The sequence below is a fragment of the Grampus griseus genome (assembly GCF_964374135.1).
Source record: "Grampus griseus genome assembly, chromosome: 16".
NCBI classification, from domain to species: Eukaryota; Metazoa; Chordata; class Mammalia; order Artiodactyla; family Delphinidae; genus Grampus; species Grampus griseus.
In genome coordinates this window covers 73,643,574-73,787,752 of record NC_139010.1, presented here as the reverse complement: position 1 = coordinate 73,787,752, position 144,179 = coordinate 73,643,574, and the positions used below count along the sequence as shown (strand labels likewise).

The window sequence follows — 144,179 nt, the reverse complement described above, 5'->3', positions numbered from 1 at the left end:
CATCCGAAAGGGACAGGACAAGGGCCATGATTGAAACCAAGAAATGCAGGGCAGTGTACAGGAAAGCCAGTCTGAAGACACTTCCTCTCCCACTGTCATGCACCAGTGCTGCTTTGAGTCTGTGTCCTGAGGCTGCATCAGGGGGGTGTCCCCAAGTACCTAAGGCGAGACGCTGGGAACAGACACATTCCATCACTTCACCACCTTCTGAAGGATTTTAAAGCATACTCTGGAAAAAATATTACAAAAGAGCAAATATTGAAAACATTTAAAAACAATTCTCCAAAATGGCAAGAAAGTCTGGATTTGATGTTCAGATAAATAATGCTCTTTGTAGGTGTAAATGACATATCAGGATCTCAAAGGACCAATTCAAGCAACCTCTTCAGAGAGGGTACAGACTCTGGTCCACCAGGGGACCATATTCTTTAATCTAACAGTGCCTGATCCAGAAGAGAATCTTCACAACACATATATAATGAACTGAATCTGTGTCTATGTTGCTAAATCAGTAAATGTAGGAAAACGTCAAATTATCAAAGACGTCATGGAAACAAACTGTGTTTTGGCTCTATGTAAACAAAAGGTCTGAAGTGTTGATTTTCAACTAGTTGTTTTGTTCCTGCATAAAGTTACTCTGTAGACACTTTTCTTGTGCTCCTTTTAGGAGAAAAATCCTTCAAAAGTCAGTGGCATTGAAAAGTTTTATTTTTATTTTACTTTTCTTTTGAGAAAAAGAATTAGGGGAATATTTCTTTTGGAACGTGCCTCTCTAACCCCAGCCTGCTTCAGAAATGTTCAGGGTGATTGTTTAAAAGCAGATTTCTGGAACTCATGAATGAGTTGGCATTTTTGACCTGTGGGAAAAAGTGGAAAGGTACATAACAACATAGGGTAAGAAATGTCTTTCAGGGAAATGAATAATGTGGCATGCTTCTTAATTCACAAAATGAGAAAGGAGTCTTATGCTTAAATGTATTATATTTAGATTTTCTGATATAACCATCTCCAAGTCTAGTTCCAAAACCTAACTCTATATCAGTCTTTCTTGTCTGTTATATATTTTTGTTTGATTATACAAGTTCTGTTTTTCATAAAATATAGATTTAATTATTTCTAAAGAAGAGCATAGTTTTATGGTAAACTGCCTTTTTTGGGGAATTAATTAGTATATAAACAAAGGAAAGTATGCCTAGGAAAAATACAAGAAGTATGAGTGGGAAAATGTTAGCTGGAGAAAGGATTTTTCTCCCTTTTTAATATCTATGTTTTACATAACAGGAAATCCTCTAGTTTATTTTTAGAAGGATGTTACATACATGCCTAAAGAAATAACCATAATCTGCTCTTTCATGAGAATACAGATAAGACCTACTGAAATTCCTAAATACTAGATTTTCTGGAAAGTTCCCAGCAATCACAAAGATAGCCTAGTATGAACAAAACTGACACCATCAGAGGGCAGAGCTATTGAGATCTTTAGATTCATAATCACCATACATTCTATTACTTGAAGTTTCTAAAGAGTAGACTATTCTTTGAATTAAAATCTTTCTTCTCTTCTACTTTTGATAAGTGAATCTAACCTGATGACTACCCAAGGACAATAATATCTGTGCACCAGGTACCCTCCTCTAGCTTTTTGGCACCCATCCTCATAGTCTTTCTGTCTCTCTGTCTAGTTTACATCTGAGCTTTGAGGACAGCCTCTCTCCCTTTCCTTCCTCTATTATCCCCCAGTCTTTAAACACTTACCAACTCTCCATCTGATAGAGGGAAATTGAGCTTGGTTACATTCAGAATTATTGATGTGCTTTTGATATGTCCAAAATGGATGTAAATGTGCCTTACGTCTGCAAAGAAAATTAAATACTCGGATGATACAGTTAAGCAGGAATTATATTAGTATGTCATCATGTTTGATAACTGAGCCATGTTAACTGTTATTATAAGATATCAAAAATCATTATTCTTTTCTTACAAAAGGCTGTTATACGCCTTTCCAGATTTCATGTATCTTAAGCTCCTAACCTTGCATATTATTATCACTATTACCTAAAAAATGAGAGCCAAAAATTGATGGATGTGGAAGACATTTACTTAGATACATCCAAAAGCAGAGATGAACAGACAGAGGCAATTTTGGGAACAAACGTCTGTATCTTTATTGATACAATAGTTTCTTGATATAAAAGGGCTGATCAAAGAATTAAGTCATTTGAGGTCATGATTTCCATTTCCCCTGCCCATAGATTGGAGATGAAACAGCAAGGAGAAAAACAGTACTGGAACAGAATTAGGAGGCCTGGGTCCTAAGTCTGACTTTATGACCAATTAGTTCTATAGCATTGGGAAAATAACTTATATTCTGTTGAATTCAGTTTCCTCATTTGCAAAATAAATGGGTTGGGCTGAATAATCCCTAAAGTCACCCCTGGTGTTAAGGCTTTAAAATGGACATGAAGCACTATATACATATATAGTGATTATATACATGGTTATATATATATATGATTAAGACTCTCATTTCCTTTTTTACAGAAATTCCAGATAAAGACTCTTCTGCAACAATAAAGCCAGCTAACAATGAGAAGGCAAGTAACCAATAACATTTTTCAATTTTTCCAAATGAACGATAAACAAAACTCTATGCAGATGTTTATGGTTTCAGAGAAATATCTCTAGTCTGTGAGGTACAGAAATGGTGCAGCAGAAAAAAGTTAGGTATCTGTCTCTTAGTCAAACTAAACCCACAAATAAAAGTAGATTGACGTAAATGATAGAAATCTTCTTGGAGCTATCTGTTCAGAAAGCCCTGACAGGAAGAAGCAGGAACTAAGTGTGCTTTCCCCAGAGGGTCCTTTGCAACAACAGTGGAGAGTTTGCCTTAAGAAATCACTTTTATGCTTCCGAAGTAGTTTAAATAACCAAGTGAAAATACACAGAAGTGCTCTCGCTGCTGAGAGAAATTCTTATTCCACACTGAATGATCCACGGGCTCAATTCCTCACTGCAAATGGAAAATCCTTTGTTCTTTAGAGCCTTAGAGAAAGTAAAGAGAATCACACCAGCCAATAAGCACATTAAAGTGACATGGAGTTTCCTTTTGAAGTAAAATGTACATAAGAACTTGTGTGATATACCCAGATTTGCTGCTGCTGCAGTAATTTCTATTCAATGCCCTAAAAATGATGAGATGTGCTCCTTCTTATTGGAGAAATGTTGAAAATTTACCCATCATTGTTGGTCTTTCCTCTTTTTCTATAATCTTGGACTCAACTAGGCTGCTAAAAGCCTCACTAAGATTTTTCTATTGGAAGGTGCCAGAGTCGCATCAAGAATTAACCCTGGGATTAAAAAGCTCTAGTCACATTCATTTGCACTTCCTGCCTTGCAAGAATATGAGTGGAAGGGGAGACGAGGTAAACCTTCCCAAGAGTCCCAAGGACTAACTGACTTCGTGAGTTGCTTAGTGAATTGAATAGGAGTGTCATGTAGGGAGAGGGAACCAGACAGGAAGAAGACAGTTCGGAAGCACAAGCTCTATCAGAGGCATCACCATGGTAGGTCAACAATCACGTTCTCCTCCAAGATGACCAATAAGCTCTCAGACTCAAAGAATACCCCCCAGCCTAACAGGGCATAGCGTTTGCCTCTTACCAGATGATGGCTCTTGAGCCAATGTGTTAAATTTTTGACAGAAATGTAGCTTTGCAAGGCACGCAGGCTGACTTTGTACTTCCAAACAATGCCAAAGATGAGGAAATAGTCCTGGAGTAAAAATACAAGATGGATTTGTTCCAAGGTGGTAGATCATTTGAAGACAGTGACATAAAAGGATCTGCCATGGCTTATCATATCTATCATCTACTAGTGGCTTCTGGAAAACGTTAAGTTATAGGATCTCAGATTTTCTCTTCTATTTTTAATTTTTAAAACAAAATTTTTTGATTATCCTTATTAAATTTCAATAATTAGTATCTTAAGGAATTGTTACCACAGGCAATAGGGAGAAATGAATAATTAGCCTGTTTAGAGAAGTGATATTAGACAACCTGGGTGATACAGGAAAAGAATATGTTCCCCTTAACAGTAGGAGACTTTGTCCAATTTAGTCATCTAATTACATCACATTTTAGTCAGAAAGTGGTAAGAGTTATTTTGGAAGCCTTGCCATCTTTGCTCCTTGCAATTGGAACTGTAGTCTTGGTATGTACAAAGATGTAATATCCACAGGTTTTATTCTACCTTCTTTTCTTTGAAAACATTAAGATTATAAGCTGCTATACAATAAAGTTTGCCAAAAGTTCTGTATAAAAAGTAGTTCTACGTCATATGGCAGTTCTATTTTTAGTTTTTTAAGGAACCTCCATACTATTCTCCATAGGCCAATTTACGTTTCTATACCTGGAGAAAACCATAATTCAGAAACTTACATGCACCCCAATGTTAACTGCAGCACTGTTTACAATAGTCAGGACATGGAAGCAACCTAATGTCCATCAACAGAGGAATGGATAAAGAAGATGTGGTACATATACACAATGGAATATTACTCAGCCATAAAAAAGAACAAAATAATGCCATTTGCAGCAACATGGATAGACCTAGAGATTGCCATACTGAGTGAAGTAAGTCAGACACAGAAAGACAAATATCATATGACATTGCTTATATGTGGAATCTAAAAAAATAGGGTGCGAATGAACTTACTTAGAAAACAGAAGTAGAGTCACGGATGTAGAAAACAAACTTATGGTTACCGGGGATGGGGGGGAGGGATAAATTGGGAGATTGGAATTGACATATACACACTACTGTATATAAAATAGGAAACTAATAAGAACCTGCTGTATAGCACAGGGAACTCTTATCAATATTCTGTAATGGTCTATGTGGGAAAAGAATCTTAAAAAAAACTGGAGATATATATATATATATATATATATATATAACTGGTTCACTTTGCTGTACCCCTGAAACTAACACAACATTGTAAATCAACTATACTCCAATAAAAATTTAAAAAAATAAAAAAGTAGTTCTAAAAGTCAAATTCTTCTAAATGAAACAACTAATCGTTGCTCCTTAAACAAAACCTAACAATTCTTGCCCTCTGGCCCTTGTTTAGGCTGTTTCTTCCACGCAGGCTGCCCTCTTGATATTGCTGGCTGCATAAACTAATCACAGTATTGTTTAATCCAGCAATTATTTATTGAAACCACATTATGTACAAGACATAGTTCTAGGTGGTGGATGATGAACAAAACTAGACAAAAATAGCTACCCTCATGGAGTTTCCATGTTGGTGGAAAAAATGGATAATATCAAGTTGAAATGGAAATAGCTAGATGAGGCTTGGTGAGAGGAAGTTCATCCATTTGTCCCATGTTTAGGATCCATCTCAGCCACCATGTCCCCCGCCCCATCCCCATTTCACTCACACCTTGCACCAGCACTAGGTGGCCAAGGAAAGGAACTGCCTGGCAGGCACAGGTCCAGCTTTTTGTCAGCCCAGGCACTGGCTCTTTCCTCTGTAGTGAATTCTCTCTGGGGCTCATCACTGTGAGACACAAGGATGCTTTTTCCCCTTTTCCAAAGGTCCATCCACATGCCCCTTCCAGATTTTTTGGCCTCCAAAATTTTAATCTTAGTCATTCTAGGCTCCTGACCAAATAGTGAAACCATTTGCTTCTGCCCAGAAATTTGTGTCTATCCATTCTTAGGTCAATTCTGCCTCCATACATACTGAACTATCAAGCATACTGCTCACAGCTGTGCCTACTAGAAGGACTTTCCTTCTCCACTGACTTTAGGGCCACCCTTGACTGGGGCAGTAGTCCTTTATAGGCTAACAGCAACATATCATGCCAAGCCATCTGTGAACTAAGTCTAAATCTTTTCCTGTAAGTAGGTTATACCTTTCTACTTCTACCCCATGATGTCATAGGTATGAGTTGAAGGAGAGGTGTTGGTGCAACAAAGGTAAATGCCATGGACATCTTGACTATTTATATAATCTACTTGTGCTTTCTTGACACAATTCCAAATGTACCCTTTCAACACAATGGATTGCCATTGTGCCTACCCACCTCTATGACACAGAGGACCCAGATTATGATGGACAGTTCCACCTGCACAGTCACTTTGATGTCCCACAGTCAAGTGCTCAGTATTACTAGGGCCAAGAAACATCAGGGGCTAATTTACAAATGACAAATGGTTCTCTGTCGTAAGAGGGAGCACTCCAGAACTGTAGAGAGCTACGATGTGACCCTCCAAAGGACTTTCCAGAGATGATGCAGAGCATCCTTACACACGAAAGAAGCCACCTTCAGAATATGTTGCATCATGTGGGCCAAGCTACAGATCAGTTGCGCCATTGTTAGGATCTTAGTGAGGGGCAGTAAATTCCCTCTCCAGCTCTCATCACCTACAGGTCAAGCAGTCTTCTGTAACCCAAGGACCATCCTCCAAAGAAGAACTTCAGATGCTGGGTTTTCAAAGAAAAAGCACACTAAGATGCAAGAGGGACTGCACAAAAGAGGGACGAAGAGAACTGAGGGGATCAGAGGGGAGCACCAACATTATCCACCATGTCCACTGTATTCACCAAGGTCCGTCATATTTTGCCAGACAGATGAAATGTACAGGGGTATAATGGAGACCACTAGCCCTGTGACCTGAGGTCTTTGCAGGTGATCCTAGCAACTCCCCCTGAGACGTAGTATTACTTCTGATGTACCGTTTGCTATTTTAGCAGTTTGCCTAGCCTGTACCCACTAGAAGCCAGTGGAATCCCGTTCCATCCCTCCCCCAGTTATTACAACCAAAAATGTCTTTAGACACAGCCAAATATCCTTTGGGGTCCCCAGTTGAAAACAACTGTTCTAGAGGACCCAGCCTCCTTTTAATCAAAGCTCTCTGTGTCTGTGAACTGACTTAGATCTGGAATTCGGGTGAGGGACCATGATTTTCCAAAGCAGTGGCTGATATCAGCTTTCTGCTTGCCAGCTCACGTTTTTGAACTATTATTTTTATATCGGCCATATAACTGACTAGTTGATCTTTCACATATTGCCACAGGTTCCTGTAAGGCCAAGGCATCCTGACTGCCACTCCAGCCTTTCAGCTCATGTTAGTAATCACATCTATCTCGTCTATATTGACCAAGGGCCTCTGCCAGTCCAGATTTCCATGGTTCTCCGGGAGTTCAGTTCCATGAAGCATCTCCCACCATCCTTCCAGCCTGAGATGGTTAAATGCTTTTCCTGAGTGAACAGTTTAGAGATGCACTTCATAAGGTTCTCATGAAGGTCCTGCAGGATGGAGGTATCCAGAGTGTTTTTCCCTCCTTTCCTGTTTTACTGTCCTTGTCCCTTACTCCCAATTCCTGGGGATCATTTCAAAATAAACATTTCAAAATAAACTACCTAGATATAGACCTTGGTTTTTAGGGTCATTTTTTGAGGAGTCCAGGCTGACTCTTGTTATCAAGAGTGACCCTAGGAAGCAAGCCCTCTGGGTAGGATATTAAAGCTGGATCACCCACCAAGCATATGATATGATAATAAGAATCCCATTGCTAGTGGTAAGGGTGATAACCCCTGGCATGTAGACATAGGTGAAAAGTATCTGTGGCACTTGAATGTTCTGGGGGCAATAGTAATTATGTGGATTATGGAGTGGACAGGCTTTTGTTAAAGTTTTTAGAAATCTGGGGAAGGGGGGAAACAATGAGCTCAGATCACCAACTCTCACCTTAAGGCATGCAGTGAAATCCTGAAGGACACCTGGCACATTAAGAAGCTCTACATCTTCAACAGCCACAGAAGAGGCTGCTGGAAATTAGACCTAGGATCTGTTTGTGATGGGACAGAGCTATAAAGGAACCTGTTTTGGCTGAGCATTTAGGCTTGTTTATAGCTCTGCTTCATATCAAGAATCTTAACCTCGACTCCTTTAAAGAAGAGACTGAAACAAAGGCTCATCATTGGTGGTTTGTTTTGGAATATGAACCCCATAAAGCAGGAGTAAGGGATAAGTTCAGGAAAACACAGGCAGAGGGAAAAAACACTCTGCATGGCTCTATCTGGTAGGACTTTCACAAACGTCTTATGAAATGCATCTCCAAACTGTCTGCTCAGGGAAGAATGGAGAAAGCATTTACCCATTGGCTTCTATCCCTGATTGATCAAGGACTGCTCCAAGGAATGTGAACTCCCCCAAATTTCTGGATCATGCATGAGTTAGTTCCACCTGCATCTTATAAGATGTCCCATTCCATGGTGTCAGAGAAGCCCCAGGGCAGAAAGCAAGAGAGGCAACACAGCTTGCACATCTGCAAAGCTGGTTGAAGGCTTCATGTAACTGTTCCCTAGAGCAATAGCTAGAGTAAGAAGTGGGGCCCATATAGTTTTAAAGTAATGCACAATATATACGTGATAAAGCTAGAAAAGGCAGCTTTTCAGGGAACAGGAAATGATCCATTGTGTCAGATGCCATTAATAAGTAGGATGAGAACTGACTTTCAGCAACATTGAAGGTCACGATGACCTTGACAGTTCTAATGGAGTGGTGGCGGGCAAAGCCTGATTCGTTCACCTAGACTCAGCTCCTCTTTGATATTTCAGGCTACAAAAATGTAAGTCACAAAACAGATCTTCCTCAATTTCTGCTGTGTAACTTTCAAATCTACCTTGGCCACCAGTCTTGGCTACTTCCCTTTAGATGCAAGGGAAGAGGCAGTCTCTTCCTGCCTAAGGGTTATCCTGTTCTCTCCCAGCCTTTTAGGTCTCTTCATTATTCACTTTTCTTTCTAGATATTCAATATCTCCTTTCCCATTCAGTTTTTCCCATCCTGAAGCCACCACAGAGTCTGGCCTATTCACTAAACAATGCCCAGAGTCTAGAACAAGCCTTGATATACAGTAGACCCTAAATATATATTTGTTGAATGATCACATAAATGAATTTTAACCACTTCTTTACCTGTATTTTGCTCACAGTAGTCCCTGACTACGGACATGTGTAAATCAATCAGTGTATAAATGAGTGAATATTTTCTTGGTTACCCCAGCTGGAAGAAATCTCTCTTTCCTCTGAACTCATATGTAACACCTCTTTCAATGTCAGCACATTATTCTATCTTTAATTCATTTTGATATGTGTCTCTCTTACTAACTATAAACTCCTTGAGCTCAAGAGCAGCATCTCTTTTATCTTTATTTCCCACCTAACATATATTACCAGACATTACAGAGAGCAGTACTTCAATAGATATTTGGTGATTGACTGTATGAATGAATGAATAAACAAGTGACTAAAAAGGACAAAATGTGACAACTTGTAAACTTCTACATGCTTAAGACTATTGAATCCTTTCATACTTGTCCCAGATCTGCTACAGCTCTCCACCAAATCCACCACTTGAGGTTTCAGAGGCTCAAAAAACTTCATTTCTTCCCTCTGAGCAGTGGCTACAAGAAGCAGCAAGTAGCGAAACACTCATGACACCCATGGGCCTACTGGACTCTTTTTCTTGGCCACTAACTCAATTTGGTATCGTTTAGCACATCACAAGATTGTTCAAGAGTACTATAAAAGATGTCAGACACCATCAGAAAACACTTCAGAAAATCATTGCCTTGTAGCTGGATCAAAAGGTGAACTCCTGGAAACTAGCAATGCTAGAAAAACAGAATAAATCATTTTTCTTCTCTACCTCTTAGAGATTTGCACCTTTTTGCCCCAAAGAATGGCCATATTTTCTGAAATTTGAAGCTTCTGTAGTATATTTATAAAGCATTTGTGCAATAATAAAACATCTACCTGATTGAAGAGGAATAATCCTGGGTTCTCACTCCTCTTTGCAATTATTTTGGCCTATTTTCAGGTCATTTTATTTATTCAGGTCAATTATTCAGGTTGTTTTATTCTGATGCCATTTTCAAAACGTTAATGTAATGACAATCATGTTTATCCAAATTATCATCAACACCATCATCATCCTCTTGAATTTTCAATAAACTTTATTGAATGAAAATATTTTAAGTTGACTTTAAAAAGCAAGGAGGTAAATGTTTAACTGCTTTAAGCAAATTAATTCAGGCAAAATGCAAGGCTCAGAATGGTGATACTTTTATTTATTTTTCTTTCTATCTCAGAAGAGAGTTGCAAGAACAGTTTGGTCAGAGTTCTTATGTGAAAGTTAGTGCACCCCAATTTTTAAAAAAATTTATTTATTTAATTAATTTATTTATTTTTGGCTGCATTGGGTGCTTGTTGCTGCACACGGGCTTTCTCTAGTTGCGGCGAGCGGGGGCTACTCTTCGTTGTGGCGTGCCGGCTTCTCACTGCGGTGGCTTCTCTTGTTGCGGAGCACGGGCTCTAGAGCACAGGCTCAGTAGTTGTGGCGCACGGGCTCAGCTGCTCCGTGGCATGTGGGATCTCCCCGGACCAGGGCTCGAACCTGTGTCCCCTGCATTGGCAGGCGGATTCTTAACCACTGTGCCGCCAGGGAAGCCCTGTGCACCCCAATTTTAACCCATTTATTTCTTGGAGTCTCCAGTTGCTTCCTGCTGTCTACCCCTTGCCTCATGAACTGGTATTTGTGGTTGAGATGACCTCACCTCAGCCTGTCAGTTAACTCACACTAACTTGTGAATAGATTCAGCCAGCATACAACAGTATATGTGTCTGCAGCAACTCCTCTTACTAAAGACACACCAAAGCTGGGCTTTCTTAAAGGAGTGTGGGGAAAGGAAATGAGATGTGTGAAAAATTAGGACTTTTTTTTCCGGTCATTTTTATAGCTTGAACGTGGTTTATCTGAAATTCTGTGAACTTGATATGCTATTGTGTTCATGCATCCAGGCTGCAGAGTTCAAAAAGAGATGGTTTGTTTGAAATTATGGCACCAAAATGTGTTTCCACTTAGGATTTTACAAAACAAATGCTTTGGAGATTTGGAGAAGGGTACGGCAAGGAAAGAAAGAACTTTCAAATTTTATTTTAACATTCAGTTCTCTGTGCTAGAGGAATTCGGTCCCAGTACACTATGACAATCGCATCTGTCAAGCCCCTTTCGGATTCATCTCAGTCTTGAACGCAACATTAAAAAATGTCCATGAGGGTTTTTTTCCTCTGAAAAATGAATGTGCTTTGCTGTGGAGATGCCCCTTAAAACATTGTTACTTTCTTGAAATGTTACTAGACCGAAATATATTATGAGCTATACCTTGGACTCCCTTGTTCAAAAAATGTAAAACTACAGAATTAATCAGCTAAACAAAAATGTATTTCCAAGTGGACAGTTTTGTCTGAAGATCTTTTTTTCCTACTTTATATTGAATGACTTGCAATGTATCAGGTAAGGAACGTGTGTGATTGTGCGGTGTGTGTCTGGGGGGTGCTTTGTTGCGACTGATATTTTCTGCCTTCCCTGGACCTGTATGAAACAGGATTCATTCATTCATTACTCTACCTTCACACCATTCACAGAGGGACTAATGGAGGGCACAGAGACCTGGCAGAATGTTTAAGAGGGAGAGGTGACCAGGGGACTCGTGCAATTTGAAAAAGTCAGTTCTGCTAGGAATACACACCCATAATCTTCTGAATCACTCCCTTACACTGTTAAGCTTCAAAAGGCTGAAAGATAAACACACAAACAGAAACTCTTTATAGGAATAAATGTCCTAAACTTGTCATTCGTATATGACCTTCAGAATTTTGGCATGTTCAAGCATCCTGTTAGTTCCTTGATCCTCATTAACAAATTTAATCTCTTTTTTTTTTTTTTTTTTTTTTTTTGCGGTACGCGGGCCTCTCACTGTTGTGGCCTCTCCCGCTGCGGAGCACAGGCTCCAGACGCGCAGGCTCAGCGGCCATGGCTCACGGGCCCAGCCGCTCCGCAGCATGTGGGATCTTCGCGGACCGGGGCACAAACCCGTGTCCCCTGCATCGGCAGGCGGACTCTCAACCACTGCGCCACTAGGGAAGCCCCTAATCTTTTTTTTTAAAGAAAACTTAAATTTATTTTGCTAAGGGGAAATTTCTTTCACTACCATCCATAGATGTGCTGCTCACATATATATTTTTATATTTCTGTGTTTTTATATATTATGTTATAATCTATAAATATCTAATAATAATATTTATATATTATAGTTACATGCGATATATATTTTTCTGAAACATTACATATTAAGTATATAAATGTTCTAGAAAAAATTTTGTGATTTGAAAGCATCTCATTTTGGGAAGCACTGTTTTGAAGTATCCAAAAGTAGAAAGATTTTGAAAAGAAAATCAAAAGTTTTAGGTGAGGAAGCCAACAGGATCCCGCGTGCGGGGGAGCCTCTTGTGGACGCCGCCCTTGTTTTGCTTGCTGGCTCCCTTCTCTTTCTTTTTGTTCCCTCTGTCATGAATTTTTCCAGCATTCCTTCCAACAACCGTGTTTTCCCCTCCTTCTATCCCTTACCTCACAGAGGTTACTCATAATCTGTGTTTCCCCCTGCCAAAAAAAAACAGGCGTGAAACAGTCGCATACCCAAAGGAGAGTAAGCAGACTGTTACATAAAGACTTTATTTCACTGTTGAGAAAAAGATCCCCAAATCCTACTCAACGTCCAGTCTTCCATGATATTGTGCGTGTTAGTTACATGTGCTTTTCAACATATTGGAAGCATGAAACCATATTGTAAAATTAGAGTTGACTCTTTTTTAATATATTCACTGCAATAATAAATTAAGGCAAACCTTTTTCTTTTTAGACAGCGATAAGAAGTCCATCTTGTTAACAACAAAAAAATTAAAGCTATCTTTTATCTCTGAGAAATTAACCTTCCATTTCACTTCATTTGGGTGCATAGAAAGCTAGAGCTGGACTTAGAAATATGGCATTTCTCAGATACTAATACAGAAAAATTAAAAGTGAGTATCATTTATTCCCTTTAGTTTTCTTAATTTAGCTAGACAAAGGCTGCATGACAAAATGGGGATTCTTTTTGTTTCGATTTGATTTGTTTTTAAGATGAAGATTATACCTAAAAGATATGTCAAAAACAAGTAGTTTTAAAGCGTTTTAAACTTAGTACATTTAAACGTAACGTTTATTTTGTTTAGCAAGCTTGTTGACACTGATGATTTTATGCATAATAGAGGAGGTTTTAGTAGGATACAAGGATCCTGTTTTAAATAAACCCTAAGTATAATAGTCTGCTCATACAAAAATCCTGATTCAGGCAAAAGACAACTGACTCTACCCATGCTGGTCCTCAGTTTCCTCATTTGTAAAAGGAGTGGGTCCACTGAAAGGGTCTCCAAGCCCCTTTTAGCTCTAAAAGTTTATAATTCTGAGCTCCTATATTTTTCAAAGATATCAAATATTATATGTTAGTGTTGAGCAGATTATTAAAGAAGCAAAGACAAATTAAAATACTAGAAAAATTATGTACCTATTAATTCACTAATGAATTGTGGACCCTACACTAAATATTTATATAGTCACAATTTTCTGCCTTAAAATGATTTCAAGTCCAGTGACTAGCTCAGTTAAGTGTCATTTTTAAATTTGTAATAAAACATAGTAACTATTCAATGTTGTCACTTACCAAAATTGCATTCTGTGGACAAAAAATTAATGAGTTAAATTGTAGCCACGTCATATGTCTTATTTCAGGGCTTGATTCCAGTCTGAGACAGATACATATGGCTGCCTACCTTTAAACTCAAAAAAAAGAAAAATTGCAACTGTGTTTCTTTCTGATTTAAGGCTTTAATGTTAATATGCTGTTTTAGATGCTCCTTAAACTAAAAAACTTAGTCTACATAAAATACAAACTATAAGTCTAAGCAGGTTATCCTGAACAAAGGCTGAGAGGGAAAGAAGTGTCATTGTTTCGGCTGATAAAGGGCAGATAAGTTGATGGGTTTCTATTTAAGGCTGGGATTTTAACACAGGCTTGGGGTGGGGTAAGGGTGACGTTGAGGTTTGTAGGAGTCCCTTCAGGTCCAAGCTGGGGCCTTGCATTTCCACTTTGGAGGTTTCTAAACGAGATTAAACATACTGTTATTCTACTTATTTTATGCTGTAAGTATTAATTTGTTAAATATAATCATTTAAAGTTCACTAAAGTTTATAGAAACTGATGTTGCCGTTTCTTCATTTTTTTCTTTTTTAATGTATTCAGAAACCTGGAGAAACATAAGTGACTTGATTGTGACTCTGTTATTGGCTTATGGATGTTTACACATCGGTGACCACCAGAACCCAAGTTCCACAAAAGCTTGGATGTTTGTCTATCTCACTCACTGGAGTATCTCCAGTGCCTAGAACAGTCCCTGACACATGTAGACACTCGAACAAAATTTAAGGAATGAAGAAAGGGAATGAATATATTTTTGAATTTGTGTTCTCAAAATGTCCGTCTTCTTCCTCTCAATCTCCCTCTTTCTTTCTCTCTCTCTCTCTCAGGCTTTGGGAAAACAGGCAGGGATTAATTGATAAACAATGTAATCTTTTCAGTCTTTCTACAGAATATCCCTCAAACTGTGCTCTAATCTTACCTTTAAAACCAGCAAAAAGTGAAATAGCAAATCCCGGGAAAGTTAGGCAGCAGCAATAAAAAGCCCGAATAGGGATTCCCTGGTGGCGCAGTGGTTGAGACTCCGCCTGCTGATGCAGGGTACACAGGTTCGTGCCCCGGTCCGCACATGATCCCACATGCCGCGGAGTGGCTGGGCCCGTGAGCCATGGCCGCTGAGCCTGCACGTTCGGAGCCTGTGCTCCGCAGCGGGAGAGGCCACAACAGTGAGAGGCCGGCGTACCGCGAAAGAAAAAAAAAAAAGCCCAAATAAACGCTGAAGCATTTTTTTTTTCTCAACTTGACCAGTTAACTCTCAAACTCTCTCTCACTCAAGGCTGCTTATATTGGGCAGAAGAAAACGAATGACTGAATGAATGAATAAGGTTGGGGAAAACTATTTTATCTCCTCTTTGGAAACATAATAATTATAGTAATAATAGTTAATATATACAAGGTGTTTATGTCAGGTTCTGTTCCAAGGGCTTCATATATATCAACTCAAGTGGTTCTCAAAATTGCCCTGAGGGATAGACCCTACTTATAGTTCTATTTTGCAGATGAAGAAACTGAGGTGCAGAGAGATTGAGGGACTTAAGTCTTAGTGGTGGAGTCAGGAGTCAAAGCTAGCAGGAGTTCCAGTGTTCAGACTCTTCACTGCTTTGACCTACTGCCTCTGAGACTCGGGAAAGAAATGTCTTTAGCTTTCTTTAACCCAGTGTTCCCAAACTTGTGTGACCACGACATACCAATCAATATGTTTAGAATAAAACATGGCAAACACTGAAGCAGAATGTTTCTTTGGTTCCTTACAAGTCAAAATGTTGTAATAGGAAAATGAGCTATAGTCATAAATGTTCTCCTAATTTCAGGAGGAAGTGAACATGGATTGAGCTTCAATTCTCATCCTTCCCATGCCATGTAACTCACTTATCAAACAAAGGAAGGAGGCGAGATAGTCTTTGCCATCTCTTAAAAATAAAACTTAACTCCTTTGATTGCTATTCATGAGATACAAACCAAATAGAACTATTCAAAAAGTGCCTCGCTGGCAAAACAACGTGACAGATGAAACCATGAAGTTCATGATGAAAGAATGCTAAGAAATGTTTAGTTCTTCAAAGTAATTGAAACCTGGGCTTTACCATGTAACCATGAGCCATTCCAGCTGCCAGAATCCTTCTCAGAGCCACCAGAGAGATTTAAATGGGCCCCACTGTAAAAAAGTCGAATGAACAGCACTGCTTGTTTGCACACGCCTGCATATGACCGTAAGTGGGGGAAGTAGGTTTGGCTAGGTAAGAATGTATTTTTTTTAGGAGACTACAGAAGATGAGCTTGTCCCTTGAGAGGCACGCAGGCTAGGTCTGCCACATGAAACAGGAGTTTGAGCATCTTTAGCTGTATTTTGAATCCCTATTCCCATCCACTGAGATTAAGTTTAAGGTGGGGAAGAGTGCAGGTGGGAATGATGGGAGAGTAAGTCCCACAGGTAGCAGAAGAAGCTGCCAAGTAACTCCCTCTTCATGCCCAGTCATCTGAGACAGCCATCAATGCCAGCTTTGTCCTCAATGAGAGCTTTGGCCAAGCAAAGCCCTCTTGCAACACATGGACAGCTTTGGTTGACTTTCATCACTACTCACTGCTGGATGGGAGTCAATATGCTCTCAAAAGGAAAGGGTTTGGTGAGCTGAGGCTGTCTGAGTTTTCCTCAAAGCTTTTTTTTTTTTTTTCTTTTTTAATTCTGATTCTTGCTGATCTACAGATCAGATAGTATCAGAATGCAGAATATAGGCCCTGCTTTGTAATGCTCAGCACACAAGCTATACTGTCAATCCTACTATTTGAAATGAGTAGAGGAAAACTGTTTTTAAATTATTTCACTACTAAGCTCTAAGGTTTATTTTACTAAATATCACGTTTAATGTTATAAGTTGACATAACGACTGCAAGGAATCACACGCACATCCATCCGCACAGTCTTCCAAAGTTAAAGGTACAATGTGAGATATATCATTGGAATCCATAATGGAATCTTTGAATGGTTCAATGCATGGCTTGAATTAATAAAAACATAGGGAAATTATTCTTTAAAACCATGAATTCACAACTACAAAGCCTATTTTTGCTTTGCTATTATTAATACAATAAGAGGTTTGACTTTGACCTTGGAATCATAAACGTGGAAAACATTAACAGTATTATATTGACATGTTCTGAGCCTCTCTTTTTCTGTATTAAACTGAGGCTTCTGATAAGTTTGGTGGAGTCACTGTGGCACCAAATAAAACTAAACAATTCATACAGACTAAGATCAAGGAGGTCTAGTGAACCGAAAGATTCCAGCTCCTCGATAAAAGGAGGTCTGTTTGAAACCATTGGCAATTATTAATGTTTTAAAACTTTAATTTAAGAAATCATTCTTTGCAAGAATAAATATTAACCTCTTGGAAAATCCGTCCTTCATAATAAGATATATAGCAGGGTTTTCAAAGGTATTTCAGACTCATGTTGATAAAAATATCTTCGTATTATTAACTTAGCTTTTTCCCTTTAGCCATGATACTTTTAAACTGTTTAAGAACTAATTGGAAGGCTGCAGTGTTCTTTAATGTAATAGCACATCCCTTATAATAAAATAAGACACCTTTTAAGATGTTATGATTTTTTCCTAGAAGTATTTAATACTTAAGGTTGGGTTTTGACAACATAAAATAAAACGAGATTTTTGTCCTCCAGGTTGTCAGTTAGTCTCCTCTGGGGTAATAGAGTGGCAGTTGGTTGCAGGCTGTGCGTTTTGCAAGGCTGCTCTGTACCTTTGCAAAAGGAAAACTGCATGTGGTGTCACAGCTTGCAAAGGAAGACACAATGCTGTTTTTCTCTTGCTTTTCAACCTAAATAGGCCAATAGTCATGAATCAGGCTTGGGATGGAACATATTCCAGAGATACGTATATAACAAAGAGAAGGGGGCTTCCCTGGTGGCGCAGTGGTTAAGAATCCGCCTGCCAATGCAGGGGTCACGGGTTCGAGTCCTGGTCCGGGAAGATCCCATATGCCGTGGAGTAACTCAGCCCGTGCGCCACAACTACTGAGCCTGTGCTCCAGAGCCCGTGAGCCACAACTCCTGAAGCCCGGGGAACTCAGAGTCCGTGCTCTGCAACAAGAGAATCCACCGCCATGAGAAGTCCACACACCGCAATGAAGAGTAGTCCCCGCTCACCGCAACTGGAGAAAGCCCGTGCACAGCAACAAAGACCCAATGCAGCCAAAAATAAATAAATAAAATAAATAAATTTTTTTTAAATGTTATAAAAAAAACAAAGAGAAGTAGCTAGGAAGCCATTGTCACTGGTCATCTGGTCACGATAGCTCAAGCACAGTATCCAGTACTAGCTTTCCCCAAATAGGATAACAGGCTGAAGGCTTGGTTTGAAGCCTATCGTAGCCTCAAAAGAGCTTGCATGAATCCAAGTGCCTATAAATATTACTGACTACACCTCAATGGTTCTTTAGACTTCACGTTTTCTTAGACTTCCTGCAGAAATTACCACTTTGGGAAAGTTGGCAGGATGAACCACATTTCTGTACATAATTTTTGTCAGAAAAAAGGCAAAAAAAAAAAAAATGAGCTTTAAGAGGATATTTTCTTTTTGTTTTTCCAGAATTTACTACATTTATTTCATAATTCTGAAATCAAAAGAGTCACTGATCCTTATGTGATTATTACATGCCATCAGAATGTATCACATGTTAACATTTTGCCATCATTCACAGGATTCTATAAAAAGAAAGTGTTTTTACAAGTGACAGTTAAAAATGAAAATATCTCTGTGGAAATGAATATAAATAATTTAGAAATACAAAAGCCACAAAACAGATGACAAAGGAAAAGATCAACAGACTTGACTACATAATTATTTAAAACATGAATATGACAAAAGCCACCAAGACGAGTACACAAGGAGAAAATATCAGCTACATAAAATCAACACAATAACATCTAGAATACAGAGAAACTACTATTCAGTAAGAAACTCTTATTATTGGCCAGTTCACAAAGATATATGTTTCAAGGATGGGATTTTTTTTATAATAGCATAAAACTGGAAACAAGTATCCATCATTAGGAGGACCATTAAAAAATTAAAGCAATAAAAAATAATGAAGTCTATAAGAGGATATTTTCTTTCCAGCCTGGTCAAAATATATGCAATTTAAAAATAAACTGTAGTGCTGTGTACACATTATCAAAATGGGCTTTTGAGCCTGTTTGGTCTTTAATCACGTTACAGAGGCAGCACTCCATCAAGAGAAGACGAGAGTGGAATCCACTTTTTAGCTGAAAATGTTAGTAAATGTTGGTTTCTTAACAGTTAAGCTAAGCTGTCTCAAAACAACAACAAAAAAAGCAATTTGGATTCATCTCCTCAATCTCAAAAAGGATGTGCTTTCATCCCAAATGTGTGTATATTTATGGTAATTGATGTGTTCTATTGATTAACTTGACAACTGTTAATGGGCCCCATGTTACCAGGATAATCTGACTCCTTTTGAACCCCCCCTAAATGGAGATATTTTCAAACATCTTGGGTTACAGTTGATGTCAGTTTTTGGTGTCCTTTAGAATAGCTTTAGTATATCCAAAAAACTGTTTCTCAATTTATTTTGGTTTAAACCACTGGCATTCAATTTACCTAAGGAAAACATTATACTTAAGGTTAGGTTGTGGCAACACAAATGAAATGGGATTTTTGTCTTCCAGATCGTCAGTTAGACTCTTCTGCATCAATAGACTTTAAGGGTAGCTCACAAATCTCTTTAGTTTATGTATAAGTATAGGAAATATTAAGTTTCTAAAGGGGTTTTGAATAATGTTTGGTTTCATTAGTTAAAAACCTTCAAACATTTTAAACTTTGTTTTTACATTTAATATATTATATTTTCATTTTAAGTACTTCAATTATCTGAACTACAGAAAGCCCAATATATACTTATATAGCTTTTATATATTTAGTACATTAAAGACACAGTGACACTAAAGTTCTCTTAAATGATACAATATTGTATATGAGTTTAGTAAGATTTCATTTGAAAAACTCTAGTCAAAATAAAATGACCAATTACACTAAATTGAAGAGTGTCGAGGATGCAGGGCTTTCAGTTTTAAAACAAAGACAGTCTTGAGTAAAACCAGGACAAGTTGGTCACCCTGAGTAAAAATCACAATTACAATTTTCAATTGAAATTATAAGACTGTCATTCCAAATAGGCCAAATACGTAAAATGACAAATCTGAATGACCCCCTTCATAGCCCCCAAACATTAATACTTCAATTTTAATCATTGTAATCCTTTCTATACTTAAAAAAAACTTTTACCCACTGAAGGAAGCTTGTTGCCATACCAAGTAATGTAGGTTACTTGTGAACAGAGATTTTGGCCTAAACGGGGACTGGAATTTTCTTAAAGACTCTGATGAGTCTCACTGAATCTTGTTTTATGGTTGAAATATCATGGGCTTCAAATCGTAAAGGTGAGCTCAACACCACTAATCATTAGGGAAATGCAAATAAAAACCACAATTAGATATACTTCACATCCACTATGATGGCTAGTGTCAAAACCAAACAAACAGAAAATAACAAGTGCTGGCAAGAATGGGAAGAAATTGGAACACTTGTGCACTGTTGGTGGGAATGTGAAATGGTGCAGCCACTATGGAAATCAGTATGGCTGTTCCTCAAAAAATTTGAAATAGAATTATACTACATGATCCAACAATTTCACTTCTGGGTACATACATAAAAGAATGGAAAGCAGGGTCTCTAAGAGATATTTGAACACCCATATTCATGGCAATATTATTCATAATAACCAAAAAGTAGAAGCAACATATGTGTCCATTAATGGATGAATGGATAAATAAAATGTGGTATATACATACAATGGAATATTATTCAGTCTTAAAAAGGAAGGAAGGTTTGATACATGCCTCAACATGGGTGGACCTTGAGGATATTATTTTAGGTGAAATAACCCAGTTATAAAAAGGACAAATATTATATGATTCTACTTATATGAGGTACTTAGAGTAGCCAAATTCATAGAGGCAAAAAGTATGAACTGTGGTTTCCAGGAGCTGGGAGTATAGGGAGATGGGAGGTTGACATTTAATGGGTATAGAGAGTTTTAGTTTTACAAGATAGAAAGAGTTCTGGAGACTAGCTTCTTAACAATTTTAATGTACTTAAGATTACTGAAATGTACACTTAAAAATGGTTGCTACGGTAAATTTTATGTTGTGTATATTTTACCACAATTAAAAAGTGTTTTTAATTATGTTAAGAATCAAAAAGTTTGATAACGACCTGCAATGATGAAGATGTGTAGAAATAAGAGCCCTCCTGCACAGCTGATGAGAAAGTAAAACAGCCTGGCAGTTCCTCAGATGACTAAACGTAGAGTTACCATATGAGGATATGTCAATAGAAACTTCCAAAACTGAAAAGCAAAGAGCAAAAACACTGAAGAAGATGGAACAGAATATTCAAGGACTGTGAACAACTACAAAAGGTGTAATATATGCATAATGGTAATACCAGAAAGAGAAGAGAGAAAGGAACAGAAAACTTTGGAAGCAATAATGACTATGGGGCTTCCCTAGTGGAGCAGTGGTTGACAGTCTGCCTGCCGATGCAGAGGATGCGGGTTCGAGCCCTGGTCTGGGAAGATCCCACATGCTGCAGAGCAACTAAGCCCGTGTGCCACAACTTCTGAGCCTGCACTCTAGAGCCTGCGAGCCACAACTACTGAGGCCGTGTGCCTAGAGCCTGTGCTCTGCAACAAGTGAAGCTACCGCAATGAGAAGCCTGTACACCACAATGAAGAGCAGCCCCTGCTCACCACAACTAGAGAAAAGCCCGCACACAGTAACAAAGACCCAACACAACCAAAAATAAATAAATAAATAATAAAATAAATTTTAAAAGTTATTTAAAAAAAAAAGCTAGAGATCATAGGGTGATTTAGTCTTGTGAATATACTTAATATTTGGAAAAGGAACCAAAATTTTCAGTAACTATTGGTAAAGCAATAAATGAATATAGGTGACTGTGAGACTTACGACTTTTTTTTTTTTTTTTTGTATATCTTTTTTTTTTTTTAACATCTTTATTGGGGTACAATTGCGAGACTTACGACTTTTAATACAGAAATGTTGTAGTTCACACTGTTATGGGCTGAATCATATCTCCAACAAATTTATAGGGAGAAGCCCTAACCCCTAGTTTGACTGTATTTAGAGATGGGGGCCTCTAAGGAGGTAATTAAGGTAAAATAAGGTCATAAGGAAGGAGTCCTAATCTAATAGGACTAGTGTCCTTACAAGAAGAGGAAGAGACCCCAGGAATGTTCACACACAGAGGAAAGGCTACGTGAGGCCAGTGACAAGGTGCCATGTGCAAGCCAGGAAGAAAGATCTCATCAGAAACCAAGTCTGCCAGAATCTTGATTTTAGATTTCCAGTCACCAGAACTATGAGAAGATAAATTTCTGTATTTAAATTACCCAGTCTGTGGTATTCTGTTATGGCAGCCCAAGCAGACTAACACAATACAAGTTTAAAAAGTTTTTTAAAAAATTTATTTATTCTATTTTTTTGGCTGCATTGGGTCTTCGTTGCTGCACCTGGGCTTTCTCTAGTTGCAGTGAGTAGGGGCTACTCTTTGTTGCAGTGCACGGGCTCTAGTCACTTGGGCTTCAGTAGTTGCAGCACGTGGGCTCAGTAGTTGTGGCTCGTGGGCTCTAGAGCGCAGGCTCAGTAGTTGTGGCGCACGGGCTGTGTTGCTCTGTGGCATGTGGGATTTTCCCAGACCAGGGCTCAAACCCGTGTCCCCTGCATTGGCAGGCAGATTCTTAACCACTGTGCCACTTTAAGGAAGCCCTAAAAAGTTTTTTATAAATTCCTTTTTTCTATTTTGACTGGCCCTTGAGCCTTCTTTTTTTTTTCTTTCGCGGTACGTGGGCCTCTCACTGCTGTGGCTTCTCCCGTTGCGGAGCACAGGCTCTGGACGCGCAGGCTCAGTGGCCATGGCTCACGGGCCCAGCCGCTCTGTGGCATGTGGGATCTTCCCGGACCAGGGCATGAACCCACTGTGCCACCAGGGAAGCCTCCTTGAGCCTTTTTTAAATGTTTCTTTTTTTTTTTTTTTTGTGGTACGCGGGCCTCTCACTGTTGTGGCCTCTCCCATTGCGGAGCACAGGCTCCGGACGTGCAGGTTCAGCGGCCATGGCCCACGGGCCCAGCCGGTCCACGGCATGTGGGATCTTCCCGGACCGGGGCACGAACCCGTGTCCCCTGCATCGGCAGGCAGACTCTCAACCACTGCGCCACCAGGGAAGCCCGAGACTTTTTTAGATGATTTTACTAACTTCCTGTCACACAGCAACTTCAAGTTGTTATGTTTATCAACTAGAGGCCAAAATGTAATTTACAATGTGGTGGCCCCTGTATCTTCCTAGTTATTTGTTTGTTTTGGCCTTACTTTTTTCATCTTTTAGTGTTCTTTAAGGATTTGTTACCAGGCTACTCTTTCTTGCATAATTCTTTATTCATGGCTAATGTATTTTGAATTTGAAGTTCTTCTGCTCACAGTAAGTATAGTAGCCCCCTCTTTGTATCTTCACTTCACTCCTGCACGTGGATACGCTGTCCAGAGGACACGACCCCATGGTTTCTATTAGGAAGCAAGATTTCAGCAAATCACGTGGCTCAAGTGTTCAAGAGTTTATCAAAGTTTTGGTTTTAGTTCAGTTTTAGTTTTGTAGTATTTTTTTTTTCACCCTGGTCATTTGCAGTGGAATTGTCAGTGCAGTTCAGTTATAGGTCAAGTTTCAGGTGTTTAATACTTGAGACATCGAGCACTTCTCAAAAGCTTAGAACACATGCAAAATATTCATGCTGACTGACAGCGAATTAAGAGAAGTAGAGAAGGCTGGCTTGAAAATATGTTAAAATAAAAACCCATCCCATTGTTTATAAATCATAAGAAGTCAATACAATTACATTTGTAATTTGAAATACACAAGACATTTTTCTTTCTTAAAGTCAGACTATGGTAAATCTATGATATTCTGGTTTGGCTAACCACTGCAGCTGCAGAAAAACTAAAGCCAAATGAAAGTTTTGAAAGAAAAAAAAAATCCCTAAAGGTATTGCAACCATCTCATGCATCATGATTACTGATAGTATTAGACAAAGTTAATGGAAATGATTTGATTTTCAGCAAATTGCTCACTTGACAAACTGGTTTTCCAGCAAGTTGATTTTCTCCTCTCCCTTTCTGAATGTGTGCATCCCTACAGAAGTTTAAGCAGTAAGGTAAATGCATTCGGTAACTGTGAGGTTTTTTTTACTACATTATCATCTCCATAACTAAAACAAAAGGAAACCACCTCTCTGTCAAATAACATGATACATTTGTCATCTGAAAGGACAGCCTTCAAGTTGGAAAAGTTTTTAAGCTTAATGGAGGTTACTAGTGACAAATTTAATCTCAATGGAAACATTTTTTTGTGTGTTATATACTAACTAGAAAGATCGCTTTATTCATCTGGACATTTTAAAGCACTTAGTAAAACAGCTACTTGACATTTAACATTTTTCCCTCTTGAAAACAAATTTATCTTTATAACGGTTTGAAGTGATAAATATACCGAATGGAAATGAATACTTCACATGGCACCGTTAATGGGAAATAAATAGATGTTTTAAATATTTGCTCCTAGAGGTCTCTTCTTGAACTTAAGCATAAGTTATCTAAACAGTTGAAAAAAGATTTATAGTTATGAAGAGGCCTATATGTCAAGGAAAGTTTTATGATATGTTCCATAATAAATTAGCAATAAATGGATACAGGTGACTGTGGAATTTATGACCTTTAATGCTTTAATACTGCACTAAAGAAAAACTAATTATTAAGGTCCTAAAGGGTAATATAAGAATACTATCTACAAATTGTCAAATTAAACCGTTAGTGCTAGGTATTTGAGGTAGTTGCTTTTTATGTGACTCATCCTGTGAGGCAGATATAGATAAATACAAAAAAACTCAGTGCCTTCAAGTAGTAGAACAGCAGCTGGCAGGCTTTCTAGCTGAAACTAAAGAATTACTTCTAAAATTTGTTTCTTCTGCTTAAAAATAATCATTCTTTTAGCACTTTAGTCAAGGGCTACGTCATACTGGAAAAAAAAATGATTAATTTCACTAGATCCTCTCATAGCATTTCTTGCCCCTTTCCCCCTCAAGCGCCCCACGAAGATGTCTGAACACAAGAGGTCCCATAAAAAGTTGTCTGATGGAAAAAAAAAATCAAATTTAAGCGAGTTGCAGTTTTTAGAACTGTCCTTAACGTAAGCAATTTCAATTAAAGCACCCGTTGTGGTGAAGCATCTCCACTTTCATCCTTAGTTTTTCACAAGAAAAAAAAAAGAACTCACCCTTTTCTTCCTAATTTGAACCTCACCAGGAGGTAGATGAGTTTATTTCCTAGAGGGAAGAGGCTATTGTAAAAGTCGGCCTCTAAAGCGATCGTCCACCGTTTCCAATCTCTCACCCTTTTAATCCATTCTCCACACTAACACCAGAATGGTCTTTATTTTCAGGGGGAAAAATGTGATTATATCACATCTCTGCTTAAAATCTTTTGCCGGGCTTCGGCTGCTTAGCCCAACTCCTAAGCGAGGCAGAGGCCCTTCTGTGATTTGGTCCCTCCTGTCTCCCCGGGCTCCCTGCCTCCGGTCGGGAACGCTCGGCTCCGCGTGATGGACCACTGGCGGCGCGTGCGTGGCTTGCCTGTGATGCTCAGTGTTCTCACCCTTTGCTTCTGCTGCTTGAACAACCTTTCTCCTTATTCTTCCTTTTCTTTCAAGGACCAGCCCAAACGCCACTTCACGTGTCCTGTCATAAGAGTAACGATGGTCCTGTCGGCATCCATCGTTTTCGCAATGATTCCACTTCATCTGATCCCTTTCCTCGCATTATGGTTAATGGTCTAGGTGCCTGTCTTGTTACTCAAGTGAAAATCGTGGAAGGCAAGGACCTCGTCTTGCTTCTTTTCATTCCCAGTATCTAAGTCTATAGGGATATAATAGTGTTCAATAAAGTTTTATTGAATAAAAAGGCTGGGGATAAGGAATTTAGAGGGGGGAAGTGATCGGAGACGGATTATGAGTCTGAGACAGGGGTCAGTAAACCTTTCTTGCTTGTAAGTCCAGAGTTAAGAGAAGTCTTGGATAGAAACCAAGTTAGCCTTTGCCCAGGTTTCATCGTTTCCTTAACAGGCTACTAAATAATAGCATAGAAAAGAATATACATTATCTGAGATTGAAAGATGGGGGAAAGTTAATAAGGAAATTATAACTATAATAACAAGGAAAACAGGGAGGTAAGATCTCTCAATTGGGGACACTACTGTATCACAGGGAAAAGGACTTAAAACTAAAACTAGAATCAGAAGACTGAAATGAAATCTCACTCACTCTGTGATCTAATGGAAAGTGTTTATTTTTTCTTACTTTTTTTCCACTTCTGTGAAGATGGGGGTAATAATGGATACTTCCCAATGTTTTCAGGTGGATTAAAGGAAATAATATAAATAAAATGATGATAAATACCTACCATTTATTGAAGATCTGCTATTTGAAAGGCTTTGTGCTTTATATACATTACATTTAATTTCATTTTGAAAAATGTACAGTGTTTTTGTAACCACCCTGTTTATCACTTAGACATTGGTACTCTTTTCCAAACAGTCATGAGAAGTCTGACTTCCTTAGATTTTGTGATATCAGATTCTTCGTGGAGAGACGGGCTCACCGAGTGTCTTTACCTTAGACAAAAACATTCCATAAATGTTTCTAGTGTGTGCAAGCGGCTGATGTCTAGCATTTTAACCATGTGCTTCCTTAAAAAGAAGGCCAGTTATAGTCAAACTGTGAAAGAGGCAAAGATGTCTGTCATTTTCATATTTCTGTCTGTCTCTCCCTGTCCCCAATGACTGCAGTGTTTGTGCCCCAGGGTCCCCTGTGACCTGCCCGAGGACTCCATATCTGGTGCTCAAAAATGACCTCTTATCCTCCCCGCAACCTAGTAGAAGATCCAGAGAAGCTGATGAAACTAATTCACCCCAGGGCCAGCTAAGCGTCTGCTTAAGTCTTTCTGGGTGGGTGTTTATAATTGTAAAGAAGTATACAAATTAATGAATCTATTTAGTTAAGACTTCTTCACTTAAGACTAATCCAGAGGCAGATTCGCTTAACTTTCAGGGCCCTTCATTTGCTTGATCCCCCTTCTAAATGAATATTTACCCAAGTCATTTATATTTAAGCCCCACGAAACTTGTAATAACCCCTAACAAGTCCTATCTAAAATGTTCCAGCACAATTCTTCTTGGCTTATGGCTTTGCCTCTGGGATTGGCTCATTTTCTTCTCAAACATTTTCCATGATCTCTCATTCACTGACTCTCCCATGATCTTTGATTCACCATCCATGCCTTGGGTAAAGCTAAGGCTGGGCAAGGCAGTAAGGGTATCACCAGAAACTCCAATGTTACTCCAGCTCTCTATGGCTCAAAGTGTACCCTCAAATTCCAGCTCTCAGAAAATTCCACCCTTCACCTCTTGAGTTTAAATGAATATGGTTATGATCACCCTATGTTAATAAAACAAATTATTAAAAATTTGCAATGTAAAAGGGTACCCAAGAGTGTTTCATTGTGGTGATGGAATGCTTCTGTACTGGGTAGTGTTGGTGGTTACATGAACCTATACATGTGATGTAATAGTACACATCAAAAAAGGGGGGGTACATGTAAAAACTGATAAAATCTGAACAGGGCCTATAGTTTAGCTAATAGCACTGTACCAATGTCAGTTCCCTAAGGTACTATGGTTATATAAGGTATCACCATTGGGGCAAGCTAGGTGAAGGATATATGGGAACTCCACCATTTTTGCAAATTCCTGTGATTCTTAAATTATTTCCAAATAAAAAGTTAAAATATAAAATGGGTTATTTCTAAATTCATCTGAATAATCTTTTCAGGTTTGGGGTTTAGTTGGAAATACTGGTAAAAACCATCTTTAACATACACCCACTCTTACCCTCTGCCCAAAATGGAAGAATGAAACAACAAAGAGTGTAGAAAAGTCTCAGTTTTCACTAGCACCTTGTTTTAATACATATTTCAGCACAGAATAAAAAGCCCTGCTTTCTTTTACACATCTTCCTTTCTCTAAGTGCCAGAAAGGTAGACGGCAGATTTGGGGGGACCTCCCACTGCGATCCTTTTCCCCACCTATCACTAATCTCAAGCAAGAGTCAGGAAACTGTCTGAAGGCTGATGTGAAACAAGCATATCTTATCCAAGGTGGTTTAAAGAGGATGCTTTCATTGAGTGGAAGGTCAGACTACCTCAGTGATTTCTAAGATACACAGACTGTGTCAGTACAATATGAAGATTTCAGCTGTCTGCTGCTAAATGAGAAAAGCAAGGAGAATAAAGTACACAAGTTATTTTAAAATTGATATAGCCGCTTGGGGGAAGGACCAATCTTTTATCCTGACATTATGTCCTTTGAATTTTGTTTGTGCATGTTGAACTTTATTTATAAACCCCATTTTGTTTTTATATTGTGTTTTATGAAATGATGATAGAAGATAATTGTTCATTTATACTTCTTGGCAAAATAAAAACTGGCAATTCTAAGTCACCCACCTTCTAATTTCCCCAGTCTGTGAAATCTGACATCCAAGAACCACTGGATTAAATGTCTTTAAATCATCTTTAACATTTAATAGGTACTCATATACTTAGTCATTTATTTTGCTTATTATTTGCAAAGTGTAGTTCCAGGAATTATGGGATTCAGCTCTCCAAAAACTAAAGATAAGACAGGTGCAGAAATAATAATAATAATGCAAGGCAGAAAGTGAAAAGTGCTGTGCAATTTTGGAAAATAAGCTGGAAATTTATTCTGACACTTATAAATACAGGCAAAGTTGGAAAAGGTAAGAACTGAGATGTCAAGTGGCATGAAATTCACTGTCTAGACCTTTTGGGCAGAAAGGGAGTCTCATATCAAGATTGACAAGAGTGAAGGCTGGAGAAAGGCAAAGACTGTTAAACTTGAAATAAACATGCACTACACTAGAGCAAGTTTAAAGGGGCTCAGACATGAACCAGAACACATGTCTCAGGGGAATCCTCATAGCACAAAGGGAATGAAGTCATTTATCTCTGTACCTTAAGCAGTTTAACAATGAAACTTTTTTTTTTACATGCTGAATCTGAAAAAATATTGTTTGACCATAGAATTATTTGATATTAGATTTTTTAAAGCTGAATCCTTAAAGCTAGTAAATTTTTAAAAAACCAGTATCTCAATATTTGGATTTATATACATGATGAGCAAAAGGGAGGGAAAAAGCAAGAAAGAAATGGAAAATGTGAAATGAAAGACAAATCAGGAAAGTTATCACTGAGAGAAATAGGGGCTTGGGGAGGGGGGAGCAGAGGAAGGTTGGTGATGGAAGAGAGTTAGAAATTCCTCTGTTGAAAAGAAGATTCTGTTTTCTCACTTCTTATTGTCAGTTACAGCTTTGTTCATGAAACGTATAAATAGCTGTGAGTCCGAAAGCTCCAGTGTGGTGGCTGTATTTGTTTTAATGTCTACATAGGTGAAATACCACTAGTTAGAGTCATCATTAATTATGCTAGGCATTTTATCCAACATACTTCCAGGAATTTTAAAACTTAATCTATCAGTTTCCCTTAGTTTCTAGGCTTCCTCTAGTACATTAACAGTATAATACAATCTTGAAACTACATTATAAGGGCTAGAAAAACATGACAATTTCCTACTTCCTAAAGCATTATACTTTATAGCACAGCTTTCTAATATGATTATGTATAGTGCCAAAGAACTGATAATTCAATTCTCTAGTCCTTACCACTTTTTTTCCCCTAAAGATATCTGGGTGTATTTCAAATGTGGGTGCTATTTTAGCTACCTATTGCTGTGTAACAAACTACTATGAACATAGCAGCTTAAAGCAATACATGTTTATTATTTTAAAGTTTCTGTGGTTCAGGAGTCTGGCATAGCATAGCTGCTCTGCTAAGAGTCTAACAAGGTTACAGTCAAAGTACTAGCTAGGTTGTGATCTCATGTGAAGACTCGACTGGGGAAGAATCTGTTTCCATGCTCATTCTGGTGGTTGATAGAATTCATTTCTTGGTGCTGTATGACTGACATCCTTAGTTCCTAGAGGCTGTCCATGCTACTGGCCACATGAACTCCTCCAAAGGCAGTTCACAACATGGCAGCTTAATTCTTCAAGAGCAGCATGAGACTGAGATCTAGAAAGAAAGTCATATAATGTGATATAATGGGAGTCACATCCCATCACCCTTGCCACATTCTAAGAGTTAAAAGCAAGTCACAGGTCCTGCCCACACTCAAAGGGAGGAGATTATATAAGGATGTGAACATCAGAAGGCAGGGTTCATTGGGGGTCATCTTAGGGTCTGTCTGCCACAGGTGTTAAAATAAACCTTTCATATTTTGATATCCTTTTACACAGACAAAATTTAAAAGGTGAAAGTGATAATATGGAACAGTGTTTTTAATAGGGAAAGAGTTAAGGTCTAGAGAATTTAAAAGGTACTTTTAACAAACTCAGAGTATAATAAATAAAATTCAAGTTTAGGTTTTAAAAATTATTTAACTAATGTGGAACTGAATATACATATATATATATATATATGTTAGCTAACTGATTTCTTGAAATGTTTAAGCGCTAGCAATAGTTTTACATGCTCCAACAGTATTCAAAAATAAACAAAGCAAAAAAAAAGAAAAAAAAGGCTAGTAGAAAATACTTGCAATAAACTTAACAGAGAGAAGATTAAATCCAAAATACATAAAAGCTTCAACAAATTACTGAAGATAAATTAAAAAAAAAGAAAAATGGACAAAATATGAATAGGCAATTCACAAAGAAACTGTATATTAAATAAAGAAATAAATGCTCAATTAAGTTTACTTATAATTAAGTAAATAAATTATCAAAACAATAATAAGGGGCTTCCCTGGTGGCGCAGTGGTTGAGAGTCTGCCTGCCGATGCAGGGGACACTGGTTCGTGCCCTGGTCCGGGAAGATCCCACAGGCCGCGGAGCGGCTGGGCCCGTGAGCCATGGCCGCTGAGACTGCGCGTCCGGAGCTTGTGCTCCGCAATGGGTGAGGCCACAACAGTGAGAGGCCCGCGTACCACAAAAAACACACACACACAAAAAATAATAAAATATAAATGTTCACTCACAAAATTGAAAAGATAAAACAAACAAAAAAAAGATGTGTAATCTCAAGGGCTTTTAAGGAGGTGAGAAAACAGGCACTCATACATTTAGTGAAAAGATAAGCTTTTTGGAAGGCAGTTTAGCAAAACCTATAAAATTTTAAAAAGGCTTACTATTTGACCCAGAAATTTCATTTCTGGGAAACTATCCTAAAGAAATACTCCCACTTTTTTTTTTTTTTTTTTTTTTTTTTTACAGTTTTACCGGTATTTTTTTTTGGCTGCGTTGGGTCTTCATTGCTGCACGCAGGCTTTCTCTAGTTGTGCCGAGCAGGGGCTACTCTTCATTGCGGTGTGCGGGCTTCTCATTGCGGTTGCGGAGCACGGGCTCTAGGAACACAGGCTTCAGTAGTTGCAACATGCAGGCTCAGTAATTGTGGCTCTTGGGCTCTAGAGCGCAAGCTCAGTAGTTGTGGCGCACGGGCTTAGTTGCTCTGCAGCATGTGGGATCTTCCCAGACCAGGGCTTGAACCCGTGTCCCCTGAATTGTCAGGTGGATTCTTAACCACTGCACCACCAGGGAAGTCCCAATACTCCCACTTTTTAAAAAGCAATTCACAGGGATATTCACTGTAGAATTTTATAACAGTAAAACACTGGAAATGACTACAATGTACTATAATAGAGAACTGAATAATGATAGATTCATGCTATGAAATTCTATGAGGCCAATAAAAAGAAAGAAGTTGACTTATGTCTACTCACCTAAAAAGAGCTCCATGACATATGGAGCTTAAGAAACTGAAGAATTTATATACATATATATATATATGTGTTGATCTTATGTATATAAACAAGATACGTATAGATAGGTACATATATGTGTGAAACACATAGAAGAGGACTGAAAGAATGTACATCCAACTCTGACCACGCCCACCTTTGAGTGGGACACAAGAGTAGGAGGGTGATCAGAGACTCTCATGCTTTGTTTTGTGTCACTTGATTTGTTTGTCTCATGTGCACTAAGAATGCACAAGAGTAGAAATTAATGAAGTGCTATCACATTTTTGCCATTGTAAATGGAAAAAAACACTTCAATAATTAAAAATAATAAATATTTTTAAGCCAACCATCTAAATTTATTTATGTCCTTCCTTGAAAACTTCTTGCTAAGTCAGCTAATTTTCCAGCATATGATAAATACAAACAAGAGATTCGAAATTAAGGGTCACCATCTATTTATCGTCTATCTATCTGTCATCTAACATCTACCTATCTACCTACTTATCTAACAATTTTCTATCCCTGTTATTTATACTCTCTGCCTTCCCTAAATAGTTTGTACTACCCTTCATGCTGGTCCTAAAATTTATAGCTGTTTCCCCACATAACATTTTGTTTTCAGGAGCCAAGAAATGACAAGAATAGAATGGAAAAATAACAAGAATGCATAACAAAAATAATATTAAAGTAGACCTGTGTCAACATACAGCTCTAGAATTTTGCCATCAACTGTAAAACCTTTCTTGCCTATGTTCAGGTTTTCCATCTAAAAGGTTCAGTAGCTCTGTTTTCTTAGCAAAATGATAGCAAGCTGTAAAGCGTTCTGATTTATTTTGCCACAGTGAGGAACTTTTTAATATGACCTCATGTCACTTTTTGCTGATATGAATGTTTGTTGCCGTAGTCAGTGCATTCTATTATGCATTCGATACCAGCTTGCAAGCAACATTTTTTATAAAGGTTAATCCAACTTCTTTTACAGAAAAAGCAACTAAAGAGCTTAAAAATTAAAGCAAAAATTAAAAACATCTGGTTTGGGGTCTTTGCATTTGATTGGGTAAATATGTATATAAATTATACTTAGACCTGAAGGTAGTCCCTGCCCGTTTTTACTTTATGATTACCTCAAGTCAATGTCGTGCCTTGTAAAAACATACCTATGCTGCAGTTATTCCATAAACTCTATGAAATAAAACACATCTTTCTGGCTCAGTGAAGTTCAGAAAATCTGGGTCTTCGCTCCTATAAATGTATCATATTGCATTTACTGGCTAATAAAGTCTCAAAGAACAAGATTGCCCTTCTTCTCACAACTTGATCCTTTACAAATTTACAAATGTAATGCTTTAACCTACTTGAACTCAACTCTGGCTCCCTGAGGGAAGATCCTAACCAAGTGGAAGTGTCTGTTCTCGGTTAGCTGGGCCTGGGCTCGCAGCAGCGGGCGCATCGGGAGGGGGCAGCCGTGTGCCTGAGGGTACAGTTGGCCTCCGCTAGAGGTTTATGTAGCCTGAGTTAATGAGGTTAATAAACCAAGGTCAAAACAAGGAGACAAAAGGAGAGAGTGGGCACTGAGGAAGCAGAACACAGGGACCAGGTACCAGAAGGTTTGGTCACAAGACAAGGTCGAGACCTGTTATCAAACCGGAGGCCAACTCCCCGAAAACCAAACAGAGATAAATGCTGAGGAATAGGTGACATTCTTCAGAATCAAAGTGTTCGTTCCCTCCTAGCCATCAAATGCCAGGAGAAATATTTCTCTGCAGAGCTTCTGTATCTAGACAATCACAGCCCCCTTACCTGAAAGGCCTTTGTGACATTCATGTGGCCTTATGGAGGGTCTCATGATAAAAGGCCCTTACTCAAAGGCCACCCAGAACAAGTCATTTTAATCTGTTTTTTGGTTAAAAGGGTATAGTTTGAAAAGAGAAGCTCCAAAGGAGTTAAATATATAAGAAACTGTAATGACACTGTAGGCAGTAACTTGAACGTGACCTTGTATAAAAATGGCAAGTTCTTTATCAAACAATGAAATGTTTTGTCTATACAACTCCAAGCATCCTGAACTAGGAACAACAAAACAATGAGTTTGCACTGGACGTAGAGGGAAAGTGGAGAAAAGTAAAATTCAAAGAAGAGAGAAGAAATGAGAGGTAGGGAGAGGGAGGGTTAATGTGTTTTCTCTCCAAAGCAGGGGAGCATGTTTCACCTGTCAGATAAAAAGAGCCCATTTCTGCTGCAAATTATCCTCATGGAAGACTGGATTTTTTTCTGAATTCCCTGCATGTTTGTCGTTGAGTCTGATCACTTAATAAAATGGATAATTAAAGCTGTTTGCTAAATAACTCCAAAAATTGCTTCAGTTTCGACACCACCACAAAAATGCAACCCATGCATTTTCTAGGTAATTTGAAATCAAAGCTTTGGGATCTAAAAGAATTACCTGGTTTTCCATTCTGCTCTGCTAGTTGATCTTCATTGGAAAAAGAACAAACGGTTTCTTAGAGTCTGCAATGCACACGCTCCATTTGTTTTGAAGTTTTTAACTGGGCAGATGCCCTATCCATTACCCGTGGTTAAGAGCCACTTCTAACTACCTCGCGCCCCCTCCAAGAAGAAGCAGTGTGTGATCATCATCAAAACGCTGACAGTAAAATGTCTGTTTCACTAAATTTCAAAATAAACCACTAAAAGCACTGTGACCACTGGCCACCTCGTGCTCGTTTCCTTCATCTTTTAACAGTTCAAAATTTTATGGAAAACAAGTACTTTTCATGAAAATGGTTGGAGCTCTGGCTGTCCCTAGATGAATGTGGGTCCCTCCAGAAATAACATCACATAAGGTCCCCAATTGCCAGCATTTTAATCCAGGTAAAAAAAATCAAGTGATGTGAGTCTTTGTGGCAACCCTAAAGGGCAAAAGGTCAGCCAGAAGGTCTGCAGGTGGTCTGTGGAGGTGGGGAGGGGCAGCTAAGGAGCCTTGAAAGGCTATAGCTTCTGAAGAATGTTCTCAGGAAAACAAGTACCCCGTCCCCCCCAACACACACACACATTTTTCCATCCTCGCTCCACTCCCTATAAGAGGTTTTGTTTGTTTGTTTGTTTTGTTTTATTTAGCATATTTGGGGACCAACCGCCACCATCTTCTGAGTTGCCGTCATAGTCCCACCGGGCAGGGGCTGAAACGACCATCTTTGATTAACATATGGAGAAAATCCACCCTCTGTTTTGGAGCTGAAATGCCAGTTGGTCTTTGTTTTACAAATGTGTCTGTAGTTTTATCTTTACTTCTGATGCAGATGAGGCACCGTGACTTTTTTTTTTTTTTTTAAGATGTAAGAGAAAAACTTCCCAGTGAAATATCTGTTTGCAGTGGTAATGTGCTTGCCTGAACATTTTGGGAAATATTTGCTTATTCTTTACAACAAATATTTGGCAGAGCAACTGTGTTTTAAATAGTAGCTAAAACTCTATAGTGGAGATATGATTACCCAAGGAGTGGTAAACATTTCAATTCAATTCAATGTAGTACTGCTTTCCTAGTCTATGCTTAGCACCCTCTAAGTGCTGGAAGATAGCAAAGAAGTGTAAGAGGCAGCTCCAGCTTTTTGCAATGTTATTGAAGAGAAAAGACAGAAATAACAGACGGTGCAAGAGAGCATGAAACGAAGTACCAACATGTGTCCTGCCAAGGACATATTCTTGTTTTAAGCACTAAAGGAAAAAATAAATTGTACTGAAGCTCTGCTAAGAAAAATGGCTTAGCTCTACTTTCATTGGAGGTAGTATGGTACAGTGGGGGAAAAAAAAAAACAAAATAGATTTTTAAGGTCAGAGCGTAGCAACCCAGGTCGGTGGGGTGGCAAATATCTAAGCCAGAGGGTTCTTACGCAGACCTGGGTTTGAATCCGGACTCTTCCTCTGATTTCGTTTTGTGATCTTGGACAAGGTTAGTTTCCAATTGCAATTGAGGATAATGATATAGTACAATTGATTTATTTCAAAGTCTCAATGAAGTGGGGTATAAACATGAACTGGCTTTACGTTTATCCAATCACTGCTTTGAACATTGTTTTGGGTAACCCTATCTTTCTCATTGGAAGGCTTGTAATTTCTTATCCGTGAGATAAGCCGTACTGACGCCAGGAAAAATGTCCGGTCCCCGTGTTAAACGTTACTTAGATCAAGCAAAATCACTAGGCAGTTTGGTCCGGAAAACACTTGTTTTGGAAGAGAACATCATAAATCCATTCTGGAAGACAAGAGTCAACTAAATACCTTACTGATCAAGACTAGCTACTTGCTCAACAAGGTTCATTCCAAGACTGGAGTCTTGATTTGCACTTAACCAAAGCTGTTACGTCACAGACCGCCCGGTCTCACCCAGTGACCCCTACTCCTGCCTCGCAAAACCTGCCCCAGCATCACCAGCCCAGACCCTTAGGCCCTTTCCCAACTCCCCACTTTGAGGCACCCCTGAGACTTTGTCAAGGTGGTGTTCTCTCTTATTGCAGTAGATCTAATAAACTTCTGGCTGGATCAATTGGTTTTCTGGTGGCTTTTTAAGAAGTTAATGATCAACGCATCCCTCCAGAATATCTTCAGCAGCTCTCCTAATATTCTGGCCACTCTGGAATTAAAACACAAACCTATCTGGTCTGGCTTATAAAGTTCAATTTACATCTTCTTCAAAGCACTCACCCAACCTTACTTTACCCCAGATGTGTGGCTCAAGGGACCTGGGAGGGCAAGGTGGGTTGGCCTTCCTTTAAAGTGGGGGTGAGGCAAGAGGGGGAGGGGACATGGCTTGAGATGACCCTTCCCCCTTTGAAGAACTCACACCCCTGGGAAGAGGAAGGTAGCTGGTCACTAGCTGGTTGTGTGGAGAGGTTTTTCTCATATTGCTGCTCTAGCTGGTTCCCTGGGTCCCTATGTCCACCAATATGGTGGCCCCTGTGTAGATGGTGCCCATGGCTTTCTCTGGGCACAGTCAGCATCACGCTGCCCCCTCCATCACTAATGTCCTTTTCAAAGAAGAGAATCCTATCCATCACACCTGCCTCACAAAACCTTTCTTGGTACAGTGTTGCCCTGCTCTGCCCCCTCTTATAAACTTTCTGCTCCTTCATATGGAGCCACCAAGAAAATGAGAATAAAATAGAACATTGTAGTGAGAATTAAACACACTTCTAAAATATATGGCCTACAGACAATAACTAGAAATCTTCTTTCTTCCCTGTTATACAGGATACATTGTGATGGTGACACTACCTTTGTAATTAAGAATGAAATATGAGAATATTATCTAAATTTACCATTTTCAAGTATACGAAAAGGTTCACAAACCAAACTACAAACTAATGTAAATTTACCATCAAGTATTTAAAAATTCTTGTCCAGACCAATAAGGAAAAAAATTTTGGTGCCAGAGTGGTGCTCTATTTTGACTTTTTGTTGTTGTTACCTCTTAATAAATAAACTTTAATTCCACGTCTTAAAAATGGATACGTCGTTGTTGATGTGGTTAGACTCTATTCAAGGTGTGAAATTAGTATATGCCAACATGAAAGGGGCATAGTTTTCTTAATAACACTTTCCATGACATGTCTTAAAGAGTATTGCTATTTGGGGGAGAGCCAAAAGAGCAGAGTGAGAAATACTTACAGCATATGACTGTAATAAAAAAATGTAATCATGAACAAACAATACGTTAAACTGGTAGGACATAGTTTACATTAGATCACAGGAATGAATATCAAAAATACAGGCAATATTTTTGAAAAAACAACCAGCAGTGAAAAATTTATTTATAATGCAAACCAGACACTCCAAAATAATTTGTGGTTTACTTAATTCTTACCGTTCATCCTATATTCTTTTGAATAAGCTGAAGGAAGGCACCCGAGTAACTACCTCAGCTGTTTTTGATTTTGATTCTGAATTTTCAGTGAGATGAAAACTCTAGTCTATACAACAAAAAGAGATGGCATGTCATTTTTAGAAATTTAGATTTTTCCCCCTCATTGTAGATACATATTTAAAAGAAATGTATTACAATAAATTACTGTATTTCCAAATTGTCTCATTATTTCTGGGCAAACAATAATTACATATAAATTCTGAATAAAGGAATATCACATTGCATCTTATGCGTTCTGCAATAGGCACTCACAGAAAATCATTACAGTAATAAAACCAGCTGTATGTAATAGAAAGCAAATGATTTACAATGTTACTATGAGAAACTACTTTATTTCATATTATCATAAAAAGAGCAGAGCTGAATATTTGCATGACAAACAGAAGAATCCAGGAAATTCCAAATGCAGCTCAGTTTTTTTTTAAATAGGTATTAACGCTGGGAGGTGATTTGAAAGCTTTCTACTCTAGAGAATATTAGCAATTATAATTTGCAGTCATTATTAGTCCAACAATTGAAAGAAAAAAATCTACAAACACTAATAGAATATAGAAATAAATACTTGGAGTAATATGGGCTTCGATCATACAACATCGACATTACAAGAGCTTACATTTAGTGATTGTGAACACTTTATTTCATTTAAGCTGAGAAGTAGAATGCATTTTTGTCCCTATGTGAAGCTTGACCCTGAAACTTGACCCACACCAAAAGTCTTCAATGTCTGTGTTTTAACGTTTTATATGTCATTCATCGTAGTTGCCTACCAACAGCCTAGTCCAAGAGAATTGGCTCTGTCCACATCCCTGATAAAGGTGAAATCCTCTGCAGACTGTGGGGTCCCAGCTTTCTCCCTCCATCCAGCCACAGCCATGGGGATAGAGTCAGAGCTACTCTGATAGGCCCTGCCTCAAGAAAAGTTGAACTGGGTCTGTGAGACTCTTAACATCACCAAACCAGAGAAAGGTCCCAGGATGCAGATATTTACACCTGAAGTCCAAGCTCCAAGTCCCTTGTTAGAGCTACCAAATAAAAGTTGTCTTTAGTGATCATGCTTTTTAGAGAAGCACCTAGTATAGGCTGTTTGATAACTTTTATGGTGGAAGCAGTGGGTGGATATAAAACATATTTTAAATATAATTGAAAAAACCACACTAAATGAGTACAGGAAACTAGCTCTTAGTTTATATTTTCATTACTAATCATCATATATCACAATGACATTAAACTATAATACACCCAATACTGCAACAGAGTAGGCCGTCACTTTGAACCTTGGTGTTGTTCTAAGACGTCTTTGCTCCCTAAATTCTAACATCAGTTTTACCTCATGAATGAAAGAAAGCTTTAAGTGATTAACTGTATCAAATGTTGCCAATCTGCCCAATAAGATGAGGACTGACCATTGACCCTGACAACATGTAGTGTAGAGTAGGGAAGACAAAATCTGATTGGAGCACTTTCAGTAGAAAATGGGAGAAAGAGAGAGCAAATCTTGACAAGACTTTCAGGAAGTTTTCCTCCAAAAAGAAATAGAAAAGTGGGGTGGTAGCTGGAGGGGATGTAAGGTCAAATGAGCGATTATTGTTTTAATATGAGAAGTATTGGAGAATATGTATATTGATGAGATTTGATCCAGTAGAGAAGAAAACAGCTGAGATGCAGGAGGGAGAAGGGAGGATGGAAGACGCAAAACCTTGAGACGACAAGGGATGAGACGCATTCCCTGTGCAGAGGAAATGTCCTCAGGTCGGGGCACAGATCAGTGATCCGCTGCAACAGGAGAGCAGAGTGAAGGAGAATACTGGAGCACCTTCATGAACTATATTTCCATCAATGCATGCAAAATTTGCATTAACTTTGCAAGAAGCCACACCATGATATCAATTTCAACTGCCTTTGGAATCAACCAAGGCTCTACATCTTTTCCCTGTTTGCTGTTGAGAGGTCAGGTGTCCAATCCACCTCAGGTGATTTTTAGGACCAAGTTCACTAGAGACATCACTTCAGGTTAATACATTTGTAGTGTTTGTTATATATGCTAATACATTTTAACATTTAGTCCTAATGTACCACCATAAGCTGATAGAAAAGGGGATCCAACACCATCTTATAACATCATGGAGGGACCCCTCAAATCCATGGGCTCTGGCAATCACTTCGCTTTGCTTATAATGTATTACCCCTTGTAGTGAGTATAGTATTTTAGGCCACAGCCTGGGGTGATATGTAAGAAATGTAACTATTTTCCCTATTATTCAACTTAATCTCTGTTTTGATTCTTCCATTTCTATCCCTGTCAAAATTCATCCAGAAAACATAACTGGATAAATTTAATAATTTCAGGTTTTAAACTCGGGTAATAATTTCTGCCTCCCTACCCTTCTCCCTGGGACAGAACTGAAGTTCTAAGGGCTGAACTGAATTTGAGGCCCAGGGGACCAGCCAGGGTGTGTCCATGGCTGTTGGAATCTGTTCCCAATAGCATCTCCTTATGTATAGCAATACGTGTGTGTGCCATCGTGGTCGGTTCCTGGTCTTGGATCCGTGTACTCCAATCCTTTCCAGTCCTGATTTGGATGATCATTTAAGTCTACCAGTGGTTTCTTAGTCATTTTCACACTTCTCTGGGGAAGATGAAATTCTCAGAAGTTTTCTGGTGCCTCTCTGATGACAGGAGGCTCAGGGGGTTACCTTGGATCTTCTCTACCTAGGGTTCCCCTGCCCTGATGTTCTACTGCTACAGTAGCTGCTCCAAGGCAGCGTGGTGCAAAGGAGTGGGGAGCTCTAGTACCTTGCACACCTTCAAGGACCCTCCCAGGAGACAAGATACAAGCGATAACCGCTTTTGGTCCGGAGGCTCTATCAACAATATGCCCAATTCTTATGCTCAACAAAAGCAGGAAGAGAAATACCATGCACACGTTAAAAAACATCAAACAAGCTCGACCTTCTGTGCCAGTATCCTTATTTTTTCCCTTCTCCCTGACCGGTAAAATCTTTGTCCAGTGTAATTCTTCCATCAATTGCATTCTTCCAAAATTCTTTGTTTACTGCATAAACTTTGGCTTTTGTTATCTCTACCCTTACTGGTTACTTTGACATGGCAAAGCTGATACTGGACCCTGGTGCAGTAAGTCTGGTTTTCCTAGCTGCTGCCTGAAACTAGGAGGAAGGTCACAAGGAGACCAGGTATAACTAAGAATGAGAAGCACGTAAGGTGTTATCAACGTATTATCAACCTTAACAACCACATGAGCTTGCTAAGGTGTGTTTTTCCAAGAGGGTACTGGGATTCTCATTCCATAATAAATTTAAATTTAGTCTAAGTACAGTGTATTTGACCCATCACATATATTTATCTATGTAGCTTTCAAGTTATTATTTATTCATTACCCTATAAATTTGATTGAGTTGAACTTAGCTTGAATGATGGTAAACTAGAATTTTCTTTCTTTTAAATCTGTCCAACACTTATCATTCTAAGCAACTATTGATGCTAGAAGAAAAAGTGTGAATGCTAGTAGGTATGCATGTGAGAGATACAGGACTAAAACCTATGATAAAATTTCATATTTGAAATTATAAAATGTATAAATTATAAAAATTATAAAATTATAAAATTATAAAATTCTTTACAGTTTACAGCATGTTTTTCCATACATTATTGTGTTTTACTCTCCAGCAAATGTCTAATAAATATAATGAGTAGGCTGAGGTGCTATGTGAGCCTTGGTCTCCTGAATGAAAACCCAACAATTTCCCAACATTGAGCTATGAAAGCAGAAGAATGAAGTGATATCAAAAGTGACTTGTTTTTCAATGGATAGGGTTCACTAATACATTACAATCCCTCTCTAGTTTGTGGATGCCAAACACCACAGAACAGGCTGCTGCTCCAGGGAGTATGCCATGAGCTGCAAAATAGATCAATTGTCTTTTGTTTGTCTCTACGCTTTCACTAAAGCAGTGTTAGGCTCTGGGATTGTGTCAAGGATGCTACGATAATGCTTAAAGCCAATTGAGGTACAAGAGTTGTTCAAAGGATATGAAGGATTTGGTTTCCAAGTTTCCTGCCTCATCCTGGTGTGAGCAATGCCTAAGAGGACAGTCTACTGTACAACCTTCCTCCTTCTTTGTGATGGGATAGGAAAAGGCAATGGTGATGTTTGTGTTGGCTATAGCTTTATCTCTTTCAAATTAAATGAGAATGCAATGTTAAAGAATTTAGCGTAAGGTGAGCAATCAGCAAATATTAGCTATTATTATTAGTACAGAGATAACATGCTTAAAATTAGAGTGGTACACGGGAGTTTGAAAACACTGATTAGTCGCTGAATGTTTATATTACTAGGTGTACCAAAGGATGTCATACTTTTGTTTTTAAATTCGTCACAATTCTAAGTAGAAATCTAGTATATTAAAATATTATCTGGTATATGATCTATTACTTAAGTTTCTAATTCAGCTACTTGTAGAGATAGAAGGTACATAATTTAGGGAGTCTTCGTTATTTTTCTGCAACTCAAAATCTGTCTAATAAAGTTGTTAAAATGATACTTTAAAAAGTCAGTATTAAATATTAAGTGAAGGTCTGAAATATTAAGGAGTTATTTTATTTTTATTTGGAAAAAAGTGTCTAACAACATTGGGTTTGGCTTGAAACTAAAGTAACTCAGGGTCTCCACTGGCTGGCTCTCACCTGCTGAGCTAGAGAAGCACCTGCTGCAGCTCCAGACCCTTAACCCCTTGGTGAAGAATAGCCCAGAACAACCGTGCTGCTAGCCATTGCCTTCAGATATGAGGAAAGCCGTTGCAAAGAGAATTGGAATTGTACCACCAACCCAATAGCAATGAACATCTTTTGAGAACTTCCTATGTGCCAGGCCCTCTCTGAACTTTACATGACCCCTCAATTCATCCTCCCAACAACCCATTTGGCAGATGAGCAAACCTAAATTTAGAGAGTTTACATCATTTTCCAGAGGTCACACTGGTAGTTAGTGCCCCAGGGACAAAACCTTTCCTGGGATGGACACTCAATGAAAGTTGAGTGAATGTTTCTATCTGAGTGAGTGCCTGTATCCCAGGAGCTTTGGAGAAAGTCTTGTTTTAGAAAATGTTGCAAGCCCTTGATTCCTGAGGTGCCTAATGCACCGGACTTCATTTTTACAAAGCTAGTTTGCTCCATTCCTTTCCAATGTCCAAGCGTATGTAGAAAAGGCAAACAAAACCCCTTGAAATTACAAAGATGATTTAGTCAAAACTTGAGCTTAGAAATTCATACAATGCACTTTGTAGTTTGGACAGGAGTTTTTTTTTAAAAAACTTCCTTAATTTTTCTTAAGACCTCAGGTTACAAGAGCACAGTTACAGGCACAAATTACACAATCTAAATACCTTATCCTCCTGGGTAAGCCTGATAAACAACCACGGTAAAACACAGCTGCTTGTTGATGTGAGTCCATTGGGAAGTAGTTCTGGATAACCTGAGATCCAAGTTTGGAAGTAGAAGAAATGTACAAGTTGCTATTTTACTAAAGAAGAATTTAAGTTGCTCAAGGTCATACATACTGTTGGTTGGTTGACCCAGATGGCCTCTCTCAGTCCAATGTTCCTTCCATTATTCCTTCACTTTTTGGAAGCAAGTATTGCTTTTAGGTCTACTTTGCCAAACTAAGTCCGATGCTTAATTCTGGCTATGTAGATCATCAACGATCATTTCAATAACTAGAAAATGATTATAATATGGTTTCGAAATCATCGTTCCCTATATCATAAGCTGTAAGTGCTCGGAAGGTGACCTAATCCAGACCATGTAAAAGATAAGCACCCGGTTCTAAGCCAAAACTATTTTTATTATCAGACATTCAGATGGACTAAAACATTGTTCAGGCTGATTGAAAACCGCTTAGCAGAAATCTGACCTTGGAGCAAGAAGAGTTGGGTCTAGCCCTCAAAATGAAATGCTTTTCCCCAGGCTTTATATCAAACACACAAAATATAACAAATACTTTTAAAGTCCTCTACTTTGTTTTGGATAGATTAAATAAGTAGAAAGGGAGAGAGAGCAGTAGATCTTATGTAGGGGGAGAAAAACATCCCATCAAATGGTTTTGCAAGCTGCTCACCAGTTTAATGCTCTCCCAAAGAACATATATATTAGTTCCAGAAGTATTGTAATTCTAATCCCTTATTATTTGTTTCTAAAAATCCTCCATCTTGGATTTTAACTGGTCATGAAAAACTATTAACAGATGTTTACAGAGTACAAGGATGATAAGTTTATGTAACTCTGATAAACATTTCTTTCAATAATAAAGTTATCCCGTCCTTGTTAACTTCCACATAAATCCATACAAGTAGCAATGTTCTGGAAGATTTCAGTAAGACTCATGATGGTGAGACAATCACAACTTGAAGACAGATACCTGTGTATTTGCAAAATCTTTTTCCAATAGCAATAATCTCTGCTTTTCAGTAATTGCATACATATATAAACTTAGTTTACTTTACCAATATATACAATATATGTATACATAGAAACAAATCATATATATTAACATATAACATTATTATACATTATAATTTATCTATTTATTAAATTATAATATTATAAATTATACATATTATATATGCATATATGATATGTTATTAGATATTATATACTATATACAACATGTAAAATTTATAATATATTATGTTGTATGTAATATATAATATATTATGTACAGTATTTTATCTATTTATTTTTATATATAACTTTGAGAATTCTGGAGGTGGAAGGGGCCTCAGAGGCACAGAAAGATTATGACTTGTCACGTCTACAACTCCTTAGTTGCAGAGCCAGAATTAGAACTCATGTCTTCTGATGCTCAGGCCCATGGGTTTCTCACACTATCATTCACAAACTCCTAATAATTTCATTGTCAGTTGTCAAAAAGAGGCACGATTACCAAAAAAAAAAAATTCCCTGCACATGTGCGTAGGAGACATATATGGATATCTCTGCAGCATTGTCTATGATACTGAAAAATTAGAATCAATTTAAATATCCTTTGGAAGGAGAAAAGATCAAATTGGGCTTATTCATTTGACCCAATACTATAAAGTATTAAAGTAAATCAGTTCGTGTTCTGTGCGTTAACATGTATTGACTTTGTTGAGGAAACAAAAATTGCACAACATAATAGTAAGATACCATGAAGAGGAAATTAAAAAGCATACATACTAAACATTTTAATGTACAAATATGAATTCTGGTCCACAAATTCTTACCCTTCTCAGCATGTCTTCACAGATTGAAAAATCTACAAGTAATATGAATAGAAGTTAGGTTTATTACTACTAATGAAAAGTTTAATACTTTTCAAAACCCCTTTATGTAATTTCTTCCAAATCTTGAGTTGTTCGTGTCAATTTCCTCATGCAGGGTCTATAAATAAAAGTTATATTTACTTCCTTTCTGTGATGGTCATTTTCATCTGGGAGAGAGAGCTCTCATTTTGAAGATCTTTTTCTCCTGAATTAGAAAATCCTTCATTAATAAATTACATAAAAAGGGATCTGCTTTAGTATATTGACCAAATTCAATTAGATAAGGATAATGCGATTTGCTTCTTTGTGTTATGGACGTACTACTTCAAATTATTAAATGATAGAAAATGCTTTAAGTGGTTCCTATTATAGACTCTTACTTTACAAATGAATAAACAGAGGTCCAAAGAAGGAAAATTACTTCCCTAAAGATATGTACCTAGGAATCTGTAGCCCTGGGATTAAGATACAGGCTGTTGACTAGAGCACTTTAAACTACACACCACACTGCTTCTCCTGCATCACAAACTGTGTCCATACACTGCCCAATCCCAGAGACAAATTAATCAATGATAGAAACAAAACAATCACCAAAAACCCCAATACTAGTTAATAGCTATTATAATTTCTAATTGGCTTGCCAAGTTTACTTTTTTACTGATTATGTGGAGTTTATCTATGTATGTATCTCCAACATAACCCTGAGTTTTGCCATATTGTATATGTATATATATTTTATATACATTGAGTTGTATGTATATTTGCAGCATGTGTGTGTGTGTGTGTGTGTGTGTATCTGAAGTCTGAAGATTGTAATGGTACATTGGGAAAGCTTCTTGTTGCCCTATGTTTCTGAACCTTCATCTGGAAAACAATATCTGGTACATAATGTATATGTGGGCTATTTAAAAACTAAGAGCACTATAATTGTCCTACAATAGATTTGCAAGTCTTAATTTTGAAGATGCTGATGCCCAAAGGGGGAAAAAAATGGAAAGATTCATGATGATGCTTAGAATAAGTCTCCTTATGGGATTTTATTAAAGGTACAGCATTTAGTAAATATTTTCGTCTGTGGAATCCTCCACTATTGAAGAATAAATATGGATTAGTTTTACTTTCTGGCCAAATCATTTTTATTCATTGCAGCAGTATTGTTAGCAGTTAGAAATTTCAGCATTTTCCTCCTTTAAGATATGTTATTTTTCCAAGCCCTTGATTTTTGGAATTACACCAAACATTTCTGGACATATCATTAGTCATAGGGTAATTTTTAAAAAGTGACTCCTTTAATTCTGGTATGTTGTCCTTATGAATGCAATCCTTTTTCCCTGTTTAAATTATGGTCCTTGTATATTTTTAAATTAGTAAAAAGAATCTTTAGACTGTAAGACAATAAACATTTTTGTAGAACCACTTTGATCTCAGATCTTACATAATTACCATTATATTTCACAGTGAGCCAACCATATATTTGACTCGACTGACATGTTTTTACTCTTCATACAAATAATCAAAAAAGAAAAAAAACACTTTCTTATAGAAAAACACTTTTATAATGCAATTCAAGTTCTATTTAGTTCATTTTGATTTGTTTGTTTATTTGCTTTCTCCGGGGCAAAAATATACTATTTTTTTATTTTGGCTTAGAACATTAAGTCATGACTTCTGATCTTGCCAGATAGTAAAACTAAACAATTTTGGCTCTAGCCAAGTTTTGGGAAAACTCAAAAGAAATTTAGGTGCAACAGGGAGAGATGTTAGTAATTCCATTTGTTCAGCTCTTGCTTTTAGAGTATTCCCTGAATTTTGTTGAAGTCTGTTACTGCATTGCTGTGAATCATTGCTGCCAACTTCCACCCTAGAGATGGCTATATTTCAGATGGGTGAAATGATACTTGTAAACAAGTTTATAATCATTAATAAAGCTTATCAAACAATTTTAAGCTCTTTAGAAACACACATTCACTATTATAGTTGCCTATTTCTTATTTAATTACAACTTTTAATAGAGACATGACGACTTTTAAAATGCAATTTATAACAATTCTACACTTAAGTTTTTTTCATGATGTTTATCTTGTTTTTGTAAGTTTCAGGTGTCAATTTATTTCTCCCTGGACATACTGGTTGAAATTTCACTGTTGACTATTCCAATGCACCCTTTAAAAATCCCTGAGAATATTTTTCTTTCAGGTTGACAACAGCCCACTCTGGGATCCAGGTGCAATATTAACAGTATGATGATTTTGTTCTGTTTTCTACACATGGCTTTTTCATACACTGTCTCTCAGAGATGGAAAATTCTGCCTCTTTTTTACATTTTATAGTAAACTTTCATCAGAATGACCTAAAACCAGGTCTTTTCATTCTAGATGGCTCAAGATTATTCAAGATTCATCTGTAGTTTGGTTCCCTGAATATCTTGGTGATAAATTAATCTAATGTCTCTTTTTAGAGTGCCTACTTCATGCAGAACATACACCAGCCACTGTGTGTAAGCAGCACTAAAAAACTGTGGTTTCCAATAAATGAAATCTGTAGATGCGAGCAAGTGTCAGTGGGTCCCTGAAAGAATGTGCTAGAATTTGAGTAGTCTTGAGGTTTGTGGTGCTGTCCTTTAGAGTCAGGAGAGTATCTTCTTTCCATAAGATTAAAATAATATATAACGTTATCCCCTCTCCCCCTAAGGTTTTCCAACTGTATGGTTGCTCTTCTGACACAAATGCATTGGGCCCTCCCATACCTCCATTCAAAAAGTAATGAAAAGACCCTTGTTTCTTAAGAGTTTTAAGTGCTGCAGCTAGTATCCATGAGGATAGCGAGAAAACATGGAGAACACAATGTTCTCCCCAAACTGAAAAGTTTTAAACATTGCCTGAAAATAATAAACACAATACCTTACACTTTTATAGTCATTTTAAGTTGGAAAAGTGTATACACATCTATCATATTGTTTTATTCTCAAAATTAGTCTTGTAAAGGGAGAAGGGCATTCAATAATTGAGTGTCTACTGCCTGCTAAACACTGTGAAGTGATGATCCATGATACACAAGGCAATCCAAAGAGGTTAGACTTTCCTTGGGAAGATAAGACATGAACAGAAATAAATACAATAAAGATAGAATGTATCTTGTAATAAATAGAGGGAGGAAGGGAGACTTAGAATTATGTTCCATACTATGCCAGGAAATGAATATGTATAATCTCTTAATACCCCTCCCAACTCTATAGTAGCAATTTTATCAACAATTTATGGACTAGGAAATCCAGGCTCCCAGAATCTAACTTCCTTGTCTCAGGAAGCTAAGTGCCCATCACAAGCTTTGTACTGAATTTCTGGCAGTCAGGACATCAAGCAAGGCTCCTGACTCATCAGCCATTACCCAAACTTTTCCCATTAGATCAGGCTGATTTCAGAAAAAATGCAGTATTAACACATCCACATTTTCTTCTCTTAACACCGTCCCTTCCATTCCAACAGCGCTGGTGTCCCTCAGGACTTGCCCTCAGGGCAGGTAAGGAACTTGTCAGTTGCCCTTGGTGAGGGAGGCTGTTTGCTTTTCTTAGTTGACTTAGCCGAATACGACCAGAATCACCTCTGCGTTTGGCGTCTGACGTTAGATAGACTAACAGACTGTGAGTGCCCAAGGGGGTCCTTTGGACGCGTAAGCCCACAGAGTGGCGATGGCGTCTCAGACTTTACGGAGACCTGTTTTACCTGTGAAGAAAACGAGGCTCAGGGAGGGGAAATGACTTGACCAAGGTCATACATTCGACGGTGGCAGATGTGGGATCAGAACCAGGTCTTCTGACTCCAGCCCAGTGCCTCCCAGGATCTAATTTATTAACCCCTGTGTTAGCTTTGGAATCTTTTATCCGCTTCCCTTTTTCCTGTCGTCTGAGTGGGGGATGTCATTCCAGTCAATTAGCAGCCTTCTCTCCTTTCAAAAAGGGAAGAGTGGATAAGGGGTTGGGGAAAAGTATGTTTTCGGCCAGTTAAAGGGACTGATTTATTTCACCACCACTCATCCAACGCCCGCTCGGTGCCAGGCACTGGGCATCCACGGTACAGCAAAGACAGCTTCCAAAGATTGAAACTGGGTCTCTCCCAAGACCGGGCGTGCCCTGGGCCTTGACTGCCTCCTCTCGGAGCAGTCTCCCGCTGTCCCCAGAGCCCCCCTGCTCGAGGAACCTCCAGCACTGGGCGCCTAGCTCACGGCCTCAGCGCCCGCGCGACACGCCCCCGGTCACCACGGCAACCGGGGAGGTGCTGACCCTTGACCCCGGGCCCCGCCCGGCCCTGCCCCGCCCCGTCGCATTCCCGAGATCAAGATGGAGAAGGACAACCCGGAAGTGCCGCCGCCCGCCTGGTGCTAGGAGCCGCCGGCTCGGCTAGGCCGAGACCCGCGCCCGCCGTCCTTCCGCCAGCGGCCCACCCCGCGGTCCTTCCGCGCCGGAGCTGCAGCGTCCCCCGCCCCCGGTCCCACTCCACCCCACAGCGACCCGCCCCCGCCCCCAGGCCCGCCCGAGAGGAGGAGCCGAGGCGAGGGGGAGGAGGCGGGAGAGGTTTGCGAGAGGGAGCGAGGCCGCACGAGCCGCCGGCGGTTCGTATTACCGGGGTCGGGAGGAGGAGCCGAGCCGGGCCCGCGGACCAGCGCCGGGCGGGCGGGAGGCGCGGAGGAGGCGGGCGGAAAGCCCGGGGCTGCGAATTGGGGCGGGGGCGCCCTCCCACCTCTGCCGCCCTCCGTTCGGGCCTTGGCGGCCTGGCGTCACCTGCCCGGAGGCCTGGGAGCCACCAGTCGCCGCCGAGGGCAGTCCCCGGGGCCGGCGGAGCGTGGAGGTGCGGACGCGAGGCGCGGGCCTCCGCGCGGAGGCCTGGACTGCGCGGCCAGGTGATGGTGGGCCCCTGTGCTTCTCCAGAGGAAAGGGGACCCCCAGAGCAGCTGTGCCCCCAGGCTGCCCCAGCAAGCCGTTTGGACATCAGCCGTAGGGAAGTCGGGCAGCTGTGAGTTTGCCTGTCTCCGTTAAGTGTCCTTAGGATGCAGTGATTTAAGGAATCAGGCTCTCCCTGCGGGAGGGGCCCTGCCTGCGCTGGTGAACTCGGTGCAGAGAAAAAGGACAGAATGATGCTTTCCGAGCAAGCCCAAAAGTGGTTTCCGACCCACGTGCAGGTCACAGTGCTCCAAGCCAAAGATCTTAAGCCAAAAGGCAAAAGTGGCACCAATGACACATACACTATAATTCAGCTGGGCAAGGAAAAGTACTCCACGTCTGTAGCTGAGAAAACCCTTGAGCCAGTCTGGAAGGAAGAGGCCTCTTTTGAGCTGCCTGGTTTGCTAATGCAGGGGAATCCAGAGAAATACATCCTTTTCCTCATAGTTATGCACAGGTCCCTGGTGGGTCTGGATAAGTTTTTAGGGCAGGTGGCCATCAATCTCAATGACATCTTTGAGGACAAACAAAGAAGGAAAACAGAGTAAGTTATGTAATTTATTTTGAATTGGGGGGAGTTTAACTATTATCTCATTTATGGATTTCCTGTTCTTGGAAATTATTTGTCTATCTAGGGCATTGGTTTTTGGACTGAAATATGACCCAGTTTTAAACACCATATTTGCATGAATCTGAAGTAAAAATAGCCCTTGTGAAGAAACATTTTTTAAGTGGAGTCTTTAATGATCCATTACTCTCTCATTTGTTTGAGGTAAACATCTTCAATAGTTGAATATTTTGCGCAGGATTTTAAGTAAACATTGTTTCACTGCTTAATAAGAGGACTGGACCATAGTGTTGACCAATTAAAACAACATATATGTAAATTGTTACAATCTTTAAACATGAACAGTTTTTCAGAAAATGGAACATCAGAAAATTAAGTCTGCCAATATGACGTCTTATATATATATATATATTTTTTTTTAATTGAACTCTGAAGCTGTTAAGTGGTAAATTATCAAATTTAGAACTCAGTATTTTATTTCATCATTATAAACACAGTTGACTTTTATTTTAGCTCAGATTTAAGGGTCAGTACATCTTCATGGAGTCTAAAGCTATTAAAAGAAAAGTTTTAAAAGTATGTACAGATATCCTCAACCTTGAATGCAATTACTTCAAAGTTAGTTCTGTAAAGCCAGTGTGTTTAGACCATATTAAATGCTAGTCAGATTGGAGACAGTGATTAAATTCTTGTGATGAAATGATTTAATGACATCTTCAATAAAAACATGGGCTTTTTAATATGACTTACAAACTTAGGTTAGATGTATTCTAATTTAAAAAACCATAATATAAGTTAAAACTAGGATATATGTCTTAAATTGAAAATAGTATGTTTTCTGAGATAGAGATACTCACCCCTTGCTTAAACTTATAATTTCTCTAGTCTGAGAAAACATTAAAGTTGATGTAATTAGTGAGAGAAAAATATAGGTTGAATTTATGAGGACTTCAGATTTCAAAAATAGCTTTGCTGTTTCAGTTATAACTGAAATTTATTTATGCTTTTAAGAAGAACTTTTATAATAACTTTCTTGAAGTTCATGTTATTTTCTTATATTTTAAAACAGCCATCTCATGTTCTTTCTGTACATATCTTCCTGCAAGATTCTCTTGATTGGAGTTTTTATTGAAAAAAAATTTTTTAATCAGGTCTTTGGTTTAATATATGTGGGATAAAAGGGTAGAGAGATAAGTAATACTAGGAATGCTGGAGGAAAATGGTAAATATTTAACTGAAGAGATGAAAATATTTTAAAAGGAGAGAAAAGGGTTTAAAGAAAAGTGTAAAGTTGAATATATATCAATGATTTTAATAACACTGTTTGATACCTACAAAGTAGCATTCAGTTACTTCTGAGGAGTTCTTCATCAAATTGAAACTGAAAAACGGATAATCACCAAATAATTTATTTCAAATTGCCAATTTTAGATGACCTTACTAAATAATATTTAGAAGTGTTTTGAATGTAAACTTTTAAGTATATTGCATCTGTAAATTTCATACTGCATTTTCCGTACTTTTAGTGTTAATGGATGATATACTACAGGCCTTCTCTGAAATATAAGTTTTCCGAGTGAAAGTAGGCCCAACTGTGTGAACCCAGAGATTCTGAGGATGAAATAAGCTTTTAAAGTTTCTTCTTGTTTTACTCCTTATCTTTGGCAGCATCACAATTACAATAAAGTTGGCTGTAAGCGATACTCCAATATCGTAGTCTCCTTACAGAAATTCTCTATTGGCTACTATATGAAATGGATTAGAACTTTTGGGAAGGAAAATGCTTTTAAATGTTATCAAGAGCGCTTGTGATGTTATTGCATTCAAAGTGATTTTCATATGTTATTAAATCCCTAACATTTTCTTTCTTTGTGGGTAAATGGGGACCACGTATTTGATGAGATCTCTTTATTGGTAATATTTCTAGTTTTTTAATATAGTTAATAGCTTCCTTTTCCAGCAAGCTGTACATATGGCCCAGTAAGAGACAGACTTGAGTCACCGGTGTGTTGCAAGAAAGATATTTAATATTCTGCACATTGTTGAGCCTTGTCAGCATATTCCCAAGTGCTTTTTAGAAAACCGGTATGAGTGATGAAGGCTACCAGCTGATTTAGAAGTCCCATGGAACTGCTGGGTGTGACAGTTTCTACTCTTGACACTGAAGACAAGTATTTACAGCTTGTCTTCCAGTTGTGTTATGACAAGCCAAGAAGTGTGGTGGCTAAAACTATCATTTTACTTATTTTTATACCTTGAAATTAAAAGCCTTTTTTTTTCTTTCAAGGAGAGGGGAAGAGGGGCCTGAGCCAGAACACTTTGAGTGGGGCATGGAAAGAGAACTTCTGTATCTCCCACTTTAATGGGTGTCTGGGTTGGTTCTGGCACGAGATTTAAGGAAACAATACAGTATTTAATAATAGAATGGTAAAATAGTTCATGCTGTTATGTAATACCGATTGATTTTTTTTTTTTAACAGCAGAAGTGGGTGATGTTGATTTTTTTTTTTTTTAAATGCTCATGAAAAGTAGTAACTATCAGAGTCCCCAGAGTTAGGTATGACTCAAGCACATGCAGATTTTAGGACTTTTGTGTGCAGCTCTGCAGTGCACCTGCGTCCTGGCCTCTGGCACCCTTACTGCCAATCTTGTCCCATTTCTGACCACACAGTACCAATTGCTTGGGAATAGTTCCCACATGTGTGGTGGTTTTTGAACATGGACCTGTGCCCACTAAAAATTGAACAGAGGCCATATACAGTTTAAATCCAGCACTCCAGAGGTGAAAAAAAAAATCAGCATTAATCCACTAAGCCTCAAATGCTATGTCTTCATTTTATCTTTTTGAAGCCTGGGAAAACAAGTGCTATCTCTGGAATGATTCTTGAAGGTCTCATTAAGACTTCCCTATTATATCACTTTCAAAACAAAGCAGCTAGAGTTATTTGTCATGCCTGTATTTTCAGTTGGTATATTAAAGTTCTTCGCAGTTGGGTTTTTGGAGGGTTTTTTTTGACAAGGAGGAAGGAAAATACTGTTTTTACAGTTTATATTCAAACACTGACTTGCTTTATCCATTAAAGCTTACCTAAGTCTTTATCTTTCCTTACCAAAGAACAAAACAGTGCAACACATACACACATACACACACACACACACACACAGGGTTGTAGCATGGCTGTTTTAAGAATATAGTTCTAGAAATGAAAATTCAGTAAACATTTATTTAGTGCGAGGCACACTGCCTTCAAGGAGCTTACAGTCTCGCAGGACAAAACCTACATTGCCTTCTTTGTTGGCTCTCATGTCTCCTGATTAAATACAGTGTCCTGTAAGGTACAACCTGGTATGCGTTTAACCTTATTGACATATGTGATTCATTAGATACAAAACAACTACTATTTTCATGCAGCTGTTATTCATCAATTTTGGCTATTTTACTTGTTGACTCCGATCTGACATTGAGAAGTTACTTATTCTCTGTGCCTCAGTTTCCTCATATGTGAAATAAGGATGTTAGACTAGATGATTTATTTGGTCTCATTTCTAAAATTTATGAATTTCGATTACCCTTACTCCCTTACATTTATTGGGTTATTGCTTCATTTTTTCCTCAGATTTGCTTTGATTTGTTATACACATGCAAACCCTATATGCTTGGAGTTTTTGTTTGGTTCATTTTGTTTGGGGATTTGTGGGGTTGGGGGGTGCATTTCTTGCAAAGTGGATTCACCTATTTTCTATATAACCTGAGTTGTTAATAGAGCATTTCTCATGGGCCATCCATCGGAAGGATTTCTCCCCCATGGAAAATGCTCTGTTTCCCCAAACTGTGAGTTAATAATTGGATATATAACCTTGCTTCATTTCCAGGCTTTTCGAGTGCTCAACTTTGTTTTGTTGAAGGTTCTCTATTCCACAGAATTTATTGCTGTAATTTTTTATTTCTAGTCTCTGAGTTTTCAGATTTCACCATTTGCCTCAGATAAGGGATTTTCTCTATTTAGGGTCTCATGTTAATGCTTTCTATTATAAGATATTCTCTTTAAAAAGTTGCTTGTTTTGATGCAACTAGATCTTAATTGATTGAATTGCTTCAAATTAAATAGAAAATATTTCTCTTGCATGTTACTTGCTAAGATGTAGCTGGTATATGTATTATGTGCCAGTTTTCTTTTGCCTGGAAAGGCCTTTGAACCAGTCTTCCAATTGATAGTAAATGTAGCTTCTTCTGGTATATCCTGTAAAATTAGGTCAGAGTTCCTTTTGTAGCTAAGAAAATTTAACACTTGCAGAGCTGTATTTAAATGATGACCTGTCTCCGATAATATACGGATATATACGGGATATATCAGATATATACAGGACGGATAATATACTTCATTGTTAAGTAATGTGAAAACATTGTGGAAACTCTCTTCTAGGCTGGCGTTTGTAGTTTTTTTGGCTGTTTGCCCTGTAGACTGACCATTTGTGACACCAACAGCTGGAGAGGTTCTCATGGATAAAAATACTGTAAACAAAACCAAAATAAACTTTGCTTCTTACACATCATTTAAAAATGGGCAGTGTAATTCACTGAAGTGACTAAAAGCATAGGATATGGCTCCAGTTAAAATAAGTTTTATTTGGTATTGTCACAGTACCAATAGTTAATGAAACAAATAGATTCTAAGAGGAAGCACGTAAGCTTTCTTTTTTCATCAAAAACGCTTTACAAGATTTATGACTATTTGTCACTTCTTGCATTTTATTAATTTGCATATTTTATTCAGGAAGAGGCTTTGACCCATTTTATATGAATGCAAATTATATCATATGCGATTTTCATGATTAGCAAACTATATGGAGTAGTCTCCCATATTAACAAAATTCTTTTAATAGCTTTTGCAGAGGAACTATTTTGAGATAGAGGCTAAATATTTATTATTTTATTAAAAAATTAGTCATTATCATTTTATGGTGCTCAAAAATAGTTTGTATTGATGAATTATTTCAGGGTCTCTATCTTAGTGTCTTTTAATGCTAAAAAATGTTCTTCAGCCATTAGCAACACTTACCCCAGATGGAAACATAATAGGCTATGTATGGTTGGTAAGAATTTTTGATGATGAGTGATTTTCAAATCATGAAAGAAGAAGTTGTCTAAATAGCTTTTCAAAAAAGACTGATTCCTTCTGTATATGCCACATGACAGAGACTTATCTGTTTTTTAAATGAAGCATTGAATAAAACCAGAAGCACTCTGGCTGACAATTTCTCGTTTAGTGCTTAGATTGCCTTGATATAGAGTAACTTTACCTAAAAAGCTGTTTGTATACAACAGAGCTCAATAATCCTCTCTTCATTACATGTTACAACCCAGTTTTTCCTTCTCTTTAAGGTGGTTTAGTTTAGAATCCAAACAAGGAAAAAGAGCCAAAAACAGGGGTGAGATAAAGGTCAATATTCAATTTATGAGGAACAATATGACAGCAAGTATGTTTGACTTATCAATGAAGGACAAAACAAGATCTCCTTTTGCAAAATTAAAAGATAAGATGAAAGGTAGAAAAAATGATGGGACATTTTCTGATACATCTTCTGCAATCATTCCAAGTTCTCACATGCCTGATGCCAATACTGAATTTTCAAGTAGTGAAATACAGATGAAATCTAAACCAAAAAAGCCTTTCCTTTTGGGTCCTCAGCGACTCTCTTCAGCGCATTCAATGTCTGATTTAACTGGGGCCCACGTATCCTCGGAGAAGCTGAAGGCTGGCACTGTTGCTCAAACGCATCTTCTCGGACACCAGATAGGTTCCTTTGGAGCAGTTCCGGAAAGTGGTAAGTGACTCATGCATTCTTTCTTGTTGATCCTCCGTGGTTTGAACTACCCTCTTAATTTTTAAAGTTTGACTTCAAAGTTAGAGAATAAGAATTGGAGTTTCTTGCTAGTATTTTCTAAATTTAGTCATCAAATATTTATTGAGTACCTGCTGTACTCAAAATTGGTAAGTATATTAAAGGCAGAGCTTGTCTGCATTCAGTACTGTATTTATATTATTAGAGAATAAAAATGATTCTTGGTTTCTTTTCATGGCCTGGCTTCTTAACTGCCATTTCTCCTGTCTCAAAAGCCTGAAGCATAAATGAATATTCCGTTTCATCGGAAAGTTCCTAGAAAAGAAACCTTTAATGTTCAGAAGTAAGAAAGTAAATTTAATGCTAATGATGAAAAAAAGTCTGAGAATTTATAGCACTATGATGCCAAGCAGAACCTTTAGTTTTGACATTATAATTTGTTTATGTGATTGTTTCTTTCTGAGCTGAGTAAATTACTAATTGTCTAGCAAGATAGTAATTGTTATTAGCCTACATACCGCTGTACCTTAGCATTTTAAGGTTGTTTTCCTTGATTATTTTAAAAGGTTAATATCTTTAAATAGCTAATTGCTCTCATTCTAAAAACAGCAGTATGCACACAGAACATGTCAAATAGTGTGATGTAATGTGTCACTGATTATGTACTAACTACAAAATTGTTTGCAGGAAGTCTCAGATCTCCACACAGAAGAACATTAAGCTTTGATACTTCTAAAATGAACCAACCTGACAGCAGTGTGGGTGAAGGTGAATCGTCTTTCGGAAGACAAAATGACCCATTTACAAATGTGACTGCTTCATTACCCCAAAAATTTGCAACACTGCCAAGGAAGAAAAATCCATTTGAAGAAAGCAACGAATCGTGGGACAGCAGCATGAATTTATTTTCAAAATCAACTGAAGTAAGAAAAGAAAATAAAAGAGAAAAAAGGGAGAAAGTTAGCCTGTTTGAAAGAGTGACTGGAAAAAAAGACAGCAGAAGATCTGATAGACTTAACAATGGGGGATCTGATAGCCCTTGTGACTTGAAATCACCTAATGCATTTAGTGAAAATCGTCAGGACTATTTTGATTATGAGTCAACTAATCCGTTTACAACAAAATTCAGGGCTTCAAATATAATGCCATCTTCAAGGTAAGCTTAAACGGGGGGAAATTGTGCTATTTTGGAAAATATTGTACTTGAAAGTATCAAATATCCTTTTTAAATTCCTTTTATTTTACTTGAAAAATAATTCTTATCTTATTTTTATAATTAATTTTGGAGCCGGGCAGTGTTGCATACATCTTTGGAATTGAACTTTTTATCTTAGAAGGATAAAAGATTCTTAATCCCCACTGTAGTTTATTTCTACTTATGTTAGCCAGAAGCTCACCGAAACTTACAGAGAAAACAGCATAGCTTTTGATGAGACGTAGTGGGAGTGAATCACCAGTGGGAGTTAATTCAAGCCAGAAATTTAGGTGATAAGTTGTGTTTCTAGATGTTATTTTCCGGAGATTAGTTATGGACCAATAGCAGCCTATGGACTATTCTTTAAGAAATGCTGGCTTCAGTATTAATAGTTTTCATAATAGGTGTTAACTATCCTTATTAAATGGCTATTTAGAGTAGTTTTTATTTGTGAATGTTTATTGGAATTCAGTGAACCTTGTGGGTACTATAAATACATCAAAGAGTATCTGTAATGATGACTTATAGTTATAGAAATAATCTATCATGATAAGGTTTAGATTTTCAAAATCTGTTCTCAGTTATGTAATAGTACTTTTCTAATTCCTTAGTACAGGTTGGAACTGTATGGTTTAAATAAAATGATAGATTTTGCAGAAGTGAATGGTGGAATAGCTGATTAAGGAAACCTCAAGCAAAGAGTAAGATGAATTTATTGGAACCTTAAGCAGTCATCATGGAAGAGCATGGTAGACTGTTTGCCATGTAACATAGACGTTCTTTCCCAAGGCAAGGACGTATGGTGTTCAGACCCCAGTGGGAAACCTGGCTCAGTAGCTCTGTGACCTCTCTCAACCTCAGCATCTCCATCTTTGAAATAAGGAAAATGATATCTACTTGATAGGATTGGGAGACGATAAATGATAAAGTACATGGTACAAAGCCAGGCCCCAAATAGGGAACCCATAAACGGTGGTTGCTGTTTACATTGCCATGTCATACTTTGTTCAAGAACAGTGCTTTGTGTTGTCCTACTATAAACAGAAAATAGTACTAACAATTGCCCTTTTAGGCTTGTGATCTCCTGCCTGTCTTCTGATCTTCTAAAACATGCATTTAGAGTTTTCCAGGGAAAGTTTGTGTTTCTTTTATCAATAAATGGGTATTTGCTGTGGCTTTAGAAAGTATTGTTCAGTTTTCTTTATAGACTGTACTCCAAAGAAATACGTTTTTATCATATGGTATTAATATTTTATTGAAGAGTCCATGGTTTTTTCATGCTATTCTCAAGCATTTCATTTTGGTATTTTACATAGTGTACTTCACATATTGCGGTTAAGTCTTAAACTACAGAGGTAAATAGAAATGTATTTGCTTTTTTCCCCTCTTTAACTGAACTTTTTTTGAAGAGGATTACTGTAAAGAACTGAGATAACTTAGAGATTGGATAATTTACATAATGTTAGAGTCAAAGAAAAGCAAGAAAAATGGGAAACAATAGGAAAATAATTTTTAAATTATGCCAGCATATGGAAAAATAGGTATCCTCAAATTTTTAATTGCCTTATACTTGGGCTTATTTACGTGGACTTAAAAATTAATGTTTTAAAAGTGAGTGTGGCATTTTGTGAAATTCAGGCTTTGTTTTGGGTTACTTCGATATTAATACTGTATCAAAATTAGAGCTGTTTCGTGATATTTATATAAAATGATTGCAAATGTGTGAAAAACAATAGGTTTTTTAACTTTAAGAATTTCTCTTCTTCCTATTCATGAGATGCCAGCTATAAGAACAGAAACATTTGTAGATTCCTGAGAAGTTACTCTTCCTTTTTGTGTCACAAACCATCTTTGTGATAAATGTGAAACATTTGCAATAAAGGGGTAGGTCTAATTAATAGTATAAAAAAAGAAGGATTGAATATAAATAGATCTAGGAAGAGAGTACAGTTCAAATTCTTGGAAAGCAACTTTGTCTCGAGTGGAATTAGGAAGGATATAGTCTGAGGTAGTTTGGTCTATTCATATTTATCCTCCCAGTATCATTCCTCAGTTATATGGGACATTTTAGATTTCTCACCTTAACATCTAAACCAAATGCACTTTGAAGCTATAGACTCACATCACTAGGACACATGCTGTGAATTATTTTTTTCTGTAGTGCTAAATAGATCCATTTACAGAGTCTCCTGGACTCTTTTTTTTAAAAATTTATTTTCATTAATTTATTTTTTTGGCTGTGTTGGGTCTTCGTTGCTGCACATGGGCTTTCTCTAGTTGCGGCGAGGGGGGCTATTCTTTGTTGTGGTGCGCGGGCTTCTCATTGCAGTAGCTTCTCTTGTCGTGGAGGCACGTGGGCTTCAGTAGTTGTGGCACGTGGGCTTAGTAGTTGTGGCTCACGGGCTCTAGAGTGCAGGCTCCGTAGTTGTGGTGCACGGGCTTAGTTGCTCCACAGAATGTGGGATCTTCCCAGACCAGGGCTTGAACTCGTGTCCCCTGCATTGGCAGGCGGATTCTTAACCACTTGCGCCACCAGGGAAGTCCTCTCTTGGACACTTGTGACTGATGTTTTCTTTTTTTTTCTTTTTCTTTTTTTTTTTTTTTGCGGTACGCGGGCCTCTCACTGATGTGTCCTCTCCCGTTGCGGAGCACAAGCTCCGGATGCACAGGCTCAGCACCATAGGCTCCATGGCATGTGGGATCTGCCTGGACCGGGGCACGAACCCATGTCTCCTGCATTGGCAGGTGGACTCTCAACCACTGTGCCACCAGGGAAGCCCGACTGATATATTTGAGAATGCTGAACAAAGTGAAGGGTAAAATATGTAGCTGTGGAACTGGATTTTGTTCTTTAGTGAGCTGTCTCCGCTATGATTGCAGGTACACAGGAACCATATTATTACCCTCTGGGTGAATAATGTGTATGATTACAACTGTAGAATTTTCTTTATGCCAAAAAAATTTTAAATACTAAGGAACGCTTTCTTGAAAGTTAGTTTTCATTTCTTTGTAAGTAAAGTCCACCTGAAGAAATCACCTCGTAATCACAAAAATTACTGCATTTTGGTTCTGTTCTTGGAATAGATCCCATAGTCTTACATAAAACTGAGAGAGGAAATGAGTTAGGCTTTTTGTTGGGTTACTTCTACAAAGAGCAGGGCTCTTTGAAACACCTTTCCCTGCAGTTACTAATTCTCAGTCTCTTTCCTCTTACCCACCCCCACTTCTTTGAAGCCTCTCTTACTCTTGTAGGAAGAGGTATCTGTTCCTTGTGCTGCAGCATGTTCTTACCTAATCTTCCTTTCTGTGGGCATCTCATTGTTCACTAATGTGACCAGCCACTTTTTTTCCCTCTCACCCCCATGAACAACATGAGGGCAGGGCCTGCATTTCATTCATCTTTCAACCCTTCATCTCCAGCATGATGGGAAGTAGCTGGTATTGGAAAGCATTTTTTGATTAAATGAACACGGTGTAGCAGATGGATTTCCTAAAATGCTCCTTTCATTCTCTCATTCCCTTAGTCTCCTGCTTCCAGCTCAGTGTGGGCTAATAACACTGAGACACCTGCTAACACCAACAACAGATCCATAAAGGCAGGTGTGTGCATTTTTATATACAACTAAACATGATTAGAAATCTAAGTGAGTTTTAAGGGACTACCAAAATTTAATATTCATATCCTAATTAACATATTTCTGGAGTTTGTTAAGAACTCTGTATTAATTAGGTTAGGTTATCAGCTGCAATAAACAACCTCAGATCTCATTGGTTTGCTCCAGTAAAAGTTTATTTTTCCTTGTTGTCACAATTGAATTCTCTGAGACGGGGCTGGAAGAAGTGGCTGCTTTGTTCCATGCTATTGCTCAGCTCAACACAGTTGCTCAGGAACCAGACTCCTTCCTTCTTGTGATGCCACCCTTTAACACCCATCCTCCAAGGCCGTGCAGCAGGGAGAGAGAGTGGAGGATCACATGTGGGACGTCTTTATATGCCAGGCCTGGCAGTGGTACCCATTACTTCCACGTGTGTCCCATTGGGCAGCGCTCAGTCATGTCCCAACCTGAGTGCAGCCAGTTAAGAAACATGGTTTAGCTGTGGACCCAGAGAACACTGAATTGGGTGTGGTGAGTGTACCGTATTGTGTGTGTCCTGGATGCCAATTCTAAGAAGTGTGGACACTGTCTAACACTTGGCATGCTGTAAAAGTCCAACTACACGTGTATGTGAAAGGGTAGCTGGGATTATAATTTTCAGGAAAATGTTTTCTTAATTTACTATTGGTATTGAGTTGTTTGTATTTTAAAATTGCTCTTGCTCTTGCTTTTTAATTACAAACCACAGGTAGTTTAGCAGAATCAGTATCAACTAATTTGTTATGTGGTTAACCCTACAATTTGTAAAATAATGATTTTTTGCATCAGCAGTAATTAACTTTCCAAAAACAAATATTCCTGAATGTTTGTTATACCATTTTCAATAATTTGTTCACAACCAGTTCTTCTTTAATACTGGGTTATTTTCCCTCTGGAAAGTGGAAATAGGTGGGTATGTTCACCAAACCAGATTTTCCTTTTTTTTTACAGAGATGGAGCTAGACCGTTCACTTAGGTGGGGACATGTGACCAAGTTCTGGCTTATTGAAGACTTAGTGGAAGAGATGTACGGTGGGCCCTCCATATCCCCAGGTTCTACATTCGTGGAATCAATCTCGGGTCGAAAATATTTGGGGGAAAAAATTCTAGAAAGTTCCAAAAAGTAAAACTTGAATTTGCTGCATGCTGGCAGCTACTTACATAGCATTTACATTGTATTTACAGTATTCACATAGCACTTACATTGTATTGGGTGTTGTTAGTAATCTAGAGGTGACTTAAAGTATATGGGAAGGATGTGTGTAGGTTACATGCAAATACTATGGCATTTTCTATAAGAGACTTGAGCGTCCAGAGAGTTGAGTAATCTCCTGGGATCCTAGAACCAATACCCCACAGATACCAAGGGATGACTGTATACCAGTTTCAGGTCTAGTCCCATGAAAACCTCCTATACAGTCCCCCATATTGCCTGTCTTCCTCCATACCCTAGGCTGAAGGTTGCCAAATCTGGCTTGCTGCTTGTTTTCGCAAGTAAGGTTTTCTTGGAGTGCAGTTCGCCCATTTGTTTATGACTGCTTTTGTGCTATAATGGTAGAGTTGAGTAGTTATGACAGAGACTGTATGACCTACAAAGCCAAAAATATTTATTATTTGACCTTTTACAGAGATAGTTTACTGAACCCTGTACTAGCTGGATGGGGGTCTTTAAGAAGGGCAGAGCCATAAGATAGGGACAACCTGGGTCCCTGAATGCATTTGGAAGGCCACCTGATAAACAAGAATAACTGTTGAACCTTGTCTTGAATGATAAATTTTCAGAATATTGTTACTGTGATTTTTGCATTTATTTATTATAGCACGTAGCATCATTATTATTTATCATTTACGGCACAGGGGCCATAGTGCCTCTTGTTCTTTTTAAGAAAGCCTAATTCAAAAACCTTTCAGAACCACTGGTGTGCAACACCAAATCCAAACTCTTGTTCCTAATTTTCAAGGATTATTGTATTTTAGGCTTTTCTTAACTACCCAACTTTTCTTTTACAATTCCTCACCTTTCTGTGCCAGGTGAGTTCATTTCCTTACTGCACCTCTCTAGCCTGCGGTCCCTATAAGCCTGGCCAACTCTATTCCTTGGCTCAGCTGTGGAATGCACTCTTCACTCATCTCTGAGTGTCCTAAGCCTAGCTATCCTTGATGTTGAAAACTCTTTAATCCTATTTTGATTGATAACATAGTGTTCCCTTCTGTGGAATTCTGCTGATATAGAACATAATTGCTGTACGATGTTCATTGTGTCTCAGTTTTAGTTGTCCCCACTAACCTGTATCAACTGCTGAACAGTTGTGCTGAATCTTCTTTTGTGGGTGCCTGCAGCACCTAGATCACTGCATGTCATCAGTGCTAGAATCTTCAGTGAGTGGGCCCTGAAATAAAAGTCAGCATTTAAAGAAAAAAAACTTCCTGCTGATTCTCAGGCTTAAAAATTGTTGATCTAAATTATATCATCTATTTCATAAAAGTTCAGTAAGTACTTATTTATGAATAGGAATCAGGAGTCGTGCTGGTAAAGTCATAGTTGAATGGACAGTTTAGTCATATTAGCTTTGTCTACAGGGCCCTAACTAAGTAAAGGGATCAGTGAGGAGATCGGCTTGACTAAAACGGGGGTGTGGAGAAGAGTATGAATTTGGTTGAATGGCTAAGAAACATCTAAATTTACTTAGGCGTTGAAGACCAGGCAGAAATGTCTGACTGTTAAATATTTATGGCATCTGTGGATGGGTTGTTTTTCAGGATTCAGGTAACACCAAGGCATCAGTAGTGATGAACAACATTTAAAAAATATGCTTGTGTTTGTATGCTACCTATAATAAATTGAAGAGACTACATTTGTGAGGTATATTCTTCTGAGGTTCCAGTTTAGGACTGAAGATACCTCCTGGTTAATTAAGAGAGTTCATTAATATAAGGAGAAAATTTGTGGTGTATGTCTTATTCTGAAATTTAAAAAAATATAGTCAGTAATATAAGCATACTCTGTAGGATGAGCTAATGTTGTTTGATGTTAGAGGTAGCTCATCAGAGAGCAAGACCTTACGGGAGATATTTTTACCAGAGAATTTTGTTTTGGGAACATCCTTCTATTTATGACCTGCACAAAGAACACACTTTCCCTTCATTATTTTCTGCCTTGTTGTAGTTGTGAATATACCATGTAGCAAACTCTTAGTTGCGCTACAGAACTTAATGGTATGTTGTATAATAACATGCCTAGTATCATTGATTTTATTAGAGCATGTATGCATATATTTCCTTTTGCAGTATTTGCTGTGGAAGAACCTGTCTACTTCTTTGCTCTGAACTTAGGCCAAAGAGGTATTTTTTAGGGCAGTACATAAATAGTGTCTGAGATGGCGATCTCATATTTATCACTAATATTTTATAATTTTGCATGATAATATGCCTTTTCCTTTCCGGATCAGGTTAACCTACTTCTCTTTTCCCTTCCTCCGTCCCTGCTTTCTTTAATCAATTCCGGTGATGATTGTACCATACCTTTCTTAAAAGCTGCAAAAACTTTAGTTATCTAGAATGTATATTTAAATGTGTCTCTAATTTTCTCAAATCAAAAATCACCATAGGCTTTTAAGCATGTAACCATTATTATGAAGTTGTATAATATGTCCATAAAAAAGACTTCACTGTAGACTTACATTTTTATTTTAAAAAGTTATAGTAAACAGATGATCCTAAAGAAAAGACCTATATTCATAGTTTTAAAACCTTCGTTTTTATAATGCTCCTTATGGACATTTTTTTTTTCCCTGTATAAGTTTAAAGCTCAGTCTTTGGCTTAGTAAACCTTATCCTGCATAAGGTTTACTTTAATAGCAATATTTATTTTTTATCCTTATTTGTCTAATATTTAAGATAATCTCCCTGTTATTCATAGCAGCCTATAAATCTTTTACACAGCTGAAAATTTGTTGCTTCATTTATGAGACAGAAAATAAAAACTTGACATGAATTTTGGAGCCATTAATCCATTAGTGCCCAGGGATTTACAAAATGTGTCTAATGAAACAATGACTAGGAGCATGAAATATGCGATGTGATTAGTTCCCTTAACACTAACTAGAACTTTTATGCTTAACTCCCCAGGTACTACTTGAAACTTTTTTACCCTTTGTCATCCTAATACTCATTATAATAGCTTTCATTAATTGGTACATCTCCCCATGGGTTAATTTGCAGGCACCAACCATGCCATCCTTTTGCTAACTTGCTAATGCAAATTGATATTTATAGACTTCAAAATTGAAAACAATAAAAGCTCTAACAAAAAGACTTTGCTAAGTTATTATCATTATTATTATTTTGAGCTGAGAGATTGAGATACACAGAGAATCTGTGAGAGAAGAAAACAAGCCAAAAAAATCCACAAAAACTACTGTAGGCTAATAAACTGATGTGAAAATTTCTCAATTTACAGCACTTGACAGGTGCTAAAAGAAAAGCATCTTTAATTTTAATGTGTTGTTAGGACCTCTTTAGAGAGACTGTACAAGTTATTAACAAGGTCCTCTGAGACAGGAGACGGGTAATTAACAAGACCTATGGAGGTATAGTTTAGGTAATTAACGAGCTCTTAGGCACTGGACACAGGATAACACATAGCGAGTCCAATAGTTAAAGAGAACAGGTTGTTATGATATCAAATACAAGATGTAGTATGTAAGTCTTCTTGAAGTTTCTGATAGGAGAGTATTAAGATTATATTCCAATGACCTTAGTGTACTAATTTTTGTAAATCATATATAAATATTTTGCTTTAAGATAGAATTTGAGAGGATTATTTGCAAAATCAACAAGCAGAGAAGCTTGTTACATGTAGATTAATAATCTTCGTTAATTGCCATTAATGAACATGTATATTTTAAGAGCAATACATTGGAGAGACATAAATTACGTGATTCTAAGTTTAGACTTTTATTCCGTTTACTTTTTACCTGTGGCCTCTTGGCTAAAATTGTCTATTCCAAATTGGCAGTCTACTTTCCTTGTCCAGTTTAAGACTGTCAGGATCTAGGGCAGAGAGAAGACTGTCCTTCCTCAGTTTGTTTTTTACATAATATGCAAAGGTCCCTCAAGTCATGATCTTATGGTACCTTTAAGTCTGAGACTCGAGAGTCCCAATTTCAGATACTTGGTCTAATCATTTCCAGTGTAAATTTGAAATTGTTGGAGTATGAATCGAGTTCTGGTTCAGAAAACTCCCAGTCAGCAAACCTTTATTATAAACATGTTATACTCTGAAGATTAAGAATATGAAGAAAGCAAGCCCTGCAGGTCTGATTCATTCCATTGCTTCCGACGTGTGGCTGCTCCAGGCCATCAGTATGACTTTTTCCGAATTTCAGATCTGATAATCAAATGATATTTTCATTTTTATTATTTTTGGATGAACAGCAGTACTTTAATAAGATAGAGCAATACTTGCTATAGACAAGGACAGCAGAGGTTATTAAGATATAAATCCTGCTCTTAGAGCTCATAAAAGCAGTCATGTAAATATTAGGTCTGAATTCCATGCTCAGGACTGGACATTGTATAGGCGTTGGGGTACTTTGAAAGACTTTTCAGTTGGGTTGTGATATGATCAGAGTAATATCTTAGATAACTCTGTAGCATGGTGGGGGGGTCTGCTGGGGCCAGGAGTGGGAACAGGGAGGAGGCTTTGGGGCAAGAGAACAAGTTGGGAAGTTACCGTGATTGTTGAGGTGAGAGTTGATGGAGGTCACTTGACAGTAAGGATGGAGAAGAAGGGAACCTCTCTGAGATACATTTCTGGGCTAATATAGATGGGATTTAACCATTCTGCTTGTGTGTGTGTGTGTGTGGAGGGGAGGGATGGTGGGGGACTAGTAAAGGAGAAAAAACAAGGAGGATTATTCCAATGATGTGTCTTCAATCGGTGTCTTCAATTTGATGAATCACAGTACTGTAAAAACTGTATTACAGCAATGTCAGGTCTGTAGTCTTGAATCAAACTTGGCATTTCAGTCTTGATGGAGAGGGCTACGGTTTTTTGTGTTTTTAATGAGGTGCTGTCTTGTTTATTTTAGAATTTTGTTTTTAGAGAATAGGAATTATGTGTTTTGAGTTATTCGAGACAAGCAAGTTAGTATCAACATAATAACAGTTCTTGAGAATTTGTTTTTGAAAGCTGGAAAATATTTTGGCTTCTTTGAACACAAGAATGTGTTCTGTAACTGCTTGTGGACTTAATGCATTTAAAATGTGTTCACCTTAACACTGTAATTACTCCATGTATTTCTCTCCAGTGGCTTTTGGTTTTACCAAACCTTGCCCCCTTTTGTTAGCTTCTCACTAAGAGAATAACTTCTTTCTTTTATACTTTTCCCTTACTTCTGTATACCACTTTTCCAGGCCTCCTGCTTCTATATTTAGAACATTTCCTTTTGGACTACTGTGACCATATCACCTGTGGTTACCTTTTTTCATAGCAGTAAAGCTTTAATTTTTAAAATACGGGTGCTGTTTCTATATATTTAATATATGGTGGTAGTGTTACCTGATTATTTAATGTGTTAAATATAATTCAGTATTATTATATGACAGATAATAATTATAATGTAAATGTGTAAGAATTAATATAAATATTAAACTACAGTATTATGTAACTATTTTGAATATATTATACATCAAGTAAAAATGTTTTATGTATTTTATATATTTATTTTAAGCTTACATATCTTTTTGACAAAAGTGCTAATACCACTTAAATAGCAATTACATGGATCACCTTGTCCAGGATAAAACTTAATTCAAATTGCCAATTTTTAAAATTATTTTCACAAACATGTCTGTAAAAGTCTACTAGGGCTAGGGGTTGGATGGGTTGAAGATAAGATTCATAGGTTACTAGTAGCCTCATAAACTAGGGAGAGGGATGTGTAAGCAGTGACCTGTAATCCAGGCAGAGTGAACTGTGTTGAACACAGCATTTGCTGCGGGAAGGGAGAGGAACAGCTTGCTAGAAATTAGGAAATGCTTCTTCAAGGAAGAGGCCTTTGAACTTTTGTTCCTGACCGTTGAACATGATTTTTTACGTTGGGGAATGAGTAGATAGACAATTGTTTTAGTAAATAGCAAGAAAGCTTATTTTAAAAATTATGAGATGTGTTTGGAAGGAATGTTTTATAAATTGTGACTGTGTACTATTATATCATTAGTTGTCTGCTAACTACTTAGTAATTTTACCATTGCTTTTCTAGTTGGAACTATAGTCTTTGTCTGTTGTTCCCTGCCTGGTAGGTTCCTGAGGAAGTATGTTTGTTACTTTAGGCTACCAGGAGCCAATTAGTGAGTGCCCTGCAGCAGCTCTGCATTAAGTATAACAACCTCTTTGTTACGGAGCCTGGTGTGGGAATGGGGGTATTCAGGTTAATCACATATTTTGTTTACTTGAGGTGTACAATATTGTTTCATGTAGATTTTTTCACTTTAAAAGAAATTAAATGCCCCAAATAAATTTAAAATGGAAATCATACCAAACATAATTTAATATTTGATTCAGAAGGTATATTTAACTACTTCTACCTGAGGATTTTTCAGTGTTACATGAAAGTATAAATATAGTAATAGAATATCTAAATACAGTACTAGTAGAATATCCTAAAGCGAGTATAGGATAGGTTTAAGAATTCAGGTTTAGGACTCAGGTCTGGATTTGAGTCTTTGGAATAGCTATATGACCTTACTTAGCCTTTCTAAGCCTAATTGTAAAATGGAATAACAACCTTGGTGTGTTGTGGAAGAGATTAAATGATGTAAGGCACATAAAGTGCTGAAGGTAGGTTTGCCACATGGTAAACCTGGAAATGGTAGCTCTTGCTATGATCTTATTACAAAGCATCTACAGAATCTGTAACAATTGGTTTAAATAAGTTAAATGAAATTATTTACAAGTAACAATAGATTCTCAACTTTAAAAACCGTAAATAAAAGAAGTTAGGAGCTCATGTTTTTCACTGACTGATAAAGGACATACATTTGGTAGAAAACAATAAACTGGATAAAAGTTTTTTTCAAGATGTATGTTCAGTAATAATCTTTGATGAAATAAACTAAACCACATTGAAATTAAGTAAAAGTATTCCCTGTATTTAGTAGAAAATTTATTTTATGACTTTCAAGGCAAAGGTATTCTAATCAGTATTGCTATAAAATCCTGTGTCCAGAAATTATCGCATAGCACTAATAAGGACAGTGCAGGGTAAATATCTAAGCTGTGGCTTTACCTTAAAGGATGATGAGGTTTTCATAAACTCACATGACTGAGTTCAAATTAAATTGTTCAAAACTATCATAGTAAGAAAGATAAATGCCGCTTACCAAAAACTCCTCAGAGACCCCTTTGGGAAGAGGGTCCCTGCCTTAGGAAATTCACACAGGTAGTAGTATATCCCTTCTAACCAAGGTTTAGAAGTTGGCTCTTTCATTTCTTTGTCAGTGAAAGTACACTCTTTTGTCTTTGTTTTTTTTTGTTTTTGTTTTTGTTTTTGCGGTATGCGGGCCTGTCACTGCTGTGGCCTCTCCCGTTGCGGAGCACAGGCTCCAGACGCGCAGGCTCAGCGGCCATGGCTCACGGGCCCGGCCATGGCTCACGGGCCCAGCCGCTCCGCGGCATGTGGGATCTTCCCGGACCGGGGCATGAACCCGTGTCCCCTGCATCGGCAGGCGGACTCTCAACCACTGCGCCACCAGGGAAGCCCCTGTCTTTGTTTTTTAAGCAAAAGTATAAGATTCTACTCGAGTAGTCTCCGAGCTCAGCGTTCTGAGAGATAGTATAATGTATAATTTCCAGTAAAATCATTATACTTATCTTTTTTGGGGAGGGGGCTGGAGAGTGTATCTTAACACAAAACAGTAAATTCTTTTCTAGCAAAATTTTATTAATTTCGTAGCACTGTGAAACCAGCTCTTACTTGCCAAGAATGTTTTAAGGCTGGGCTTTTCAGCCTAGGGTGTAGCATGGCCAGAAATCCCCCAGTCACCCCAGCAGCTCTGCTTCCAAGGAGGATACACAGGAGTTTGGGGTTTGTGTCACCAAATGGAGGGTCCCCAGGAAGTCTGGCTGCCTTGAGTGCCTCTCCTTGAAGGGTCTGCAGAGATGACAGGTTAAGGAAGCAGTTGCTTTCTGGCCAGGGGCCTCATTGCAGGGTGTTCTTGAACATTGGAGGCCTTCCTGGTGACCAGAGGGCACCAAGGCTTCTTTTCCAGAACTTGGCTTCGTCCTGGGTACAGAGCCAGCTTGTGGTACTTTTGGCCAAGGGTGTTGTGAGCCAACTTGCTTCGCTCTCCACCTTCCTGGAAGAGTTACCTCTGCCCAGGTTGTCCTCAACCTCTCCTCATAGGAAAAGGCTGATCAGGGATGCTGGGTTGGCCTTGATCGCAGACAGAACCTGTGCTCTGTCAGGCCCTGTCAAGGGCCCTCGTGCCTTGTTCTCATCGCTTCTGTCCAGTTTCACTGTTTGGCTTCCAAAGTAAACAGAACTTGCTTTCCACTCCCCTGTACCCTCAGGTAGACTCTAGTGGATATATGGCAGACAGTGGACCAGGATCTACTCAGAGCAACAGGATAATCACAACACAATTTCCCAGAGTGACAAGGTTCCTAAAGATTTAAGGAGAAAAGATTCTTTTTCTATTAAGAGAAGCACAATTATGATAGGGAGTAAAACTTAAAAATCTACCTGAATTTTTAAGTTAAATTTGAGATGTCGAGGCAATTTTATGCTTGTTGTCAGATTTATTCTCATGGATCAGGGGTACTAAAGAGAACAAAGTTTGAGAAGCTTAGTTGTAAAGAAATGGAGAATTTTTGGAATTCATACAGATTATGTTTGGAAATTTGTGAATTGTTTGATTGACTGTATTTTAAATAATCATTTCTTTTCTTTACCAGGAGAAAATAGTAAGTTAAACTTGATTGAACGTGATATTCTTGATGAAACATGCCTTAATTTCATGGGTATCTTTCAGCCTTCAAGTTTTAGGACTTCTTCAACAGTATCGTCATTACCATTTCATGATGGAAAACCAGTTAGGTCTGAATTTGCTGTCCATGATCTTTGGTATCACTGACCACAATTTCCTAATTGTCTTGCCTACGAGATCTCATAAAAGATATCCTGTGAGAATAATAATAAGTAAATTACTGTTAATCCCCATAGACGTTTATAAATTAGGTTCTGTTTTGCCATCGCGGTATTAGTGTGCATGCCCAGTCCCAAGAGAGATAATGGAGTATTTTAATCTCTAACAGCATTAATTTGATTTGGTACTCACTCCCCACCCCCACCCCCCCACAAAAAAAAAACAGGAAAAAAGCAGCATTGAGTTGCACTGTGGCTCTTAAGCCCTATTTGCATGCGTAATAGACATAATTGAAATGTGCTAAAGGTTGAGTTTACCAGTGGAAAGCCTCTTTGGACACTTCATTTTTTAGGGCTTTTATAAAAGGAATCATTAAGAACATTTCTTTAAACTCCTTTAACATTGAACCTCTATGGAATAAATGTTTTCAGGATTTACCAGAAAATTGTCAGTTGAATCTGTATTGTGGTCAAATACCTAAACTGGTAGACTTGGTTGGTAAACTGGATAAACTGGCTAGTTGAATGGATTATATTAGAAGTCACCAATTTGAAACTTATTTCAATTCATATTGGCAGTTTTAAGTATCAGAGTAATTCTTTCTGTCTTAAAAAGAATGGAAAAATATTCCATTCATATGCTGTCAGGTCTAGATAAAAGTGATCTTTGTTATTCAGAAAAACGATATCCTCTGCTCTTTGGGGACTTGATACCTTGTTGTCGAAACCTGTATTGACCTACTATTGATTTACTCAGTCAGCTATTAGCCCAATTTTTATTAAGCACTGGCTGTTAATTTATTCAGCATACATTTGTTAAGCATCTGCCATACCCTAGGTACTATGTCAGATGCTAGGGCTGAAAAGATTGAGATATCATTCCTTCCTGTAAGCAGTTTGTAGTAGAAAGAGGTGGGGAGGCCAGGGATTAGGATAGATACCCAAAATGCAAACTTAAAAAAAAATTCATTTTTAGAGCAGTTTGAAATCACAGCAGAATTGAGCGGAAGGTATGAGATTTCCCATATACATCTTACCTGCACACACATAGCCTCTCCCATTAGCAACCTTCCCCACGAGAGTGGTACATTTGCTAAAATTGATGGACCTACGTTGACACGTCATAATTATACGTAGTCCATAGTTTACATTAGGGTTCACTCTTGGTGTGGTATATTCTGAGGCTTTTGACAAATGTATTAATATAATGGCGTGCGTTCATCTTTATAGTATCATACAGAGTATTTCTCCTGCCCTAAAAATCTTTTGTGCTCTGCCTATTGACTGGTCCCTCCCCCCAAACCCTTGGAAACTGCTGATGTTTTTACTGTCTCCATAGTTTTTGCCTTTTCCAGAATGTCATATAGTTGGAATCATACAGTCTGTAGCCTTTTCAGATTGGCTTCTTTCACTAAGTAATATGCATTTAAGGTTCCTCCATGTCTTTTCATGGTTTGAGAGTTCATTCTTTTTTTAAGCACTGGATGTACTAGTTTATCCATTTACCTGCTGAAGGACATCTTGGGTGCTTGCAAGTTTGGGCAGTTATGAATAAAGCTTCTATAAACATTTGTGTGTAGGTTTTTGTGTGGACATACATTTCAACTCCTTTGGGTAAATACCATGGAGTGCAATGGCTGGATCTTATGGTACAAGTTCCTGTTGCTCCATATCTTTGTCAGCATTAGGTGGTGTTAGTGTTGCGCATTTTGGCCATGGCAGTAGGTGTGTGGTGGTATCTCGTTTTAATTTGCTTTTCCTGGATATCATATGATGTGGAACACCTTTTTATGCCTATTGCCATCTGTATATCTTTGTATCTGTTGGGATCTTCGGCCCATTTTTAATTGGATTTTTTTTCCTTATTGTTTACTTTTAAGAGTTCTTTGTATATTTTGGGTACCAGTCCTTTATCAGATATGTCTTTTTCATATATCTTCTCCCAGTCTTTTCATTCTATTTAACAGTGTTTTTCGCACAGCAGAAATTTTTAATTTTAATGAAGTCCAGCTTATAAATTCTTTGTTTCGTGGATCCTGCCTTTGGTGTTGTATCTAAAAAATTATTACCATACCCAAGATCATCTGCATTTTCTCTGTGTTATCTTCTAGGAGTTTTATAGTTTTGTGCTTTACATTTGGGTCTGTGATCAATTTTGAGTTGATTTTTATGTAAGGTCTGTATTTAGGTTCATATATCTGAAATTGGAATAGCACTTCGTCATGCAAAACATTCCATTTTAACTCTCTTTTAATCCTAATTCTTTGAAATAGGTGGTAAAATGTCTATTTCTTGATTAAAAATAAAATATGAAATTTAGAGCAATTTAATAGGTTGTACCTGGGTACTGGGTGGTGGGCAGTAGGTTTGGAAAGATAAGTATAGTCAAGCCCAATAGGCTTTGAAAGCCAGGCCAAGAAATTTTGTTATTGTTCCAGAGGAAGGTGGAGGCCAGAAGTTTTTTTTTTTTTTGCAGTACGCGGGCCTCTCACTGTTATGGCCTCTCCTGTTGCGGAGCACAGGCTCCGGACGCACAGGTTCAGCGGCCACGGCTCACGGGCCCAGCCACTCCGCGGCATGTGGGATCTTCCCGGACCGGGGCACGAACCCGTGTCCCCTGCATCGGCAGGCGGACTCTCAACCACTGCGCCACCAGGGAAGCTCCAGAAGTTTTTTGACAGAAGAATAATGAGGTTAGACTTTAGCTTTAGAATGTCCTACCCAGCCATGTTGCATAGGCTGGATGGGACAAAGGAGTAGTGACAGAGACTGAGAGGAGGCTATTACAGCAGTCCGGGCTGTTATAGTCTAGGTGGTCATGTGGTCTTGTGAGCGGAAAGGTAGCTGTGAAAGTGAGTAGTGAGGAAACAATGAGAGATCCATGTCCAGAAGCTGAATAGGGAGAACTTGGCAGCTTATTGATGAGGCACAAGCTGGAGGCTGGAGTCAGGGGTGCCTCTGAGGCTTCACCTTTGGTGATCAGGAGACTGGCTGTACCAGAAGGAAGAAACAGACAGAACTGATAGAAAAGTCAAGATGATGATTGGTTTGGGAGAACTTTGAGACAAGTTAAGTGCAGGTAAGATATCCAGTGTGAGACTTTAAACAGACATTTGTAAAGGCGGTATTGCAAAGGACAAAGTGATTGTGGTTGAAGATCAAAGATTTAGCAGTCATCTGTCCATTTAATGGTGGCAGTTGAAGTAGTGATTTCCAAGGTAGAGTGGAAAAAGAGGTTTGAAAACAGAACGTTAAGAAATAGCTAGTGTTGGGGCTTCCCTGGTGGAGCAGTGGTTGAGAGTCCGCCTGCCGATGCAGGGGACACGGGTTCGTGCCCCGGTCCGGGAAGATCCCACATGCCGCGGAGCGGCTGGGGCCCGTTAGCCATGGCCGCTGAGCCTGCGCATCCGGAGCCTGTGCTCCGCAACGGGAGAGGCCACAACAGTGAGAGGCCCGCGTACCGCAAAAAAAAAAAAAAAAAAAGATAAAAAAAAAAGAAATAGCTAGTGTTTCCCACCTAGGGTGAAACGGGGAAGAAGATAGGTAATCAGAAACATAGGAGAAAATTTAGGCCACCACTTATCACAGAGGGGGAGAGTCTCAGAAAGAACAGTCATCAAAGGGAGCTGAGAGGTTAAAGAGAATGAGGCTGTTACCTTAAGTAAAAATCGCTTGTTGGCCGTGAGTATCCGTGGCGGGGGGATGTGGTTCAGGTTATAAAAGGTGAGGCAGTGAAGTAACGAAGACAGCAGGAGTTACTTGTGAGGGACCTGGGAGGGATTAGAGATTGGCAAAATAAAAGTGGTGGAACATCTGAGGGGTAATGGACTATAAGTATGCTCTGGTGAGACGGGTGAGGAAATACAAACAGGTTAGGAAACAATTGGGATGACAGTGGGGGTCCACAGAGCAGGTCTGATGGGGTGACGGAGTGGGAGAATCGGAAGGTGAGATGGATCAGTTGGAATTTCAGTTGGATGAGATCCTTCTGTGAGTGATCGCATCCCACCTTATTGATTACTGTTCCTCAGTTGAGAGGAACTCCGTTTGTGGAAATGTGTTATAAATTGTAAGGCAGTGTATAACTGTGCAGTGGTACTATTCAAATCCCAGTCACTTCAGTTATACCATTTCAAAAGTGCAGTTTTTCTTTGGCTTCCTTTCTTTCTCTCCTATTTTAAATTATTAAGTGAACAGTTTTTGGCATTTATTATATATTCTTGTATCAGTTAAAGTCCTAGCAGGAAACAAATGACACACTCAAAACGAGTAATTGAAGTAAGTTTAGTGAAGATATCATTTATAGAGGGGTGGCTAGGGTTAGGACACCAAGGAAGGGATAGTAGAGCACTAGGGACCAGCAGTATCTGGAAGGGACTGCCATGCTTAGGTGTGAAGGAACAGCTGTGGCTGTCTGTACAGAAGCTACTGGTAAAGCTGCAGTGCAGCAGGGCGACTGAAGAGGTTGGTAGGATGGGGCTGGAATAAATACCCTGTCTCCCCTTATTTCTGTCCTCCAGTCTCTTGCAGGTGCCTCCCAGTGGCAGAGCACAACTGGAAGCCAATGGGCAAGGGGACCCAGGCGATGCCCTTTCCAGAGATCAGCCTTCTGGGGTGCAGGGAGGGGCAGAATGGAGCAGGAGAGGCAAACAGGAAAAAATTCAATACCTGTTGCTTTTCAGCCTTCGTTCTGTCTCTTTAAGATTGTCTAAGTCTTGCACTTTTCTTAGTCATTCTGACTGGAAGAATCCTCAGGAAATTGTGTTGGCCTGCTTGAAACCAGCTGTCTCTGAGCTCATGGTTAAAGTCCAGTAATACCAGTCGTTGCTAGGCTGGTGTCATTACTCTCTGCCCTTGCTTCGCTGTAAATGGTGTATTTTTCTTTTCTTCTTTTCAGACTCATTAAAGGTTTTGTATTATGTTATAGTTCTCAGTTTACGCCCCTCCCCCTCAACTACATTTGTCACCAAAGTGAAGCTCCAGGTCTCCAGAGCCCACTCTGCTAGCTAAACAAGAAGATCAGTAGGATACTCTCCTTTGAAAAGAATTCATGTCCGAAGTTCTTCTGTGATAAAGTTATACTTATTTCCTATACACCATAAGAAATTGAATGGTGTTTAAGAAAGTTACTCCTCCACTCTGCTTTCCTCTCTTTGCCCCACCTCCCAGACAAGCAGGACGAGGTCCTGAGTTTTGCAAATAACTTGAATTGACTTATTAAATACAAAATGAGTCAAGTTGTAGGCCAAAGTGGACTTAGCTTTATAATTCCAGCAGTAACAGGGCGTGGAAAGAGGTACATGGAAGATGTAATAATAGTTGTTTTTAAAATGCCTTGGAAAGAACTTCAGGTGTTGTTACGTGACTTCTCCTTGAAAGATTTAAAACCCTAGAGCCAGGAATTTACACAGTTTGCCTTGTCTTATACTGACAAGGCAGCTAGTTAATCAGTTTTAATAGATCTTTGTTCTTCTGTGGGCTTTTTTTTTTGTCATGACAGACTTTTTCACTGTTAATAGTCTCTTCCCTTTCTTAGGTATTCTTGCTCCAAAAGAGAGCAAAAAGTTTTAAAAAGAGAAAAGGAAGGACATAGAAGAAAACTCTGATCACTGACAAATGCTTTAGTGATTTCTGTAGTGGTCAGTTTTATCACTTTATAAATGTTGCTTTGCTTTTCTGGCTTATCTGTGGAAGACTAGTCCATAGCAGAAATTGAAGGACAGTTTCAAGTTTCACCAATTTACTTACTCAGTATTTATCCTAACTTCAAAGTAAATTAATGTGATGTTATTGAAGAGATACTAATGATGCCTTGAAATACATTTGAGTACTGTTAATTTTAAAATTTCGAGTTTACCAGGAAAAATTGTTTAAAAATTGGAAATATCACAAGGTAAAAAATAAGCTTTTATTAAACCTAAAGACTTCAGAATGTTAAGGTAAAGCATTTTATTAGTTTAAATTATTTTTTAAAATATGAATTTAAAAATATTTTTATCAGTCTCAAAGTTACTTCAAAATCCTCTGCTGCCACCAAACTCTTTCAGTTCCGATTTCAAAAATTAATTGTTTTGAATTCTGAAGTTTAAATTTGTGTAGACTTTTTCAGTGTGAGCATGTCTAAGTTTATTTTTATACATGATTAAAAACACCATTTTCCTTAACCTGTCAACAACTCAGTTGAGCAGACTACATTATTCAGTATCTTGTCTGGCATGAGGAAGCAGTCCAAGAAGGGTAGCACAAATTGGTGCCGCACTTGGATAGAGACATTTCCCCCCAAGCTAATTCATCCAGTTCAGTTAACTTTTTTTTTTCCCACTTAAGGACAGATCAAAAAAAGCAGCTGTGAATGACTGAGTTGGTCACGTATTTGATGCGTCAGTTTGTGAATATAAAGCCGAACACAGGAGCGGGGTTCTGCCTTTAGATTCCAGACAATGGCCAGTACCAGAGCCCTGGCCTCAGATCGCTGCACTGGGCTGCTGGAGAGTGTGGGCGAGCTTAGGTTACACTCAGGTACAATGGCAAAGAGCTGGGGCTCGCTGTGCTCCATACCTCTTTCCCTTACAGTTGTGACCATTCTTGAGAATTCTCAGACACTTTTCAGGTTGTCACTGAGTTTCACTTCCCCATAGGCTGAAGACGTTGGATAGTACATATGGTTAGGTTCGTGATTTTGATAAAATTTTTGTCCTAAATGTCTGTTCCTTCAAAACTCTTATTACAATTAATATAATACCAGCATTTCTATTTCTCAGTTCAATAATTTCTTCCTGAGACATATAATGAAATTTATACAGTCATAATACTGTTTATTCTTCAAGGATGTGATAGGATAGATATGAAACATCTAAATAACATTTATGAAAGATTAAATTTGTCAAAAATGGCCTGTTGCTCTATGGATCAGCTCTAAGAGCTCATCTTCTGCATGACAACCCTTCAGGGGCTCCTGCCCATCCCGCTTCCTGTGTACCAGTCTGCTCCGTGTCCTGCAGTGGCACCGCTGTCCGGCACCCCCAGACAGCATGTGTCTTCAGAGTTCTCTTTCTCTGGCCTGCCGAACCTAACCGTCATGTAATTTTAAGTTCTACTTTTTCCTTGACTTAGTAGACCTTCCTTGACTAATGCTGCGATAGAACGTTTCCTTCCTCTGGGTGGTCTAAGAATTTAACTCTCAGGGGTGCTCTCCCCCTACAAGGGCATCTCTCCTGTGTGCTTACTCAAAACATCTGATTGATCCACGCGTCCTGTGTGTTCAGGGCTTCAGCCGTGCGGCCTGTGCTCACTAGGTAGATCTATGAGCAGAAAACAGGGCTAGGACTGTGTCACCTCCAACACTCATCCACTGGACAACCTCACACAAGCTACCTAACCTCTCTGTGATTCATTTCCTTCTTTTGAAAATGAAGAGCATACCTACCTTAAGGGTTATGAAGATTAAATGAGTTAATTTTGATAAAGTGCTTAGCACAGTATCTGGCACTTTCTAAGGGCTATGCAAATGTTTATTAAAATAATTTACTGAACATGTTGTCTGTTAACCACTGTGCTAAGTGTTTTACATGTGGTCAACTCATTTAATCTTCCCAGTAGTCTTACATGGTAGATCCTGTTACCATCCCCATTTTACAGAGGAAGGAACCCAGACACACTCAAAGGCAAGTAAGTAGAGGGCAGAACCAGGATTTGAGTTCACACCATGTGGTTCCAGGGCCCTCAAGCACTTCTCTGCCTGTAACCAGTACGGTGTGCCGTTACACTGAATGTAAATCAGTTTGTCTTCGAGAATGTCACAGTCGGATGGAGAGAGATGCAGCAGAATGCGTTTCTTGACCTATTAGAGAGCAACATGCTGTGAGATCACGGGACAAGGAGAGATTAGTCCCACTGGTCCCTGGTGTTGACCTCCTTGGACTGAAAATCAGGGAGGCTGAGAACTGTGCATGTTATCAGCTGCTCCCTCGGCACTCTAGGCCTAGGGGTACGACGTGATAATGTATTTTGGGTTTGTATTTGTTTTCTTTTAAGCCACTTTTCTGTCAGGCTTTTGAGACTTTGCCGGTACAGTGACTCTAGTCTGGGACCATACAGAACACAATAAAGACGGTGAGGTACAGGGAATGAGAAAATGTGTCAGCCGAGTCGGCCTGTAAATGGTGCATCGTAGGTATTTAAAACATGTTTCAATCTTCCCTACCATGTCACCCAGCTCTACTGAAATACCAGGTTTATCCACAGGAGTTCTAGGTAGAAAAGGTCAGCAACCGGTTCTGGAAGCTAGTACTACAAATCTTAGTCATAACAAATGAAACGTTGGATATGTGAGAAATTCTCTTGAGGTGGTTGTACATGCCTGCATGCCCTGTAGATTTACAGCTGGGGATATGTACTTGTAATAATAGATACTTTTCAGTGTCCAGACTTTTTGTGCATACAGTCAAAAGTTTTAAAAGTGAATTTCTTCAAAGGATTCCAGTTATTTGGCTGATAAAGCACAGATAATGAAAAAATATATTTTACAGTTAAGTCTTTTTTTTTTTTTTTGGAATAAAAAGGTTCCTAGGACAGTAATGCTTTGTAGAGGTTCTAATGGCTAATACTCTTAAGTGCCGGGTAAAAATTAAACTTGAATAGCAACGATGAAATATTTACTCACCAGATGGCTTTGAAGTTTAGCTTCTTTTTGGTTCCAGTCCCCTTCCTAATGGACATGTTTCAAAGAAGAAAACGATTATAGCATTCAGCTGTGATGTTTTCGTCCTCTGTGCATGCAAGAAATCCATTTTGTTTTGGTCCATTTGGGTATTTAAATTTTGAAGACCAGCTACTTAGAAATTCATTAATGACAGAAATGGTTCACACAGCTCCGAATTCATTCTCCTTGATAGGATAACATTTAAAGGTTAATTTTTCTAATACCTATAGAAATAATTGTTTTAAAAGATTGCTTCAACTCTTTTAGTCTACAGTCTTCCCAACCTAAATTTATTTAAGTCTCTACAGTTTTATATTAGAAGGCCTAAGGTAAGTGAGTGTGTGTATATAAAATGAATAATAACAGTATAGAATTTAATTTTATAAAACATCTCACTAGGTAAAATCGCTTATATTTAAAGATGTTTAGAAAGTACACGTTAGAGGTACAGTTCTTCAGTTCTAATAATACTGAAGGGTTTTCCTTCAAAGTTTAAAATTGTAGCTGCTTTAGAATGTTTAGTAAATATTGTTTTTCTGTTACATCCTGGATTAAATTTCACTCACTCAGGTAATATAGGAGTTTAGAAATTGTTATTGCAATGTTGGTTAAAATGTCCTGTTTTTATGTTTCCTCCCACGTGTACTATGATACGCTTTTAACATTTATGTTTGTCTTTTATTGCTCAGTTTTCATATGAATCCGACAAGTAATGAAGACCTCAGGAAAATCCCGGTAAGTTGCAGAGGGGGTTAGAGAATTACCAAAAACCAAGCCACAAGCTGTCTTTCTGTCTGGGGCACATTTCTAAAAAGGCCTCCGTCTCCTTGAATCCCTCAGTTATCCACAGATTATAGCTTAGTATGATGATTTAGGGAGAAAGAAAAACAGCAAAATTCAAACTTTAGCTTTAATATACCATAGGGTGTGACTTCTGTATGATCTATGGAAGTGTACGCAAACATAGTTACAATTGAAGCCAATTTAGAATATACAGGTTTTGTTTGCAGACTGTTTAAAAATCGATATGAAAGCTGTATGTCAGCATTATAGTTGTGAAATAAGAGCATGTGGAGAAAGCTGCCATTTTGTTACTGTTGTTGTAAATCAGGTTGAGGGGAGAATAAACCTGCTTGTGAACATTTAACAGTAGGAAGAGCTTCCTGGCCAGAGACCCATTTAACCAGGAGTGTGTGTGAAAGATCCTTTACGACACTTACCTTCCAAGTCAGAACAAAACCAAATATATTAACAGACTTTGTAGCGACCAGCCAGATTAGCTCACATATTTTGCAAGGATTATTCAGATATCTTAACTTCATTTCATTGTTATTTGAAGTCCAGTTTTCGACCTCTGTTCCGAGGTCCAGTACATCTTCAGTCTATTCTAAATACTATGCTAAGCCTAGAGAGAATAAGTTGCTTTACAAAAATATGGGCACATGTCTTGGTAGGAAACTAAATTCTCACTGAATAACAGAAATAAAGCCTTTATTCCAAGAGGCTGGTGGTTGCTCTTTGAACCATCTGTCCTTAATGTGTGTGATCCAGATGTGTAATAAGCATTTTTCGAAGCAATAGCATATCACAGTCTTCTGTGGTGTGATAGGCTGAGAAGAAACCATGGTGTTGTGTAAACCATTCTAAATGCAGTCATTTGTCTTTAAAATGGTAGAAAACACTATAGAGGCAGAGGACTTTGTACTGTGTTTTTGCTGTTTTAATGTACATGATGTGTACGTTTTGATGTTTCATAAATACTCAAGTCTTTATATTATGGCAGACTGGCGAGAAACGTCAGAATATATGAAGTCAGCCTTTGATCAGATAGTAAAATGAATTCTATCAGGCGGTTACTTAATCTCAAACAAAATGCGACATCAAAAAATCGATTTAATGTGCAGCTATTGTTTATTAAGTAACCCTAATTACAATTTCTATGTGCTTGTAAATGTACTTTTCCAAATCTTGTAATTTATTGCTGTAAAAGCATCCTTAGAATTCTTTAAAGAAATAAAATGTGAAAATTGTTTTAGTTCAGGGATTTAAAGGTGATAAAAGAATCCTTGATGTGTGATTATTTTTCTCTGGAATACTAACTATTCTAAATGACAGTTAAAGGATTACTAGGTGTTGTTAATTTACTGCAAGATACAATTAAGAGGAGAAAGCTCATCCTCATACTGATCGTTATTGAAAAAAGTATTTGAACAAGTTTTATGTTGAAGATTATAAGATGTTTGAAGTAATTTACCTTAAGTTCTTTAATAATAGCTGTCCACCAAGTTATATTTTTTTCCCCTTCTGGACATAGTATTTTGTAATTAAGTTTGTATGTCTTATATGCTAGTGCCAACACCTGTCTGTGAAAGCAGTGTTTAAACAGGAGCAGTAGCCAGTTGAAAGGGCAGTGTGAGCTCTTTAAGGCCTAATTAAGAACTGAAAGGGAGATGAAGGGAGTAGCACAAAAGATGTGAAAGTAGCTGAGATGATATTCCCAGAGCAAAGTTCCTCATTAGAACAATAATGAGATGATCAGAGAATGCCAAGCCTTCATCTTATCTCTCTCTCTCTCCTCTAGTTGCCTTGGATGTCAGTTAGTACCCCACCAATATTTGGTTACCAGGACAACCTTTCTTTAAATCTTCAGTTATTTTGAGTCTTGATAATTTGCTTTTGTTGAAATTTAAATATTGTAAAAAATATACATTTCCTAGTTTAAAAGGCTAGACTGTGAGTAAAGTAAAAATAGATCACTAGTAATTCTCGAAGTATTTTGCACAACTGTTATTTAAAATTCCAGTTAGACAACTTAATGTAATAATTCTGTTCACTCACCCAACTCTTATTTTCTTATATCTGCATATGGAAATTTTTAACAGAGTTTGGGTAGGAATGAAAAAGGATTCGTTATGAAACGGGAAGAGAGAAGAAAAATTTACATTAAATTTCAATATAAGAAGACATCTTAGAAACATATGTGCCATCTCTATGGAGTGCTAGAGGAGAAACTGTTGAGTATGTAGGAGTCCCATGTTAGGTTATCTGAGTCTTTACCAGTTTGGAGACTTCTCAATTTTAGTTTTTCTAAGAATAGTATTAAAAGTATCTTTTGAAAAAATAATTCATTTTTACATTTGCCTGAGAGTTTTCCTCTTTAAGCAAAATAATTTTTGTAACCAGAAAATATTTTAATTTCCTACTGTATTTAGTTAATATTAATCTTTATTTTATTTGGAATTATATCAACAAACAGAAGGATAGATGTATTTATTGAGTATATTAGTCAATTTAAGAATCTTATGCCTAAAATTAGAAGGTTTACATAATTTTCAAATATGGGATAAAATGTGGAACTAAGCATAAAACTGTTTTTAATTATTTTATATTCTTTTCCAGAATATAGTTTATAGTACATGTGTTTCTAAGATGTTTTTTTGCATAAAAACTTGATGCAGAAATTTGGGGTAAATTTTTCACATAAAAGGACAAATGGAAAATTTATTGAAAAGGTCAGAACTGTATTTCCAAGAAATCTGTTTATCCATAAGTATTAGATGGTTGTGAGGGGGAAAAATAAGCCAAATGATGGATTTGTATATTCTAGATTATGGCTTATATCTTAAGTGCTGAACAGTATTGTGGGATAATAATTGATTATTTTGAGAGATTAAATTTTAGATTGATTTGTATCATGGCATTAGTTTAAACTCCTTATGTCAAAATAAGAATTTTTTGACATGTCTTTCATCCTCATTGTCTGTAGAGAAATGTTAAAAAATTATTTTAACTACATTCTCTGGTAGCACTGGTATAGTGTTAAATGTAACAATATAAATGATTTTCTAACTGCATATTATCACTTAATTAGTTTGGAGAAATCAGTTCATATATGTATAATTTGATTAAGAGAGGCCCAGTCTGATGCTATTATTATGTTAAATTAAGAAAAAAGGTAAAACAATCAATTGGTAATGAATCCCATTTAGTTTAATTTCATTAATCCCTGCAGTTCTCACAAGAACTGCTATTTTTCAGTAAATATTGTTTTAGAAAAATTAAATCACATTAGTTGGACATAATCACTTTTTTAGAATGCAGTTCTGAAAAACCTCTTTGCAGACCAGGAAATGTTAGAGTTGAAAGGGACCTTAGAGAACATCTCATTTATCAGAGAAGGAAAGTGAGACTTAGGTGGGTTTCAGTCTCAAATTTGTGCAGAATTACTTAGGTTAAAGTAAGAAACTTTAGCTTATTTTTAATTAATGTTTAAAATATATTTAGCTCTATGGTATGTCTTATCTTTTCTACAGAAACCTGCTGCGTATAATAAATGTGAATAGGAATGTGTTTAGGAAAATCTAAGTTTTGTATCTCTAGACGACTTATGACCAATTAAACTAGTAAATATGTGTGTATACTTATTCTAACAAAAAGTTAATTGATCTGAAAGAGAAGAGAATAAAAAGTAAACCAACACGTATCTCCAGAATTGTCCTTTAGTTGTCGTAAAACAATATTCTGAAATGTTTTGGGGGACAAAGGTAATCTAATTCATAAAGTTGTATCTATACCCAGTTTCTAATGGTAAAATGAGTCATTTTTAAACTTCCTCTTAGCATCCTCTCTATTCTGTTAATCTAGTAGAGGCTCCTCCTAACTTTTGTCTTTACTATTTAAATAGCTTTGTAACTAATCGCGGTCCCTCTAAATGATTTTACCCACTGCTGCCACTTTCCTAAAACTTAGCTTTAATCATCTTTCCTCTGTTTAGAAACCTTCAATGGGCTTTCTATTTCCCATAACACTAAGTGTGATAGCATCAGACATCCTTGATGTTCTGTTTGGAACCCACTGTTTCAGCCTCTCTCTCTGTGCCCTGTCCTGAACCTTATTTCCCAGCCGTGCTCCACTGATCACCTTTATTAGCCACTGTGCCTTGAACCTTGCTTCCTCCTTTGAACAAGCAGAGCCACTGCTTGAGATGCCCATTACGCATTTCTGCCTGGCAAAATCTTCGAAGGCCTAATGCAAGCTATATCTTCTCTGCAAAACCTGAGAGATTCTATGGATTGGAGAAGTTTTCAGCCAGGAATATTGTTTTGCCTTTATCCTAGAGAAGGGAGTGTGCTTGGGTAACACAAGCATCAAATTGGTATCTGTGCTCTAGCTTGTTTCTCTGGTGCAGCAAAGTCATGGGGCCTGGTGAGGAGGGGATAAAAAGTTACACTTTGGTTTTACTGATGAAAACTCCTGGATGCATAGCAAATTAAAATAGATCCTGAAATTGAATACAGACAAATTTAATTCTTATGACAAAAAAGGAAAAAAAAAGACCTTTCTACGTTCACCAGTCCTCGTTCTCCATCCTCCACTGAATAGATTAGATACTATCAGTCCTTAAGAGCAAGGCCAATTTCCTCAGTCTTTTAGTTTATTTTCTTTAAAGCCAAATGGAAATGTTTGGAAAGAAAGTGATGAAAACCATTTTAAGTTGTTGAATGTGGTGATAGAACTATGTATAAGAAGGCATAGAGATTGCTACTTTATATTTTGGCATTATATTTTACATAATGAAACATCTAGATATTATGCACTTTAAATAGATGATGTTACAGTGCCTTTTTGATTAAATTTCTGAGAAATATTTTTCTTTTAATATTAGGATGCTTTGTAATAAAAATGAATTGAATCAATGCCTTTTTTTTGGTTTATGTTTGTACCTTTGTGTTAAGAGAATTTTCACCAATAGAATGAGGTTAAACAAAATAAAGTAAGTGAAATGGGAGAGAATGCAGATATACTAATCTTAAGTGTTAGCATGACTGTAGTTGAACTCTTGAGTTTCCTGACAACCAAGGCAAAAAGGGAAATAAAATAAATTGTATAGGTATTAGTACTAGGAGGAGAAAATAGACTACTCAGAGGAGAAAAGGTTCTATTTGCCTATAAGTTAAAACAGTAGTTACTCCCATGGAGCTTCTTATAAAGGATGCTCATGGATTTAGTTCTGAATGCCATCAACATCTCATAGCAAACTGGAGAAGCAGAGTTGATATTGCTGTTTCTTGTAACCATCTTCAATAAAAAGGCAAAGGCATAACATTAAACTACAGTTTAGCGGAAGCGATTCCACGAGGACTAAAGTGATATCCAAATGTATAGTTTTCAATAGCTTCTTATATTTCCTAAAGTTAATTCTTACAGATGTTTCGATTTTGTCTATTTTAATTATGTTTATTATTGAGCATTTTATCTCTTAACTTAATCTTAAATTACGTGGTCAGTTTCTTATATTTAAGAATTTAGAGTTGTAATCAAGGCTTTGGTGTATCTGCTTTAGTCCTTTCCTCAGAACTGGCTAGCCGTTCTGTGAACTGTCACACTAGTTCTAGCCAAGGATAGAGAAGAGTTTGACAAGGGTTTGAAACAGTAGAACTTCAGAATAACTCATAATTTGCCCCTGATGTGCTGTCTGTTAAAGTGACCGTCTTTATCCTACTCTAGGACAGCAACCCTTTTGATGCCACTGCAGGCTACCGTAGTCTCACCTACGAGGAGGTACTGCAGGAGCTGGTAAAACACAAAGAGCTCCTTAGGAGGAAAGACTCCCACATCCGGGAGCTGGAGGACTACATCGACAACCTCCTTGTAAGGGTGATGGAGGAGACGCCCAGTATTCTCAGAGTGCCGTACGAACCATCCAGGAAAGCTGGCAAGTTCTCCACTAGTTCATAAGCCAATGGTACTGCATTTATAATTGGGGAAAAAAGAAAGGAAGAAAGAGAGAGAAAAAATAGAAGAAAAGCTCGTTACTGAGAGAGACCACACTATCAGGTTTCATTCCATACTCTCCTTCATTGTGAAGAACTGTTTCACCTGTAAATATTAGCAGGGACTATCAAGAGTGACCTTTGAAGTGAGCTAAATAATTTAAACCTTTAAAGTGAAGATGGGCCGGATTCTCGTGAACAAGCAGTTCCTTAGGATTCACTTAGGTGCTGGTGCCGGCCCGCTAATCTGCCATAGCCTAGGAGTATCTTCAGAAGGACATGACTTATTCCTCAGGAACAGGTTTCTCATCAAGCAGAACTGATACTGTGGTTGGTTTCTCAGAAGTCAATTTGTACAGATTTAGCTGCAGGAATACTGCTCATTATAAACACTACTAAAAAAAAGTTCATATTTTATATACATATATGTACATGAATAATCTGTTCATGTATCTTTGTATATAAAATACATGCATATACCTCATATATACATGTGTTTTTAGAACATTTAAAGACAACTGGTTGCCTCTAAAATTAGGATACCAATTAGGATTTCTTAATTTGAAAATATGTGTGCTCTGTCAATGCAAAACAAATCGTCATTGCTACTATAATGGTTTGTTACACAGAAGCTGCTTCAAATCACTCTTGACTACGTGAACCTTGGTTTCAAAATAAGCTGCTACTATATATTATTCCAGCATCAAATCTTTTCTCTTTTTCCAAAAGTAATGATCTAAAGCCCCTTTTTAAAGAACGATGTATTTTAGGAAACTTCATTAACCTTGCAACAGCATGAATTTCTTGAATTAATTTTTTATCTTAATATTTGAGTTTTGTTTGAGCTATAAGCAGAAGATAAGCAAGTGTGATTTGTTGAGATTCTGAATGTCTTTAAACTATTCAGTACTAGCAAAGAAAATATTTGGAATTTATATCTGAAGATAATTTGGAGCGGGTGGGGGGAAGTAGGTGATCATTCTGATGCCTGATAACCCAAAGCAATGAACAAATTCTAGGAATGAAAAATTAGGCTCGGTTTCAAGTTACAAAAATAATGGAACAGATGGTTGCATTTGGTTTCTGAACCAAAATAAGAGTTACTAAAGGAGGGGTGAGTTTTTAGAATAGATCTTCACTAGCACGACATTTTACACTATTCTACAGCCACCCTGTAAGAATAAATCAGTATTACAAAATTGTGTCAGCTTTGTTTTTAAGTCTGCTCCCCAAAAATGTTGACTACTATCATGAATTTTCTTTATATATTTGTACAGAATTAGTCTTTAAAGTGAAAATGATATAAAAATATTACTAATCATCTGCTGATTTTTTAACTTTAAAAGTCTGAAATACATACTATGAAATACTGAATCTGTGTTTTCTAAAGGAAATTTAAGATGAAAAATTCACCTGTATATGGAGACATATATTCCCCAATCTTTTACCAAATGCATTTCTGTCTAATATTTATCTCTACTAAGACTTCACTGAGAGTTAAATACAAAGGCATATAATAGTTTTGCTCAGTTTAATATTTTGAATCAGATAATACTTGGCCAAGCTTATATTCACAAGCTAAAATCCCTTATTTGTATTTTTCTGAGTTTCTTCAGTTTTTCTATGAGAGCATAAATTTTGAAATTCTGAAAATTTTTCTGAAATACAAATAATTTTTAATAGGAGACAAGGAGAAATAGCTTTCACTGACTTTTTCCTCCACTTCTAAATTTCTGTAATAAACCTCACAATGTGGTATAGAATTTTATTTTGAGGTCTTGGTAGTTCTTTTTAACATGGTGCCATTTTTAGTTAACATTTATTAAATGTTACACAATTCTTAGTATTTGTTTTTTCTGTTGTTGGTATAACTGAGGCTCTTCTTACACTTTTAAAAGTACTAAAATCCATGTGTTTGCAGTATCATGACATTATCTGCAGATATTTTAATATGCTTTGGCCAAATTTACTCTTTATAGAATGAACCACGATGCCAGTGTTGTACTGGGGATATGTTTTATGTAAATAGAGCTCATGAAAAAGTATGGTTAAGGGACTGCCATTCTTTTTATGAGGAAATTCATTTTTAAGGAGGATTCTTTGCCTGTATAAAAACTGTTAAGGATTAGACTTGTCCATACGTTAATGATTTGGTTATAACTGCATCAATATTTTTATCTTTAATTCTGAGACAAGAATTGTATTGAAAACTGAATCTGCATTTATCACTGCCCGAAATGTTCTGTTCCGACGTTTATGAACTTTCTTTCACTCATGACCTGGAATCAAACTGACTATATATATATATATATATATTCATAATCAATCAGTCAATATAAGGAACTAAAAACAAAAAGTAAAAATGAGTTCCTATGTGAACATAACAGTGTTTCCTGTGTTTGTGGGCAGAAGTGCAAATAGAGTAGTTTTAATTTTTAGCGTTGTAGAAAAAAAGGCCAAAAGATCACATTAGTTTATTTTTGCAAACTATAACTTTTAAGTATTCTAATGGTATATTTTGTTAGTAACTTAGACAAGGAAATAAAACATATGTACTCATTAAATAACGCGCAGCACAGTAGACTTATAGACAGAGTTTACTTTTGCTTTTATGCTTAAAAAAGGCATGTTCAAAAATATTTCCACCAATAAGAGGATTTTTTTAAATTGCAGAGTTTATAATAGTCTCAAACCTGTCTTAAGCTTAACATACTTCTGTTACATAATTAAAAATATTTCTGCTAATATTTTTTAAACAGTATAGTTTTACAACCAGCTCCCCTCCCAGTTCTAAAATTCAGCTTCAAAGTATTGAACATAACTGTCCTACCACTTAGGCTTCAAGTTCATTTATTAAATACCAGGGAATAAATCTTAGAATTGTATATAAAATGTGTCACCCATTCATGAAAAATATTTAAGTATTGCTTTTTGCTGCTGTATTCTGCATTGAGCCTAGTTTTGCCATCCTCCCATGAATGTAGTAGTATCCATAGATTATACATAACTACATCTATTGCTTTTAGCAGTAAGTGAAGATTTCGTTGTAATTTTCCAGCTGTGAAAATGTTGCCTGTATTTAAAAGGGTTTCATGAATGGAAACCTAAGTAAAACTCAGCTCGCTAGTGACAGACTTGCTTTCCTCACATCCTTCACTGACTCCTCCGCCCTCACACCCCACTGCCTACCACCCCCATAAGGGTGCTTATTCTTTAGCAAGGAGAATCTCAAAAAAAAAAAAAAAAAGAATTGCTGTCTTTAATATATCTAGAAATTGTTACGCTAGAACTTCTTTTCCTCTTAGGTTTTTAGAAAAAGCAGCCTACCTTGGATTTGTAAAACAAGGTGAAACTTTCTGATGTCTGTGTGCTCATGTGTCTTATAGACATGGTTGGTGTCACGTGCGTGTGTAAATGAAATATGAAGCCTGCTCATTCCCTCGATCTCTCTGAAGTAAAAGGGAGAGGATCGCAGTGCTGCTGGTTCATGATTATACGTGGAAGGGTCTGTCAGCACACACTGAAAGCCCCCGTTTTCACAGATTTCTAAGTTTAATAATCCAGATGCAATCATTGGAGGTATTTAATATGTAATAGGTAGCATCTTAACTAATTAATCTGCATAAGAAGGGTTTTCTGGTGTACTTAATAAGAAGTGTAGAAGCTCTTCAAGCATTAAACTGGAGTTGACATTTTATTTCATTTATTTTCCATGTCAAAAAATACACTCTTACAGTGGCATTGAAGTCTGTAACAAATGGTACATTTGGACCTGTCAATCTTCGATCTTAGGGGTGGTTTGATTTTGAGGTACAAAAAAAAAAATGCTGCAGATCTAGAAATGTATATATTTAGCAGGTATTTGAAAGATACAAGCATTATTTATAACTGAAGAGTATTACACTTAGTAAAATGCTCTAGTAACTTGTATACATTTTTGCAGGTACAAACTCCAACGTATGTAAGCATTATATAACATGACAGTTGTATAATTTATGTAATCTGATGCATGAATCAGAATTTTTATATATGATTATTGGTTTATTATAGTTGATTAAAATGTTTAATCTTAATTTGGTTGTCATAATTTCTTATCGCAGATAAAACAGCATGAGTATTCATTTGTACGTGAGCCCTCCTTGTCTTTTAAAAGTACAGTAGGATGCCTCTTATTATTTGATGTATGGCAGCAGGTATTCTGTAAGACCTACAGACTCACTTCACTATGAAAATAGTTTTGAACAGTAAGGTTTAGCGTGGACACTGTTTAGCAGCCCTTTGTGTATAAGATATCCCCTCACAGGGACAGAACTTACTGTTTGGTAGCAAATTACATCTGCATATTTATACAGAGGCTAAGACCTATGCTGAGTGCTTTCTCTTTATGCGTTATTTCATTTATTCTTTACAACAGCCCTCTACGGTAAGGACTGTACAAGCTTTCAGAGGAAATTGAAGACAGCTAACAAAACAGCTATTTGTGGAACTCAAGAGTAGAGTAGAGTTGGCAAAGCCACGGCATTTCTCACTAGTTTTTAGTGTCCAGCTCATGGCAGAGACCACTAATTCATGCCCACTCCCAGCCCTCTCAGCCTGCAGTCCAGGTGTATGTCTGTCCATCCCAGATGCTGTCTGAGGGAAGCAGGAACCTAAGGGCCTGGGATGATGGTGTGGGTGTGGCAGAGTGTTAAGCAGTTGTATTATTCTATAGATTATGAGACATGATCCACACGTGGTGGTCCTGAAGGTAAGTAATCCACTCTTGGAACAAGGGAGTTCTCTGCAGGCCAGAACACCTTCCTGGTCCTTAATTGCCCTCAATTTTAGAGGCCCATTTATTGTATCTTTTTACTTCCCCTGGTATTTCTCTGAATTGTTCCCCTTTCTGTCTATCTGCAGCACACACGTTTATTTTTTCTTAGTCTACTGAGACAAAGATATTTGAGGTAATCTGAGGGTAGGGAGTTATTATTCTGTTAAAGTGGCTGTTTTCCACATAGGTTTGTTCTAATGCTGTGCCTCTCTCAGAAAGGCCAGATGGAAATGAAAGCGAGGCCAGGGTTGCTAAACCTGATCATCTCAGAGACTGAAAATATAGATTTTATGTGAAATATGATTTCCACGTGTTAGCAACTGATTCTTTAAAAAAACAAACAAACAAAAAACCCACAAAACCGCAGGCCGTTAGTGCACAGTCTTTTCCTTAGTCATTGTTTCTGATGTACCGTCATTGTCGTCATCATCATCATCAGAACAGTGCAGAGTGTAGTTGTTTACTTCCCCCACAGGTGATCTTGTGTTTAATCAAAACCTGACTTGGCCAAGGGGCATGCAGGGCATGTGTGATGTGTAAGACGGAATTACAGCTCAGGACTCCTGGGAGGGAGTGGGGAGAGGATAGGGAGTAACTCTTCAGTGACTCTAGAGTTTCAATTTGTAAGATGAATAAGTTCTGGAGGTCTGCTGTGCAACATGGTGCCTACAGTTAATGACACTGTATTGTGCATGTAAAAATCTGTTACGGGGGTAGAGCTCATTTGAAATGTTCTTACAGCAGTAAAGAAGAAGCCTTTCTCAGGTATGCCTGCCCCTGAGCCTGGCAGTGCAGATGCTTTTCAGAGAGAGAACAGCACGGTGAATCTGAGTTACAGTACAAGGGCCACCGCTCTGGTGTTTAGAGCCTTTTAGAATGTTATCTAGTATCTGATACATACCTTTTTATGGTAATTATGATTTTTCAGTATCTTATTTATGACGGTCTTGCCTTTTGGTAAAAAAACTGTATGAAAACTATTAGTGTCCCAAAGATCAGTTTAGCACTTAATTAGTGTCCCAAAGATCAGTTTAGCACTGTCCTGTGTTAAGGTCACATCACGTATGGTATGTGACAACTTCCAGTCATCTAAAGTCAATGTGTTGTTGTGTGTGTGTGTTTTTTTTTAGGGTATAAAATACATATTTCAATTGAAATATAATGGTCATTGATTCCGTAGTTTCTTTGATTTTGTACATCCACTATTTAAAATTCCACTGTACTTTTGGACGCCAGCCAGATCAGGAAAGCTGGATGGTTAGATCACTGGTTGTCAAAGTGTTGTCCCCAGAGCAGCATTGGCAGTATCACCTGGGAACTTGGGAGAATGAATGCAAACTCTCAGGCCCGACTCCAGACCTACTGCATTAGAAACTCTGGGGGTTGGACCCAGAAAGCTCTATTAACCAGCCCTGCAGGTGTTTCAAATGCACATTCAAATCTGACTACCATTGAGATAGAGACCCACCCCCACCCCCCTTTTTTCTTAGTTTAATGTACTTCAGAGAATTTTTTTTTAACTTAATGTAATTTTCCTTGCCAGTCCTGAATTTATTTATGAACCTGTTTTTTTAGTTTTTTGATAAAATGGATATTTTGTGTTTTAAAGAAACTTAAGTCTGATGAAACTTAATATAGATAGAATGCTTGTAAGATAATGCATAACGTGTTATGCAGAGTAGATACATAGTTAATACCGTTGATTCTTTGATATCTTGTTTTGTTTGTGCAGTAAGATTTGCTATTGTGATGGGGAAGGCAAAAATGCACATGGGCCTTAATGCGGAAACTGCCATAATGTCTTCCTTTGTTCTGACGTGGCGGCCAAGCTTGATTAAGGAGGGCATCTTTCTCAGCCTCACAGAGGCCTTGAAAACTGAGGTAAAAGATAGTAGTGTAGAAAGGAAACAGAAAATGGAGCCATGTATGGAATGCGGTAGAATAAAAGTTTTGAATGTATGTGTGAAATTGGGCAGTGAACCTTAATATAACAAGTGAAGCCAACTTGTGACTTGAAGTGAGAGGTTCTGTTTAACAGGCACTTTGTAAGTTTGCTAGTTACAATCATTTTGTCAAATAGTTCATAAAAAGCTTACATTATTTTCACAATCAAAACTGAGTCGAGTTCTCGTGTCTAGGGAAATCTAGAATGAAACGTAAGAGTCTTGCTAGATTTTGCATCAGATACTGGAAACACTGGATGATTAGGAAAAGACCATTATGCATTAGGTTAAAAATAACGTAATTTAAAATAAGGGTGGTATGAGAGAGGAACATCCAATAGCAGAGTATTTTATTGGTTTTTATTCCTCGGTGGAAAAATGGCTAGAACATTAACAGTGTAACATGGATTCAGAGACGTCTGGACACTGGCAAAAGTTGTTGGGTTTTTTTTTCTTGTTTGTTTCAATCATCACTCTCAAACCCTCAGTGGAAACTTCAGTGCCAAACATTAGATTAGCCTCTGGCAGAAAGGGATCTAGAGAGCACGGGTCATTAAAATCACGGCTGATTCTGAATCCTCAACTTGAACTTGTGCTTTCAGCCTCTTTCAGCAAAATTTTGCTAAAGTTAGACAAAGAGTAAGAACATTGGCTTATGAATTTCATTTCCTTTCCTAGTTATGAAGGAGGCATTAATGAGGGGGAAATGGCAGGAAAAGCCTGGGGAATTGGGTAGGGAAGGCGGCAGTGGGCCAGGCTCACAGGAAAACTAGTTGCCAACCTCAGATTAATTTAGGTTATAATCTGAAACCATATAGGACAAGCACTTTTAAGAAATAAGTCATTTGTCATAAACAGTTGACTGATCCAATAGCAGTATTTAGTGTTTTTATGTTTACATTTAAAGATATTTTATTAATATACTGTTACTGAACATCTTTCTTGATTTATAAGCTATAAAATACTTTAATCCTTGACTTATTTTTTTACCAAGCTATTCACTTAATGCTATATGATATGTAGCACTTGAGACCATCTGTTAGGAATACTTGAATAATATGCACACTGTGAAGATATGTACAGCAAATAAAGCAGAAAACACATGAAATAATAATAGGAAGAGTTTGTGAAGACAATCCTTGCATTTTAACTAAAAAAAAAAAATGTCTGAAATCTAGCAGGAAGTCTTTCCAAAACTGAAGCTCTTTTCTTATTCTGGGCAAATTGCTCTGCTGAGTGGCCTTAAGATGTCACTTTGCCTTTAAGTGAATAGATCTTAAATAAAAATATTGGCATCAGTACTACTTAGAATTGTCCTCTGAGCATCCCTCATTAAGTGTGAGAAGTTACTGCAGAGTAATGGCGGCAGCTGCATGGGAACCAGGATAAGCAGGCTGTTTTGTGAAGCGGGCCCAAGAGGGAGGCTGGGATTAGGACAACCTGGGCGTCTTGGGGTCACCCCTGGAGGACGGATTTGGGGGGAGCATCAGGTTGAATTTGGTAGTCTTGGAAACACTGAGCTGGGTGCAGCGAAATCCTAGGCCTTGGATGGTACTTTAATGCTGTTGGAGGTTGAAGCTATTTCTTTCTTTCCTTTGAACTGGTGGAGGATGGGAGCAGGTTGGCGCCCTGGGTGGGTCTCCCCAGAGCAAGGGACCTTGTGAAAGATGGAAAGGTTTCCTAAGTCACTCAGCTGCAGGTAGACTTCTGGATTCTTAGTCCACCCTTCTGCTAGTTGGGAGTGATTCCAAGAAGCCTCGCTCACTCCAGGAGGCTTGTTGTCACTTAAGGGTCACACCACCCGATGAGCTTGTAGCCTAGACACCTGTCATGATGCCGCCTGCCTCTAAGAATGGGCCGGAATGGTATATATGTGGGACAAAATTTAGTTCCTTCCAGGCCACGGGAATGTCTGGCCAACGGTCAGTCTTAAGCCTGGTACTCACCCTTTAGCAGTGCCTTCTGTAACTGCTTTCAACTCTTGTGCTCTGATGCCTAAACCAGATGTCCTCAGAATCAAACCTTCTCTTTGTTTAGTGATTGTTACCTTTGGATCTCACAGTAGCAGGAGTAACCTCACTCATTGGGTGGACCTCAAACCCCAAAGACACATCTGTCAAAAGCCTTAAGACCACAGCTATGTACCACATCTTAATTTCTGATTGACTATTGTATAGAACTCACTATTTGGGGATATTAGCATATTATTTCGACCTTTTGTCTGATCCTTACTCTTTTTATCACAGACACCCTAGGTACTTATTATTATCCACCTAAACTAATTTGGGACTGTTCCTTCTGTTGATTTCCGCAGACTGGCCAATCATTTTACAAATGCCTTTCAGTTGTCTTTGTGCTGAGTTCTTCCTGTTTGTGGAGGGAATCAACCAGTTGAACAAGCTTCATCTAAGTTTCTCTTCCATTTGGCAATCAGTAGTATTCGGCACTCTCTAGTAGCTGAATGAATTTCAGTATGCATGGTAAACTTACCCATATTTCTCTTTGTCCTGACTCATTTATTTCATCGTTTTGAATTGTATGTATGTTTGTAAATCACCTCAGCTCTTCTGTGGGACGGGGCATCATATGAATAAATTTTTTATTTGGCATTTCTTCCAATCCTGCTCATTCCAGTGCATGCAAAGCGCCCCATCTGATCTTTGCTGACCTCCAGCAAACCACCGTCTTGTACATTTATTTGTCCTCGTTTTTGAGTCTACTAGTTATTTAAAAACTATACACAAAGAATTCCTGGCAAAGACTTTGAGCCTCTGGTCCTTGTATCCCCAACATGGATGCGTGGCGCAGTGCCTGGTGTTTAGTTGGTACTCAATAACATTTGTTGAATGAGTGATCAGATTATTTTTTATTAAAATCCATATTATTGTTGTGAACATCTGTTACCAACAGTGATGTTATCTTCTAAGGGAGCCAGCCCCTTTGAAATGAATAAAAATAAGGGTTTTTAACAGGCAGTGGAAGTTGTATCTAGAGGAGACATGATTGCTACCAAAACCTTGCCAGTATGAACTGGGAACAGGCAGAAATAAATGTTCGTCTTAAATTATAGGCCGTCTACCAGAGTTCAAGAGGCATGCTTAGTCAGCTTCACTCTTTCCTTTACTTTAGTGGGGGCTGGTCACCTGCAACTCTTCATGTTTGTTCACTTGTCTACACGCCCTGCTCATTTGTATGCAAGCCCAACAGAACCAGATAGCTGGTCACCTTTGCTGCCCTCCCATTTAGAGTTCACGTGTCACATTCCAGGTCCTCAGTAAATGCCTGTTAGAGGAGGGAGGGGAAGGAGGACTTCAGTGGCTAGTGCTTTGAAATATGGTGTAAGAAGTTTGTACTTTTTCATTGTATGTGATTCGGTTGGCAGCATGCTGAGATTTTAATTATCTGTACTTTAAAATATTGCAACCATGGCTATTATAAAAACACTTTCCATTGTCCTTGATGAAGGGAGGAGTTCTCATTCTAATTTGGCTTATATTTGTAATTAATGAGAAAGAAACCTTGAGTGGTCCCTAATTGAAAACAGGGAGTACATTGATCCACTTTTGTTTAGGAGTCTTATGGAAACTTTAGATATAAAAACAGTTTTCTTAATTATATCATGATACAAAAATAAATAAATCATTTCAATAAGAACACCAGGCAAGATAGGCTTTTCTAACTGAAGTGCTTCCTTTAATATACATGTCTTTCGTTGAACAGTTAGGAAAAATGAGTCCAGAATAAAACCTCGGTGCAGTGCGGTAAATAGATTTCATCTTGGGTGTTTAATTGCTCAATCAACAGCTGCTGTGTCAAGGACGTTGGTGAAGCCTCATCTGGGCTCTCCCAGCCACCCATTGATCCATCCTTCATTCCGTCCTTCAACTCAACAAACTGAATACCTGCTATGTGCAAAGCATTGTTCTAAATGCTAATGATAGAGTTGAGCAAGATGGACAAACGGAAATAGGGCCCAGATCCATCAGTGATGTCTACCAAGGGCTCATGACGTCCATGCCCCGCCCCCATTTTTTAAGGAGCATTTTTGAATTTTTTAAGGCCTATTCAAGTTGAAGTAACCAGTTAAGTACTCTCAAGTTAATCATAGCAGCACCAACTGACTGCACTTGAGTGTTACTTTCTTGTGAGGATAGAACTTCATGTCATCTGACAAATACTGATCCTAGACAATGAGGTAATGGTAGATGTATCTGGTAGTATGAAGAACTAATGATGAGCTCATATGCAGTTTTTCTATGACTCTCTTTGTTAACCCCTGAGTTTAATTTTTTTTAAATGTAGTTGAAACCTGAGAGGTGTTCCAAGCAAGATTGGAACAAATAAAAAAACCACGGAATTATCTCCAGTATAGGGACACTTCTTGGATAATTAAAGGTAATGATGCAGATGGTCTATGTTATCCTTTTCTGAATTGCAGAGAACTCATTTTCATTCACCACTTGGGTTGCAGCCGTATCATTGAGAAATGAAAGATGAATGAAAGTAAATTGTATTTAAGAAACCTTCATCAGCATTTATGACACGGGAGTTTTTGGTTTGGAGAAAAATAAGTACCAACTGCTGAATGGATTTAGAATTGTATTTAAAAGGATGTTTTTTGCCAGTAGCTTCTAAATCAAATAAACTAACTGAAAAATTTTCATACCCAGGATCTAATGAGTCTGATTTAGCTTTTTAATTGAGAGTAATTACCTTCAAAAGACGAAAAACAAACATCAAAGCAATGGGAAAGAGGTGGGTCAGTCAATAAATAGACTTAAGGCAACTGAATTCCATTTGGAAAAATATACAAGTTCAAATCCACACCTCACTCTTTATACCGAAATTAATTCTATATGGATTAAAATTTTAAACGTAAAATATGAGATGTATCAAAACAATGTGGGAGTTTTGTTCTGTTTGGTTTACAGCAGAGAAGACCTCTCTATTCAAGTCACAAAACCTAAAGCTATAAAGGAAAAGATATATTTGACCACAGACAACTTTTAAAACATTTGAACACCACCAAAAAATCCAGTAAACAAAATCAAAAGGCAAATGGCAAAAAGGGGAATAGATAGCAGCACAAATGACAGACAAAGTCTGATTTCTCTATAATATAAAAAGCCCTCATATACCCGTAAGAAAAAGACCACGAGGAAAATACTCAGAAGGCAGACAGAAGAAAAATCCAAATAGCCTTGTGAACATCTGCAAATTAGAATAGACGAAGAAGGTGCCATGTTTTACGTATCAGGTTGCTCAGCTGTGTTAAAGCACAGGCTTGCTAGGAAAAGGGGACACGGATACTAGATCATTTGGGGTGTAACTTGAAGCAAGCTCTTTGGAGGGCAATTTTATAATCTCTATGAATATCTTAAATGTGCATCCCTTTTGATCCAGCAATTTTATTCCAGGAATCTATCTTACAAATATTCTGGAAAATGTATACAAACATGTATTTGTCAGGATGTTGACTGCAACACTGTTGTTAGTAACAAAATACTAGAAATTGGCCGCTAATCAAACTCTTTATGTTGTCTAATGGAATAGTATGCAGCAAGTAAAAATCACAAGATCCATGCATAAGCTGGTATGCCAAAATACCCAATTACTTTGTTAAGGGGGTAGAAAAAGGCAACAGAAAAATACAGATAGAGTGCTCTAGTAATTTGCATTTTAAAATACGTATGGGTATGTATGCATTTGTAGGAACATTGCTGGAAGAATATTGAGATGGTGGTTATTTCTGAAGAATACACTGGGTTTGCACAGGAGACAAATTAGTTTCTCATAAATCCCTTTTGGTTTGTTTTAATCTTTCATCATATTCTTGTGCCATTTTCAGAATTAAATAAGATACATCTTTTGATTAATTTAGGAATATTTGACTTTTAGCCTGATTTTAGACTTCAGCCACCCTTATATGATTTGGGGGTCTGTATCAGAGCCTCAAGTAAACCACTGCCCTGCTGAGGTGAGTGGTTCACCATCTGGTCAAGCAGACGAGCCAGGCTCCTCCATTTGCAAAACCGCCAGCTTTCCCACTCGCACATCTGGCATCCAGAACACGTGGGGCCCTTCCCGTTAGAGAACAGAATCCCCCTGACCCAGGCTCTCCATGAAGATTGATGCTGCTTCTGCTGGAGAACCACAGTGGAAGGTGCTGCCCATCATGTTTCTTACGATACATTTCTGGTAGAATTCAGCCCAGGAATTTCATTTTTAATTTTCTATAGGAGTTGGACAGTGAAGTTCTAGAATTGACTTTCTTTACCACATTGCTTTCTTTGCCTAGAATCTTAGCGTCAAAATCAGTGTTCAGGGGGCTTCCCTGGTGGCACAGTGGTTGAGAGTCCGCCTGCTGATGCGGGGGACGCAGGTTCGTGCCCTGGTCTGGGAAGATCCCACATGCTGCGGAGCGGCTGGGCCCGTGAGCCATGGCTGCTGAGCCTGCGCGTCCGGAGCCTGTGCTCCGCAACGGGAGAGGCCACAACAGTGAGGCCCGCGTACCACAAAAAAAAAAAAAAAAAAAAAAATCAGTGTTCAATTCATAACTGGCTTTTTGATGACTGTTTTAATGATCTGCTTATGACCAAGGTATTTATTGAAAATCTGTTTTTGGAGAAACCATGACATCAGTGTAAATTGTAAAGAAAAGAACAGGTTTAATGCTACTCTGACTAGAACCTCTTCTGTCCTGTAGGTGAGATGAAACCTTTAAGGTATGTTTTCCTTCTAGGAAAGACAGTATCTCCTGCATAGTATTCTTGCCAAAGATAAATTAGTTTGAATCTAATCATGAGAAAGCAATCAGACAAATCCAGAACCTAGTTTATTCTAGTCAGTTATCTTATAAAACCTCAATGTCATGAAAAACAATAGACAACAAAAAAGAATGGTTGCTACAAATTAAAATAGTCTCCTGAGATATAACCGAATGTATTGGACAATATTATTGCCCGAATATTAGATTCTGGATTAGGAACAAGAGGCCAAAAAAAGATATTTGGGGGACAATTGAGAAAATTAAATATGAACTATATATTATTAAATAAAATTAATATTAATTTTCCCAGGTATGTGATGGTTATGGCCTTATTATTAGGAAATGCATGTTAAAATATTTAGAAATGAAGCATTTTGGAGTTTGCAACTTATTTTCAAATGGCTCAGGGGAAAGGTTACAGCTAGAAAGCTATAGCAAATGTTAACAAAATGTTGACAATTTGTAAATCTAGATGAAGGATATATGGGTGTAAACTGTATTTTTCTTTCAACTCTGCTAAGAAAGTTTGAAATTTTTAAATGAAAAAAATGGAGAGAAAAGATCTAATTTGACTCATAAAATCATACTGTTGGAGAAACAGACTCACAGAGAACAGACCAGTGGTTGCCACGGGGGAGGACAGGTAGGGGAGGGGTGGAGTGGGAGGTTGGGGTCGGCAGATGCAAACTAGTATATATATAGAGAGAGAGAATGGGTAAACAGCAAGTCCTGCTGTAGAGCACAGGGAACTGTAGTCAGTAGACCCTGTGATAAACCACAATGGAAAAAAGTATAAAAAAGAACGTGTATATATATACATATATAAAACTAAGTCATTTTGCTGTACAGTAGAAATTAACACTGTATATCAACTATACTTCAATTTTTAAAAAATCATACTGTTTGTAAACAGTTATAGCAAAAAAAAAAGAAGAAAAATGACTTTTTAGGTTAGGCTTCTTTGTGCCATCCTCCTGATTTGACATTTATCCCTTATTATTACCAGGTGAGGACATTCTCTTGGTAATGTCCCTGCCACTCCTAATTCCTTTGGCCTGTTCTGCCTAATGGGCAGCCCCCGCCTCTCTGCGGCCTCCATTTCTGCACTCTGGTTTCTGCCAGGCTCCTTGACCTGCCTCCTTTACACCTCATCCCGGTGGAGAGTGTTTCTATCAGGGTCCCAGGTGGCTTGTTTTTCTCAACCTTTGCCCCGACCCCCTTGGCTCCCCAGGTGTCTCGTCTTTCACGCCTCTCCCCCTCCTCCTGCCTTTGTCTCATTAAACTGAAGCGGTGCCGCCTGGCCAAGTTCTTCCTTCCTGGGCCTCTTTGGGTGGGTTTTCCCTTTTTCCCCCTCTGGGGCTGTCATGAATTTCTTGTCAGCATCTCTGGCCTTTCCTGCCCTCCTTTCTCCCCAGGCTGGCCCTGTGGCTGCCCCAGGTGCCCGGTTCTTAGCTGTGATGGAAATTGCTGATGGCCTTTTCAGAAACCAGGAAGACCCGATTGGGATAGCCTGCACACCTTTGCAGACACAGATTCCAAACATGGGTGCCCGTTAGGTTGACTGCTCGAGCTGGGGCACGTGTGTGTGTGCGCGCGCGCGCACGCGCGTGTCTGTGTGTGTGGCTGTGTGGTGTGTGTGTGGGGGGCTGTGTGTGTGTGGTGTGTGTGTGGTGTGTGTGCGTGTGTGTGCGTGTCTGTGTGTGTCTGTGTGTGCGTGTGTGTGTGTGTGTGTGTCAGCCTATGTGGCTGGAAGGGGTGCCTTTGCCTCTTCCTCCCTGGGGGCCCTCCTGCCCCTTCTCACCCTGGTGTTGACCTTTTCACTTTCACACTTTGAAATTTAATGCCAAAAGCTTTCCTGTCATTCCACTGGGATCCCCAGGACCCCCAAAACAACACCCAAAACAAATAACTCTTAAACAGTCAAGGCTAATTTAATGATTTACGTCCTGGGTCCATTCAAGCGAGGAAGCCAACTCATGGATCAGTTCTTACCTGGATTTCCCAGATTTGAGCTGTGATCTGGCCGGTGGGGTTGGACCCTTAGTATGGTTACTATAGTATAAAGTGTATTGTGAAGAGAAATGAAGGCTGGAAAATTATGGGGACCAAGAGACAGTCATGCTTTGGGCCAGAACGTGCAATCTACAACTTATTGCTGACCTTGGTGAAATACTTCAGCAAATGAGCAGTAAACACAGCTACAGGTAAGGGGGGAGCAGTCACACTGCCTTCTTCTTGGATATTCTTCCTTAAAGTTTCCAACAGTTGAGAAGCAGAGATGAATAAAGATGGATGGAGGATCCGAAGAACTGAGTTCTAGCCCTGACCTGGCCACTGATGAGCTCTAAGTTCCTAACCTTCTGTTTCCCCATTTCATAAAAAGAGGAAGTGGGTTGGAGGGCTGGTAGATTTGATGATCTCCAAAGTCTCCCCCAGCCTTAAAAGTCCACGTCTGGGGCTTCCCTGGTGGCGCAGTGGTTGAGAGTCTGCCTGCCGATGCAGGGGACACGGGTTCGTGCCCTGGTCCGGGAAGATCCCACATGCCGCGGAGCGGCTGGGCCTGTGAGCCATGGCCGCTGAGCCTGCGCGTCCGGAGCCTGTGCTCCGCAGCGGAAGAGGCCACAACAGTGAGAGGCCCGCGTACCGCAAAAAAAAAAAAAAAAAAAAGTCCACGTCTGGAGTTTTACATTCTTCCCCTCTATTTTTTACAAAGTGCCTTTTAAACATTGAGAGGAGGTCTTACTGTTTTTTGTAATTTGAGAAGCTCAATTTTGAGCAGTCAACCCTGATCTGAACCCAGGGCTAAGACGATACAAAAGGAGCCCTGTGAAAATCAAAGACCGCAGTGTGTGGGAGACACCTGCAGAGCATCGACACCCAGGTGTCTTCCTTATTGATGGGAAGCTCAGGGGAGCGACTCTGCAAACACCCTTGGACGCCCATGCCTGCGTGTCTGCATTCTACACCAGAGCCCTGCCTGGTTTCATCACCTCTCCCTAAGTGTTCGACGATGGTGACTTTGATCTGAGCCCGAAATCCCAAATCAGAGTGATTGTTTGTTTAAAATTGTCACACATCCGGAAATTCTAAAACCCAAAACAGAAAGCACTATAACAAGGATTTTTCTTTCTAGTCTGTTAAGGTCATTAAGGAGCCCTGTCCTGATTCAGATAGCTGCCTATGCTTAGAATTACTGAGTTTCCCCAGCAACAGGTTACAGAAAGAGTATACTAAGTCATGAAACAGAGCAGAAGTAAAATGAAAAGGTAGAAAGAAAAGTATGACCAAGTAATTTCCTTTGACAATTACATAATTTAATCTAAATAGAAGGCAGATTTAAAATATGGATCTAAAGAATGAGGTGAATTTTAAATTTGGAGGGGTATTTGCTAACACATATTCTGGTTACCACAATAAGAATAGAGCTGAGAATTCTAGCCCTAGTGAAGCCGGTATCATTTTAACACCACATTCCCTCTATTTTACTAAGCATTCACCTCCACGGGTGTATGTCTCTATAGAAAGGCAACAATTCCCACTCTGCTTCCAGAAGGAAAAAGCCTTTGGAAGCTTCCAGCTTCTCTCAACCCCGTCCCCCGCCAAGAGGGGGCGTGGCTTACCTGATTGACAGGTTTGGGAAGGGAGGTGCGCGTCCTTGGCTCCGAGGCAGCTTGGCCACAGGCTGCCTGCCTTCTGGGGTGTTCGGTCACGCAGTGAGCTCACAGATTCACATCTGTAGGGGGACTTCCAGCTGGCCAGAGCTGCCTATGACTGGGGGCCAACTCCATCTAATTCAGGGTGAAGGATTCAGAAGCCCAATCTGTATTCACAATGCCGCCATGCCCTCTAATTTCGCTTTATCTTGAATAAAGCTGATTTTTTTGTCTCCAGTTGTCTGACTCCTCTGTGTATCTCAGGCAGGGAAGAAGGGGGTGTTCTTTATTGTGGTCGCTGCAATTTCAATAGGTACCTACGGGGAGCCAGGTTCATTTCCAGGAAATGTCTATAAAGAAGGGTAACACTTGGTCTTTGTCCTGAGAAATCTGCAGTCTAGGATTATGAAATTCAATTTCATTAGGTATATTGTGGATGGGGTTCTTCCTCACTCTTTTTTGTTTTTTAATCTCTTTGGGTGTTATCACTGTGTCCTATAAATAAGTAAACGGCGTTGCGTTTCTAATGTGAATTACGGCAGAGCTATTTTGGTCCTCTTTGTATTACACTTGGGTTTTAACAGCTCACAGAGAACAAATTTGATTGTGTTTATATTTAAATGTTCTTAATAAGGGAAACAGAAGGATTAGATTCAGTAAAAACAGGAGCAGCATTCTGAATGTGTTTAAACAAGTCTTCCCCACTGATAAATAGAAGTATTGAGCATCATTTTCAACTAGACTGACAAGAAAAAAGTCGTCAGTTCCCCTAAAGAATTTGTACAATGCTCCAGGCGAGTTACAGCTGGATCCTCTTAAAGAAATCAATCTTTCCTAGTAAATGACTCATAAGACCATTTAAATCTATGAAGCTTTTCAGTAAATTTATTCAATTAAAAGGATTTTCAATATTTTAGAAAATATTAAATTACCCATAATATTCTTGCAATGGCAGAATGGAAAACAAAACGCAGCACACACCCAAGCAGCCCTGCGCCAGAGCTGACAGCCTGTGTGTCAGCAAAGCCCTTCCAGCCTTCTGACAAGTCTCGTGTAGATTGATGCAAGTTACTTTGGTGTGTTAATGCTGACAAATTTACTGATCATTCGTGATAATCACACCTGCTGCTTTAGGGAAAACATTTTTTAAGTTCTAAGTATTGGAGGATTATATTATGCCGTACTGAAAAGGAAAAAAACAACTTCTGTAATGACAAGGCAACATCAGTAAAGACTCTGGACCAGATAATCATAATATGCTCTTATTAGAGTAACCTCTCTGTGTCCAGGGTGTATTTCACCTCAAATTGGGACTGTGACTTTCTTTTTTAGTCACTTGAAAAAGTTCACTTTACAGACTATGCTTTGGATTTCTATTGGGTTGGCCAAAAGGTTTGTTGGGTTTTTTCCATAAGATGGCTCTAGTAGCACTTAGTTGTCTTTAACTTCATTCGAAACAATTTTGTTAGATTGTATGTGACAGCTGTCATATCAGCGTGCATTTAAAAAAAGACATCAAAATTGGTGAGGTTTTGTGTAGCCATTTTTTAAAATTGAAGATGGAAGAAAAAAATCAACATTTTTGGCATATTATGCTTTATTATTTCCAGAAAGGTAAAAACGGAACTGAAAAAGTTGCAACTGCGTTTTGCAACTGAAACGCAAAAAAAGATTTGTGCAGTGTGTGGAGAAGGTGCTGTGACTGATGAAACGTGTTAAAAGTGGTTTGCGAAGTTTCGTGCTGGAGATTTCTCGCTGGACGATGCTCCACGGTCGGGTAGAGCAGTTGAAGTCGATAGCCATCAAATCGAAACAATAATTGAGAACAATCAACGTTATACCACGTGGGAGATAGCCAACATACTTAAAATATCCAAATCAACTGCTGAAAATCATTTGCACCAGCTTGGTTATGTGAATCGCTTTGGTGTTTGGGTTCCACAGAAGTTAATTGAAAAAAACCGTCTTGACCATATTTCCGCGTGTGATTCTCTACTGAAACGTAATGAAAACATTCCGTTTTTAAAACAAATTGTGACAGGCAATGAAAAGTGGATACTGTACAATAATGTGGAATGGAAGAGATCATGGGGCAAGGGAAATGAACCACCACCAACCACACCAAAGGCCAGTCTTCATCCAAAGAAGGTGATGATGTGTATATGGTGGGATTGGAAGGGAGTCATTGATTATAAGCTCCTTCCAGAAAACCAAAGGATTAATTCCAACAAGTACTGCTCCCAATGAGACCAACCGAAAGTGGCACGCAACGAAAAGCCTCCAGAATTAGTCAACAGAAAACACATAATCTTCCATCAGGATAACGCAAGATCACATGTTTCTTTGATGACCAGGCAAAAACTGTTACAGCTTGGCTGGGAAGTTCTGATTCATCTGCCGTATTCACCAGACATTGCACCTTCGGATTTCCATTTATTTCGGTCTTTACAAGATTTTCTTAATGGAAAAAAATTCAATTCCCTGGAAGACTGTAAAAGGCACCTGGAACAGTTCTTTGCTCAAAAAGATAAAAATTTTGGGAAGATGGAATTATGAAGTTGCCTGAAAATGGCAGAAGGTAGTGGAACGAAAGTGTGAATACGTTGTTAAATAAAATTCTTGGTGAAAATGAAAAATGTCTCTTTTTATTTTTACTTAAAAACCGGAGGCACTTTTTGGCCAACTCAATACTTATGTAACTCATTTTTCTTTGAATTTGACAAAACATCATAGTAGAAAGTACATTCTAGTGATTGGAATACTGAGCTGAATAGATGGAGGAATACAATGGCTAGAAAGGCAGTTCTCACCCATCCCACCTTGCCAGTAGGTGGAATTCACAATTTAAGAGGTATAATAAGATTTTGGCTTTGCCTTGTGGTGTGTAGTGAGTCAACTATCAAATGGGGAGAATCATCTACCTTTCAGGTCTGAGGATGAACACAAAGAGATTTTAAAGTCTGTTGAGGTCCCCAAGAAAAATGATTGTGTTAATTCTGGAAGTACTCATTGGACTCAGAGCAATGAAGTATCACTTTCCATGAGGCTGGGAAGAAGAAAGTTGGACGATGCCAAGTGTTGGTGAGGATGTAGGAATCTCTGCATCTTCCTACCCCACCTGTGAGAACAGAAGGCAGTGCTGTGCACAGTAAGCATGAGTGCCTTATGACTCAGCAATTCTGCCTTTCAAGGTATGTCCTAAGCAGATGCTCATACAGGTTTCTACAGGACTGGTACGAGGACGTCCATTGCAGCATTGTTTCTCATAGTGGGACTTGGAAGCAGCTGGGAAGAGTGGGCATGGTGGGAGGTGGGGGGTGGAGAGGAGGAGAGGCATACCACAGATGCCATGCAGCAATTGGAAGTAACAGAATAGATATCTGCAATGCAACATGGGTCAACTTGGAAACATAGTCCTGACAAAATCAAGAAACAGAGTAAGATCTATATAACAGCACTGCTTAAGTAAATTAAAAATACATGCAAAACAGTATTCATTTTACAAGAAAACATACAAACAAAAGTTTCGAGTCAATTGGAGTGATTCCATATGGTAGGGATGGGCAGTAGGAGTAGGGAATAAAGAATAAATAAACAGTGTAATTAAAAAATGTGCAAAACGGGGTCACGCATGGAACAATGACTAGCGTATGGTGTAGTGGCGTGCTATGAGCTGAGGATGATGGGCTCACACCTGCGCATTTCAAGTACCGCCCCTCCGCCAACTCTCCTCTCTCTCTCTCTCTCTCTCTCTCTCACACACACACACGATTGCCCGGTGGTGACGTACGGGCCCAATTAGGGCCTATGCAATACATAAAAATGGTTTGAATTAGTTACTAAGACTTAAAATCCAGCTTTTCAACTACTCTTAAAAGATCCAGCCAGCTTGGGCTGAGGGTCTCAATCCCCAGCTGTGCCCGGCAACTGCACCATGTAAAATAAGCTTGTAGTCTCCCGGCCATCGAAGCCCTCACCCCACCCCACCCCTGACAGAGGATGAGGGTCAGCTCCCAATCACCTTTGCATTATGTGCTAAACCAGACGCTTCTCCCGTTCTGTTTCCTACCTGGGCCTTGAGCCGGTGCTGCCTGACATAGATGTCAGATGCCTTCCACGTCCTTTTTCCTGCCAAATCCTCTCAGAGGTTTGGTTCAACCAGACCAAGTGAAGGAAAGGGAGGAACAGGGATAACTCCTAAAACTGGTTAAAGCATGTTGGGCGGGTGTGGGCCTTTCCCTGAAATGAAGGAGACACAGGTAGGATCAGGCTTGAGGGGAAATTCAAGAGTACCCCCCCTTTTCATCAGGAGATGTTTCAGATGCCCTTAGGAAATCCAGATGGCGCAGTTAAATAAACAGTGGCTGTGTGAATGGGGAGTTCTAGGGAGAGGTGAGAGGTCAAAGTTGGAGGATAACCAATGGACACCAGCAACAGAAATGTGGTATTTAAAGTTCTGGGACTGGATGAGAGGACCCAAGGAAAGTGCAGAAATAGAGAAGGGGAGGGAGATTTAAAAAAAAAAAAAAGAAAGAAAAAGGGAGGTATGAAATAATCTCTGTTGAGAGGGGGAATGTGAATGAAATATGAAAATTTAGGAGAATTCCCTGGCAGCATACTTTTATATTTTTCCTAGAGCAATAGTCAATTGGATGGAGCTCAAAAAAAATCACGTTAAGTGCAAAATGCATGCTGCAGACTGGCCTGTGTAGTATGGCACTGTTTAGGACGATTGAAAAGGATATTCATGATTATTGAAAAGAATCTGCAAAACAATGCGACGTATTTTTTCATGAATCTATGAGGCCACAGCATTTTGAGAGGGACCAGCGAGAGTGGGGCAGGGGAGGGGAGCAACGGAACTGTAACAATCTCTAATGTTCTTTTATTTTTATGATTTTTTAAATGATTTTTAAAAATAAATATGATATTGAGCAGTTTTAGTGAAAGTGCAGATGGAATTGGGAATATTGGGAATCTGCGCAGGAGCTCAGCTACAGCGATCTGTGTATAAAGTAGATGTAAACTCTTAACGGCATGTGTGACGGTTAATTTTATGTGACAGTTTCACTGGGCCATGGGAGACCCAGATACTTGTTCAAACATTATTCTGGGTCTGTTGGTGAGGGCTTTTCTGGATGAGATGAACATTTGAAGGGGTAGACTCAGTAAAGCAGATCGCCCCTTCCCTAATGTGGGTGGACATCAGCCACGTCATTGAAGGCCTGCATAGAGCAAAAGTGCTGAGTAAGAGGGAACTTCACCTGCCTGACTATCTGAGCCGGGGCATTGGTCCTGCCCACAGATTAGAATTTACACCATCAGCTCCCCTTGTTCCCAGGCCTTGGACTTGGACTTGGGCTACACCTCCAGCACTCCTGGGTCTCCAGCTTGCCAATAGCAGACTGGAGGACTTGTCTGCCTCTACAATCTCTTGAGCCAATTCCTTTAAATAAATAGATAAACAAACAAATAAGTAAACAAACAAACACAGCACATAATAACAAAATTATTCTTTGTTTTATTCTCAGCAAACTAAGAACCAGGTCACTCGACATGTCTTTTATTGCTGGTGCAAGTTTTTTTTTTTCTTCCCTCAAATGTATTTTTGTCAAAGTAATAAATGCAAATAATTTTAAAATGTCAAAAATTGCTAAAAGGGAAAAAATTAAAAATAATATTTCCATGCCCTCCTTGCCCACTGTCGAATCCTACCTTAGCTAGAGGCCCTTCTATTTCTTTCTTCTGACATGTAACTCCATTTCTCTCTATTAAATGTATAGTGCACTCCATCAGATCATGATTTCTAGGCATTTTCGATTACTTTTCTCTTGTGCAAGATGAGGTCAATTTTATCTTATACTTACTTCCATTCTCCTCCCACCCTCCCTCCCATCCTCAAAATACAGGTGTACCACAATTCTAGGTTAAATCCAGATGGAATGTTTTAATTAGGATTACTCTATGAATCTTAGATTAGTGGGTCTTGGAGCCACGCTACTGGGTTCAAAACCAGTTCTGCCCCTCGGTGGCTGTGTGAGCTGGGCATTATCACAAGTACTTTATAAACAAGTATAAAATGGCTGCGTGAGATGTTGTTATAGATCCTTGATGAATCTGTTCTTTGGAGTGAATGTGTAGTTTTCTATATTTTAACCTTACAATTTTCTTAATTGAAAGCTGCTTTGCTTTGCCTGCTCTGTGAACACTTCACAGAGCCATGGATACATCTGTGAGTAGTGTCATTTCTAGGACTGTGCAAGCATTTGTGGAGCAAGTGTCTGGAGACCCACTATGTGCGACGGGCCTGCTACACGCTCCAGGCATGCTGCTGGACCCTGAGGATCCTCCAGGGGTAGAGATGAGCGCAAAGTCCTTGTTCTCATGGGGCTTCCAGTCCGGGGGGACGCTGGGGCTGGCACTGAACACACAGTCAGATAACCCAGCTCGTGATTACAAGTAGTAGTACGTCTGGGAAGGAAAGAATGGACCTCTGTGAGTCTGTAAAGTCAGGGAATCTACTTAAGACCAGGAATCTGAAAGGGCTTCCCTGGGGCGGTGACCTCTTTGTGGGTCCTAAGACGGAAGACTAAGCCCAGTGATGGGGGAAGGGCAGACGGAACAACACGTGTGAAGGCTCAGGGCAGAAAAAGAGTTTGAATCTTTTCATTCAGTGCTTTGGCTAGGGTGAAGGCGATTGGTGGAGACTCATAAAGACAGCCAGAGAAGGAGCTCACACCCACACCTTTCTCCTCAGGTTGCCCTTGGTAACTGCATTTGTCACTCCAAGTCATTCTTGGTCTTCTTATGGCCGGATCTTATCAGGGTAATCCCAGTGGGAAGAGGGGAAAGGTGTGGTTTGAGTGGACAGTGGGGTTTGACTTAACCCCACACCTTCCTAGGGAATACCCTCCTTTGAAAAATACCCCTTAAAACGACAGACGCTTTTTTTCAGCTGACGCTACAATACAGTGTTTTTGGTTGTTCATCAATGAAGCAAAGTAACCCCAAAGGCCCATCAAAGACAGTGAAGACATGAGGTTTGGTTGTGCCAGCCTGCTTGGTGGGGGCAAGATGGCCCACATCTTGCAGTGAACCCTCCACGTGACCTTGGGCAAATCCCTTCTTAGAGATAAGTTGTTATCAATGCACATTAGCCAGGCCCCTGTGTGGGTTTCACGGAAGCCATTTCTGGACCACAGAGACAGCCCTGACAACCCCACATCCATCAGAGAACAGGTAAGAATATTTCAAAGGCAAATATCAAAGTGTTTGATGGGACCTTCTAAGCCATCAGTACTCAGTGAGAGCCCATCTTTTGCTCTGTCTTAAAAACCACAGTAAAATAGGCCAGGAATGTAGCGAGTTTTCTTTATTTTTATTTGTGGGTATGCAGACAGGAGCCAGCCACTCCTGGGAAATCGATGTCATTGAACATCTGCGCTCACCTTCCTTTTAAAGATGAGTAAGCAAATCCAATCCTAAAAGCAAAACTCTTCCCCAGGTTATCTCTGCTGTCTCCTTAGCACCCTCCTTTGCTACCTTGCCTTTGTATGTGACAAGTTACATTTATCAGGGCCCCAGTGCAGGTTTCATTCATGCAGGTTTCATTATTTATTTGACTTTTGCTTTTCTTCTGACCTTTTGCTTTTCCAAAGTTTCTCTGTAATCTTTGCTTTGGTCCCAGCATTGTGAGCTCCTTCCGGATACCCCCTTGCCTGGGATTACTCTGTGTTTTCTATTTTATTGGTATTAGTCTTTACTTTTCTTTCCTCCTGAACTTCTGACCTGAATTTTCTGCTCTTATGGGTTCTCCTGTATGCATCTCTTTCTCCTTGGCTTGCCTCCTATTTTATTTTTCTCAGTGGTCTCATCATTTGGAAAAGCATCAAGGTAGCGTTAGCGTTACTAAACACCAAGTCTCCATCAGCTGGATTTAGTCACATTAAGGTCTAATCACTGAGCTAAATGGATTATGATTCCATACTCTCCTGCTTTGCTCTGTGACATGTATTTTCAGCAAGGTGCAAACCTGCTGCATAACCTGGGAAGAAGTTTTTTTTTTTTTAAAAAAGAGGATGCTAACCCTTTGGCTAAAATAATACTGTTGAGTATTTATTGAGCTGCTATTATGTGCTAGGCACTGTGCTAATAATTGAGCATAAACTAATGAATGAAATAAACATGAGCTCTGCTCTTAAGGAGCTGAGCTCAGAACTAATCCAGTCTGTTTGGTGGTGCGATCTAAAACACTGGACTGCAAATAAATCGGCCACTTGGTGTGTCTGTTTGCGGAAGCGTTGAGCAACCAGGGCCCTGCTTTGGTGTCATGAACTCCTGGGGTTGTGGGTAATGAAAATCCTCCTGAGAGAGAAACTGTGATCCCCCGGACCTAAGCCTGACCAAGGGACCGAAGTGCAGCCCCTCCACAGGCCAGTGGCCAAGGTTATGGGGTCTGGCATCATCAAAAGACCTGGGTTCAAGCCCAGGCTCCCCTACTAAGGAGTTGAATGATCTTGAACTTGTTACTTACATTCTCTAAGCCTCATTTCCCCACAGTATTTCTGTGTGACACGAGCAGCTCTATAGTCAACGTGCTTAGTGTAGAGCTTAGAGCACAGAGGATGTGCTCCATGACTGCTGGCTTTTGTTATCTTCTTTCATCATTAATTGCATTACTGAGGGAAGTTATTGAGTTGGTAGCTCCCAAAAAATTTTTTTCTTTTTTTTTTTTTTGCGGTACGCGGGCCTCTCACTGTTGTGGCCTCTCTCGTTGCGGAGCACAGGCTCCGGACACGCAGGCTCGGCGGCCATGGCTCACGGGCCCAAACGCTCCGCGGCATGTGGGATCTTCCCGGACCGGGGCACAAACCCGTGTCCCCTGCACCGGCAGGCGGACTCTCAACCACTGTGCCACCAGGGAAGCCCAGCTCCCAAAAATTTGAGTGAAAGTGATGAGCCATGGTAACTCCGAATGATGGAGAAGCCAGCATAGTGGTTAAGAGCGTGTGCTCTGGAGCTGGACGGCCTGGATTTGAATTCTGACTCTGATGCTTCCTAGCTGTGTGGCCTTGAGCAGTCACTGAGGTTCTCAGAGCTTCAGTTTCCTCATCTTTAAAGTGGAGCAATTGGTCGTTGTGAGAATGAAATATACGTGATACACTTAGAAAAGGGCATGAGATGTGGTTTTGGTAAACGTCAGCTGCTGGTATGGAAGGGACCCTGCTGATGGGAGTCAGGAGGAATGGAGGCCAAGTCAGAGTAAAAGGTACGGATGGGCTGTTGTCCCCAAGAAGCCTGGGGCAGGGCTCTTAGTAGAGTTTCTGTTGGTCATGGTCTGGTTTTTCCCATTCCTTCTTGCTCCTTCCTTCTCTAAGGAAATTTACTTTGAGATCCACAAGGCAGAGGCTGGCAGACCTCTGGAACAGTCTGCCCCTGCAGACGATGGAGTATGCAGTCATGCAGAGGTGAAAGGATAGTGTCTGGGGTGGGAAGCAGAAGGAGATGGGGTGGGAGCAGGTTCACCCTGATGGACCATTGAACACAGGTTATGGGACAGGAACCAAGGATCAAGGACAGTTTAGTGTGTGATGAGGAAGGTAGCCGTGGGAAGGAGAAGAAGGAGAACAAGAGGGGACTGGTCTCCACGTGCTCTCAAATTTCATGTGCAGAAATTTGGAGCAAAGCCTGAAGTTGAGGTTAGACCTTCACACCAGGAGAGTGAGCTGCTCACAGCATAGAATCCACACTGAGTGATGTTACCGTGGTCAGTTCTGCATGTTGCCATCTTCCTGACCATCCATATGCTGTTTGGAGTTTCCTGTGATTCTAGGGAAGCTGACCCCAGCCTCCTACCCCAAGGTGGAGCTCCTGATGCAGGTGAAGCGAATCAGCACTTATTTTCTTCTCCTTCTACTCTCCCCACAGTGACTGGTTCTAAAGAAGGCATGTGCCTAAACTGGTTCCATAAGGTAATCTCAAGTCTTTGGTTCTAGGATAAAAAATAAGAGAAATAAAAGTGTGTGTTTGCATAAAAACCTGTACATGGATGTTTATAGCAGCTTTATTTGTAATTTCCCAAACTGGAAACAACCGTGATGTCCTTTAACAGGTGAATGGTTAAAAAATGCTGGTGTATCCGTACAATGGACCACTGCTCAGCAGTAAAAGGAATGGATTACTGATACTCACAACAACCTGAAGAAATCTCCAGTAATTATACTGAGTGAAAAAAGCCAGTCGCGAAGCGTTACGCACTGAATGAGCACATTTACAGAGCCTTCCTGCAAAGACAAAATTATCTATGTGAAAGGGACCTCGAAATGTTTGGTAAGGAGGTGGCACCCTTCTTAGCTTCCAGAAGCAAGTTTACTTCTTTTCGCCTTTTTTGATGATTGGATTTGGGAGAGTGTGGTTAGACATCTGTACTTACTCCATCATCTTATTGGAGGCCTACCCCTAATACCTTAAACATTAGTCGTTTGTTCATTCTTCAGTTTATAAAGCATTCATTGAAAACAGTACATTTTGGGCGCTATGTTTCTCGCTATGGATAAATAAGTTAACGAGACTGACATGGTCTTTGCCTAATGCAGCTTGCAAGCCAGCAGCTTTCTTGTGTCTTTCCGCAGGACCCTAGATAAACTCATTGCATATGGTAGACAGTCAACATAATAGTTCGATAATGAGGGTACACCACCCGTGTTACTGCTTACCCTTCCATGGTGATCATACTATGTTCCAAGCACATTAAGCTCACAACCATCTCCAATGCCCCACCTTGATCCCATTGACTAAACCGCGCATAAAACTTCTCAGAGATTTAATCACTGTGCTGTGATGTCAACACATTGGACGTCTAAGTTTTTCATTTCTTTTAAAGCCAACAGAACAGCCGAGCCCAGTGTACCCAAAGAAAGTGCCAGGAGATATGTTCCATCCACCTGATGTCCTGATGTGGCAGTTTAATGATCTTTTGTCATTAAGGAGGTTTTCCATAAGTGGTGGTAATGATACACCTGATGAAATGGACACTGTTTGGAATTCATGTCCCCAACAGTATCAGCAATGAAAAATGAGGGAGGACAGCATGACTGAACAACCAAGTTCAGTGGCATTTAGCCACGCCACTTGTAGATTTTGCTGCTGAGCGTTTGAATCCAGCTTTGGAAGTGTGTTGCTGGTAGAAGGCACGCTGATTGTAGCTATAACCTGGGCTCCTTTCTGTGACAAACTTGGAGGAAAATTCCCTACCCATAATATGGAATTTTACCTACATAACTCTTCTACGAGCTCTTTGGGCTTACCTTGTGTTTTTCATGCTTCTTAATTTCACTGAGCCAGAACCATAGGATTGGGGCTAAACTAGATGATGTTTCTGAAGGAAACAGACCACTTATTGGTCCCAGGTGGCCCTGAAGCTTTTGATCCTAATATAACCATTTTTAAAGCAATGCCTGGGACTTGTAAAATTGGTCATTTTATTACAGAAATGCATTATTCTTTTGGTTAGAAAATGCCCTCCTTGGGAGCTGCCACCTGACTGGTCAATGATGCAATCAACTTTTGCAGTCACTTTCTAAGCAGATAATATATCAGGTTTTTAAAACATTTTTGCTTGTGTGGCTTAGGGAGAGAAAAATCATTCTTTAGATACAACTGAGCACACTTGGACAAGAAAATTACTCAACAAAGCCACAGTTTATTTTAAATGGCATCGAAACAAAAATTTGCTAGTTCATGAATTATTATTAACAATGGCGCTAAAGCTTTGCAACTATCGCTTGTTATCTCATCTCTCTTGATCCTCATAATGACCATATGGGATGGGGAGGGCAAGAGTCACCGTGCCTACTGGTCAGATGAAGAAAATAATGTTCGTGGAACATTAATTAATCATGGAAATGATTAAGTCTATGTGGCTAGAGACAGAGGTGGGTCTAGAATTGATGACTTGCATTCCACTGATCTTTCCAGACTGTGTGTTCTTGGCTCATTCCAAATCCAACAATGTTCTAATGCTGGGAGCGTCTTGAGAGGAATCTTATGGTCCAGGGGTTCATAGATGAGTTGAGTTGATCTCTTCTGCGAAAGGGTAAGGCGTTAGGTGGTGATATAGGCAAGAAAGAAGCAAAATGGAAAATAAGGAGACCCTCCCGTTTCTTCTTTTCTTTCTTTGTTTTGTTGGCTAATGAGAAAGCAGTTGAACTTGAAGACCACTAGGAACACAGCCTATCATCTGTTATTTTGCTTATAAAGGACCAACTCTTTTTAGTGACCAACCCCACTCGATCATCATCTTTTCCAGTGGAAATAATTCCGTTAAGAGCCATCCTGCTCTACGAGTGCACCTTTATGGAGCGGACCAGAGGGAAAAGTAATTGAATTTAATAAAAGCTGTTCTCGATATAAAGCCACAGGGAAATACATTTAACTTCAAAGCCAAGATGCATGGTTCCTAAATATAATTAATTGCCTGGCTGTTTCTTCCATCAAATCTCAATTTGACAGTAAAGAAGTGAATTCTTTGGCATTTTTTATTTTATAGTAACATGAATTCTCCATTGATAATTATGGCTAGATTGATAAAAGTCAGTCTCAGAAATGTCCCTCTTTAGATATGTCAAAGTTGCCACAGCTGTAACTTTTTGCCCCATCTGTTTAGGAGAGCTAAAAATAGGATTAGGTAATCTTAACAGAATTGTCAAAGGGAAACTTTCTGCACATTAACCTCCTTCCCACCTCTTTTTTTAACACTTTCCTTCACAAGAAAAAAAAATCTTCAGAGAAAATTCTTCCCTAAGCAACCCCATTAAGAGAATAGTTCTATTTTTGGTGCCCTTGTTTGCAAGTGCTAAGGATTAGTTAAACACAGATTTAAAAGTTGGGAAGTTTGCTCGGCAGTGTCAGAATCACACTAAAAGGAGAATGCCTCTAACTTAGCAGATTAAGAAAGAATGAGTGTACTATGTTCTCAGGGAAGGCTACACCATCCTTGCTGGAGGGACTCCTGACTTGCATGGAAACATCACTCTTCTCTGGCTTAGAGCTCCTTTCCTGGTGACGGGCCATTGTTATTAAGGACAGGCCCCTTTGTCCTCTCCCCTCTCCCAAGGGAGGGGAGCTTCTTCATTCCGTGAAGCTGTATATGTAGATCTAAGAGGGGAAAAGTTGTTGCAAGAACTGAGACTAGAGAAGACCTCTGCCCCAAATTCTCTTCCACAAAGAAAAAGCACAGGACATCCTGGATGAGTCTGAATGGGAAGTTGACCAAAGCAACATCTGAATCTTTAGTATCACAAGTCATTATGAGAGACAATTTTTCACCAAAAGGCAGCTGCACACTAAATTGCTTTCATTTGGGAGTACCTTTAGGAAAAATAATGGACAGTTGAAAAGAAGATATGGTAATATATACATGAACAAATGTATTTTTAAAATTAATAATATCATATTTCCAACAAAATTTGAAATAAAAAAGTTATATGCATGAAAATATCAACTGCATGGTTATCCATGACTGCAAAATACTAAAATCACATAAATCTCCAAAAGAAAGGTATTGCTTAGATAAATTATAGTCCATTTACTTGGTAATATAATAATGTAGTTATTAAAATGTAAGCTACAAAGGGTGGAAGGAATATGGAAAAGTGTTTATGGTACAATATAAAATTTAAAAACACAAGTATGTACATATACGACAACTATGTAAAAAAGTTTAAGGGCAAAGACTAGAAGTAACTATATAAAGAAGAAAATATTTATGTTGAAGTAGTGAAATTACAGGTGGTTTAGAAACTTCTACACTTTATTTCATGGCATGATTATATATATATATATATATATATATATATTTTATATAATGAAAAAACATAGTAGAAAAGTCAAAGCTGCCATTAAGCATTTATAGAGTTCTCGTCAAGAACTTTTAGCTTTTGTGCCTTTCATCCACCATCGTTTGACTGTTGGATTTTAGCCACAGGCCCAGAGAACAGGAGGGGCCATGTGTGACTGGAAAAGCATTGCTTTCTCCATCTGCCCTGTGAGCCAGACAGACCCTTTGATTTCCCTCTGTTCACAGCTCTGCCTTCTCAGAATTATCTAATCCTCAGCTGGCCAGATGGATCGGCAGTTGGGCTGGGCCTCCTTTGGGTTTTGTGACGAGCAAGGCAATTTGAATGGCCTGAGATGATTGAATGATTTAGGGTGACTCAGTTCCCATAAGGAGGAATTGATGAAGAGCAGTTGGGAGCTGGGGGGGCCGCTGCTGACTATGGCTTAGCCTACCTACCCACCTTTCCTAAATAGCGGCTCCCAGATTACATTTCTAGAAGGCTACGGGGTGCCCTTGGTCTGGGAATGGGCTGACAGGACCACTCAGGAGGCTGTCTCCATCAGCCTAGAAGTCAGCGTGTCCCGGGCATGAGGCTTCTGCAGCACAGCCTGGAAAGGACTGGCCAGTGAGCCCTTCTAAGTCTAAACAGGGCATTGGTCCTCTGATGGTGGCCCAAGTCACCTGGCAAGAACAGGAGGAAGGAGCTGACTTGTCTCTTAGACCCATGTGCTGGGGAAGCAGACCTTACGCAACATGGAAGGGGGACCACGTGATCTGGCCCACGTCCACTTGCCCACTCTGGCCCCTCACTCACTGCCCTCCCCCCCACTGGGCTTCACTCATTGTATCCAACATGCCAGATACTTGTCCATTTCACAGATTTGTGTCTTCCCTTTCCAATTCTGGGAAGATCCTTTCCCCCTTTCTCTTCTCCAAGTCCTATTTCTTTTCATCCTTCTTAACTTAAAGAACCATCATAGAGGGGGCTCTATCTACCCCCTATTTAAAGTGTGTTATTTCCCAATTTGATTATTCTCTATTTCAACTTGTTCTTTGTTTCTTTCCTAGCTCTTGACCAGAGAAGGTGTAATTTTTACCTATTGGCTTTTGCTTATTTGTTTTCTCTCTGTCTCTCCTGCTAGACTGTAAACTGCCTGAGATTAGGGACTATGTTCATCTTGCTCACCATTGCATACCAGGGCAGCCCAGCAATCCTCTGTACTTGAGAGTCCAAACGTGGGCCTAGGGTCCAGCTGCAGCCCTTTTCACAGTGTGATTCTGGGACTCTCCTGAGGTCACTGGAAGCCTGGGAATGAGGCCGAGGTGCCGGGCCCAGGTGTCCCCACCCTTTGGTACCTGAAAACCCATTCCTAAGGGTTGCCTATCATTCCTAAGATCTCAACACGCAGCTCCCGTAGCCAATTAGAAAAAAACAAGAGAGTGAACAATGTAGGACCGTTGCAATAAATTATATTGAGGCTGTCACGGAAAGGAACAGTTGTTCCTTTAAAAGAATTAACTAATTTTAAAACATGGATTTATGGTAAGGGCTCCATAATCAGCCTACTTTACTGCTTGGAAGAATAAGGGCATTTAATGGTAATAAATATGTGTTTACAAATATGTATGTGTGTATATATACGTATTTTGTAATACACTACTTTAAAAATTTCATGCCTTTATTCTTGACCAAGGTAAATTCTAGCTTCTATCCTTGGCTGCCTTGCTTATAATGTGTTGCTTTTGCCACCTTCATGTGTGAATGGGTATTAATATATTTTTATGTACTATGTTTTAATATTTATATATACTATCTTATATGTATTATACTTATATAAAATATATAATAGTTTTATATATTTTATGTTCTATGTTTTTATATATTTTACTATATTTTTATAAAATGTAAGTATGTTGTTATACAATTACCTTTATAATTTATATATAAATTTAAGATATAATTATATATAAATTACTCTATATTATATATAATTTTATAGTCTACATATAAATATATGAATATAATATTTTAAATTTCTATATTTACATGTACATAATTTATTTATAAGTATGTAAATAGAATATTAAAATTTTTAAAAAATTATACATATTTAAATACATATAAGTGTATACTATGAATTAGGCACCTTGGCCTATAAAGTGGGGAGGGGTGATCAGTATCAACACAGCTCACATGAAAACAAAGATGGGTGATTAAAAATAAGAAGGGCAAGTTTCCCCCTCCTGCTGTGAGATAATACCGAATCTCCCAGGCAGCCCAGGTACAGCCTCTGAGCTCTCCTCACTGCATATCAGTCTTACAAGCCTGGTAAAGCTGCAGGCTTGTTAATCTAGAAGGCTGTACAGATGGACTAACTGAAGCTTTAGTCATTATACTTAATTGGGCGAGTGGCCCTCAGAGCTGTCTATAAACTGTGTGTTCACAGTGAGGTAATTAATAACGCCACTTCCTTTTGGGAGACATATCATTAGCCATTATTTCTACAAACATGACATTGATCTCTTTATTCAGAGAGGTAATTGCAGGTTTCTGAAAAGGGTGTATGGTTTACCCAACAATTCCCCACAAATGACATCATCTCTGAAAAGTAAAACCCACAAAATCTGTCATTTTGAATCCATAGTTGGGATTTTGTTCCCTAGGTGGTAAAAGAAGACGCTGGGAAAAAAACAAACAAACAAAAAAAAAACTATTTGGTATAGAAATAAGAGTGATAGATAAGATTTGGTTTTTTTGATATTAATAATTTCTCTATGAGGCTGGTTAAGGGGGTTGAGTTTGCGCTTGTTAGGATTACAACAAGAAGTGAAATAAAGTAATAATAAATTTTTAAAGGTTTACAACTGTCTTCAGATAACAGTTTTCTTATTGTGTCTTCAACATGCTCACAAATGAATTGATTGCACCATTAACATGTGAATACTCATACATTCCAAAATCCAACTTAACATTTAAAGGAAGTAGGGAAACGCAACACAGGACTTGACATTTTGCATTGATTTGATCCCATACTGTAAAGCCAGAATCATAGGAGGATTTCAGAATAACCTTTGCTAAAGCCTGTAGCTGACTTAACCATCAACAATCCTACTTTCAGTGTCCACATTAAATTGAAAAAAAATCTAACTTTGCCACATTTCACTCTTTTTAGGGACTTTATGAGGTAATGGTAGGATTAAGGAGAAACAAGACCTTTATTCTTTTGGATTATTTTCTTGCCAGTTTCAAATCCTTGCCTGGTTTTTCGAACAACCTGAGTCCATTTGAGAAAGGAGAGTTTAGCAAATTAGAACATGGTAGCTTATTTAAATCAACTGCAAGATAATCTGCTTCCCAACTCTTTTGTAAACATTACACTGTGAACCTTTCAAATGTTGATCACTTTTTCAAACCATGATTTCTCCAGAGCATCTTTCTTTTTATAACCTTGTTTAGCACCAAGTTCTCTGCTTTTTCAGGTAGAGTTCTAAATGGAAATCCTAAAACCTCTACACTTGCCATAAACCAGCCTTTCTCAAGGGTACTAAATGGGACATCAAATGTGCAAGATGCTGCAAATAAATTTGGACTATGATGTATATTTCTGTTCTCCTCTTGAAAACTGCTTGTGTATATTGGAATATTAAAGGCCCTGAGAAGGCCTGTAGTGAAGGAAGCTGCTAAGCTTTGCTCACCTGGAGGAAGTTTTGTAAGCCGTCTATTCTTCTAACTTTTCTGTATTTTTAAAATGTTTATAATAATGGGTTAAAGCAAAACTATTTTATATTTTTCCCCATAATACCTGTTAACATCCTACAGAGTTAGTATTTCTTAAAACCCCATAGGACACATTTGTCCTAAGTGACTCCATTTAATCTATTTGTTGAGTTTCTGTTCTTTTCAGATAAACAAGAGAATCACCTGAATGTGGATTGACTGACTAAATATGAAAACTTTAAATTTGGAAACTTTTGAACATCACAGGTGTGAATTCATTTCTCAGATATAAAAGAATTTTCATTGTTAGTCAAAGCTGGTTAAGATGGCATTGACAAGACTGGATTTGCATTCAGCCTAAAAATAGAAGGGAAAAGATGTTTTTCATTAAACAGCTTTAATCAGCACTACATTTAAGTTCCCAGAAATAAATTCAAAATTTTAAGAGTAACTTGGTGAAAGAAAATGTCTTTTAAATTTTACGTTCAAATAAATGATGAAATTAAAAATGATGTTCAAATGCCTAAATAATTATTTTAAAGATAATCATAAAATGTCATTTAATGTCTCAATACCAAATGGGTAGATACTGGATTGGAAAATTTGGCATTTTAGGGTTTTGGAGAATTGAAGAAGGTATTTACAGCTTATGGGCTTTAAAACCGAAATCTCGTGATGAATTTGGTTAATGTTATTAAAAACCACATCTTAAATATCTATTCTTTAGTTAATATATTAAGTTTATTAGTACAGCTGTCTGTTGGATTTTATTTTTAACCTGGCAGGAACATATGCATTTTAATCTTAATTTAATCTAAATGCTCAAATTTATCTTCCAATGCTTTACTTAGTTAATTATGCAGACATATCTTGCTAATGTAGCAAACAACTCTATCCAAGATGTACTTTGGATGCCTAATTATCCATAAGAATTAAAAATTATTTGATTAAAACAAATCACTCCCATTAAGAATCAAACCCTCTGTTTTTCTCTCCTAAATTCACACCCTGACATATCCTTGTTCATTATATTTACCACCAGTGGGGATTTTCCCGGGGGATGGGGACACGGTGGGAAAGCCCTGAGACGGAGCCTGGGGCTAGGTACTGCGAGGGTTTCTCTGAAGGGCATCCTTCTAGGGTTTGTTAGTTTTAGGGATATTAAAATATACTGATTAATCTAATGCTTTCCTAATGTTTTGGATTATTCTATGTGTGACAAAAACAAAGAAAAGTCTTCTAAGGGGTATTTAAGTTAAGCAAATAAATTCTAGCTACGTCAAGTTAGTGAATCAAGATGTTTTTGTCTTTCTTTTCCTGCCTTGGCGGGTCTGATAAAATCAGAAACTTCTCAACTCTTTGGATTTTTAAGTAGGAAAGAAAGACCAGATTTAGGCCTGGATGCCTCTCCCTGGGCCCACTGAACCCGAACCAAGTGGCTGTGGATTGCAGAAACAAGAGTTTCTTTGTCATCTTCATTAATCAAACCCACCAAGCCAGATGAATGGGAGGCATTTTTTTCAAGTAAAATAATTCACTAGAATTTGGATGTGTTTCTCTTTAATTAATTTGATGAGCCCCAAGTCTGAGGACTTGTCAAACACCTGGTATTAACCCTGTGCTACTGACCTAGGGAAAGGCAAAGGGATGGACGGGGGAATGAGCTGAATGGGAGGCCTTTTCTGTGCAGCCTGTGCTCCAGATGAAAAGAATCATTACCACAATGATACTTCTAATTATACTGTCATTAGGATATGTCTTCGGTTTGCTGTGGGGCTGGGAGCCTTGCCTTTAGACAACATGATCCAGGAGACGGGGAAAGCGGGGAGGCCTGGAAGGCACTTAACCCTTTCACTAGATGCACACGGCTTACATCCTCAAATCATGGAACCCAAGAGCGTCCTTGCCACCTGACGTGTAAAATGGGTCCAAACAAGTGATACATGTGTTGCTGTAAGAAAACGTTATCAGTGAGGGGATGTTCAAACAGCCATCACCCATATCGTACGTGGCATTTCCATTCTCTCATGTCCCAAAGTTCCGCCCAAGCTCAGCCAACAGACACCTTGTTTACTGTGGAACGTATTGATCTAACCACCTCTGCACCACTGGATAACAAATGACCAAGCAACAGTGCTTTAGTATTCTTAATTCTCATGTGTGTTTACAAAAGCAAAACTGGGTACTGCAGAGTTAAGGGTATAGGGCAATGTGTCTGTCCTCAGAAGGGTGCAACTCAGAGGGGGAAAGTATAGGCTTTGGTGTTTGATGGATCTGGATTTGAATCTCAGCCTGTTAACTTGCTAGATCTTTGGCCTTGAACAGATTACAAATTTCTAAGAGTAGATTGCCTCAGCCGTAAAACGGGGATTCATTATAGTACCTACTTCACAGAGCTATTTGGAATACATGATAGTTCACATACACTGCTAAACAGTACTTGGAAAATGTGTAGCAAACACTTAAGAGGATGGTTGTGAAGTGGTAGTTTTAAAAAGTTTTCTTAAAGTGAGTCTACTTTCCCCAGAAATTATCAATCTATCAGAAGTACCTGATAGCCTTTTGATGAAGAAACCTATTCTGAGGTTAAGGGCTAAGTGACTTTCTGTAGATTCCAGTTGCAAAGTGCCTAAAGAAGGCTGGTTGGTGAACTAAAGTCTTTACTTTCTAAGTCTGTTTTGAATACCACAAGCTCCTCAAAACTGTTTTGGAATAAGCACCCGGTAAGACACATTTTCCCAATAAGATAGCATGCTTTATGTTGGTGACGTTTGGATAGCGAGAATGATATTGTTAGGAAGAATCTTTGACTACCTAGGGGACTTTATTCAGGATACTGAACCCCAAATGGGGTCATGGATTTTAGTATGAATAAATCCGGTCCTGGGCTTCCCTGGTGGCGCAGTGGTTAAGAATCCGCCTGCCAATGCAGGGGACACGGGTTCGAACCCTGGTCCAGGCATATCCCACATGCCGCAGAGGAACTAAGCCCGTGGGCTACAACTGAGCCTGCGCTCTAGAGCCCGTGTGCCACAACTACTGAGCCTGCGTGCCACAACTACTGAAGCCTGCGCGCCTAGAGCCCATGCTCCGCAACAAGAGAAGCCACCACAATGAGAAGCCTGCGCACGGCAACGAAGAGTAGCCCCCGCTCGCCGCAACTTAGAGAAAGCCTGCATGCAGCAACGAAGACCCAACACAGCCAAAAATAAATTAAAAAATTAATTAAAAATAAATAAATAAATCCGACACTGTTGACATCTTTTAAAAACTGTGTCTCCCCCCAGCCTTCAGATGAAGCTGAGATTCTAAAAAACATTTTATTTCATATATTCTTCATACATATAAATGGATTTAATGTGTAGGATGAGAATTTAAGCTATTGGGAAGAAAAGCACTATTTATATTAAAAGTATTCTTATACTTCATCGCTATTCTTCTTAGGATAGCAAACATATATATGTTTTTATTGAACAATAGTCTAGAGAAACCACAATTTAAACTATTTCAAAATAAGTCAGTCCTGAATTTCACACTTAGAAGGTGTGGATTTTTCATGACACATAATGAAAAGCATATATTGGGAGGATTTATTGTACTGACAAATACTACTCAAGATCTACTGTGGTGAGTGGTTTGGGGCTGGTACAAAGCAAGCATGAAGGGGAGTGGGTGTCATCAGAGCACACACACATACACTTTCTCTCTCTTTATGCAAATTTTACACAAAATACACATATGCAAATATACATTTATATATACATCTCGGACAGTGGTATAACTACATATAAACACATTCCAGATAATTATTGACCACTAAAAATAAATTCAGCATTTTTGTCATACATTTCTAACTCAGTAAAGGGATTTTCATTAGGTGAAATTATTATTATTTATTTTTAAGTCCTTGCTATGATTACTTTAAAGTTTATACATCTTGAGGGTTTTGGTATCACACTAAAGTCATATTATTCTGAACTCTGAAGGATCGCTAAATCCAGGATCTAGTTATTTTCTATGACCATTGTAAAGATGACATTGTATTGCTATGCATTTTAATTAAAATGGCAGGCTTTGTTTAATCTTTTTATTAAAAAATCTCCCTACAATGCAAATAAAAAGTTTATGCAAGAAAGCAGTTAATTTTTTAGATGTTTGGATATCATTTCTGTTCAAATCTCATAAATGGAGCCCTCCATCAATCCATTTTTTCCTTAGAAGGCATTTTTCTACCTATTTTGTACAAAAAGTAGAGCCTGGAATTTGCTTTAAGTATAATTAGGGCCCTAAAATGTATGGTTGCTCTCTGAAAACTATATCTCCGAGCTCTTTTGCAATACAAGTTAATTAACTGGATTTAGATATTTGCAAGATGATATATTTAATGGGATTACTGCTCATATAATGTTCTCAGTGACTGATTTGCAATCTAAGCTCACGGATCCGAGTGCCGAATTTCCAGCTCTTTGAGAGTTAATGTTGTGTTAAAGGAAAGTACAATTTGAACCTCATTGTTCATGAATAGGTGAGTTATTCCTGTGAAATGGAGCTGGGCCCTACAAGGGCTGCAGCGGGCAGATGCGTGATCAGGAGCTCAGAAACCATCACATTCCAGCCACTGCCCCAGGTAGCTGGATCCCCACACCTGAAATCCTGACAAGTTCAAGGCAATTGTGTGTCTGTCAAAATATAATGGCCCATTATTCACTGTCTGTCTCCCAAGTGGGATCAATTAGATGCTTCTGCTCCACAGGCTTAAAGATAAACACCTATGTTTTGGTTGGTTGAGAGTTAAAATGAAACCATACATAACCATTCTGCATCCCTAGACCTGACCATTGTGAGCACTAAATGTTCTAACTCCACCTTTCAAAGCAGTCATTCAAAATATTTGTGATTATTTTATCAGACTAGGTGGAAAGGTAAGTAATAATTTTCTTTGAAGGAGGATTAGTAGAAAAATGTCAGCCTTCCAAAAGAAATCTCTTCCTAGTCACATCTGCCTTTGTCTTATTCTCTCTTGTTTTTGTTAAGCAAATATATTTCTGCCCATCAGTTGGGCTCTCTCTAATGTTATGGCTTCAGCCACTGAACATGATATCACTAATGAATATAATTTAAATCTTCCTGATTGGAGGACTACATAAAAATAGCATTTTAACTAAAATGTTGAAAATTTTATTAAATGTATAAATATTAGCTCAGTCAAATTACTATTAAGAGAAAATGTAAATCCTCCCTTGGTTGGAAGGCTATATCGTAACACATCCCGTTTCTCGTTTTCATTGGAACTTAGTGAGTGAACGGTTCTTTGTATTTGACCCAACGAGATCATTTCCAGAGATCCAGAGATGCAGTCTGTGCCTTGTAGCTGAACTTCCAGATCACCACTGAACTCTCTCAAGCAAAAGGATGACTTTCAAAGGAAGTGTCTTTCCATAATATAGACATGACAATTTCCCTCCGTATTTAGCTAAGTATTCATAAGGGTGAGCTGTTAGGCAAAAATGAAAGTATCATTTGAATACAGAGGTCAAAAATCAGAAACTAGGATCACCAAATGCAGAGGCTAAGTCAACGGAGAGGTCGTTTGCTCTAGTTCACTTTATGGATGAGAAGGCTGTAATCCAAAGAGGTCAAGTGCCGTACTGGATGGTCCAGGCTGAAAGGGGAGGCATATGAAGAAGTCTTTTACTCTTTCTTCTCGAATACCCTGCGACATTTTGTACAAGAAGCTCACAGGCACACACTCGTACAGTTCCCCTCGGTAAACCTGCCACAGACACCTGTAAATGGGCAAAGCCCTTCGCCGGTAATGGCTGGGGCTGGCACCTGCCTCAGCAGCCCTGCAGTGATTTGGGGTCTCGCTCTGAGGGCTCCTAACTTGAACTCTTGGGGTATGTGCCCACCCCCTCTACCCCTCCCCCTGCCCTTCTAATTTTCCCAGAAGCTTAGGGGTTTTCTAAGCCCCAGAAGCCTTCTTTCCCAACCCACCTTAGATGAGGCATCACTGCTTTTCTGTATGTTTATGTGTTTCAGCCTTGGAGGTTCATGAAAAGAACTATCTTCCTACCTTATTGAGTTTTTCCGAAGTCAAGGCAGTTGGATACAACCTCCTAGCTCTTTTCACCTCATGAACCTCTACCCTTCCTATAGATCTCAGCTCATTTTCAAGCCTTTCTTGACCTTCACAACAAGGTCAATCCCGCTAGCGCACGTTTCCATCACATCATGTACCTTTCCTTTGCAGCACTCAACATAATTGTAATTTTATACGTATTTATGCGCTATTTCTCATATAACTTTCTATTTTGAAGTAAAAACTCACAAGATTTTGGAAAAGTTGTAGTGAGAATTCTTGTGTGTTCTTCACCCAGATTCTCTGCTGATAACATAAGTGATAATATGGGATATAAATGCAGTATATTGTCAAAGCCGGGACCCGACATGGTGCAATATTATTAATTCAGGTAAAAATCTTAACTTGGATTTCAACAGTATTTACTTGAATATTGTGTGTTGATTTCTGAAATTTTAGATTCTAGAAACTCTCACTACAATCAGGGTACAGGGCTGTTCCTTCAGCACAAAGAAACTCCCTTGATCGCCACACCCTTTCTCCAGCTCTAACCCCTGGCAACCAATGACCTGTTCTCTATTACTGCAGTTTTACAACGCGTTGGGAATGTTATGTACATGGAATCATACAGTGTGTAGCTCTTTAAGAATGGCTTTTCACACTCAGCATAGTCCATCCAGGTTGTTTGCATCCATCAATCATTTGATCACTTTTACTGCTGAGTAATATTCCTTGGTATGGATGTACCACAGTTTGTTTATCCATTCATCTGTTCAAGGATATTTGGGTTGTTTCCAGGTTAGGGTTATTACTATAAACTTACATGAACATTCGTGTAGAGGTTTTTGCGTGAACATATATTTTCATTTCTCTTGAATAAATGCCCAGGAGTGTGACTGAAAGGGTGTATGCCAAGCTGCTTTCTAGCAAGCCTGTACCATGTTACATCCCCACCAGCAGCATATGAGATGTGGTCTAGTTGCTTTACATCCTCATCAGCACTTGGTGTCAACAGTGTTTGTGTGTTTGTTTTATTTTAGCCATTCTAATAGGTGTGGAGCGGTGTCTCATTATGCCTCTACTTTTATGTATGTAACCTTAATGGCTAATGATGTTGAACACCTTTCCATGTGCTCATTTGCCATTTATATGTCCTGTTTTGTGAAACATCTGTACAAGTCTTACCCATTTTCTAATCGGGTGGTTTGTTTTCTTACTGTTGAATTTAGAATAGTTTTTATATATTTTGGATACAAGTCCTTTGTCAAATATGTGATGTGCACATATTTTATTCCAGTCTGAGGCATATCATTTTATTTTCTTACGAGGGTGTTTTGAAGAGCAAAATTCTTAATTTTTGTTAAGTCCAGTTTATCCATTTTTTCTTTTATGGATCGTGCATTTGATATCATGGCTGAGATATCCGTGTCTAAGAAGACTTTGCCCAATCCTTGGTCACAAAAGCCCCAGGTGATTCTATCCAGTTGGCGCATCAAGAGTTGGGCCAGCTTAGGGTCCTTTCGTATGCAAATATCTACGATGGGTTCAAAGGAAGCACCGAGTCCTTTAGTTCATTACAACAACCAGAGAGTGAGGGCCTCCTAAATGCAAAGTGTTGTTGGCTGCAGAGATGACATTGACTTTGCCTTTGCAAATGTACAGTCAGGTAGGAGTGGGATCTCCAGTGAATAAATGGCTGTAATAAGGGTGATAAAGGAAGGTCTCTATTGGCTAAGTAGGCAAAGGTCCCATCTGTGAGGGGAATTAGGAAGTCTCCGTGGACCAGTGGGATTTGGTAACGAATAGGAAGATTTCAGCAGGCGGGAGCTGGGAGTGGGGAGGGGGCTTCTGATGGAAAGGACAATGTAAACAGAACTCGCAGATAGAAAGTACACAGTGTTCAAGACAACACAAAGCATCCAGTTTCAGAGTGGAAGAGGAGGGGGAAGATGATGGGAAGGTGGTTTGCGAGCATGTACGAAGGTTTTGAAAGGCAAGCAGAAGTCTTTCTACTTAATATTCTAGGAATAGATGGAACCAAAATGAGAACTTTTGGCCAGAAGATGGACTAGATATACTTTCGACTTGGGAATATATAGCTGGCATGGGGCGTGACATGGTTCTTGGACTGGGGCAGGGAGAGAACACTGGTTGCTATGACAACCCAGGTAAGCAGCCTTTTCTTCGTTACTTGTGTGTGATGGGTGCTAACTCATTATAGCTTCATGGGAAAGAGGAAGAATGACAAATAGGACCTGGGAGTTGAATACTCCTATGAATTATCTGTTAATGAATGAAAGATGTGTTTCTTGAAACAGGCTTGCATTTGTCCAAATTATTAGTTATCCAAACAAGATTTTGAGCAACAAGAAAAATTATGCATGTGTTAAAATGACGTTATAGAAGACCGTTAGGTATATGGTATATCCCAACTGTGCAAAAAGCCTCCAATTGTTGTATGTAGAAGAGCTAATTCTACTGCTCCCAGCTTTCAAAACCAGGACATTATAGCTTCTCTAAAAATTGAAGGAGTTTATAAAAAACTAAAAATAGAACTACCATACGACCCGGAAATCCCACTACCAGGCATATACCCTGAGAAAACCATAATTCAAAAAGAGTCATGTACCACAATGTTTATTGCAGCTCTATTTACAATAGCCCGGAGATGGAAACAACCTAAATGTCAAATCGACAGATGAATGGATAAAGAAGATGTGGCACATATATACAACGAAATATTGCTCAGCCATAAAAAGAAACGAAATTGAGTTATTTGTAGTGAGGTGGATGGACCCAGAGTCTGCCATACAGAGTGAAGTAAGTCAGAAAGAGAGAAACAAATACCGTATGCTAACACATATATATGGAATCTAAAAAAAAAAAAACCCAATGGTTCTGAAGAACCTAGGGGCAGGACAGGAATAAAGACGCAGACGTAGAGAATGGACTTGAGGACACGGGGAGGGGGAAGGGGAAGCTGGGACGAAGTGAGAGAGTGGCATGGACATATATACACTACCAAATGTAAAATAGATAGCTAGTGGGAAGCAGCCGCATAGCACAGGGAGATCAGCTCGGTGCTTTGTGACCACCTAGAGGGGTGGGATAAGGAGGGAGGGAGGGAGATGCAAGAGGGAGGGGATATGGGGATATATGTATATGCATAGCTGATTCACTCTGTTATACAGCAGAAACTAACACACCATTGTAAAGCAATTATACTCCAATAAAGATGTTAAAAAAAAATTGAAGGAGTTTATACTCAGGTTGAGACCAAATTCTGTTTAGGGGAAAGGTGTACTACATGTGCACTGTAGAAAGCACAGTCCCTCCTAGTGACCTTGGAAAAGGTGATGGGTATCCATGGAAACTGCAGCATGACTTACCAGTTCAACCTAAGCCAACGTCATCGGGTACAGAACCTTTTCCATGACGTGACATCTAGGGAATTACTGAACTCTAAAGACAAAATTCTGGATTTATTTTCTCAAAAAAATAAAAATAAAAAGGAAATGATGGAAGGAGGAAAGGAAGAGAGGGAAGGAAAGAAGGAAGGAAGGGAGAGAGGGAAGGAGGGAGGAAGGAAGGGAGGAAGGAAAGAAAAAAGGGAGGGAGAAAAAAGAAAAGAAAACCCCTTAGTCTTACACATTTCCATAAAGTACACCTGTACTCCTCCAATGTTCAAACGCTGAGAGATGGCTTTAATAAAGAGTATGGAATTATTCATCTTGTTACTTGTGAGAAGTCAATCTAATCATTTTTTGAGAGAGAGGGTCCCACAACTGCACACATCCAGGGGGCGATGTCTATACTCCCTGGCCTCTCTCACTTTAGACTTCAAGCAAATTCTGTATTGTAATTTTAAAGATCCTAAAATATAGGTCCCCATATGATTTTTTTTCTCCAAAATCTTATACCACTGAGCTTTCCCAGCTGTTAGAAAGACGTCGACTCTCAACATCATCAGAGATGAGGATTCCTAGTCTTATTTTTAAAGGACCAGGAGAGAGGAAACCACTCTCAGAATTTTTGGAAACCAACACACCAGGAACAAAATAACCCATTAAAATTCAACACAATACCCTGGATTCCTGTTAGTCATTTTTGAAAAGAGAAATGGGCATTGGTTACACAAAGATAAGGCCAAGATGCTTAACAGCAGGTAACTGAGATCCTCTGTAGCAAGTGGAAGGAGGAAATGGGGGCCAAGTAGAGACAACTTTAGACTTTGCCAGGGGGAAGCATGTCACCTCTATCCAGCGTGCACCATGGCTTGTCTCTCTGTCGCCACCAGTTTAAACAAACTATTTAGTGTCCTCATGAATTTGTATCCTGAGATGTTAGGAAAGAACAGTCCTTCTGTGTATTAACGAGCAAGTGGTCAGGTCACTCCTGCAAGCAAATACTTTAAAAAATAACACTACCAAGGCTCTGCCTCTCCCTGAAGCAAGCACGCATTAACTCCTTCAGAGAAGGGGCTGAAAAGCTTACATTCAGGATACATTAATCTGAAAACAAGTGTACTTTTGTGTCTGGGGAGGATTCTTTTCATTGCCATCAATTTAGTACATCGATAGACGGAGATTCTAGCTTCGCTATCAGGTTGCCCTCCGAGCCGAGACCCCTCCGAGGGCCATGCTGAGTGAAACTGTGTATCCTCTCTGATTTCTCCCATCATCAGGAACACTCTTATTTCCCTTTCCCTTCAGTAACCTGCTCTGAGTTTCTTGGGAGGAAAAGTGACCTCCAGGTAATATGAATAGTTATTCAGCTCTGCTGATGGTATGTGAACTGGGGGCAAAAGAAACACACACACAACACATTGCAATAACAACGAAAAGCATTTTGCCCTTTCGCACCAACACATCATGGTATCGTATCACAGATTTTGGCACTCTGGGGGGGACATCTAGGCACTTGCAGGCTGATAGCACTTTTCTGCCATGCTGTGAGCTTTCTGAAGATGCTACCATGCTTTGAGTTAAACTCTACTGATGTTGGGGAAAAGAGTGGTCTTTTGCAACTTGTGCTCTTTGGGTGATCAGAACCCTGTGTGGACATTCAGGGGTTCTGTTTTGTTTTAATGCCTTTGTTGTCTTAGTAGTTAGAAGAGTTGGAAGTATCTACAAAGGAATTTCTATCTTTTACATTTGTAATACTTAGAGCATCACATACTTCAAATGTTTAATTGTTAATTACAATTCCAAAATAATAATATTAATGGATTGAGGAGTTACCCTGGGCCAATACAGAGTGAGACACTTTTGCCTAACTTAGTTCTAATCCATGTCATACTCCAACATGTCAGAAGTGACAACAGTGAGTCAGGAAGGTTTGGTGACCTGCTCATCCAACGCAGTTCATTCATGGCCATGGAGGGAGCTCCAAAGCCACGTCCTTCCACCACATGACGCTATCCAAGGGAGAATGTTGGAAACTTCAACAGAGCTTCATCAGCCAGGTAGTTTTCAAGCTTGTGATTCAAAAAGAGGGAGTTAAAGTTATTGGTTCCCCTTCTGTTGGGGTTTTTTTGGTTTTGTTTAAACAAAAAGAAAAGGGTAATGAATTTGAAGGGGCTTAACGTCGTAAGTTCTAGGTCTGTGTTTTCAACAACAGTTTGCTTCCAAAATTGTTCATGTTTCCAAATTCTAGTTCTGGAAAACTCAAATTATCCAATCAAAGATGAGGTTATCAATGTAGGGTGTGGTGTGGCTCAAAACTCTGTTCCCCTTTATTCTTGGAAAATGTGCACCCCAGAAGCTAGAAATGTCATCAATTGACAAATCGGAAAGGGCGCTTAGCCATGTTGAATCCAACCACTTTCATTTCCCCCAGATGGGAAGCTGAGGTTCAAGGTTGCTGACTGGATTAGGACCTGGGTACCCTGCTTCCCTCTCACCATTGTGGAGATTGTTTGGGGACTGCTCAAAACAAGGTCCTTGCCTTCCTCTCGCTGTCCCTTGACTGCCCCCTTCCTTCCCTTGCCTCGATCTCTGATGTCCTTGGTCTGACCTTTGCTGATCACTATCTTGAAATTACTTTCCTTCCTGACAAAGGCCCCAGATGTGACCCCACGAGCAGGAAAGCCCATCTCCTCTACCGCAGCAGCCTGCCTCCTCAGCCCTGAAAATTGAATTTTAAAAGCACTTTGCAAGTCTTGTTGAGTTAATCCCCATAATCTTGGGGAATGGAGGTCACTATTAATTTCCCCATTTCACTCCTTGAGTGAGGAAATCCAGAAGCCAAAGTTTCAAGGGTTTCCCAGGATCCCTGGGCACTTTCCTTCCCAAGGAGGAGAGGCTGCGGGGGGAGTGTAGGGCTCAGCCCTCTGCTGCTAGGCTCTGGCTCTCCCCTGCCTGACTTCTTCTTGTGCTTCTGGGCTCTCCCAGGTGTGCTGGTGCCTGTCACCTGGTGAGTGGGGAAGGGGATGGAGGAGAATCCTCTTTCCCATCACTGCTCAGGGGACTTCCTGGGTTTTCTTTCATTCATTTAACAAATATTTGCCAAGTGTCTTCCAAGTACTGGGCCTTATGATAAATGCTAGGGATATAGTAGGAGAACAGACATGTTCATTACGCTCATGTGTTCTGTAAAACTCAGAATTTTGGCCATTTATTCTTTCATTAATTCCAGTCCTTCAGTTTACTCTCCAGTCACTGTGGGAGCACCTAATCTTTGATTTTCAGAGAGAGCTGAAGGAAGGAGGAGGTACCTTTATGTTTTCACACACACGTACCCTCCAGGGCTGGGGTGAATTTTAAGCATCAGGAAAGGATCCTCTCTGCCCCCCACCAAAATCTCTTCCTTTCTGACTGTGATGAGCTAAATGTTTATGTCCCCCCAAAATGTATGTGTTGAATCCTAACCCCCAGTGTGATGGTATTTGGTGGTAGAGCTTTGGGGATGATTATTAGGTCATAAGGATGGAGCCCTCATGAGTGGGATTAGTGTCCTTATAAAAGGGACCCCAGAGAGCTCCTTCACCCCTTCTGCCACACGAGGACACAGTTAGAAGACCCTCTATGAACCAGGAAGTGGGCTCTCACCAGACACCAAATCTGACCATGCCTTGACTTGGACTTACAGCCCCCAGAACTGTGAGAAATAAACTTCTGTTTTTATAAGCTACCCACTCTATGGTCTTATGTTACAGCAGCCTGAATGCACTAAGACACTGACCTTCCTAATCTGGAGGATGTGGCCAGTATCCCAGTCATGTCCCATTGCATGTTTGCAGTGCACTCATGCCCTGCCCAGGATAACTTCCTGCCTTGTGGTTTAATCCATCCAATGCTGAGTGCCTTCTGTATGCAAGCCAGCTCTGTTCAAGGCATCCTTCTGCTCACCTCTGTTGTTTAAAGGAAGTTAGTGCTGTGCACAGGGCCCTGAACACTTGTCCAACTGCTCATTGTCAGTCAACAAACGTGCACCATCCCTGTACAGAGGGTACAGCAGTGAACGAGGCAGACACAGTCCCTGTCTCACTCTAACTCAGTCCACAGTGGAGAGTCTAGACCTTGGCATCTTTGTTATTGCCCAGCATGATAACCAAGCAGTAGACAGCACTTCAGAAGCTACCAGAGGCACCCTGTCTTAAAAAATTACAAAGTTTCCCAGCACAAAAGCAATAGGGCTCACTAGATTTTGAAAACAAAACATAGAAAGAGGAAACATCATCAGCTCTAGTACTACTCCCTGTTCTTTCCAGTCTCTTTTCTCTGCATTTTTACATAGCTGTGCTTACTACACCAGCAACTTTTATTTTTAACCCTGCTTTTTGAGAACATTGCAGCATGAATGTTTTTCATGTGGTTACAAAGTCTCACTGAATATTTTTAATGACTACACAACATTCTAGGAAATCTCTCAAGGCTCCTACAGACTGTGATTCCTGTAGCTGCTATAACAAATTACTACAAACTTGGCAGCTTGGAACAGCAGAAATGTATTCTCTTACAGTTCTGGAGGCCAGACATCCAAAATCAATATCAGTGGCTGAAACCAGAGTGTCAGCCGTGCTATGTTTCCTCTGGAGGCTCAAAGGGAGAATGAGTTCCTTTCCTCTTCCAGCTTCCAGTGGCTGCCAGCATATCTTGACTTATGGTCACATCACTCCAGTCTTCAGGGCCAGCATCTTTAAATCTCTCTCTGTTGTGTTTTTACATAGCTTTCTCCTTTTCTGGGTGTCAAATCTTTTGCCTCTCACTTACGGGACACTTGTGATTACATTTAGGGCCCACCTGGATAATCCAGGATAATCTCCCCTTCTCAAAATCCTTAAATTACTCATCTCTGCAAACACCCCCTTTCCAAATCTGTAACATTTACAGATTCCAGGGTTTAAGACCTCATATCTCTGGAGGCATTATCCAGCCTACTAAATGGACAAATGAGAAAAAATCAACAAAGGAAAAAGTAAACTTGTTGGCATGAAGGTAACTAAGGAAGGGAAACAACGTTCAGAGAAGGCAGGGATCAGGTGAGCTAAGCTCCAGAGATCAGTAAGGTCTTTATAGCATAGATGGAAGAAAAAGAGGGGACCCTGATGGATGAAAAACAGTAATACTAACCCCCATTCTCCTAGCCTTTTGCAGCCTGCAGTGTGCTTTCATAACCATTCTTTCATCTTTTAGATATTCCAGAGTGTTTCTGAACCCAGATCTTGATGTCAAGTGTATGGGCCTTCATGTCACAGAAATGCCACTTCCTACTGGGTGACTGGGAGGCAGAATTTCAACATGTCCCCTAAGACTCTTGCCTCCTGTGTACATGTCCTGTATAATCCCCTCCCCTTGAATGTGGGCGGGACTTGTGATATGATGGGATTTCACTCCTGTGATGAGTGCACCTTATATGGCAAAAGTGAAGGGACTTTCATAAGGTTAACAGCTGATTTCTCAGCAGAAACTCTACAAGCCAGAAGGGAGTGACACGATATATTTAAAGTCATGAAAGGGAAGAACCTACAACCAAGATTACTCTGCCCAGCAACGATCTCATTCAGATTTGATGGAGAAATCAAAAGCTTTACAGAAAAGCAAAAGCTAAGAGAATTCAGCACTACCAAACCAGCTCTACAACAAATGCTAAAGGAACTTCTCTAAGTGGGAAACACAAGAAAAGAAAGGACTTACAAAAACAAATCCAAAACAATTAAGAAAATGGCAATAGGAACATACATAGCAATAATTACCTTAAATATGAATGGATTAAATGCTCCAACCAAAAGACCCAGGCTCGCTGAATGGATACAAAAACAAGACCCATATACATGCTGTCTACGAGAGACTCACTTCAGACCTAGGCATATATACAGACTGAAAGTGAGGGGATGGAAAAAGATATTCCATGCAAATGGAAATCAAAAGAAAGCTGGAGTAGCAATACTCAGACAGAACAGACTTTAAAATAAAGAATGTTACAAGAGACAAGGAAGGACACTACATAATGATCAAGGGATCAATCCAAGAAGAAGATATAACAATTATAAATATATATGCACCCAACATAGGAGCACCTCAATACATAAGGCAACTGCTAACAGCTATAAAAGAGGAAATTGACAGTAACACAATAATAGTGGGGGACTTTAACACGTTACTTACACCAATGGACAGATCATACAGACAGAAAATTAATAAGGAAATGAAAGCTTTAAATAATACAATAGACCAGATAGATTTAATTGATATTTAATTTAACCGATATTTAATTTAATTTAATTGATATTCATAGGACATTCCATCCAAAAACAGCAGATTACACTTTCTTCTCAAATGCACACAGAACATTCTCCAGAATCGATCACATTTTGGGTCACAGATCAAGCCTCGGTAAATTAAAAAATTGAAATCATATCAGGCATCTTTCTGACCAAAACGCTATGAAATTACAAATCAATTACAGGGAAAAAAGCATAAGAAGCACAAACACATGGAGGCTAAACAATACGTTACTAAATAACCAAGAGATCACTGAAGAAATCAAAGAGGAAATCAAAAAGTACCTAGAGACAAATGACAATGAAAACACGACAATCCAAAATCTATGAGATGCAGCAAAAACAGTTCTAAAAGGGAAGTTTATAGCAATACACTCCTACCTCAAGAAACAAGAAAAATCTCAAATAAACAATCTAACCTCACAACTAAAGGAACTAGAGAAAGAACAAACAAAACCCAAAGTTAGTAGAAGGAAAGAAATCGTAAAGAAATAAATGAAATAGAAACAAAGAAAACAATAGCAAAGATCAATAAAACTAAAAGCTGGTTCTCTGAGAAGATAAAGAAAATTGATAAACCTTTAGCCAGACTCATCAAGTAAAAGAGGGAGAGGACTCAAATCAATAAAATTAGAAATGAAAATGGAGAAGTTACCACAGACACTGCAAAAATACAAAGCATCATAAGAGACTACTACAAGCAGCTCTATGCCAATAAAATGGACAACCTGGAAGAAATGGACAAATTCTTAGAAAGGTATAACCTGCCAAGACTGAACCAGGAGGAAATAGAAAATATGAACAGACCAATCAAAAATAATGAAATTGAAACTGTGATTAAAAATCTTCCAACAAACAGAAGTCCAGGACCAGAAGGCTTCACAGGTGAATTCTATCAAACATTCAAGAAAAGCTAACACCCATCCTTCTTAAATGCTTCCAAAAAATTGCAGAGGAAAGAACACTACCAAACTCATTCTACGAGGTCACCATCACCCTGATACGAAAACCAGACAAAGATACTACAAAAAAAGAAAATTACAGACCAATATCACTCATGAATATAAGTGCAAAAATCCTCAACAAAACACTAGCAAACAGAATCCAACAACACATTAAAAGGATCATACACCATGATCAAGTGGGATTTATCCCAGGGATACAAGGATTCTTCAATATATGCAAATCAATCAGTGTGATACACCATATTAACAAATTGAAGAACCCCCCCCCCCCCCATGATCATCTCAATAGAGGCAGAAAAAGCTTTTGACAAAATTCAACACCCACTTTCTGGAGAGTTTTTATCATAAACGGGTGCTGAATTTTGTCAAAATTATATATATAGAGGGAACCTACCTCAACATAATAAAGGCCATATATGACAAACCCACAGCAAATATCATTCTCAATGGTGAAAAACTGAAAGCATTTCCTCTAAGATCAGGAACAAGACAAGGATGTCCACTCTTGCCACTATTATTCAACATAGTTTTGGAGGTCCTAGCCACAGCAATCAGAGAAGAAAAAGAAATAAAAGAATACAAACTGGAAAAGAAGAAGTAATACTCTCACTGTTTGCAGATGACATGATACTATGCATAGAGAATCCTAAAGACGCCACCAGAAAACTACTAGAGCTAATCAATGAATCTGGTAAAGTTGCAGGATACAAAATTAATGCACAGAAAATCTCTTGCATTCCTATACACTAACAATGAAAGATCAGAAAGAGAAATTAAGAAAGAAATCAAAGATGACACAAACAGATGGAGAGATATACCATGTTCTTGGATTGGAAGAATCAATATTATGAAAATGACTATACTACCCAAAGCAATCTACAGATTCAATGCAATCCCTATCAAATTACCAATGACATTTTTCACAGAACTAGAACAAAAAGTCTTAAAATTTGTATGGAGACACAAAAGACCCCGAATAGCCAAAACAATCTTGAGGGAAAAAACGGAGCTGGAGGAATCAGACTCCCTGACTTCACACTATACTACAAAGCTACAGTAATCCAGACAACATGGTACTGGCACCAAAACAGAAATATAGATAAATGGAACAGGATAGAAAGCCCAGAGATAAACCCACGCACCTGTGGTCAACTAATCTATGACAAAGGAGGCAAGGATATACAGTGGAGAAAAGACAGTCTCTTCAATAAGTGGTGTTGGGAAAACTGGACAGCTACATGTAAAAGAATGAAATTAGAATACTCCCTAACACCAAACACAAAAATAAAATAGATTAAAGACCTAAATGTAAGACTGGACACTATAGAACTCTTAGAGGAAAACATAGGAAGAACACTCTTTGACATAAATCACAGCAAGATCTTTTTTGAGCCACCTCCAAGAGTAATGGAAATAAAAACAAAAATAAACAAGTGGGACCTAATGAAACTTAAAAGATTTTGCATGGCAAAGGAAATTATAAACAAGACGAAAAGACAACCCTCAGAATGGCAGAAAATATTTGCAAACGAATCAATGGACAAAAAATTAATCTCCAAAATATATAAATAGATCATGCAGCTCAATATTATAAAAACAAAATACCCAATCAAAAAGTGGGCAGAAGACCTAAATAGACATTTCTCCAAAGAAGACATACAGATGACCAAGAGGCATATGAAAAGCTTCTCAACATCACTAATAATTAGAGAAATGCAAATTAAAACTACAGTGAGGTATCACCTCACACCAGTTAGAATGATCATCATCAGAAAATCTACAAACAACAAATGCTGGAGAGGGTGTGGAGAAAAGGGAACCTTCTTGCACTGTTGGTGGGAGTGTAAATTGATACAGCTACTATGGAGAACAGTATGGAGGTGTCTTAAAAAACTAAAAACAGAACTACCATATGACCCAGCAATCCCACTACTGGGCATATACCCAGAGAAAAACATAATTCAAAAAGACACATGCACCCCAATGTTCATTGCAGCACTATTTGCAATAGCCTGGTAGTTCATGGAAGCAACCTAAATGCCCATCGACAGATGAGTGGATAAAGATGTGGTACATATATACAATGGAATATTAGCCATAAAAAGGAATGAAACTGGGTCATTTGTAGAGATGTGGATGGACTTGGAGACTGTCATACAGAGTGAAGTAAGTCAGAAAGAGAAAAACAAATATTGTATATTAACGCATATATGTGGAATCTAGAAAAATGGTACAGATGAACCAGTTTGCAAGGCAGAAATAGACACACAGATGTAGAGCACAAATGTATGGACACCAAGGCAGGAAAGCGGTGGGTGGTGGGGTGGTGGGATGATTTGGGAGATTGGGACTGACATATATACAGTAATATGTATAAAATAGATATCTAATAAGAACATGCTGTATAAAATAAATTAAATTAAATTAATAAAAATGAATAACACACACACAAAATTGAAGGGATTTTGAGATACAGTTATGGTCCCTTATCAGTTAACTTTGAATTAATTAAAAAAGGAGATTATCTTGAGAGAACATCACCTAATCACACTAGCTCTTTAAAAACACCCATCGTTAAAGGTCCCAGCACCGTGTTAAAAGAACTTCCCAAGCAGCTCGACCTGCAAGTTGACCTGACTCTTGCAGTCTGCTGCAGCGCATGAAATGATGAGGGTGCAAATAAAGTGCAGTTTATCCCAAGCAGCTTTCTAATGGGCACATTATTCAGTGACTAATACAAAATATGGTTCTACCTAATGTTTGTGGTGAAGCTACTCATGGGTTTCCCTAATTCACCACCATAAAAATTGTGATAATTTAAGGCTCGTTTTAACATTAATTATGACTTGCAAAAGCATGTTTAAAACTTTGCAGTGTGAAATATGACCCTTGAGCAAGCAGGAACTTCAGTCAGTCAGCTTTCCCTTGAAGTCTGCATGAATGATAACTGTAAAATAGTCCATTTCTCTGGCAGGTCTAATTTAGGGTATATATTACACAGGAGGTGCATTTTTAAAAACAACAACTTCCGCTCTATATTAAAGGCTTAATAGCTTTTTCTAGTCTTTAAATTCAGTCTTCACATGCAATTTAAAACCCAGTAATAACTTAAATAAGGTACATATCAGAGATCAGGGTGTTTTTTTTTTTCTCTATATCCACACGAGCATTTATAAACCAAGAGATACTGTGTTTCAAACTCTTTCTCTGGCTTCATCATTTTGTTGGAAAGAGAGAGTAAGGGTTAGCAATCTTCCTCAAGTAAACTTTCCCTAGGAGCCGGTTCTGTGCCCAAGACCGGGATGGGAGGACGAAGGTGCGATGAAGATGCCCTCTGGCAACACAGAGGTGTCTGGCAGGTGGATTGCAGGGCAGATCATGAAAAGAACACCCAGAAAGGAGGACCTTCACTTTCCCAGCGTGAAGATGGCATTAATGTCTTTTTTAAATTAGCAAAGCAGTTTTGCCTCATGGTTAAACCTGGATTAAGACTGGTGTTGCCCCATACGAGCCACATGACTCAGGCAAGTTGATGATCTCTTCTGGGCCTCTGCACCCCATTGCAAACTGAGGGCAACGGTAGTACTGATGTCATCCTGTATCAGTTGTGAGGCTCCAATGCGATACTAGATGTAAAGCATCTAGAACACAGAGGAAATGCCTCTGTGCTTTGGTCAACATTGTGACTCAGCACCACCAATGCACACTCATTGAAATCAAGGGGAACAGTTCAGAAAAAGAGGGGGTGGACAGCGAAAATCGCCTGCACTCCCGCCACCCTGAGATATTCCTATTTTGGTGGCCATACTTCCACTCATCTCTTATTGAAGAGAAACATGCCCGGAAATATATATTATATTTTAAAAAATATATAAACAGTAACCCTTTTTTTGGTTTACTTCTCTCTCTTTTCCCAGCCTCCTGCCCATCCTGCTCCTGGGATGTTAAAGCAAGCATTGATGTACAACCTTCTACATCTTCCTTGATCCTCCAACAATCAACACGTTGGGGAGGAAAAAACTGAACTTAGTCTTGAAGGACAACCAGAGTATGGAAGGTAGAAAAGAGGGAAGAGTATCTCAGGTAAGTTTCTCTTACTGCTTAAGCCTAGAGTTATAGCTGGGGCTTAAGATGGGTGTTGCGAGCAGGGGAGACCAGATGGGTAAGAGTGAGGGGCCGTGTTCAGGAGTTTTGATATTGTCTAGCAGGATATGGGCAAACGACAGACTTTAAACCAATTTTATTGCATGAGTGTTTGGAGGAGATCACTCTGGTAGCAGGTGGTATGTTGATTTAATTTGCCGGAACAATTGAAGCCGCAAGTCAAGGAGATCAGGTGGGATGGTAGAGGTGAAGACATGGGGACGTTTCAGGGGAAAAGGCCACAGGACTTCTCGGCCAGATGCTCAAGACTTTGACCAGCTTGAGCACATGATTGGCTCTCAGTCAAAGAGCTATGACACTGCCTGGGGCAACCACCCAAAGACACAGATACCCCTGTGGCCTTTAGCTCCACCACTTTGGAAAAGTCTCCCCAAATTCTAAAGGATTACCCTGATCTCACATTTATGAAGTAATATCTGTTACACGAGGGACTATCTTTTATAGCCCTGTGCTCTTGGCAATGAACAAACATCTCAAATTCCTAAGAAGAAAGCTGTGGTTCTATTATGAAATTAATTTTCCCCTGACCCAGGTCCAGAAGGCTGTTTGAAAGATAAGTGTTGATTGAGGGGCCTAGGAAGACTTCCATCCAGCCTTGCAAAGTATGAAATCTGTAAATCTGCAAGTAGAAATAGGGTCTTTCTGGAAAAAATATTACTACTGTACCTTGGTGTTACCAGGTGATTGCTTTTCAACACCTGGGAGGACTTTTAAATGAACAATTCCTACTTACATCTTCCCTTAAATAGCATTGGAACTCCTAGGCATCTTATAAAAGTTTGAAACAGGCCTGTGTTGCCGAGGTCATAACTTGATTAATCATACAGAAAGCGCAAGCCCAGCCACGTTACAATTATAGGGGGATCATGTCTCAAATGAGGCACCTGAAATGAGTGAATGCCTAAATCCTAGGGGTGATTCTGAGAACAAAAATGCAAGGAATGAATCCAGAGGACAATATTGAAATAGATGGCAGGAGGTGAGTTTAAGAAAGAATTGAAAAATGAGAGATGAGAATAGAATGATAGAGGCAGGACCCTGAGGGCGCGTTTCCATAGCAGCAGGCAACTTGAAGGAGGGGTAGGAGAGAACAGTGCAGAAACACACAGCCACAGACTCTGGAAAAAGGGAAAAGTGAAGGAGGCCTTGGAAGCGTTGAATGAACCCTTTCTCCTCCCTGTCTTACAAACGAGGAGACGCAATGATCAATCCTTACCAACCCAAAGCTCACTTCTGGGGTCTCCTTTCTGTTCATCAGGCCGTGCTTCCTGAAGCCCCAGCCCAATTCTTTCTGCACCTACACAGGGGAACAGCTGGAGTATTAGATGCACATGGATTCTGTCTCCATTTGCCACAAACAAGGAAATGAGACTAGAGGTTCTGTGAGATATTGAGGCACAAATACTGACTCAAGGGAAGAAGTACAGATGCAGGAAAAACAGATGCAGGAGTTTTCTGCTTTGTTTCGTTATGTTTTACAAACTGATTTAGGAAGGTGTGCGAGCGTGTAGAACCTCCCATGATGGGCAAAATGACAGCTACACCCCAAAAGAGTTCCCATCCTCATCGTCAAAACCCCTGAGTATGATACATCACATGGCAAAAGGGACTTTGCAGATAGAATTGAAGTCAAGGACCTTGAGATGAGGAGATAATTTTGGATTATCCAGTTGGGCCTAATCTAACCCTGTGAGTCCTTTTTTTCCCCCAAATATTTGTTTTTAATTGTCTTGATAGTTT

The 144,179-nt window shown here is 38.9% G+C and overlaps 1 protein-coding gene across 2 annotated transcripts; it reads left to right on the top strand.

Moving 5' to 3' along the window:
- The first annotated feature begins 49,761 nt into the window (after positions 1 to 49,761).
- Positions 49,762 to 90,806, top strand: RAB11FIP2 (RAB11 family interacting protein 2). 2 transcript variants are annotated; one of them, XM_082673613.1, is made up of 5 exons: positions 49,762 to 49,870; positions 55,862 to 56,304; positions 57,010 to 57,478; positions 80,691 to 80,736; positions 86,509 to 90,806. In XM_082673613.1, the coding sequence occupies exons 2-5, from the start codon at positions 55,935 to 55,937 to the stop codon at positions 86,737 to 86,739; spliced, it is 1,116 nt and encodes a 371-aa protein (XP_082529739.1). In that variant the 5' UTR covers positions 49,762 to 49,870; positions 55,862 to 55,934; the 3' UTR covers positions 86,740 to 90,806. The 2 variants fall into 2 exon arrangements, with proteins under 2 accessions (XP_082529739.1, XP_082529738.1); XM_082673612.1 differs by lacking the exon at positions 49,762 to 49,870 and adding an exon at positions 49,935 to 50,454.
- Positions 90,807 to 144,179: the final 53,373 nt, after the last annotated feature.

Bases quoted from the DNA above. Each gene is read 5' to 3' on its own strand.
- RAB11FIP2 (XM_082673612.1), top strand. From the start codon at position 50,102: ATGATGCTTTCCGAGCAAGCCCAAAAGTGGTTTCCGACCCACGTGCAG. The intron at 56,305-57,009 runs GTAAGTGACTCA...AATTGTTTGCAG, and splicing joins TGGAGCAGTTCCGGAAAGTG to GAAGTCTCAGATCTCCACAC. The intron at 57,479-80,690 runs GTAAGCTTAAAC...TTTATTGCTCAG, and splicing joins AATATAATGCCATCTTCAAG to TTTTCATATGAATCCGACAA.